A 111145-nucleotide genomic window follows, 5' to 3' on the forward strand; every position below is an offset into this window, starting at 1 on the left:
CACTTCCTTAATTCTCACTACATTTCTCCATTCTACAGAGGAAGTGACTGAGGCTCTTTAGCGACTTGCCTAAGGCCACACCCATAGTAAGTAAGAGAGCTGGAGTTTGAACCCCTGAGTCCAGAGTTCTCCTCAAAAGTAGGTATCTGCCTCTGTGCAGCCCGTATGAAGGTGAGCCTGAGGCCTGCCCGGCCTCCTGAGCTCCGGGCCTCGAGCTCCCTGTGGGAGCAGCAGGAGTCAGGCACCCACTGGCCACAGCTCCTGGGCCCTGCAACCAGCGATTGCGTACAGCACGCCTACAGCTCCCTCTCCTGCTGCCTGTCACGTGCCCATTTCCATTTATCCTGTTTCTTTAGGCCACATTTGCTGCTTCACCACTTCCCTCCCCGGGCTCCCCTAGAACTTTACTCCCTTCCCTAGAACTTTACCCCCTTCCCAACTGTTACCTACAGGTTTAACTGGTTTTCCACATCGCCTGTCAGAGCCAACATCTCAGCAGACAGGCCAGGTCTCTCTCATATTTGTTTTTGCATTCTGCTAGCTCTTGCAATAATATGACCTGCAACAACAATACAATATAATAGCTTCTGTTTATATGAATTCTGCTACTTGGTGCTCACAACAATCCCGTGGCGGCTCTTTGAGCATACACATACCCACTTTCCAGATGAAGAAATCAAGACCTGGGGGAGTTAAGCAGGCCTGCTCCTGAGTGTTGGGGCTCTTCCCACCTACAGGCTGGTTTTACGTAGTGAGTGAGCAGAGGGGTGATAAGCTGGCTGCCTGGCGACTGAAGGGAGGCACGTGTGGACGAGTGGCTCAAAGAAGCAATGGATGGACCTGTGGGCCAGTGCTGGCTGGCTGGGTAGATGGCAGAGGGTGGAAGGAGGTGTGGGTGGGCGTACAGATGAGCGAGTAGAGCTTGCAGCATGAGGTAGGTAGTGAGCGCAGGGGTGTGTGCGTCTTTCGGCTGAGGCCTCGGTACTGTGCCCCCACCTCGCCTGTGATGCCACCACCGCTGCACTCCCCCCCAAGCCCGCAGGTAGTGCCCTGGCCTGGCACAGCTCCGCCTCCATCCACTTCCTCCTGCCTGCCTTCTGTCCTCCACGGAAACGTCCTCGTCCTGAACTTGAGTCAACGCTCGGCACCGTGCACCGCCATGCTTTATCTGTTTTCATGTTGGAGGGTGTCCTGCGGAGCTGGCTGATTTTCAGCTCGTTTGTGCCTGTCTGGCCCTCAGCCTGAGTGGCCAGTGCCCGTGCCACACTGCCAGCTGATTCTGAAGATCCGGTGTCCAGTGTCTTGTCCTCCTCAGGGCAATGGGGATAAAAGGACCGGCAGGTGCTCTGTGCTCGAGCAGATCTGGACACATGTCAAGCGCACGGTGGCAGCAGTTGTCACCGTTAGTTCTCCTGAGTCCTCTGGCGTGGGGCTCATGGTGTCGAAGGTGGTATTCGAAGGGCTTTTGAGTCCCAGATGGGAGTGTGGTGGAGGCGCTGGGCTCACGTCCTAACGAGGCTCTCGGGTGCCAGGAGAGGACTGTGGAGAGGACCAGAGTGGGCGTACGGGTCTGTGGGTGGGCAAAGGAGGGGAGAAAGCAGCGGTTGGGGCCTAGGGGGCCCCAGAGGAGAAGAGGCAGTGACTGGAGAGGGTTGACGAGTTTGCCTGGGCCCCACCCCAGGCCAGCAGGACATGCCGGCTTTCCTTCTGGTCAGTGAGAAGTGGGCCCCGGCTGTTTCTGGGCCACGCATGAGTCATTCGGCCTGAGAGGGGGTGATAATCACCCAGTAAACACACATCACTGCGTGTGTCCCGATGAGGGCTGATAAGAGGCAACTGAATGAGCATGGAATCAGGCTGGGCTGGAGCAGCCTGCAGGATTTTGCCATCACGCTGTGTGTGGCACCTCTGGATGGCTCTTCCACCTACCTGCTACTCTGCCTGCTGCCTACCTGGTCCCCTCCATTCCAGACTGCTCACCAGGTCCCTATGCCGCTGGCTCTCAGACTTTTCCTCATCAGAGATAGGCTCCCCCCTCCCCCCCGAACACCCTGGACGCCCTGGTCATTTCCATTCCTCCAAGGCCCAGTTGGCTGGAGATACTGACCCCAAAGCTCTCTCTGACCAGCCCCTCCCGTGAGTGAAACCTGGCGACCAACTACCACGTTCAAGGCATGCGACCCCGAGCTCCCCCACGTACTGCCGGACTCGGCTCTGGTCCGGGGGTGCTGCCAGGGAGCACAGCACAAGGTACCACTTTAGAGTATACAGTTCTGGGCATTCAGTACGTTCAGTGTTGTGCAACACAGCCTCTCTCTAGTTTCAAGATTTTATCACCCCACAAGAGCACCCCACACCCCTTAGTAAACATACCCTGTTCCCCTCCCCCACCCCCTGGCGACCTGCTCTCGTCTCTGTGGATTTGTCTGTTCTGGACATTTCGTGTAAAAGGATCTTATTGTATGTGACCCTCTGCGACTGGCTTCTTTCACTTGGCATAATGTCGTCAAGGTTCATCCAAATCACAGTGCACATAAGCGTTTTTTTTTTTTTTTCCTCTTTAAGGCAGGATAACATTTCATCACGTATGCACACACTTGTTTGCCCGCCCGTCTGTCGGTGGACGTTCCGTGGTTTTCACCGCTTGGCTGTTGTGAACGGTGCTGCTGTGTCCAGTTCTGCGTGGACATGTTTTCCGTTCTCCTGGGTCCGTCTGTACCTCAGAGTGACACTGCTGGGCCATGTGGTGGTTCTATGTTTAACTTTTTGAGGAACTGCCAGACTGGTTTGCACAGCAGCTGCACCATTTTACAATCCCGCCAGTAGCGTCTTGAGGTTCCTATTTCTCTTAGGAAAGTTATTATTTTCCGTTTTTATTTTTTAAGTTTTTATCATCGGCAGCTTAGTGAATGTGAAATATCTCATTGTGGTTGTGATCTGCATTTTCTTAATAACCAATGATGTCCAGCATCTTTTCATGTCCTGATTGGCCCTTTGTGTGTCTTCTTTGGAGAAATGCTTGCTCAAGTCCTTTGCCCATTTTTAAATTAGTTTATTTAGTCCTGACAGTGTTTTTCAATATATTCTGCCTACTAAACTGTTTTCAGATACATGAGTTACAAAAATATTTTTTTCCCATTCTGTAGGTTGTCTTTTAACCTCATAGACCCAGAGGAATTGCTGGTGGTAGTGTTATTTTTAAATGAATTAATATGCTAAAAGTTTCCCAAAGTTTTAGTTTTGGATGTACTAATCAGTAATACAATGATACCCACCGATATAACACACTTATGTGGGTTTTTCTGGGGGGTTCTCAGCAATTTTTAAGAGTGCAGAAGGGCCCTGTGGGCCAGAAAGTGCTGGTCCAGGGTGGTGGTGGAGGCAGTGAGGAGTTGTCACCTGGCTGGAAACATAATTAGCAGGTTAACGTCCACTGGACCTGGTGAGCTCTGACAGTGGGAGTCATGGGTGACCTCTGGCTTTCTGGCTTGCATAAGTGGGTGGGGGTGCTGGGAGGTGCAGGTGTGTGGAGAAGTCGATGAGGCTAGTATGGCTCGCCCACATGGAGGTGGCTCTGGGTGGCTGGCATGGAGGGGCTGGGGCTGGGGGGCAGTGCGGGGGAGCCCCAGCGTCTGTGTCCTCTACCTCGTAGCTTTCCACTCTATGGCTGGGGCTTGGGCTCAGGCGACCAGGGACTCTGGGACAGGGCTGGGTGCCTGTCACTGAGGTGTGACACGCAGGGCTTGACAAATTCCTGGGTGGTATCTTCATACTCCCATGACAACAACAGCCGGGCATTCCTGCCCCTGTAGCCACCCACTGTCATTGGGAAAGAGACCACGGTCGTTAAACATAGGGCGAGCGTGAGCACCTGGGGACAGGTGGATGGAAAAGGCAGTGACACCCAGACTTTAAAAAAATTACAGCACTAGGATGTTATTGTTATTGCTGCTGTGGGCGTGATGTCCTCGGGATTTTGGTGCTGCGTCATGAGAAGCCTCGCAGCTCCCGCCTGAGCCTTTTGCAAGGCCACGCTTCAGACTGAGCCTTGAGGAGCCCAGGCAGTGTGCAGACGGATGCTGCGGTCCGTGGCCCTGGCTTGGCCCCTGCCGACATCAACTTCTAGCCACCCAAGAGCACTGTCTCTCTCGCACACCTGGTTCAGTCAAGCTTCAAGTGTCCCCAGCTCCAGCGGCTGTGTGGTCTAAGCTCACGAGAGACCCCAGACAAGAGCTGCCAGTCCACAGAACCGTGAAAGGTCACAGAAATTGTTTTAAGCCATTGCATCCTAGAGCGATGCCTTCCTGGTGCAGTAGATAACTGAAACTTTCTCCCTCGTGAGACTCAGAGTCCCCAAAAGCAGAGATTGCTTCCATGTCACCTGAGCTCTGTGCTCCCAGCCCAGGGCCTGATAAGGACCAACTGCTCGTCAAATATCCCGTGAGCGAATGAATGAAACCCATCAAAACTCACTGTTCACCCTGAGATAGAATAGATTTATTAGCAAGAGGTAATCAGGAAACATATATTTTTACAAAAAAATGGAAATTTCTTTTTTTCAAACAAGCTGTAAGTTGAAATATTTTAGGACTTGAAATAGAATTCTCATACCACTAGGTATTGCTTACAGCAAAAGTTGTCTGTGTGTCATAGTGGAGCATGCCTGCCACTTCCAAGTTAACCTGTGTCGTCTCTACTGTACAATGTAAAAAATAGGTGTGATATTCACAGAATAAGCACTACGGTACTATATTCCTGCTCGAAGGCGTTCAGACAGGACTACAGTATATGCAGTAAAAACACTTGGTTACCGGTTTCCTAATTCTACAGTGTGGGACTAGTTTCACGAGGCATACAGACTTACAGCATCTCAACGTAAGCTGGGGGCCGGGCGTAGGGGGGCTTAGGCGGCCGAAAGAGGAAAAGTGATTTATTTTTTTTGGTGCTCCCGACTCGCGGGGACTCCGGGCCACGGTTGGTGGGCAGACGTTGCCTCCATGTTGTGATGGTGGCCTCCACTGTCGGCTTCAGGGCCTCACTCGGTTGCCCGGGACTGCTGTTCATGCTGTCTGTCTGGGGGTGTTCCTAGCGCGAGTGTGGCCGGGAGCCCGCACGGGCGGCCGTGACGTGCGGGGTGCAGCTCTCTGAGGGGAGGACTCCCCTCCATCTGGGTTACTGGGACACGGGGAGCTTTGAGACCTGTGATTCTGGCTGACAAAGCTGCTTTGGAAGTTGGCATCACCATCAGCGGGAAGATCTGTCGATGGCTGGACTTCAGGGTGTGGTGCCCCTCCCGCCTCCCCCCACCCCCCACCCAGTTATAACAGCTACATGGAACATGCTGGGGAGGGTGCTGGCGGCCTCTCAGCTTGGGGCCAGGGCTGGGGGAGGGCAGAAGCGGGACTGGTCGGAGGACTCATATGTGTGCCGGACTCTGTCTGACCTTCTGAGAAGAGCGAGGGGCCCGCAGGACAGGCCCGCGGGGGACGCGGGGCGGGATGGGAGGGCACGGCTCAAACAGCACGGAGAGTCACAGTCCGGCTCTACGAGGATGGAGGGACGGGGGCCATTGGCGGTTCTGGAGGAGCACATACTCGGGAGAAAACCCAGAGAAACCAAGCAAGTGCGTACGACATCACACAGTGTGTGTCCACGGGTGCCAGGCCCCACGGTGCGCTTCAAGTGGGCAGTTTGGGCTCTATCCGGAGAGAAGATTCGTACAGGCTTTCCTCGTCCATCACTGAGGACTGGTCCAGCAGATACTGGGTCACCTGGGGTGGAGACAGGGAGGGTGGCAGGGATACGGGACCTCCACAGTACACTGCCTGAGGGCACCGGGGTCTCCTGGGGACCAGGCACCCTTCTGGGATTGGGGGTCAGGCTGGCCCATGAGGCAAAAAGGCCTTAAGCAGCGTCTTGTCTTAATGTTATTTGTCTTAGTGTTGTTTTGGCATGGTCTTCCTGTTCGCATCAGTAGCGAGGTAAAATCACGTGTGGTTGGAATGAGGCTTGAGCGCTCCTCTGCGGCTTAACACTCGACGAGCCATTTTGGGCTCACGTTAAAAAAAAAGCAACATATATAAAATGTTGGTTATAGAATCTGGGTGGTGGGTGTATGGGTGTTTATGGGTCTTTCAGTGTCTGTGTGTTGGAAATGTTTATATAAACACTGGGATGGCACAGCGCTGAGAGAGAGTCACCCAGGATGGGGGCAGTCCCCCTCTGCCCATCTCACGGTGCTCACTGGAGGGCACCATCCCAGAGCGGCCATTGAGAAAGTTCCCGTGGGGACGAAATCATTCTCCTCCTTCCCCCCTACCCGTCTCCTGCTGCTCCCAAGGGTTTTGTTGGGCTCAGGCCTCATGGGAGGCCCCAGCTTCGAATGGGGCGTCCCCAAGGCGCATTTATTGGCCCACTGTTTGGAACCAAAGGTTAGCTTTCCCCACCGAGTCCCAGAGCAGAGGGAAGACAGGCATTGTTTTTTCTTATGTGGTGTTTGGGGGTCCCGATGGCTGCCCGGGCAGAGGGAAGGGGCGTTGCAGCGTTGGGCTCACTGGCTCTGCGGTGTGAGCGTGGAGCCAGACGCCCTGTACACAGACCGTCAGTGCCACCTAAGAGGGTCCTGGTGAGGCACAGAAGGCTGTTCCACGTGGCTGCGAGGCACCTCGTGTGCGTCATCGGGATTGTGACGCCTGAACGCGTCTTCCCAGAGGGGAGGCTGGCAGCAGAGACCACCGCTGCGAGGCTGCTCATGACAGGATCTGAACAGCAGTGACACTTATGTGTGTTACACATCGGAGCTCGCGGGAGAGTTTAAGGAGAAGGGCCCAAGGCCCAGCGTGGTGCCTGGCACGTTGCACGTGCTCAGTAAACACCTGCCGACTGAGGGAGCACGGAAATGGCCCAGGTCAGAGCACTGACTTTTTTTCTCTAATTCGGCTGTCAGCTCTTAAACAGATTCCGAGCCCACAAATCATGGCAGAAGACAGATTGTTTCTTCCTGGGCAGAGCCATTACAGAGGAAAGTCGAAGGAAACCCTGTAAGAACTGAGTTTCTGCTGTGCCTAGGGTGTGTCTGCAGCTGGACGTTTTTATGAATGGCCAGCTAGAAAGTTAAGATGCTGGATATAAAGCCAGCAGGTCTCCAGGCAGAGAACAACTTCTCAGGGTCAGGAGCTGGAGTCCAGATTAGCGCATCTCAGCGGTGATATGTGTAAAACGGGGCTGATGGGGCGGGGTTTGGAGAGTGAAATGAGATCAGCAGGCCAGCCACTCGCCATGCCGCTTTCTGAAAATGCAGATGCGTCCGGTGCTGTGAGCTCCGCTCGGAGCTTCCTGTTGTCCTGAGGACAACGTCCCAGGTCCTAGAAGCCCACATCCCATCTGGTCCAGGCTGCTGCCTGCAAGCACTACTCAGGGCCTCTGCACCCCACCCCTCCCCACTGGCCATGGGGTCTGACACCAGAAATGGGAGGGGAGCGGGGCGGCTGGATCCGTGTGTGAGTGTTACACGCGCCTCTGTCACTAGTGAGTGTGCTACCTCTTAAGGGGATGCTGTAAAGGCTTTGCCGCAGGGGGCAGTTCACACACGATTGTCCACCCACCTGGGGCAGCTGCACCCTGGACAGGGCGGCCAGATAGCACGAGCCCAGTGTGAAGTGGGGACAAGGAGGTGGGGGCACCGGGGATTCAGGGAGGGACAGGAGTGGACGTGCGAAGGCGGGAGTGACCGGAGCGTGTCGCGGGCTTACCTTTGCTTGGTGTTCTATTTTGTAGGCCGTTTGTTGAAACTGGCGAATCTCTCGGATAATGTGGGATATCTGTGGCAAGCAAGGAAAGTTCTTGATAAAGACAGGTTGCCTTCTTAGTGGCACCCCCCACTCTGCAGGACAGAAAGGGCGGTGACATTCTGGGAGGCCCCACGGAGGCGCCTTAACACGTGTCATTCTGGGAGGCCCCACGGAGGCGCCTTAACCAGCAGTCTGCCCCCAGGGGGCTGCTTGTCTCGAATCTAGTCAATGATGCACGTCACTGAGAGAAAAGTATTGCTCAATCAGCCATGCAGGCCTGCTCAGCAGCCTCAGACAGCACCCGTGACTCCAGCAGAAGTCACGGGCACCGGCCACAGTCTAAGTGCTGGTGTGTGCAGCTCCCGCCCTGTTGCTGGGATGGGGCGGCCGTCACGTTACAGAGCACCTCAGGGGAGCCTACCCAGGGGACGCAAAGCAGAGGCTGCGTGGCTGTGGTGAGGGGCTAGAAGCCAGGCTCCGTGCTCGAAGGGTCCTCCCCCTCTGGGCCCCAGGCTTCTCTGGGGAAATTTGACACTTACCCCCTTGGGAGGTGCTGCCTACTGAGACTTTATGTAGATGAGGTGTGGATGACTAACAGGGCTTTGGACCTGCCTCTGCCCTTTACTTTGGGGTGACCGTGGGCTGCTCATGGACCCTGCAGCCCCAGGGTGCCCGTCTGGAAGGTGTAGAGTACCAGACACCCACCCTCAGACTGTGTGCCACATGAGGAAGTGCGGGCAGGCTCGTTGGGCAGATGCTAACTGCTCATCATTCAGGCCCGGACCCAGGCACTCCCAATGGGGGCGCTGGGGTATGGGTTTGTGGCCCACCCCCCACGCATGGGAAACGCACCATTCTCATCTTGGAGAAGTTGACCAGGCCATCCTCCGTGTAATTGGGTGTCCCCTCTTCGATGAAGGCCAGGTCGGTGAGGTACATCCCCAGGTAAGGGACACAGGGCGGGTCACAACTTGGAAGCAAATGGCATTAACACAAATTTTTGCTTAGAAACAGGAGCCTCTACTGAGCTCACAGCGCTCACGGGCACCTTCTGCTTTGCTGGAGGCACAGGGCTTCTGTCTGCCAGGCGTCCTCATGGCTCTGCACCTGGGACAGCCAGTCCCCTGGGGGTCTCGCCAGCCACCCCTCCTCCTTCCCGGCCGGAGGGCCTTCCCCCAGAGTCTGTGGGCTCTGTCTTCAGCTCCCCTGTCTCTCCTCAGACACTCCGTCCACACCCCACCCTGGCACCATGGCTTCGCGGTCTCCGCCCCGCCCCTCCCCGCCACTCTCTGCTCCCTGGGGCTTCTCCTCCACCTGTGCCTCGCCCTCCATGGGGGAGGGTGCTGGAGCAGGAAATCCCACCCTCTGAGGTCACCGCCCTGGGAGTGGCTTCTGGGTACTAGCTTCCATGATCAGGATGATTCTGGGAGGTGGAGGCCATGTGACTGGCCACACTTTTCTCTTTGGGCTCTGAAGCAGGGCTCCTGTGACTCTGTGTCACCGCTTGCTCTGGGGCCTCTGGGTGGGGCGCTGGGTGGGGTGCTGGTGCACGCTGGGCCCTGCAGCCTCCTCTCCGCGCGCGGCACGCAGTGCGGCGGACTTGCTGCACACGCTGTGGGCGACCCTCGTTTCTAGACTACGCCACTTTGGTCGCCTTGTGGCTACTCGGCAACCCTGCCATGCCAGAGGAAGGTGAGGCACGGAAGCCCGGCCCCTGTCACTCGCCTCCTGGCTGTGTGACCCTGAGCTCGATCTTTCCCCCTCCCGTCCTCAGGTCTCCCCAGATGACAGAGCTGACGCTAAAGCAGTTTTTGGTGACATGAGAGCCAGTTTTAGGTGCTGCCCGGACACTCTGATACGTAACTCTGATTCCTAGGAGGCACGGTAGTCTGGCTTCGGCACTTTCCAGCACTTGCCATTCTCCCTCCCATGCTCTTTACAGCATCAGGTCTCAGGGTCAGAATGTCGGCACATGTCAGGACCCGGCCAGCGTGGGGTGATGTAACGACAGTGTGTTTGCCTAGTCACCTCGTATTTACGGCAGATACGCTGGTTTCCTATTTGCTGTCACGATGTGGAGTTTTCCTTCTTATTTAAATGTGTTTAGGGGGAGCCGATTGACAGGAGACAGTTAAGTCAAAGCGGGCGCAGTAGGCACGTGGGACCGGCCAAGTGCAGGCGGGGAGCCTTGGCATTTGTTTGGGCAGCAGTGAGCAGAAGCGTTTTTCAAACTCCAGGTCTTGGCCCTTTTATGGGTGTTGAAACCAATTTAGTAGGTGTTGACCAGATTTTTTTTTTTTTTTTAAAGTAGAATAGAACAGAAACATATGAGCTCATTGCATGGACTAAAGGTATCTGTTGCTTTGTGAAATTTTTGTACCTATTACGTGTATGTGCATATTTATACAGGGTCACACTGTCAAATGTAATTTTTTTTTTTTTTTACTATGGGTTGTGACCTTCCCCCAAAATAAATAAATAAAGCTAGGGTCATCCTGGTCCGTGGCAGACCCCTCTGGTGGTGACATGCTCGGCTTTTCACTTCCTGTCCTAGTCGGTGTGTGATGCTCAGGCTTGTGGACGTGATGGAGAATTAGCTCAGAGATCTGATGAGAAACTCTGGTGGAAGGGGGTGGGGGTGGCAGGTTCTGCTGGTGCTTCCTCCCCAACCCCCGCCACCCCGGGCTCCAGGACCTGTCATCTGGGGTGGAGGGAGGAGGAGATGGTTGGAGGAGGAGGTGTTCCTGAAGGCCCTATGGGGTCTCACTGGACCCGCACCCTGTTGAAGACATCGGGGTCTTCTAATCACCATCTGGGTTTCCCCAAGGTATTTATTGAGGCTTGTGGTCCAACTGTGTGCAGCTTAGTCACCTACCGTGGCACCGCCAGCCCCAGCCCCAAACCCTGTCCCTGTTTGCCGCCTTCTCAGTGAGGGGCCTTGCAGCGGGGGCCTAAGGAACAGCACGGTTGATCTGATTTCTCTCTCTCTCTCTTACACACACATACACACACACCGCCAACCAAACTAGAGCCGTGCTGGTAAATGCGTGGGGTTGCTGTGTGGCCACGTGGAGCCGGTGTGGCGTGGAGGGGACCCCTGCAGGGGCCATGCTGAGTGTCTGGGTGAGGGGGGACACATCCAGGGGGCCCCCTGCAGGCAGAACTCCCATCTGGCTGGCTTGGAACTGCCCTGCAGGCCTCTGCCCCCTGGCGGGGGGTCCAGCCCTAGGCCAGGGCCCACCCAACAGAGGTGACCCCAGGGGGGCTTCCTCTGTGGGCAGACCCTTCACATGCCTTTACCTGACATTTTAGGGAGCAGGGAGATGTGGCCCCCCATCCTAGAAGCTGCCTCTGGTTTTCCAGGCACACCCATGCCCATGGCTGTTCGGAGACCCCCTAAACTCGATGCTCCTCTCTCCCGAGAAATTCCTGACGACGTCAGGTGTGGCCTGGAGGTCAGGCTGTAACAGGGACTGAGGGACAGGCACAGCCGCCTGACTACTCTGCAGAAACCCCCAGGCCGGGGTGAGCAGCTGCCACCTCTCCCTCCTCTGCCCTGTCTTGGCTGTGGCAGGGGCCTGTGTTCTCAGGAGTCCCTGCTGGCTCAGGGATGTCCTCTCCTCCTGGAGAGCAGGGGGCCGGAGCCCCGTGGTCAGGGCTCAAGGTTCTGGCACGGGGAATGGGAAAATTAGGTGCTCAGATTTGGGGGAAAGTGCATGAGGGGGGAGGGGGAGGGGCTCAGAGCCCTGGCTTCTTGCTCCCCGACACTAACTGCTCTGTCCTGTCACCAGCAGGGAACCAGCCGAGGGTGTGTGCAGATGGCCTGGTGGCCAGCTGGCTGCCTGGCTCGTCCATAGCTGTCCTCATGCTTAGTTCAAGGGAGCAAAGGGGAAGGCTTCCATGTGTAGCCTGCAGCCACAGCATGGCCCCTGGTTCCTCTAAATGAGGTTTCCTGGTCCACTGCAGACAGAGGTGCAGGCATGCTGACATGAGATGGGTGGGCGGACCCCAAATCGGCCCCAAAGAGCCAGCAACCAAACTTTGCTGCTAACTTTAGTTCTCAGCCAAATTTTGTTGCATGTACCTGTGGAAGGTTCTGACCACTGGGAAGCTGCAAAGAGGGGACGGTGTCACAGGATGTGATTTGGGGCGTGAGAAGGCCATACTGTCCCTCTCAGGGGATGGAAGGGGTGCATGCGGCAAGCACTGTTGGCGGACAGGCTGGGGGGAAGGGAGGTAGGATTCAGGGTGCGGCCTTGGCTGGTAAAGATAATAAGGGCGTTCATTAGCTTGGTGCTTTGGTGCTGGCACGAGACTGAATAATGATGGGCTGAAAGGGGCTGGGACAAAGCAGTGGGGCTGAGGACCCACGTGGGGAGGCCCGTCACGGGCGTCCTGTCTGCACGGGCCACCAGCGGTGCCCACAGACCACCACCTCACGTCCTGCACCTGCTGTCCCTGCCTGGTGAGGCAGACGCCAGTGGTGGCATAACAAGCTCTCTGGGAAAACTTTAGCATCTCAGGAGAGAGGGCACAGAGCTGTCTAGCCCAGGTGGCCCCGGCTTCTCCCCACCCCGCACGGCTGGGCCTCGCCTCCCTAAGGCGAGGGCACCCAGCTCTGCACTCCCAGAGTGTGCGGCCCCTCCACTCTGTGCGGGACGGGCACTTACATGGGCCCGCGGGCGCCCTGGGAGAGGAAGGACAGTCAGGGTGGGGGCTCAGACAGAATGGGGCCACGCAGGCTGTGGTGACGGTGGAGGCGGCAGTGGACGAGGGAGCCATGTGGAGGAGGCGGATGGAGGCGCCGGGGGCGGACGGACAGTTGGTGAATGCACGGAGGGGCAGCTCCCCACAAGCACAGTCCACAGGGGGAGAGACGGCCGGACAGCACAGATGGGTGCAACAGCTGTCTGAGGACACAAATAAAGTGGAGATGGTCAAGGCGATGGGACACGGAGCTGGCAAGGGATGGGCCAAGTACGGCAGGACGGAAACGAGGCTGGCGGATGAGGCCGGCGGGGTGCGCGGTGTGTCAGTGCCACTGTCAGGGCCTGGAGAGGGGACCGGGCCCATCCCCAGGCCCAGGCGTGTGGAGCCCCGGGGGACCCTGCTTCTGCAGGGTTCCAGTGACCCCTTGAGGGGAGGAGAGGTGTCTTGGGCTCTATGGGAGTCAGGACCCAGGGTCTCCCAGCAGCTCCAAGGTCCGGCAAGTGGCCAGTCAGGCAGGGACAAGGAAGAGCGAGGGCCGCCCGGCAGGGGCACAGTGGGGACAGTGCACATCCAGTGGGAGTGGGGGCACACCGCCATTTCGTGGGAGTGAGTGGCCACGGTGTGTGGCCACAGTGTGTGGACCCTCACGGGTGGCAGCCTCACGCGGACCAGAGCACTGGCCTCAGAGGTCGGCCTAGGCCAAGGCTGGCTCTGCCCCCACGGCCGCTTGTCCTCAGGCCAGCCACTAGCACCTCCATTTCCTCATCTGGTAAAACAGGACAGGGGAGTCTGTCTAACAGCAGGGTTCTCAGTGAGGCAACTTGGCCACCTGGGGGATAGTTGGCCATGTCTGCAGACATTCCTGGTGGTCGTAACTCGGGGCGCTGGCATCTGGCGGGTCGAGGCCAGGGAGGCTGCTAAAACCCTGCAGTGCACAAGGCAGAGCTTGCCACAAAGAATCACTGGTCCAAATGGCAGGGGACCCAGAGTGAGCTGCCCACCTCACAGACACCGGCGAGGGGAGACCAAAAGCTGAGATTATTGCTGTAAGCGCATTTCTTTGATTCTAAGATGACGTTGTCTGTAAATGCACTTTTGATAACTAATTCCCAAGTGAAAAAGGGAATCATATTAAATAAACACATTGACTTTAAGACATATCCCAATGTCGTAAATATTAAAATGTTAAAAAAAAAAAGAAGTCCATTTTAGGATCAAGGAGTCAGGCACTACTCTCGTCACTGCTACCACGCTCTGGGGACACCAGCGTTCTCCCTGCGCCTCTCTCCGGAAATGCCACCAGGACTCTGAATTCCTTTGGCAGACAGTGGAGGAAAAAGCTGACCCGTCCCGGGGGTCTGGGACGTGCAGGGGTCTTGTGGGTAGACAGATGGACACACAGACAGACAGACCCCCTGCTGCAGCCAGATGGGGCGTGTGAATGAATACCTCTGCAGTGAGGTTACACAACTTAGAAGGTAATGGTGACAAAATGACACACACTTACTTTTTCAGAGCTTCTCTCAGATTCTTAAATCTGCCCTCTGATGACACAAGCTTTTGGAGCTTGTCAATCAAAGCTTTTGTCTAGAAGGAAGTAGAAGCGTTTACTAGCACACTCCACACGCTCTCGTCCACGGCTCCAGAAACACACTCGCTTTGCCTGCCACAGCCAGGGGGCTCGGGGACGGCCCCGGTCTGGGAACCTTGACCCTAAACTCCCCAGGACTCAGACATAGGCCCTTGTTCGATGTGTCCAGGCTCGTCTACACGTCCTCCAGAAACACGGGAGTGGTGCCCGGGGGACCAAATGTTGGGATCCCGAGGCCCTGGTGTTTGAGAAGGGCCCGGTGGGTCCCCCCGGGCCGGCACCCAGAGCAGGGGTGGTGGCGCACGTCTCACTGCTATGCTTCCTCTATGGACTGTCCCCAGGGGACGTGAGTACCTTCACCTTTCTATATCAGGATACCACCCAAATTTAGAAATCAAGAAGAAGGACAGCAAACAAAAGGCCTCGGTGCCTTTGGAGTCTGTCCTTTGCTGGTGTCTGTCCAGCCCCTGAGCACACGCAGGCTGAGGCCAGGGCATCAGCAAGGGCACCAAGGACAAGGCCCAATCTTTCAGGGGGGCGGGCTCCTTGGGACCCCGGCGCAAGGAGCTTTATGCCGAGGCAGAATCCATCATCGTGTTCTCAGAGGCGTGTTTTGGATGAATAAAGCTCAAGCCATATTTATGGTCACCAAGCACCCAGTGGGAGGCAGGGACCCCCTATGCTCTGCTGGCCGGAAGGGCTGGTGACATTAGGGTCCCGTGGGATCATCTGACCACCGTCTCAGCCACCCGCACGCCGGACTGGGATCCCTGTGAAGCCACCAACCACCCTTGTCCCAACTCAAGCAGAAGACTGTTAGGAGAACCATCACCAGCTCACCATCCCCGCTTCAGGGTGTTAATTATTTGGGTGGGAAATAAAAGACCCCGGAGTCCCAGCGCCACGTCTGCAGGCCTGGTCTCTGGTCCCAGGTGACAGGAGAGGAGGTTCCCTGTCGTGCCTGGGCATGCTTGCCCTCATCCTGCCCTGCGCCCACCTGCGGATGCCCTGCCCCGGCCTCAGCCCGCAGCGGAGTCAGCCTCCTGCCCACACCTGCTTGGAGACTTTGAGCCACGTCTTCTTCAGCCGGAAGATGGCGCTGCGGTTCATGGACGAGGTAATCTCCAGCACGGCGTTGTAGTTGTGCAGGCAGCGGCATATGTCGGCCACGGCCACCCACTTCTCGATGGCGCTTGCCCGGGCAGTGACGTCCTCATTGCGGACGATTTCGGAAGCAATCAGGTTACTGATCTTCACGCCCATGCAAGGAGACAAGCGAAAGGTAAGAGGCATGAGGATCGTCAAGGTGACGGATCACCATTATTTGCAGATGATGTGATCGCTTGTCCGTTTGAAAATCCCAGTTTAGGGGAACGATGGGAACAGCCAGCGGAGCGCGTGATAGTGGCTGGTCAAAGATGTGACGTGCGCAAAGGAAAGGTCTTCCTCTGCACTGGGGACGCCAGTGACAAAGAGTACCTTCAAAATGTCAGTGGGAATCTATAGATTACCTGGAAGTTATGTAAGTCAGTGTATGAACCAAAAAAAGGGCACCAAAGGTGATAAAAGGTTTGAATAATAAAGAGAAAGATTGACTTCCCCAGTGGAGATGTAAACTTGCCATTTCTCACAAGTGGCACGTGATCAGCGATACCCTAAATAGAGAAATACTACAAGTGGTCTCTTCCAAACCAGCAAGATCCACTGCACCATTTCCACTCAGTGCTGTCCTAGGGGCTGGGGCTGGGAACATAGAGGGGTAGAGGGGAGTGTAGTTGTCGGAGGGTGAGTGGCCCCTTAAACGCTGCCCTCCTGGGCACCCCGCTCACCCCACCCAAGTCCTAGGAAGTTAAAGGCAAAAGAGCTGGGAGTGAGCCACACGGTCTGTGTCTGAAAGACGCTGTGTGTTCCAGCAGTGAGGGCCGATGGCCCCCCAGTGCCGAGGGCAGCCGTCCCTCCGGAGGCAGACCTTGTGTGTTCCTGTAGGCGCGCCTGCTGGGTGGGGTCGGAGTGAGGTGAACCTTGGGCCCCGCCTCTTCACCCATAAAGTGAGGGAGACAGCATCACATGAGGCCGTAGTGAATGAAGCCCCAAGCACAGTGCCTGGCTCGTGGCGAGCATCCAGCAAATGCTCCTTCCACACTCATCCTTCGCTGACAAAGGACAGGGGATGGGGGATGGGGGCGGGCGGGAGCTTCCTGCTGCCTGGTGCAGCTGTGGGTTGCGTGGGGTGTGTCCTGGGCTCCGATGGCTTGCGTGGGGGGCTCGCCCCTGCTGGATGTGTGGCTCTCCGTCCTGCTGCCATGCTTACTACAGGGCTGCTCCTTGGGCCTCTGTGTTCCCCCTGGACCCTCCGAGGATGAGGTGTGTGCCTGGGGCACATCCCTTGCTGGGGCTGATGTGAGGTGGCCTGGCTGGGTGCTTAGGACAAGGGGGTCATGTGCTCCTGCTTCCAGCCGTCAAAGGCTCTTCACTGTGTTGACAGTGCACTAGGGGGCGGAGATGCAAGTGCCCTCCGGGCTATCACGAGTCTGGAGTGAGCGGCTGGGCGCGGGGAGCTTGGGCAGGCGTGGGGACGGTTCGGGAGAGCGTTCTCACGGCGGGGGCCGTGTGGCAGGCGTGTGCTAGGGCAGCTCAGGCACCCGCCGCTCAGAGCCCCAATTTCCTTGTATGTGACACTGGTGACAGCCCTGTCTTTGGGGCTGGTGTAAGGTTTGAGCGAGGGGATCATGCATGAAAAGCTCGGTGTTCGGCACAGGTAGGGCCTCGGCAAAGGGCAGTTGTCACTTGTACTGAAGAACAAAGCGAGTGTGGGTCCCCTGGGACGTGCATCGCACCATGGGATGTGGCACCATCCGGCCCGTTCTCTGCTGCTGCCGTGTTTCCCGGGCAGGGGTTCTGGGAGCTGGGGTGTGTGACATGCTTGTCCTGTGCCCCCCGACGGTGAGTCCAGGCCCTTCTCAGCACAGGCAGGGCCACTCTGCTGGTCTGGGAAAGCTGGCTGGGGCCGGGGGTGCTGGTGTCTAGATGCTGAGCCACCCTGATATCCTCTGGGGACACGCATGAGCCCCTGGCCCAGACATCGCCTCGGTCCCCAGGCCGGCGGCCCTGCTCCCTTTAACGTCCTCCAGTGCGCCACAAGCACCCTGCCCCTGAGCAAAGGCCAGAGGAGCCTGGGTGTGTCTTCCAGAAACTGGGCGTCCTTGCCACGTCTCCCGGGTCCAGAGGCCTCGGGGGAGGCACGTGTCAGAGGGATGACACTTTCGTCGTATGACACTTTCAGCCAAACGTCACGAGATGAGTGAGAATGGGGCCCATAGCAAGGGGTCCTCAGTGCAGCCAGGCGCTCAGCAGAGCGCCCTGAACCCCTAAACCCGGCCTGCGGTATGGCTCCACAGGCGCGGTCCTAGCACCCCCAGGCTCAGCCACTCCACAGGGGGAGAAGCCGAGACCGGGCGGCTGGCCCTGGCACCCCCGATGGGGCGGGGGCTGGAGAGGCTGGTGCCTGGATGGACCTGGCATGTAGCCCGTCATGCTCGCAGCCCCCCACCCCACATCCACCCCTGCCCGGGACCCCCAGAGAGGCACTGCCTGCCTCACTCACGTCGTTGAAGTGCTTGGTGGTCTTCATGATGTGAGGCGTCCTCTCATTCTTCTCCAGCTTCATCCAGCCTTGTCCAAAGAACTCCCTGCAGCAAGAGAGGGCAGCGGGGCGGCCGCCTGACCGCGCTGATCTGAGGCCATCCCCCCCACGGGGGCCTGCCATCACCCCTGAGAGCCCCGCTGTCGTCCCGGGGAAACTCGCTGTCCCCCTCGGAGCCCCGCCATCACCCCCGGAGCCCCACTGTCCCCGCTGAGAACCCTGTTGTCATCCTGGGGAGCCCTGTTGTACCCCCAGAGCTCCGCCATCACTCACTCGTAGGGGATCCGCCTGAAGACCAGGTGGTCCAGCAGGGTCAGCTGCTCAGCGATCTCCAGGGCCGAGTGGCTTTCGAAGGGCTCGGCCTTCACGCCTGCGGCCTGAGGGGAGCAAGGCCCGAGTTAGGCCCATGGGTCGGCCCAGCTCTCCGGCCGCTGGTCTGAGGGCCGCCTCTCTGGGGTGGGTGGATGGCGGTCCCTGGGGGTGGCCCCTCCTGGTGGTCTGGATGAGGGGACGTGAGGGGACCAGGGATCCAGAGCCACCGTGTGTCACAGCCTGTGCTGCAGGCCTGGACACCGTTTAGTTATCACTCACCCTGCAAAGGAGCAGCCGTCACCCCCACTGTCTGAATGACCATGGGGCTCCAGGGTTAATGGCTGGGGCCGGAGCCCAGCCCTCTGTCTGGTCTGCATGGGGTCTATAAAGTCCCCTTCAAGTCAGGAGCGGTTGTGGACTCACAAGAGTGGCCACCTCCTGGGACACGGTTCCTGCCCCGTGCCCAGAGGACAGTGCTGGTCTGAGTCCATGGCCACTGCGTTCCTGGCCCAGGGTTGCCTGTGATGGCCAGCTTCGTTAAAGGCGTCCGCCACCTGCATCCCTGGGCTGGGGTAAGGCCTCAGGACACAGCAGCTGGGGACCGAGGTCCCCATGGCAGGGATTCCATAGGAGGTGGCCACGGGGAGGCCTTGTCTTCCGCACGAGGCCTCACTGGGGGCCTGTTGGATCCAGGGGAGGCTGGAGGGAGCTGGAGGACAGGGGGACGAGGACGACCATGCTGGTCTAGGGGGAGCCTGTGCCCACCGAGGATGCTTCAGAAACAGCGACCCCCGCCCCAGGCAGCCCATGCACGTCGGGGGACAGGCAGCTCCTGCCCAGAGGTCCCGGCCGAGCTGAGCACAGACAGCAGCCCATCTGCAGCGGTCACAGGGAAATGGGGTCCTTCGTACTAGGGGAGCAAGCCATCCCTCTTGGATGGTGTCCCTTCCACCTCCTAGCAAATAGTCCTGAGGTCTGCACTGCCAGGTCCTCGCTAGACCCCGGAGCTAGGAGGCGTGTTTCATGGGAGAGGAGCCCCCGCCTTGGAAGCAGGTGTGGGCAGGCGAGCAGCTCAGCCCCATTTGCTGTCAGGGCCCAGGGTCCAGGAGAGGCCTGGGGGCCAGTGGGACACGGGCGGGGGTGACCATGCTCGGTGAGGGGGTCCTCCGGTCCCGGGAAGGATGGGCCTGGCTCACCATCTGCATGATCTCCTCCAGCGTGGTCTGATTGTCACCTGGGTCCTCCTGTGTCAGCGTCCTGGGGACATGGAGGCATGGTGAGCCATGCGGCCTATACCCCACCGCACCTCTGGGGCAGCCCCCCACGCCCCCCCGCAGCAGAGCACCCTGCAGCCCCCACGCCCCCTGCTCTCCTGCCTCTGTCTGTGCTCTGCCCTCCCCTTTGTGGGAGCCCCTCCTCATTCTTCCCCGCTGACTTCCTGATGGTCTGTCCTCAGCACCTGGCTCCCTGGCCTCCCGCCGGGTGAGGTTCCTTCTATGGTCTCACCCCGGCCTCCCCATGTCTATACTTGGCCCTTGCCAGAAACAGGCCAGCGGCCCTTGAGGGCAGGTGACATGAACGGAGCCAGGCCAGGGTGAGGACAGGGGGGTGCAGCATGCTCTGCACTGCACCCCAGGGAGCTCCCTAACTGGATGGCTTTGACCGTAAGCTCCAGGGAGGATGAGAGAGACGATGGGTCCCCGAGGGGCTGACTGTGTGTGCACACACGTGCAGTGTGGTGGAGGAGGCCTGAAGGAGACTGTAGGACAGAGCCTGGGGACCGAGGGGCTGTGGCACAGGCCTGGGGCGGGAGGGGCAACGGGAGGGTCTGGCTGCAGGTCTGGGTCAGAGGCGGGATGCAGGGCGGGCTGGAAGCGAGGATGGGAGGCCGGCACCCTTGCCAGTGGCAGCCGGTGGGAGCAGTGGGTGCACGTGCACCTGCGCCCAACCTGTGCTGAGTGACCTGCAGAGGCGGCGGCCCAATCGCACCCCACCTCACACAGCCCTTGGAGCGAGTGTCGTTCACCATCTTACAGAGGAGAGAAACGGGGCTCCGGGCAGGGACCTGGCCTGGCTACCCAGCACATCCCTGGCTGCGTTGGCTCAGACCCTGCTCTCCGACCCCTGACCCCCGCCAGGGGAGGCAGTCGGGTCTGGAGACAGACGGTGCCACGCCGTTTGGTTCGGCAGACACCCACCAGCACCCACCGAGCACCCACCAGCAAGGGCAGCCAGCGCGGCCCACAGAACCCTCTAGAATGATGCAACACTGTCTGTCTATGCTGCCCAGCACGAAGCCATTAGCTCGTGTGGCTTGTGTGACTGAGAAATTGAATTTTAAATTTTACTAAAATTTAGTCGGGGGTTGACAGCCCTATGTCGCTGGTGCCGCCACATGGGATGGCACAGGCATTGGCAGGTGTGGACGTGGATGGAGCAGCAGGCAGTGTTCTTGCCTCCACAGGGTCAGGGCCTGAGGGGCAGGGAGGGGACACACGGACCGGCAGCTCCAGGGCCCGGCTGCCCGGGGCCCGCCGCCTGCACAGCGTAGAGGCCGCTCCGGTCCCAGCGGCGGGGCTGCTGTACCTGATGATGTTGGCTGCAGCCTTCCGCTCCTGGGTCAGGAGCTCAGGGTCGTGCATGACCTCCTCCAGGAAGCCGATCACCTTGCACTTGAGCTCGTCGTTGGTCTCAAAGTCCTGCAGGGTGCGATGGTGGCTCTGGCTACTGTGCTGAGGCTGCCCCGCGGGTCCCAGCCTAGGCCAGAGGAGGCTGCCCCCTCATGACAAGGCCCTAGTGGGCCTGGGCACCCTCAGGTAAAAGGCCTTGGGTGAGACCAGGGACCGGCACTGTGTGGGCTGTACCCTAGGCCCGAGCTCTGGGAGGCTGGGCTGTGCTTTGCACCCCTGTTGCAGAGAGGTGGCAACATGAGGGCCCTGTCCCGGTGAGTGTCCTTGGTCCCCTGGGGTCTGTGACGTTGGGCACCACGTCCGGGCTCCTCCCTCCCGCCCGCTCAGCCGCCATCTGGTTCCTGCAACAGTGCCTGCCGGCCCCCAGCTGCCACCGGGTCTCCCACCCACCTGGGAGTGCTTGGAGACCCAGTGACGCAGCACGTTTAGGACGCGGTTGGTGGCTGCCCGGCGGATCACGAACTCCTTGTCCCCGTTCCTCTGGTCGGGGGGGAAGCCTAGGGCAGTGTGGCACACAGGATGGAGGGCCATGAGAATCAGGGACAGCTTGCCCTCTCTTCAGCTCAACACCGGGGCTGGCTGAGCCGGGCTGTCCCTCAGGGCTGCGGGGGGTGGTAATGGGCTAGACTTGCAGCCTGGGCGCTGGCCAGGGGTACTGGATGCCTGACGGCTCAGTGGGCACAGTCCACACCCCCACCTTGACCAGCCTGCACCTTCCAGGGGCTGCCGGAGGGTCTGGCAGCCCCTCCAGGCTGGAGCCCGCGGGGCCCCTGCTCCAGCCTCCGAGCAGGACCAGTGTGTGGACAGGGGGGAGGGCGATTGGGCCCTGCGGGCAGGACTTGAGGATGGGTACGAGTGTGCCCGCAGCACAGGGGCTGGTAGGAGGAGGGGTCTCCAGGTGGAGGGTGAGCACCAGCCAGGCCTGGAGCAGCCAGAGTGGGCGGGGTCCTGGGGTCATGGCATCTTCACGGCCTCGCACCTGGGCTGACCTCAGGGCTGTCATGAGTAGAGATGCCACGCACCTGCGCTGGCCAGGGACATCCTCCGGTATTTCTCCTTGTTCGGGGTGCCCTCGTTGGCGCCTGCGGTCGCTATGGCAAAGGCGGAAGCTGCCGACAGGGCGCTTCGGTTGTTGTCCAGCTCGCGGCAGGAGGTCATAACGACCCCATTATTGTAGGAGAAGAGCGGGAACTCTGGAGAGGAAGGAGCCATGCTCAGCCTTTGCTGTCCCGGCCCCTGGGCTGTGCAGAAACCAGGGGTCCAGAAGGGGGACCGGAGGTGCTGCTGGCGGGGTCTGTCACCTGCCCCTGCTCGCCACCCACAGGGTGGCCTCTGGAGGGGAAGCTCCTGCCCCCTCCTGCTTCTGAGGAAAAGCTCCGGCCACCCCTTCCATCTGCTGTTCCAGCGGCTGGTCACCTCTTAGGCCAGCTGGGCACAGGCCGGCTGGAGGACAGTCATCTTCTCCCCCTTGCCGTCCGCGCGGAAGGAACTCGTCACCTGTGACTGACAGGCGGGCTCCCGGGCCTGGCCAGGTGCGGAGCCCTGCATGCCGAGCCCTCCCCTGCTAGCTGTGGGGCCCTGGGTCGGCTCCGTAACCCGAGTCTCAGTAACCTGGGGATAATTCAAGCACCAACACGTGCTTCAAAGCGGGGAAGCGAAGACGGGAGGAGGATGGAGGAACTCAGCGCCGTGTGCAGAGCCCCACGGCCGCCGTGGGGTAGCAAGGCCGTGAGCGACAACTTTGGGCAGCCATAGGGTAGGGTCGGACAGAAACCTTCAGCCTCAGAGTTCTGGAGAGCGGTCCACACCCGGACAAAGCGACAGCACCTCAGCTCCAAGGAGCGAATGATGCACTCTAACCACCCAGCCTACTTCTGGGTGACCTTCGGCCCTGGGTGAGGTCGGCTCCGTGCGGGTGAGAAGCCGCTTGTGCCCACCATGCGTGCGTCCAAAATACGTCTCTGAGCTAGGTGACCTGTTGCTTACGGGGTGTCTTCAGAAGGCCTGGGAGTTGGGGAGCTGGGGATTCAGCTGCATCTCATGCTGTGTGGGGGCAGGGGCTCGAGATGGTGGGGGTGGCAGGGAGCCCCCCCCCCCCTCAGCTCCCACCTTGCCCTCGAGCCTCTTGGAGCCCTGTGTGCAGGGAGGTGCTTTAGGGGAGCTGGAACCCAGAAGGCTCCCCGAGGACCCTTAGGAGGGTGGACATCGCCACAACCATCAGTCTTTTCCTTTGGTTTAAAATGGGGACAAGGCCGCCAGGTGGCTGAAGGGCCCGCCAGGAGCCTGACGTGGAGCAGGAGCTCAGGAAGCACCTCTGAACCTGGGGGTCGCGAGCGAGCCTTCCCGCCAGCAGCATCGGGTGGGTTGCGAGTCCCGTCCGGGGCCTGGAGGGACTTTGCTGAGTGGAAGGGTGGGACCCACCCGGTGGGACCCACCCATCCAGTGCTGCAGCCTCACGGCCACCCAGGTTTCTGGGGTGTGATGCAGCGCCTGCACTGAGGGGTCGGAGGAGAGGTGACGCCCCCTCCCCCCACCTCGGCGACAGGCCGCCCTCGCCCCGCCTGGGCCTCACGCCGCCTCTGCCTCTGCGCGTCTGTCGGCCGTTTCAGGTCGGTGCTGGGTACCTGAGGAATTCTTGCTCTTGACGGACTTTGGTGTCGTTGGTGACTTGGAGGGTGACGTTTCAGTGTCGCCATCATCACTCTGGTTTTCATCGGTATCTGACTCCTCCCTCACGGAGACATCAGAGCCTGGGGGCGGGGAGGAGGGGACGAGAGATAATTGTATGTCGCTCAAATGGTCACTGATTTCTAAATTCAGGTCTGTAAGTTACTGATGCAAAACAGCCCGTTTGGGACATGCCTGTGGAGGAAACAAAGCTCGACAGCTTTATGCGGCCCTGCCAGCCCTTTCACGTGCCAGTGGGTGCTGTGAGTCCCCAGCGAGGCTTCCCCAGCCCTGACGGGCACAGCTGAGGTCCGGAGGTCCAGGGTGTGCCTGCGTCTGCCCTGCTAACCAGCTCCCGGGCGATGCCCCACTGCCTGCTCGGGGACCCCACCTTGAGTAGTGAGGCCCCCGGCTTTCTGTGCATGAAGCATCTTAGGGCGACCACCTCCCCGTAAAGTCCCGCTTCACACCTGCCGTCCCATGCCCCCGGCCACCAGACCCTCTCCCTCTCCCCTGGGAGGCTCAGATTCACACACTCTGATGAGAGCCACTGAATTATGATCGTGGTTCGGCTCCAGCCCCGTGAGGTCGTCAGAAATGCGACTTGTCTGGGCCTCAGTGGCCCCAGCTTGCACGTGACCTTTCTGAGAACCCAAAGGGAGCGACAGAACTTCTCTGGGGGAGAGCGTGTCCACGTGTGTGTGTGTGCACACACAGGCTGGTGCACAGCTGGTGCGGGGCCCTAGGGTTCAGGCGCCCGGCCTGCGATGGCATCTCAGGTTGTTGTGACACGTGGTAACGTGACCTGGATTCACTGCATGTGGAATCCAGAGCCCCTCGCTGGCGCTGCAGGGACCCTGTCCTTTGCTGCCGAAGGGCGGCATTTGGGGCTCTCTGTAGGCCGTTACCTTGGTTACTGACAGTCACCTGTTTTCTGCATAGGCTGCAGTCAGTGTCACCTGTTGGTGGAGCCTCTGGGACTTTACCCCTCCCTCCCAGCTGTGGTCCCTGCTGGGGCCACCCTGCCTTCTCTACCCTCAACCGAGAGGACAAGCCCGACCCTCTTCCCGGTCTTCTCAGAGGCCTCCTGCTCCAGGCTCGTGCTCATGGTCTGCAAGGTGCTGGTGGCCCCTGTGATCTCAGACAGAGCCCGCCTGACCATCCCCACAGATATCCTTCCAGGATGGTTGGGCGGGGGAGTGGCTGGAGAGAGGGCGGGTCCCAGTACCAGGTCCAGCCTGCCCCTGGGCTCTCTGGGCCGTGCCTAGACCCCCGTCTTGCCCGTTCCGTCCCCCTGTCTGGCGTCCTCCCGTCCTCATGCTGAGAAGCCCGACCTCTCCAGGGGGCCCTCCCTGCCTTTCCCGATGGCGCCCCGGCCACCCTCCAACACGCCCCCTAGCAGGCGTCCACGCGTCCATTTCTGGTCCTGCTCCCCGGCCATACCGCCAATCTGGGGCGGGAGCGAGGACCTGGTGACGGGGGCCTGGCCAGTGTCCACGTAGAAATGGACGAGCCCGGGGATGCGGGAGGGCCCAGGTGTCACACGGCAGCCTCTCCGCCCTGCCCAGGCCCTGCATGGCCACCACGGTCTGCCTGGGGCCCCCAGGCTTCCCTCCTGCCCCGTGGGAGCCATGGCGTCCACTCACTCTGCTTGCCGGGGGCTGAGGGGTCCTCCGGCTTCTCGCTGGTCGTGTCCCCCTCGTCTGTGATCTTGTTGGTGAAGCCGCTGGACACATAGAGCTTGCTGGTGTCCAGGGTGGCCTTGCTGAAGGGTGACATGGCGGAATACACGCCGGTGTAGCCGTTGGAGCTGCAGCCCAGGGCGGCCAGGTCCAGGGCCTTGCCGCCCGTGATGATGGGGATGTTGAGCGAGAGCTTCCGCCGGCGGCCGGGTGAGGACGTCTTGGTGATGGACAGCGGAGGCGGCGAGGAGAACTTGCGGGTGGCACGTGGGGACTTGGGCGGGTCACCGTACAGGAGCTTGTTGTTCTGGCCACTGGCGAACAAGAGCTCCAGTGACCTGCGTGGGGCGCAGGGGCCGAGAGGGACGGGTCAGCACGGCCTGACCACTGGCCCAGGCCTGGGGTCCCCTGTCTGCCAGGAAGGGGAAGGAGGGCAGCCAGCTGGGCCCTGAGATGGGTCTGGGCTGGTTTTCAGGATCGCTCCTGTCTGCTCAGGGCCTTGGGAAGTTGACCGCAGCGAGGCCGAGCAGCTGGACAGCGAGGGCCGGAGTGGCAGGGGTGCGGGGTCGCGCGGTCATGCTCTGGGGGCGGGGGGGGGGTTGAACCCCCAGGCCCCCTGGATCCTCTCTTCCTCGGGACCAGCCTGGCCTCCCTGTGGCCCTGGGAGGCGGTGCTGCTGGGCTCTGGTGCTGCGTCCACCACTGTCGCCCACACTTGGGCTCACTGAGGCCCTAGGGCCACCTCTCGTCCCTTCTGGGCCCTGGACAGCCCCTCCCCCCCACGGCCCCAGTGGCCTGCACATGCCATAGCACCCTGGGCATGCCCAAAGAGGTCCTTCTGTTTCAGAGCAGGGTGCGGCCCCGCAGAGAAGAGGAGACTCTCTCTGTGCCCCCCTCCCTCCTTCCCTTTTGTCCTTTCTTAGAGGGGAAGGTGGGGGACAGGGGTGGGCCCCAAAGGCCAGAGGCCTGAGAGCTGGCGGCAGGGGGGACGTCGGGGTGTGGCCCCTCCCCTGCCGCGGGGTCAGGAGGCGCAGCGCGCACCCCACCTGGCGGGGATGGCGCTGATGGGCTTCCGGTAGATGGTGATGAGCTTGTCCAGCACCACGACGGCCGTGGTGAACACGCGGTAGGAGTGCAGGAAGGTGTTGAGGAAGTCGATGCTCAGGAAGCGCAGGTCGGTCAGCCGCTCGAGCAGGCGGCCCACGCTGGCGTAGCGGATCTGCAGCACCTTGCAGGAGTTCATGGTCTTGCTGAAGCGGATGTCCACATCGTCGCAGTACAGGGAGGCGTCAGACCTGCGGGGAGGCCGGGCTGGTGGGGCCTGCGGGCTCCGGGCCCTGCAGGCTCCAGGCCTGTGGCCTGCCGGAGGCCCGAGGGGCTCGCTACGGGGGCGAGGACCACTTTGTGGGGGTGGGGGTGGGGGTCCTGGGCGAGAACAGCAGCATTGTCCTCCCCAACATCCTGAACACCTGGTGTCATGAAACTCCAAGAGACACCAAAAAATAACGTGCTGCTGAGTTCGCAAGGCGTAAGGGACGCCGGTTCACACGAACGCGGGGATGTGTTCATAGTGGCGTCGGTCAAGTTGCTGAGAACTGGTACGTTGAGTGAGTAGCCGGGGGACGAGGTGTGGTCTGCCCTGCGTGGGCGCTGCCGCCCACGAGGCTCTGACACACGCCAGGGACACAGTGGGCTGCGTGCAGGGCCTGGCACCAAGCCCACACGTCGCACGCTCCGTTGGCGTGAAGCGTCCGGGTCAGGCCAGGCCACACGCCCCGTTGCCAGGGGCAGGGACTGGAACAGACCGCCAGTATGTGGGCCTCCTCCCAGGTGGCGGGAGCGCACCCTGGAACTAGGCAGGGGTGGCGGTGGCACTGTGAATGCCCTAAGATGCAGCCCTGCGTGAGCAGCCCCTGCGTGCGGTGGGCGGGGTCCAACCGGGGGAGAAACCTGTGCTGGCCAGGGGCCCAGAGCTGGGCCAGCGGACGCTGTTCCTCCCCTGGGGTGGCTCACACGCAGCGGCCCAGGAAGCCTGTGTTTCCCACATGTCCTCATTTTGTGATGAGGAAAGGAAAACTCGTTTTCATAAAAATAGAAAGGGCTGAAGGGTCATTCCTGTTACATCCTAAGCCGCCTCATGCAGAAAGCCACAAAGCCGAAGCCAGCGACCCAGCAGACACTGACTCAAAACGAACACTCAGAAGAGGGAAGCCGGGTCCTGGAGCGCAGCACTGGCCGGCCACCGTCCCTGCCATCACCGCGGGGCGCAGCGGCCTAGGGGCGACGAGGTCAGGGGCACTTACTTGATCATCTGCGGCACGGTGACCTTGGAGTTTTCCTCGAAGGCGTTCATCATGAGCCCATTGCACCGGATGTTGTCCACACACTGCAGCCAGAGAGGGGCCCAGGGTCAGCAGGGGTTCTGCCCAGCGAGCGGGAGCCCGGCAGGGCAGGGTCAGGGTGCAGCACCACATGGGTACGGCTGGCAGTCAAGCTCCCACTCAGTGACTGGGGGGAGGGTGGTTCTGCCTGGCCTCCCTGAGCCTTCGTTGCTCTGCCTGCAATATGGGGACAGTGACCCCTACTTTGCTAGGCTGTGTGCAAAGTGGGCAGGTCTGACCCTGGCCATTCTGTCGCTGACCTCTGAGGTCCAGCGGCGAGGACAGGATCGGAGCCCAGTGGTCTGCGTCTCCCTCCTGGGAGGCTGGGCGAGCGGGCCGTGTGCCCTGTGCAGTGCTGTCCCTCACGCCACGCCCTGCCCACGGGAGTGCCAGCACCCTGACCTGCGGAGGGTTGCACCACGACCCTTCCCGGGGCAGGCCTGCCGCATGGGCATCGGACTCTGAAGAGTCAAACCCCAGGTTTTACTTTGAATAAGTGGGAAGCACCCACCTAAACAAATAGAAAAGACGTGTCTCGGAGTGATGGTGGTGGTGGGGTGTGTGTGTCCGTGTGTGTGTGTGTGTGTGCGGGGGGGAGGTGTGTGAGTGTGACTTTTTCCCTTCATGGCCTCTGGCCCCAAGCCTGCACGTTTCTGCCAGGAGAGGGTCTCCCCTTGGAATGGGGGGGTGGGGGTGGGGCCTCTGCAGGGGCACGTCACAGAGCCTCCCTGTTACAAGAACGTGCGTCGGGGGTCAGAGTCCCCGGGGGCAGTGCTCCCCCAGGGCTGGGCCCCGGTTCTAGGGTGTCTTCCAGAGGTAGGTGGCCGCCAGTGGGCCTTCCAGCCCCCTTCTCCCGCCCAGCACTCTGCAACTCCCTCTGGTCCACGGCTCAGAGCTTCTGAGGCCCAAAGGGCCCGGGGGAGGGGCCAGGCCTCCCCCACGAGCTGGCCCCAGGGGGACAGGGGCTCCGAGTCTCCCACAGCCATGCCCTCGGGGGCATGGGACGGTTTCCAACGTTCTCCCGGGCATTCTGCATGGTTTGAGGACATGTGCTGAGACCCAGAACAGACTCCTGCTACACCCACTTCCTGCCCGCCTTGCTCCGGGGCTCGCAGCTGGCAGGGGCAGCCTGGAAGTGGGGTGTAAAAGTGAGGAAATGGGGGGAGGAGGACACCCTGCGAGAAAACTAAGACTCTGCCTCTCAGTTCTCCATAGACACAGCTCCCCACCCTCCCTGCACCACGTTGGGGCGTCTCCAGCCAGCTGCCCCCGACTCCCACATCAGCTGCCCTGTCGGCTGCCGGCCCCGGGCTGCTGGCCTGTGGCCGGCAGCTGCTCCAGGCTCAGGTCCCTGCCTTGGTCCTGCCATCCCTGGGGCCTGCTGGCTGGTCCCGGGGGATCTGCTTTCAGCAGTGCTCCTGGTCCTGGTAGGGGCTGGACCCGAAGGTAGGCAGGCAAAGATGGAGACGAGACACCCCGCACCCCACACAGCTGGTGGGGGGCTCCATGGGCCTCTGTCCCCACTCTGCAAGCTCTGCTGCTCCCACACCCGTGGGGCGTGGCACGCAGACTGCTCTGTGCCCCCAGTGGCCTGCACAGTGGCTGAGATGCAGGCCCCCAGGGCCCTGCCACAGGGTGGGGGCAGTAGGAGCTCAGGACTCTGGACTTTTAAGAGTCACCACAGAGGATGATCCCGGTGCAAGGGGTGCCCACACCCTTTGTAGGTAGCCGAGGACCCCTGCCTGCTGGCCAGATGGGGTGACCACGCTCAGCCCTGGTGGGCGCTGTGCCTGGTGACATGGCTCCTTTTCTATTCGAACCCTGCAGCTGCCCCAGGCCCTCAGCCGGCTCAGGCATGAGGGGACCACAGGCTTGCGGGAACCCGGACACTGCTCACCTGGCTGATGTCACTGGTCCACGCTGCCTTCTCCTGTCTGGATGAGGCCACAAGGGTGACCGTGAAGGGCGGGGAGTCCTTAGGCTCCACCCCGATCTTAAAATCCAGGCGGTCCATGTCTTGGCCGGACCCTTTGGCTTCCAGTTGCAGAACATGGAGGTAGCAGAGTGGGCGAGGGCGGCTTCCGAGCGAGAAACCACTGCAGCGCCCCCGCCTGCCCGTCCCCGCCCCCCGCCCCAGGGGAGGCAGTGCTGGCCACTGGCTATTTCCAGAACGTTTTTTTTCCCCTAGGTGAGGAACCCCCACCTCGCGATGGGAGGATGAGGCCTGTAGCCAGGAGCAGCTTGCAGCCATGCAGGGACTGTGGGGGGACTCTGCAGACCACGGTGCAGGAGAGGGGCCGCCACACAGCAGCCAGCGTCTTCCCTGCGCCTCAGCCAAGACTGGGCCTGGGGACACAGCCCAGGGGTGAGTGAGCGCGTGTACCTGTCTGAGTAGCTCTCACACCCACCTTCTTCCTCCGTGCTCTCTGTGTCCTCCAGCAAGGTGCAGTCGATAAGGGACACGACTCCATTCTGAGAAAGAGCAGGCTGCCTGAGTCGGGGAGCCCTGCCGGCCCTGGAGTCCCAGAGCATGGGGGGGGGGCGGCTTTGACAGTGTGCATGCGTATGTGTTACGTTCCAGATGGGTGTTTGTAAGAAGCCCAATGGGTCACGCAAGACTGTGTTGGAGGGGCCTTCCCGAGTAGGGGTGGGGGTCGGCTAGGGGCGTGGCCTCTTCCTGCCTCTGCAGCGGCATCACCTAAATCACAGAAGTCTGAAGTCCCCCATTACCAATAGGCCAGCAGGCCAATGTCATGGACCTGTGGCAGGTGGTGTTCTGACTTTACAGTGAAGACAGGAAATTGGGGAGTGAGTGGTGTCTTCCCCTAAGGTCACTGGCAGGTCTGGGCGGAGCCTCAGAGGCCTGATCCCAGCCCAGGTCAGCCACTGGTTTTCAGTTTATAGGACTATCTGGAAAATGCCTCCCATTCCTGGGTGTGTGAGCCTTTCTTGGTCCCTTGGTACTACAGTGAGAAGTGAGAATAACCAATGGCTGGATACCCCTTTCTTCAAAAGGGGAGGCCCACATCCCTTCCCCTTTTGAGCGTGCGCTGGACTTGGTGACCTGCTTTTCGTGACAGGACTGAGGGTGTATGGCTCTGAGGACTGCGGCATCCTGCTGGCCGTCTTGTCTCTCGGTCCTGGGGGAGCCAGCTCCCAGGCCACGAGGACAGGTCAATGAATGAGGCACTGAGTGGATCATCACAGTGGACATGAATCCTCGGCCCCAGTCATACTCATAGGTGACACAGCCTGGCACTGTCGTGTCTGCAGCCTCCTACGGGGCCCTGAGCCATGTCACTGCTGATACCCTGACCCATAGAAACCAAGACAACAAACGTTTGTCTTAAGCCACCACATCTGGGGATAACTTACCATGCAGGGACAGACAAGGCATATGATAACTAGTGACCGTAGGGACCTGGCCATGGGCAGATCTGTATTGAAAAATGTTTGCAGGGTAGGCTGCCCCATGGGGGGCAGATGGGCCTGGATTCTGCTTTTGTATCTTGTTCTGCTCATTGGTTTTGCCCCCCAGGCCTTGCTGGGCCTTAGGTGCCCAGGGGTCAGTGGGCTCGAGACCTTAGAAACCCCATCTAGCTCTGCCGTTCTCTTCTGGCCAAGTCCAAAGGAATCTCAGGTCCTTTTAAACCTCGGGGGTTGGTGGTGTGCCCATTGGAAGGGACGGAATGGTGTTCGACGTCTGGGGACGATATTTAAAGAGCAGTGCTTTGAATTCTCGCTCACGGCTGGAGAGCACAGACTCTGGCTGCAGTCCCAGGTTTGCCTCCTAGATGTCTGCTTCTCGCCGGCTCCCCGATGTCTCAGTTCCCTCACCCACAGAATGCGGAAAGGAACGGTGTGTGCCTCAGCCGGTTGTTGAAGGAATTAAATATACATGCCATTTGGGATAGCGCTCGGCCTATGATAATCACCATGCAAAGACCTGCTGTTACTGCTGCAAGTTTGCTATTATGTGACTAAGACTGACAATGATGCTGCCCATCAAGCAGCTGCCCCGTACCAGGCACCAGCCCTGTGCTTTGCAGGCACCCCCTCGCTGAATCGTCTCAGCCCTCCTCCGAAGGGGTTCTCACCCCATTCTGCGGATGAGTGAACTGAGGCTTGGCAAGGTCGTGGGACCGTGTGACATCGCCCATGGTGTGTGGCAGTGCTGTCTTCCAGTTTGCCCTGAGAGTTTAAAACTCAGCCCCCACCCCAAACCGGGTTAGGGAAAGTGCACACATGTAAGAACATGTGCTTCTGGGCTTTCAGGCAGGAGGCTGTCCACAGACTCCCACCCCAGGGCAAAGGCCCTCAGAGACTACAGAGCTAATCAACAAGGAAGCTTCCTTGATATGGAACGTGGCTGAAACTGGAGTGTTCGATGTTTGTAAATTAATGTCTCATGTGCAGCCAACCCATGAATTTGTTGACAAGTTGACATGAGCAGCACATTCCCTGAAGCCCAACCTCCGAGCTCTACAGGTAACGGCCAGGCACCCCGGGACTGGGAGAAGGGTTCCTTGATGCGCTGGCCTAAGTCAGGGAGCTTCTGGCTCTGCCCGCCACCCTCACTTGGCTTTGAAATCGCGGAGGCAAGTTTCTGTGGGGACGAACACAGGAACACAGCGCTGGGGAGCCTGCAGCTTTTCAAGTGCTCCCTGCCGCCAAGGAGGTCTGTACCTGTGAGGACAGTCACCCCTGTTACAGGAGAGGGTCCGAGCTGTACACAGCAGGGACCTTCCTGGGGTCACACATGTGTGAGATGGATGAGATCCTGAGCTCAGAGCAGTGGACTCCGACAGGTACCGCGTGGCAGGTCCAGGGGATGTAGGGGTTCTGGGGGCGATTGCGTGAGCCGGTGCCCTGGGGCTCGCGGTGCCTGTGGCCCCGCCTCTTGGGTGGGCCAGAGAGCTGGACCCCTGCAGGGGTGCGGGGTCCCGAGGGCTGCTCGCGTGCAAGCGCCCGGAGGTCCTGTGCTGCGCGGTGAGCGCGGGTCAGTGCGCGCCGTCCTCCGCCCCTCCCCCGCGCGCACGCCACACGCACGCGCGGCACGCGCACGCGCACCACAGACGGCACGCGTCACAGCGCGCGCGCGCACGCGCACAGCTCTCAGGCGCCCGGCTCCCCGGCCCAGCCCGGCACCCAGCGGTGGGCACCCTGCGGATTTTGACAGTCGCCCTCCCACCGCCCGTCACCCTCCCGCAGAACACCGCCATCCCGGCCACAGGTTGGGCGCGCGCGCGTGCGTTCCCAACACCCCACCCACCCCGCGGCCGGGGCGGGGCCTGCTGTGAGCCCCGTCCCGGCCCCGCCCCCGCCTACCTTGGTCAGGTGCAGCTTCCCGCCGGAGCCCCGGGTGCAAATGATGAGGTGCTTGGAGAACAGGAAGCACTGCCGCTCGCCCTCTTTCTTCAGGGACAGCGACCCCAGCCGCCCCCGGGTGATCTTGCCCTTCTCGGACATGGGCACCTGGATGAGGGAGCCTGTGGGCGGACAGGGAGAGACCCCGAGTGGCCCGTCTCCAGGGCGAACCTCCACCTCTGACGTTGGCTGTGGGGTTGATGTAGGGACAAGGCGATCCTAGTTCCCGGTGGCAAATGCGCACTGGGACGTGTACCCCCAGTCCCTCCTCAGGGTGTGGGGGTGACCAGAGGGGCTCCATGCAGGACCCTCGGGCAAGCGGGGAGCCCCAAGCACATGGCTGCGTGGTGAGAATGCAGGCTGCAATGTCTGCGGTGTCAGGAGGCTGGACAGCGGGGGAGGGGGGGGGCTGGCCGAAATACGAGGTACAAGGGCACCTGTGCCCGTGGCGCAGCCACAGGTCAGTCAGGCACATTTTCCCGCAGAACCTCCATCCTCAACTCTTCCCTAAGAAGTCACCGCCCACAGAGCAGGTGCCTGTGAGGGACCCACTTGCCCGTGTGAAGGGGGACATGTCCTCACCCTTTGCACGTGTGCCTGTGGACTGCTCACCCTTCCAGACCCGCGCTAGCACCGCCTCCTCGGCAAGCCCTCCGGCCCTCCCTGGTCCCACCCTGGCCACCACTGTGCCTCCTGTCTTTGCTGCCTGGAGCCCTTTCCTTCCTTTGTCTCCTCGTGACTCTCCCTGAAGAGTCCGCTCCTGGGGCAGGGGTCTGTCTTCCGGGTGTCCCTGGAGCCCCTCGTCGGCCCGGCCCAGATGGGGCAGGCGTCGGCACTGGCTGCGTGACTGGACACTGCCAGGCCCCGGTGTGACCTCCAGGTCCAGCCTCGCTCCTCAGCAGGGGACGAACAGTTTTGGCCTGGGGCCACGGAGCTGATTCCTGTCACTGCCCGCCCCAGGACAGCTCATTCCTCCAGCCGCTTCCAGCAGGGGCCCGGTGCAGCTCAGGGGAGGTGGGGGACAGGTGAGGCTGGCTCTGGGAGCAGGTCACAGGGTGGGCCTGTGGTCACAGGGCCACCCAAAGGGCTTCTCCCTTGCTATGGGTGGCAGAGGCTGCAGGCAGCTGCAGGGCCAGCAGGAGGGTTCCTCTAGTCACAGGGTCCCAGGGCCAGACAGAAGGTACCCAGGGTCCACTCTGAAGTGGGGTCACCTCTGGGGCATGCATGCAGAAGCTGAGAATGTGGGGTGTGAACAAGGTGACCTTCAAACATATTGCAGCTATCATGTCCCCGAGTTGGTAGTTTGCCCCTCAGCCACAGAGATACTCTGGCTACCCCTGTCCATACTGCTTCCTAGAGACCAGAACCCGAGGGCAGTGGAAAACTTCCTCCCAGAAGAAACTCTGTGGTCACACCTCCCAAGGGGCCGATGGTGATGCACAAAGGATAAGGGATGGACCCACGCTGACTTCCTCTCGGACTCCGGAAACGCTCGTAATTGCCAAGGCCGTCAGTACATGTTCTCACCTTCTGCCCCATGCTCTCCCAAAAAGGACGTGTCCCTGTTCACCGGGACATACAGTAGACAACAAAGGACATCTGGAAGGAACCCATTTGCAAGTGGAGGGAAGGGGAATGAATATCTGCATCTATACACATAGCCGTTGACATCTGGTCGTAGCCATCACGGTCCCCAGCAGACCCTGGTCCTCCAGCATCACACTGGTAGGTGTGGCAGCCAAATCAAGTGGTGATGCCCCAGGTGACCCCTGCCCCCAGTGCTGGGGCCCGCCGAGCGCAGAGGCCATACCTTGCCTGACGAAGGTCTGACTCGTGTCCAGCAGGATCTCACAGCCCTCGATGATCATGCGCTCGATGGCCAGGTTTTTCCGGATGTTCTCTGTCTCACTCACCTCATCGTGCATGATCCTGTGGGGACCAGAAACAACATTGTCAGGCCACCATGCCCAGCGAGGAGGGAATGCGTGGGCCCGGCTGGAGCCTGGTGCCAAGGGCACTCTGTGGGGCCCGTGACAAATGTGTCGAGAGCAGGCATGTGCTGATTGCTGGCCGTATGCACTGCAGGGCATGACCTCATCTCGCCGACAGCCCAAGTGGGCAGGTGATTTTTTTTTCAGAGGGAAAAATGATGGGGATTGACAGCTAGGAAGCAGGGCTCTAGGATTTAAAAGTCTGAACCACATTGAGCAGATAGCAAAGGGAGGAAGACATAATGCAGGAAACATCCTTCGTTCATTGCTGTGCCTCTCCGCTGGCCAGGGGCTGTATCCCATCCATGGAAAATACCAAGTTCATTCCAGCCTCAGGCCTTGGCTGTTTCCTCACCCTGAAAAGCATTATACAGCTATTTTTAAATGCCGGCTGTGGAATGGCTTATGGTTGGTGGACGGGGCCCTGCATGAGAGAAAGGAAACATAGCCCCAAATACAAAATGTAGACACTATCGTTGTCCATCAGCCGCCTGCAACACCATGCATGTCCACCAGATGGCACCATTTACCTACGTTTTTTGTTTCGACATGGCTGGGCATCTGGACATGTGCATTATCGACTTTGCTGAGATTTAATGGGCTCCAGGAGTGTTAGGAAAGAAGTGGGTCGTTTTGGGGTGAGGAAGCTAAAAGGATATTCTGCCTAATTCTGCTCAGGGTCTATGTACTTGCTGTTTCCTCTCCCTGAACGGCATTATACAGCTGTTTTCTTTCTTTCTTTTTTTCATATGAGGCAACCCTTGATTGACCTCACAGATTGCAAGGACCTTGTCAGTTTAAAATGCCTTATTTTATTTTTTTTACTTTTTCATTTTTTACGCCTGCAGCACCTGGTCTTCTTAGGTGTTCTCCATCCAAGTACTAACCAGGCCTGACCCTGCTTAGTTTCTGAGATCAGACAAGATTGGACTTGTACAGCTATTAATACTGGCTGAGCAATGGCTTATTGGTGGAGGACGAGGCCATGCAGCTGGCTCAAGGAGACTGACTTCGAAACCTTGATAGGTTCTGACACGTCCAGGAGAGAAACAAGAAACATAGCTAGCCCTAAACTAAAATACACACTGTCGTCTTGTCTGCAATCGGCTGCCTGCAACACCACACATGTCCACGAGATGGCACCATTTACCTACGTTTTTTGATTTGACTTGGGTGGGCCACTGGACCTGTGCGTTATCAACTTTGCTGAGAGATTTAACAGGCTCCAGGAGTGCTGGGAAAGAAGTGGGTCGTTTTGGGGTGGGGAAGCTAGAAGAATATTCCACCTAATTCTGCTCATTGGTTTCCTTCTGCGATGTTTTCTACAATGAGGCCACCGGGACAGCTGGCTTATGTGACTGGTTTGCAAAGGTCTCTTACAGACACGCTCCATATAGCCCACTGCAGCTTTAGTTGGCACTGGTGCTGCTGCTTTTGTGACTGACGTAGCCAGCCTGATGCCGAGCAAATCAATCGACCCCTTTTGTCATCAGTTTCCCTCTCTGGATTGTTGGTCCGCGGATTACAAATGTGTCTGTGGTCTGCCTGCCTGCGCCTCACGCATGAAGCTGCTTGCAGAAACTGCTGCTGCTGCTGTGAAGGTGCCGAGCGATGCTGCAGTCTCTTTGTGTCAGTCATGGTTTTCGGTCATCGGGCTGGGGCCACGGATGTGGTCTCGTCCTCAGCAGCCCCGATTTCCCCTCCCCCTTGCAATGCTCTTGGAGAAGCCCAGGCCTTGGCCCTCTCCTGGGAAGATGTCGGGGTGTATTTGAGTTCCCTGGGTGGGGTTCTCCATCTCCGGTAGTGGCCCAAGGCATCTCTGCACTCACTTGGATCGGGAGGGGCCTGGGTGAGTGGAGCTGCAGGGCAGCCTGAGGTTTGCTGTTGGACGTGTGTCACTGGGGCTGTGGGAGGCAGCACGGTGGCCAGGGCCTGAGCCTCCTGGGGACATGGCTCAGTTACCAGTGAGCCCGGGAGATGGAGGTCAGGAGAGGTGGGGGGCAAAGGGCAAGGTGGAGGCGGGAGAGGCCAAGCATGGGGCCTTGTTACTGAGGCTTCCTGTGGGCACCGAGAGGAAGGTAAAAGGGCGTTATCATGGAGACAGGTACCCCTCCTTTGATGGGCACGGGGCTGGGGCAGGTGATGGGGTGGGGAACAGCAGAAGAGTCGGCTGTACACAGGACCCCGGGCGGAAGGCGGTCAGGGACTTTGGCTAAACAGCTTGGCATCCATGCGCCACCTGCAGCTGGCACTGATGAGGAGCCTGGCTGCCTCCCAGTCCCAAGTCTCCTTTGGGAAGAGTGTGTAGGATTTGGCTCCCTGGGTCCTGTGAGGCCTGGGGTCCTCACCCTGCAGCGTTTCGTCCGTGTGTGATTGTGGTCTGACTATGGCCTCGGCCTGAGTGGACCCCCCTCCCAGTCCAGCTGGGAGCCGGGGCCTCACTGGCTGCCCTCGCCAGACTGAGCCGTTTAGGGCCCCGGCTGGTGGGCAGGGCTGGGCTGGGCTGACCCTGTCTGTGGCTGGTGGCGGTCCCGTTCTGAGCAGCACACCCAGCTCCTCCCGTGGTGACCCCACACACGAAGCTCCAGGGCTCAGCCGTGGCTTCCCATCTGGTTTCTGCCTGAAGTCACTCCCTTGGTGACCTCAGCATTCTGGGTCTTCAGATACCGTCTGAGCCGACGACCCCGGAAGTCTCCTCCCCTGAACCGCAGATGCAGACGCCCCATCCCTGGCCTCACGCCTCTGCTTCGCTGTTGTCCATCTCGAGGCCAACAGCCCCCTCCTTTCCCACACACAGCCCCTCGGGCTGGGTTCATCTCCCCACCTTTTAACGTGCTCTGCTAAAAGCTCGGGGCTCACCCCTGACTCCCCACAGACGACCAGTCAGAAACACCACCTTAACGACACATCTGGAATCCGAGCCGCCCCTCACCCCACCGCCACCACCCGGAGCAGGCCGCATCGCTGCTACCCGGGGGGCCCCTTGGTCCCCACTTCTGCCTGTGCAAAGGAAGGGCCCCTGGGCTTCGAGGACGCAGAGAGACGGGCGAGGGGCCTGGAGTGGGGGCTCCTCCCTCCACCGACACAGCCTGCATGGCGGCCCGTCCACCAGGACCCCTCGGAGTTCCTGAGTTCCTGTGGCCACAGGCTCCGACGCGGACCCTGGAACTGTCCCCTGCGCCAGGAGGGTGGCCGCGCATCCCTGGGCCCTTCTCCGACCCATCTGCCCAGGGTGGCGCGCCACCCCGTCGTCGCGCGGGGGCCCGGTGGGCTAGAGTGGTAACTCGGGGGTTCCTGGCACCCCCGCCCCCCACAATGCTCTCCTACCCACAGGCTCGGCGGTCCCGGGCTCCGCATGCACGGTGGCGCGTCCCCGCCCAGCCCGACGCTGGCGGCGCCCGCGGCTCACCTGGACAGCTCCTCCAGCTTGGACTTGGCGTAGTCCAGGCTGTTGCGCTCCACGTGCTCGTGAGGGGTGTGTGCCAGGAGCTCGTGCAGCGTCAGGATGTACCTGGGGATCTGCAGGGCACAGAACGACAGAGCCACGCTGGGGGACGGTCCCCCTGGCCCGAGGCGCCCGGCGGGAGGCGCGGCCGGGCGGGCCTCACCTGGAACATGGGGTAGGTGAGGAAGGTCTCCAGCGTGCGCTCCTCACAGTCGGGCTTGGCCTCGTAGTGCTTGAGCAGCTTGTCGAAGTCGCGGTTCTGCTTGCAGTGCGCCAGGATCTGCAGGCTGTACTGGTGGTTGCGCACGAACTCCTGGTAGATGTTGAGCATGGGCAGCAGGATGTCGAACAGGTCGGCTGCAAGGCGGGCGGGCTCAGTGGCGGCCGGGCCCCCGCCCCGGCCCTGGACCCGGCGGCAGCGCAGGGCGCCCGGACCACGGCGGAACCTCGCACGGGGAGGGGGCCCTGCAAGGCGTGACGCGGGCATCGGGGGCCAGGAGAGGGTGACAGGGTGCTGTGCCATGCCTCCACCCTTTGGGTCCCAGCCACACATTCCCCAGCTGCTGGGGGCTCTCAGCTGCGCCCGCCCCCCTCACCAGGATCTGCTCTCAGGAGGACCCTGCCTTCTACAAGTTGCACCCAGGCAATGGCAGGTCCAGGTGGAGGTGGAAAGGCCAGCCCCTGTCCCACTCAGGGGCATCCCCGAAGGGCCACCCCGGCTCCCCAGCTTCCCTGGGGTCAGCTGACGCCCTGGATGTAACTGCATCACCGCTGCCCCACCCCCTCTGCCCAGGCCCCCTTCGGCATAGTGCTGAGGGCTCCCCACGAGACCCCCTTCCAGGGTCCCACCTGTGACAGCCCACGTGAGGTCACAGATCAGTCGGCAGGGCGAGGAGCCGGGTCTCCTGACACTCCCATCCCAGATCTCCCCACCCTGCAACACCCCCTCCTGGGTCTGTGCCCTCCCCCCCACTCCCCAGCCCTGCACCCCCAGTTTGGTGGGCTGGGTCCCCGCTGCCAGCTCCATCCTCCCAGCCCTGGATGCTCACACCTGCTTCCTGGACCCCCCCACTCTAGGCAGTGTGGGACGACCCCCAACCTCCGCCGACAAGCCCACGCTTGTGGGCCCTGGAGCACTACACGGCTGTCGCAAGCACGCCTCCAGTGTGACAAACACACACTAGAATGTGAGGTGAAAAAAGCCCACAGCGAGATTCAGATTCTATATTCAGTTACATAAGATCGGAGGAAAACACCCGGGTGTTTACAGTGGTGTCTTGGGAGGCAGAACAACCGTTGATATTTTTAAACGTTTTCTACTTTTCTGGGTTCTTAAACTTTCTCAAATGGGTACATATGCATTATTTTTAAAAGGGAAAAGCAGATAAGGAACTAAAAGTATATCGCTTCCTCCTAGAAACAGCTTCTGCCAACTTGTCTTCCGTCTCCGACTCCCTCCGAGGGATCCTGTGGGCTTTGAAGGGGCCACCCTGTGCCACTCTGGGAGGACAGAAGGGCCTCTGGGTTGGAGGGTGGCCCAAAAGAGAGGCTTGGAGGGCGGGGGCGGGGAGGGGGACTCACCCAGGACCAGCGTGGGCCAGCTGGAGATGCGGGCCTTCAGACCTTGGTAGAAAATCTGGTGCAGAAACATGATGGTCTCACTGGAAAAGAGAGCAGGGAGGCTCGGGGGTGCTGAGGCCCAGAGGAGGGAGAGACCGCCCCGTGGGACCCCAGCAGCAAGCCCCGGGCTGTCCGCCACTGAGACCCTGCACGAGAGCTCCGTCCGGCGGAGGGGCCCTAGCAGCTGGAACGGTGTGGGGGAAACAGCGTAAGCTGCAACTGGCAAACGTGGAGCTGAGGAAGCTTCCGTTTTTAGGCTGAAGCCGTGAGGGTCTCACCTGTCACCCCACCGCTCAGAAAGCAACCACGTAGTGAGCCATCTACCAAGACCAAAAATGATCTTGTCTCGATGGGATTTGCTTGGAGAACAAATCCTTGTGGGTGAGTCGGGTGAACCTTTCCCCTGTGTGTCGGCCGTTTGAATTTCACGTCTGTTTGCTGTTTTGTTCTCTTCCTACTTGTATATCAGCTCTCTGTATCAGGCGCGTGATCCAGCATGCACACGGTTGCAGACATTCTCACCCCGCGGCTTGCCCACCGACTGTGCGTTTGGTGGTTTCGGACATCGTTCCGAGCGACTGTTTTCTTTCGGCTTCGAGCAGCACACCCGTCCCCACCCCCGGATTGCATGTACACACCTGTGTTTTACTGTTTCGACTTTACGTGGAAATACTTAACTAGGGTTCTCTTTGGAGCAAGATGTGAGTGAGGGGTGGAAACGCGATCCTTCCTTGGTTCAGTGGGCCGACTTCCCCATTCGGAGCTGCTGCTCTGCTAGGTGGCCATGTTGCAGTTACTGAATTCTCATATCCTTCAGTCTGTTTCCGGGCTATTTTTGGTGACCTGTTGATCTGTTTCAATATATTCATAAACCTTTCCACTTTAATTACAGGTAGGGAGCGTTTCATTGTTCTTTTCAGAATATTATTATCTACTTTTATGTATTAATTCCTTCAGTCGAATGTTAGAATCATTGTGTGAGGTTTGCACTTTGCTTGAAATCATACTAAATATGTAGCATATTTTGGATGAGAATGACATCTTTATGACATAGAATCTTCCCATAGGGATGCTGACCTACTCCCTGTTTTCGTATAGCCTGCGAGCTTAGAAGGATTGTTACATTTTTAAATGGTTGAAAGAAAATCAAAGGATTATTTCGCGATGTGTGAGAATCACGTGACGTTCGCATTTTGGTGTCTGTAAGCAGAGCTGTATTGGAACACAGCCAACCCATTCGTTTATGCGTTGTCCGGCTGCTCGGTCTTGACATGACTTGTTCGGCCTGCAGGGTCCAAACTATTTACCACCTGGCCTTTTGCAGTTTGTCGACCCCCTTGGCTGTGTGAATGGGGGGCAGGGGGTGCAGGGGGTGCAGCCATGCCCTACAGCCCCGTGCCGTCCTCAGCACGCTGTAGTCCAGCAGGGGACAAGGACGCTCACGATCGTCATTTTAGCGGGATGAGTGCTACAAAAATGTAACCACCAGGGGACGTAGGCCAACGGCGGCAGGTGACATGGGAAGTAGTCAGGGACATGACATCCAAGGGAAGATGTGGACAGCGAGTAGATGGATGTCACAATGAGAGCAAGGCGGGCCAGTGTCACGGGAGAGGCAGTGCCCTCTGCAGGGCCCATGGGAAGTGCTCGTCCTCCCAGTCCCCTGCTTGAGCCCAGGAGGAGGCCTGACCTGCCCAGGGCCAGTCCCAGGTGTTCCGGGTGGAGACAGGTGTGCACGGCCCTGCCCACCCTCCGCTACCTGTCTCCTGTCAGCAGTTTCACCTCATGGGTTCGAGTCCCTGACTGCCGGTCCTTAGTTCCAGCCCATGCAGACAGGATGAGTTGATGGCGGTGGCATCACCTCCCTCACTGAGCCCGTCCTTCCAGACTCAGGGCTCCTGGTAGCCACTGCCAGTCAGTAAGAGTGGGCATCAAGATACAATCCATCTGTCACCCAGGAGGGACCCCTGGGGCGCCTGTGGTTCCCAGCATGCATTGCTGGGCCTGGCTTCTCTGAGGGAGATGGTCCACGTGTGCAAGCTCATGGTCGCAGCTGCCGCCTTGCTCCGGAAGTGCATGGTTACCCTGCCCCGTACGAGACAGCCTGGAACCGGGGGCGGGCGGGGGAGGCCTCTCTTTCCAAGCACCCCTATTAATGAGCTACAGCAAAGGAATCACCAAAGTAGCACCAGGTTAGGGGCAAGCTGAGCGCAGAAACGCCTTTAATCCCTTGGGCCCTTGGCTCGTGGTCCATGGCTATGCGGCGGCCTCATTTCTCTCCCTGGGTCCTGCCTCCGCGGAACTTCCGTGCTCAGCAGGAGGAGCCACAGCTGCTGGGGGCAGGGGAGGAGGGACATCCTGGGCAGTGCGGGGTTTAACCGGCCCTCAATGCAGCCCACCCACTGTGTGGCCTCCAGCACACCTGGTACCTCTCTGAGCCCTCACACCGGCCTTGGGATGCGTTCCCGAGGGTCGGAAACCACGTGGGCGGCGCGCCCACAGAGCCTGGCACAAGGCAGGGGCCACCGAGCGGCGCCTAAACGAGAGTGTCGCCCCAGCTTTCAGTCCTGCCCAGTGCTGGGGGTGGGGTCGTTACCAGGTTAACGAAAAAATAGTTCCAGCTGCTCCTTATGCTCCTAAAGAGCCTCGAGGGTAAGATAGTGACGCATACGCCTTCCCCTGGGACCACAGCGCGGCTGGGCGTGACCCCCAGGCAGGCACCCTGTCTTCCCTCCCCACCCCCACCCCAGTCCGGAGCAGAGAAGCGGGAGCCTCTGCTTTGCATCCACTGAGCCTTTTCTTACTCGATACAGTAAGAAAATACAGAAAACACATGGACTGGCTTTTAATGCTGAAGCAGCACCTTGGATTCCTGGGGCCACCCTGCCTGGCCGTGACGTCTTAACATTTTTACGTTTATGGGCTCGGTTTGACGATGTTTTGCATCTATGATCACGAGCCATCTTGGTCTGTTGTTTTCTCGCAGTGTCTTGTCTGGTTTTGGTGACAGGGTGATGCCGGCCACAGGGTGAGCTGGGGAGTTCCCCCTCCATGCTAGATATGAAGCCCCGTCCTTGGAGTCAGTCCTGTCCTGTCCCATGACTGTCAGCGCTGAGCTCCGTCTCTCCATCAGACCCATGTCTGATCCACGTCCCTCCTGGGTGTTCCACAGGCCCCTCAAACTTGCCACCACACTGGCAGAGAAGGGGGGGCATGGGGAAGGGGACCCTGGCCCCCGGACAGCCCTGCTCACAGGCTCCATGAGGGCCGGTTGGAATGCGTGAAGTGACTGAATGGTGACCGTTTCAAAAGAAAAGCAGTTGAATGAACATGTAGGGGACAAGGATCGCCCTTCCTTGCTAGGTGAGACTCAGAGGCAAATAGCACCCGGGTTACAGGCTTTCGTGGCTGTTTGCCCTGATCTAGCTCGGCCAGCTTTATCGCCCAGCAGAGAGGGACTCTTCAAAAGAGGTTGGAGCAGGAGGGCGGCCCGCGTCCGCTCCGCCTACCCAGGTATCGCCAGCCCCGCAGTGATGCCTGTGTCACTCGCTGGGCGAAGCCGCCGCCTATATGAGGTGTGTGGCTCCAGCGGCCAGGCGGGACCAGAGTGGCCTAAGAATCTAAAAGTGAACTTGGCTTTCTGGTCAGCATGAGGTGTCAGGGTGGAGGAATGGGACGTATTTAGCCTTTTGTCTCTTGGTTTATAACTCAGCCACTGACGTTTTGGGTGGAATACTTCTCTGTGCTGGGGGTGCTGTCCTAGGTGCTGAGCCGCGTCCTGGGCCTCCGCCCAACGGCACTGTCTCCCCACCCCCACCCCAGTCACCTTTTCACCATCAGGAATGCCCCCAAACTTTGCCAGCTGTCCCCTGGTCGGCAAAACTGCCCCGTCGAGAACCAGCACTTGGATCAACGCCATGCGGCGGGGGTCTCGGCTTCCAGCCACCGACCTTGGGCACCTCCCTCCACCCGGCCTCGCGTCAGCGTCCAGACCCGCACCGTGCGCCTCACCTGTTGAGGAAGATGCTGCTGACGTCGTCGTGCGTGATGGGAGGCTTCTTGGAGCTGGCAGCCATGCGCAGCGGGCGCAGGAAGTTGTTGACCAGGATGTGCAGCTGCTGCACGTACTCGGCCTCGGCCTCCAGCATGCTGAACACCACCTGGTTGCGCTTGCGCATGCTGTCGGCGTGCGGCGAGCGAATGTAGTCCTGGATGATGGTCTTCCACTTGCGCCGGCACAGCCAGCCGCGCAGGAAGCTCTGCACCTGGGTGCGTGGCAGGGACAGGCGGGGACGCGGTCAGTCCTGGCTTCTCGCGCCCCTGGGGCGGAGGCGCCGCGTTGTCATGTCTGTGCTGGGTGCAAGGATGAGAGCGCACACGAGGACCAGGCCCAGTCCCTCGGGGTCCAGCCTCCCACCTGCATAGTGGGGCTGAGATGATGCTGGACCATGGTGTGGTCCATGGGCCCAAGGCGCCATCTGGTGGGACGTGCAACCCCGGAGCCCCGGGGAGCCCCGAGTGCTAACGAGGACCCCGCCCTCAGCCTGCTCTGTAGGAGAAGAGTGGGCTGCAGCCTCGTGCTGGGAGGCGGGCGAAGAAAGAGGGTGCTGGGCTGTGCCGGGCACGGGTCACGCCTTTTCTTGTCCCCTCACTGGCCTGAGAGCCCAGGAGTCTCTTTTACAGCTCGTCCAGGGAGAGAGCGATTATCACACTGAACAGAGGATGGCCAGGCAGTTCCTCCAGGCCCAGGCCTTGGCGTTGGCTCTGAGAACCTTGCTCACCTTCCTGCCTGGGGCAGGGTGTGCAGGGGTGGGGTGTGACACTGAGGCTCCACTGGCTTTTCTGGGAGTCGTGTGCCTGGTCCCGCCTCCTTTCAGCAGGAACTTGGGAGGGAAGAATTGACCCAAGAGGCACATGCTCCCATCCCAGGCACCGCCCTGGTCCCTGCCATCCCTGCGCTGAGCCCGCCTGAACTCAGGTCTGCATGGGGTGGGGGTGGGGTACCCAGAGCAAGGGTGCTGCTGGAGCCCGGACGTGAGCCTGGGGGCTGGGTCACATGTGCGGGTGGGACTTGTTGGCTGGGGGTGTTCGCGGGAGAGGAGAGGCCAGACCTGAGCTCCTCAGGACAGCGCCTTGTTCTGAGGCCGCAGTGGGGTGACTAGAGGGGAGGAGGGGGGTTTCGGCTGGTACGTCATGGGTTCCCACCAGGATGGCTTCTCAAAATGGGGCCCAGTGGGGCCACAGCGAAGAAGGATGGCCAGGGCGTCCATGCCTGGCGGGGCTTGTCTCAGGCCTGGGGGAAACCCAGACGCTCGCAGGTGCCAGGGCGCCAGGCGGTGCGGTAGGAGCCTAGGAGCGTGCAGCCCGAGGGGCGGGGCCCCCTGAGCCATGCCTCCTGCCGGCCCCCCCCCCCCGCCCCCCGCCCGTGCGGGCGGAGCCTGGAGCTGCGGGACCTTCTGCTCTTCCGGGTACTGGGGACTGAGGACTTGGGCTCTGGAGCCTGGTATCCAAAGTTTGCCTGTCACTCTGCAAACACTTAGCTGTGTGGCCAGGGCAAGTCACTTTGCCTGTCTGTGCGCTTAACGAGCGCCAGCTAATCCTGTGCTTGAGACACCAGAAGTCCAGATTTTTACATGAAATGTTTGACTGTCAAAGCACTGGCAACCAACGAGAAACGACGCGTGGGCTCTGAACCCCAAACACGCTGGGAGGCTGTGCTTGGCCTGTGTCTGGTCTGGGTGGCATTCGGGGTCCCTTTGCCTCTCGGCAGGGGGTTGTCTGGTTTCACTTGTTTCCTTCGGGTGAGTCAGGCTCCCCTGCTTCATGCCTGGCGAGCGGCAGACACCCAGCATATGCGTCCCCCGGCACCCTCCACCCCCCGGGTCCGTGCCCTGCACTGGGTGGACCCGGCACCGTCTGAGATGGCCAACCTTGGACTCTAACAGGGCAAAACCAGTGTGAGCTACTGTGAGGTCCTCTGCTGAGGTCCGCTAGTGGCCAGTGGTGGTGGTGGGGGGCAGTTGCAAGGAAGTGTTTGTGTGACAGGGAGGGGACGTGCAAGGGAGTGACCACGAGGACGCGGCCTGGGGGTCTGGTGAAGGCCGCCTGGTGTCCTGAGGGATGCTCTGGGCTGAGTCCCATGCCTGACTTCCTACCTTCCTCTCTGGGAGCCTCAGCTTTCTTACCTAGAACCCGGGCTCTGTGCCACCCCCCCGCCCAGGGACAACTGGAAGTGGCGGCTTGACGGCACTGCTCAGCGGTCGGGGCCGCCGGCTCTGTCCAGGGCTGAGTGAGGGTGACCCAGAGTCAGCGGGAGAGGGGTGGACGCTGCCGTGCCGGGGCTGGGTCAGGAGGCTATGAGCAGGGCTGGGGCCATCGTGCAGCCTGGAGGGACTATACAGACCTTCTTAATTTTCTTGATGTCGCTGTCCTCGTCGTTGGGGGCGGTGGTCTGGGTGGACTGGACGCGCTCGTGGTCCTTGAGCAGGGATGCGATCTGCAGCAGAAACACAGGTCAGCTGTCCTGCACAGCCGCGGCAGCAGGCACCGCATGGTGGCAGGGACCTGCCACTCCTCCCAGGGCCGGTAGCACCGCGGCACAGGTGGCCCCCACCATGGGAGCTCGCCCAGCCGGACGTCTGTGAGGGACCGTGGGCCAGGCCCTCCCTGTGTCTGGCCTGGGAGCTCGACCTGGATCTGGGATCCTCCCCTCTGTTCCCCAAACATCGCCACCTTTAGTTTCCCGTTTTTACTGTGGTAAAGTATGCGTAGCATGAAGTTGGCCATTCGAAGCTGGTTTCACCTGCATGGTTTGTGGCAGCCATTGCCAGCATCCATCTCCAGAGGTTTCTCATCGTCCCACGTGAAACTGTTCTGGGCAAACCCTAACTGTCCCTGCCCCCGGCTCCCACTGCCCGCCGTCTGTCTCTGTGAACCAGACTCCTCCAGGGACCGCATCTAAGGGGATCCTACAGTACGTGTCTTTTTCTGACTGGCTCGTCTCACTGAGCACAGTGTCCTCCAGGTCCAGCCACGTTGCAGCCAGGGTCAGGATGCCCTCCCTCTTCAAGGCTGAGTGGGACACCACTGTCGGGATAGATCGTGTTTTGCTCTCTGTTCACCTCTGGATGGGCACTTGGGAGGCCCTTCGTTTTCCTAACCAGCCACCGTAGAAGCCCACCCAGTCTGCTGTGGGAGGGCGCAGGCATCTGGGGCGCGGTCCCGCCAGCCACAGCCGTGAGTGTCCCCCGACCTGGAGCCCTCTTTGGGGCGCAAAGTAGAAACCGCTGGCCTAGAAAATGGGATGGCCCTAGGGACGAACATTTGAGCTGCCCTAAAAATCTCCGTCTGCTTGATCTGGGGCTCAGGAGAGGTCGGCATGGGATGGGGGAGAGCCTGGGACTCCTCAGGGGGACAGGCCAGGGCCACGTCCTCTGGGCGAGGCCCCTCCCCGCCAGCATGGGTCTGCCAGTCTTTGCCGTCACCTTCACTGGTGCCGCGGACTCTGCCCTTCAATGTTTGGAGGCCGCATCGCCTGTTCACTCTCCATCTTTGCCGAGAGCTCTGTGGGGGGTGGGGACCGGGCCCATCCTGTTCGTTAACCTGCTCCCGGCCTGGCATGCAGCTCATACGTGTGGCCACGTGAATACGTGAATTAAAAAAAATAATAACCAGAGCAACAAAACCGTCAACCACAGGAAGACACCGCCGTCACTTAGCCCCACACATCTAAAGATAGCAGCGCGGGGTACCCACAGACACTGCCGCGGAGCCGCCGCTCCCTCTCCAGAGCACGTGGCTCTGTCCCCTCAAGGCCACTCGCTGCACCGCAGGATGAATGGGCTCTCACATTTGAGCGAAAACAGCACTTTGAAAGCGAAATGGAACAGTTACCCGCTCTCTACTTCCAGTTGCTAAAATTACCCAGTGAGGCTTGAAGAGCAGCTGAAAATATCTAATCGAGAAATTCTGGGTGTGGCTGGGGCGCTCCCTCCATCCGCCGCCCCCCCCCCCCCCGGCCCGATTCTCTGAGAACCTTTGCACAGCGATGTAAGGGCTGGCTGTTTGGTCTGACCCCAGAAGGGCTGGGGCACACATGCACCACACACTGCTGGAGCCTCAGTGGCCCGCATACCCAGTCCACCCCCCTACGCCGGCTGGAGAGCACTGCCTCCCTGTGGCCTGCTTTCTCTGCCAGCTTCAGAATCTGCACAGGGCGCCCTTTGCCCCCAGATGGGTGGGCTTGTGTGTAAGTCGTCCGTCCGTATTTAAATCCGCTGCCGCTCTTCTGGAGGAGGCATTCCAGGACTCCTGGCTCAGCAGGGACCGGGGTGAAAAATAGATGTGAAGAGGCCAGACGCCCTGCTGTGCGCACAGGCAGCCTCGGGGCATTGGTCTAAGGAGCAGGCCAGGTGGGCGCAGCTCTGCAGAGTCGGGGGGACCTGCGGGGCTCGGGCCACAGGCCACCACGCGAGGACCCATCTGTGGATGGCGGTGGGAGCCCGGACAGCTCACGGAGGCGGGGCCTTGCGGGTGGATTTGCTCTGGCCCCTGGTTTCCTGGGTTGACGCCCAGCACCGGCTCAATTGGCCCTTGTCAATGGTGGCTGTGGGGACGTGGACTCACAGGCCCCGGTCGCTGGGTCTGTGTCGGCGCTGGCCCACCTGCTACCCGCAGCCCCTCGGACCCTGTGCAAGGGCTCCTGGCCCAGCCTGTCGCCCTCCCCGCAGAGGCCCCTCAGCCAGTGCAGCAGCCGATGGGGGAACTAAGCCTCGTTTTCTTTCTGTCAGCATCCGAAGTTTTGCCAAAGGTCTCTGCACATCTTGCCGTGTAACTGCGTAACTTGGTCCTCTCTTCTTCCTCTCGGTTCCTTGCAGCCTCCTCCAGGCCTGGCAGGTGCCCATCTTGGCCTCCCTTTGCGCCAGCCCTGGCATCGTGTCCTGGCATGCTGGGCGCTGTCCTCAGCGCTGGTCACCCAGAGCTGTAGCGGAGGAGTCAGTTCCCTCCCGTGGGGGAGCCTCCAGCCTACGAAGGGGGCCGGACACCCACGGAGGCGGTGGCTCAGGGACGGGCCATTTGCGCCGGGTCATGGGGCCCCATAGGGTGCTGTGTGTGGGGGTGGCAGCAGGGATAGGGAGTGGCAGACAAGGTGGGAAGTGGTCCTCAGCCTGGTGAGGGCTGCTGGGGACGCTCTGCCCGGGGAAGGGTCCCAGCGCCTTGTTCCGTGTCCCCAAGATCAGACCTCTCAGCGACCTGGGATCTGCCCTGGGGTCCATGTCGAAGTCTGTGTGCAAAACCATGACCGGAGTTGGACCCCGATAGTAAACATGTCCTGCAGGGTCAGCCTTGGGGATTCTGAGTGGGTCCCGGGCAGTGACATGCGACGGCCCCTTTCGTCTCCCTCCTCCTGGGGCCTGCCTGCCACTCTCCAGGTTGACCCTCGCTGGGGCCTTCTCCTCGGTTTCCACTTTGTTAACTTATTGATTTGTTGCTTCAGCCATTAATTGGTTAATTGATGAATTGCCTACTTGATTAGTTCGGTCATTGGTTAACTTATTCGTTAACTGATTGGTTCATTGTTAGACAGTCCTTGGAGTTTTTCGTTAGGGAAGGCGAGGCCTGTGGGATCCGTCAGAGGTGGGAGAAGAGAATAGAGTTTCGAGTGGGCTTTTGTTTGGCTCGACCTACTCCCTCTAGGGCGAGGGGGTCGGGGCAGGGGCCCCAGGGCGGGCAGAGCCCAGGTGTAGGGGGGCCCGGCCCGGCGCTTGTCGACATCCTGCCGTCGCTGCCTCGACTTTCTCGGGGCCCCGCGTTTTCATCCCGCACCAGGCCCTGCCAGGTGTCCGGCCTGAGGTCAATGCTGAAATGGAGTGAGTGGCTCCTGCCAGCCGGTCTGGGCGGTGCCTGCAATGTCACTGGGGGTGGGACGAGGGGCTTGTAGTGACATCACAACTGCCACTGCCGACCTCGTGGCACGGGGAGCCTGGCAGCAGAGGCCGGGGTCTTCCCATCGCCTGTAAGCTGGTTTCTGTCTCTGTGGTGGGAGCCTGTCCTCTGTTCTGTCCACACCATTGAGGAAGGCTGTTACACATGGTGGTCTGTGTCAGGGGCTCGGGGATAGGAGGAGAAGCCACAGCGGGAAGTCACTGGGCCTTCTCAGACACTCTGGGGGCAGGACTGCATTCCATAGGGCCCAGAGCTGGGGCGTGGTCATAGGACTTGCTTGTTTCATGGGAAGTGAGCAGAGATGTCACATGTCAGCAGCCATGTTCCTCTCCCCTGATGTGACTGGCGAGTTTCTTCCTGGTGGACGCCAGCAGCCCATTTCCCCAACGCTGAGTGAGAACTCCGTGGGGCAGAATCCACTGTGGACGCACTGTGAGGCTGGCTGAGGGAGCAGCCATTGCTGTTCGAAGCCGCTAGGATGTCAGGCTTGTTTGTCACGGCTGCATGCTGTAGCTCTTCCTGACGCGTGCATGTGGTGACTGCCCAGGGGTAAAGGGCAGTGAGGACGGAGTGGACACAGCTGCGCTGGGTAGTGGTGCGACCAGTCGGGGGAGCAGCATCTGAGATCCAGAGGTACCAGGAGAAGGGAACCCTGGGGTATCCTCAGGAGTAAGGGGGTGGGGCCTGAGCTGTGCTGCGTGGCTCTCAGACGACTGTCAGCGGGGGTACAGGCCACAGTCCGAGCCCAGACTCCAGCGCTGGAGGTGACCTTGGATAAGTCCGTCCCTCTGGGGACCTCAGCATCTTCGGATCCCTCCCAGTTCTGACTTCTAAGACCTCTGTGTTTGTCACGGGGCCACTCATCCCTTCCTGGGCCTCTTGGTGCCTCCTGCCTGCTTCCTGGGAAATGGGGTCTGTCCCCACATTTTTGGAGCCGTCACAGCAAATGGGCACCCTGCGCCCTGCAGAATGGGAGAGCCTATAACCTGGAAGTGCAAGGCATTTGCCCCACATTCCCATGGACGGGCTCCTGCTGCTGCTCTGATGCACATGTGTGTGTGCGCACACACACATACGCGCGCACACATGCTCACACACACAACACACACAAGCACACAGTGCACACGCAACACAGACACGCACACACACCACACACACACACAACATACATAAGCACACACAATACACACGATCACATACTTGTGCACACATACTCACACACACTTGCACATGTACATACAACACACCCACACACATGCACATACACGCACAACACACACACACACCCGCAGTACATACACACAATGCACACACAACACACAACACATACATGCACACATAATACATGCACAATCACACACTTGTGTGCACATACAACACATGCACACATGCACATGCACACACAACACACACAATCACGCACACTTGCACACACGCACATTCACACACACACACGCTCTCATCACCCACTCTCACTACCCCTTTCTACTCCACAAACCCCTGAAACCTTTTAAGGTCATGTGCAACACAAACCCGCACTGGCTTTGACCATGAAGTGGCCGACCCAGTTCCTGGCCTGGGTTCGGTCCAGGGCCTATCACAGTGCTCACTCAGGCCTCACACCACGAGCAGACCTTAAGGGTCAAGGTGTCCATTCATTCATTCCCTAAGCCCTGACTGAGCACCTACTATGTGATGGGCATTAGAGAGAGAGCGGTGAGGCCAGCCCTGCCCTGGGGGAGTTCCTGCCAGGCCAGTTGGGCTGCGCTGATGTGGCCGCTGAGTGGGGGGCAACGGGGAGGGAGAGAGTCCCTGGGAGTCCCCAGGAGGAGACTGTTGAGCCCAGGAAGGTCGCCCCAGGCAGGGACATGTGGGGGTGACGAGGGCATTCTAAACAGGAGTGCCGGCACGTCCAAAGGCCAGAGGTGCCTGCTCACAGCCCTGGGGCGCTGGCAGGGGCCCGGCTGGTGGGACAGGAGCCTGGGCATGAATGCGAGGCAGCGCTAGGGAGCAGCAAAGTCTTGAAGGCTTGGCCCGGTGACCTCTGCCTGGTGAGGCCCTAGGGAGCTCCCGTCCTGCCTGGTGGAGGGAAGGGACTGCTTGGTGCTGAGCCAGGAGCCCACATCCCACACAACACACACACAAGCACACGCAGTGCACACACAACACATACATGCACCCAGGACCCTGTGCCCCCCGAGTCTCAGGCTGAAAATGTGGACTGCTTGGTCAGTGTGCTGGGAACGTGCCCATAAGCACCTCGCTCAATCCTCACGGCCTTGGGGGTTAAGAATAAAAAGCCCAGGAGAAGCGGAAGCACGGAGAGGTTGGGGGGGTTGTTCTGGTTGCATTTCCGGGGTGCAGAGGTGGGGTCTGCACCCAGAGCTGGCCACCGGCCTCCCACATCCGTCAGCATGGCTGACTTTAATTAAATCTGGAGGCCGGCATAGCTGCGGCTGGGAGGAGGCCCCCTGGCCCATCATGTGCCCCCGCTCCTGTGGGGAGCCGGGGTCGGCAGTGCTGGGTGTGGGGCCTGGGTCACCTCTGCCTTCAGTCGCTCGATCTCGACCTCCCCGTCCTCGATCTGCTGCCGCAGCTGCTTGGCCACAGTCTTCTCCGTCTCCACGATCTGCAGCAGGTGCAGGTGCTTCTGCATCAGCGATTCGTGCTCCGTGGCCAGCGTCCGGTAGCTGTGGGCGGACGGATGGGCACAGTAGGTGAGACACCGCGGCCTATACCCAGAGATCATCCCAGAAAGGGGGCTCACCCTCACCGCACTCTGGAGGCGCTGCCCAAGCCACCTCACCGGGTGTTTGTCTCCACCTTTATCAGGCCCTAGGCATCACATCGGGGGGTGCCTGCCCCCCGGAGCTCAGATGCTGCAGGGAGGTGGACAAAGAAACACACTGTTGTCTGCTGAGCCAGAAAGATCTGCCCGGAGGGGTGAGTCTGGGTGTCCCTGCCCTGGACAGTAGTCAGCTCTGCCAGGGGATTGTCAGCTCTGGGGCCACACGCTGGCCCACAAGCCCATTACATACTTAGTCTGTCCCGGAGCCTGCATTCTCTGCAGCGTGTGCTCTGCTTCTGCCTTCCCATCCCCCCCACTCCAGTCCTCCTCACGAGTGGGGCACACGCTGCTGGGAGCAGCGCCACTGTCCAGTGTCAGAGCCCACAGAGGTGTGGAGGACGCCAGTCCACAGGCGAGAGAGCCACCCAGGGGGAGGTCAGGCCTGGCTCCTGGTGCCCACGCGTCTGGGTGGCACCCCAGCGGCCTTCAGCCGAACCCCCAGTCCTGCCGAACATGCTCAGACCCCCCACTGGAAAAAAAGGAGCCAGCCTGGGTGGCGGAGCTGAGGGGCTGCGACACTGCTCCCCGCGGCCTCTCACAACCCTGAGCTCCGGGCCTCTCTGGGGGACCCTGCCGATCTTCCATGGCTCCCTCCCCTCCTTCTCCGCCGCGCCCACTCTCCCTGCGGTTCGGGTTTGCTCAGAATGGCCCCCTGGGCCCAGCCCCTCTGCCTGGACTATGGGGAGACGTACCTGGCATGAGCGATGGCGGCCACCCACTCGTCACAGTCCTTCGCATCCTCGGTCCTCAGCTCCAAGGCTTTCTGGTTCTCATGGCTGAAGTTAACCGTGAAATAATGCTGCACCAAGAAGACACCTCGATCAGCAGGGTGTGCGCGGGCCCGGCGGCCTCTCCTGCTGCCTCGCCGTCCGCGACGCATTCGTCGCCACACCAGCTGCGCACGGGCGCGTCACTCCTGACCACCAGAAGGCCATTCTGGCCGGCGCTTCCAGACTCTTAACGGAGGCTTAGGGTATCGTATGAACCTGCAAGGCCCTACGTGCCAACGAATTGCAAAAAGCTAGTTTTCCACCATCGGGTGAGCCAGAAGGCAGGCGGGGAGAACACGCCAGGAGAGCACACGCGTCGGGACCTGGTATTGGTCCCGCGAAGCCCGCGTTTAATTTACTCTGCACAAATTTACTGTGTATTCTTCTAGGTCCCGGGGTCAGAGTGTGGAGCAGACAGACACAGTCCCTAGGAGAGCCCACTGGAGGCCACCTCTGTGTGGGGTGCAAGTGAGTGACTTAGAGCTGGTCACCCACAGGGCCTGCCCCCTGACCTCCCAGGGTGCAGAGGAGCCACCAGTGGATGTGTAACTGTAATATCGTGATGTGCGTTAACACAGGTAAAGCCGGGAGCGCACGTGTTGCTGTAGCAGTGGGTGCAGTGACCCTCACTGCGGTGGAGGTGCACAAGGGGCTGTGGGCGCAGAGAGGACACGCGGCTCCAGCCCCGGGGGGGGGGCAGAGGGTTCCCCGAGGACAGGGCATTGGTCCTGGTTTTATTTCGCTTGGATGGAAGAACATGGGGGCAGCATGGCTGTCTAGAGCACACAGCGTGTTCGAGGGTGGGAGGGGCCATACAGTGGGAATAGGGGTGCCAGGACCAAGCTGGGTCGGGGGACAGGGCAGGGCGGTGGGCTGAGTGGAGGGACAGGTGGAGGAGAGAGCCAGAATGACAATTCCCAGATTCTGGTTTAAGCAAAAAAAAAAAAATGGTGGGTGGGGGCGCCATAGACTGGGGGACATCGGCTGGGTGAAGGGAAGGCCTTGCAGACTGTGCATCTCGGTGCACGCATGTCACTGCAGGCTGCAGAATGGGGTGGAGGGGCCCAGCCTCAAGCGGCGGGGGAGCGGGGAAACGTGTTGGTGACACGGGGTGGACAGGCCATATGCTGGGGGCGGAGTCTGTGGAGGCCTCCTGGGTCTGGTCCTGGTGGAACTAGAGGAGAGGCAGGTGGCGGGGTGCAGGGTGGGGCCCTTGAGTCTGCCCGTTTGGAAGGTGTCACAGTGTGACGCTGTGTCAGGGAGGGCACCAGCCTCATCCCTGTGTTCCCAGGTGTCGGGTGGCAGGGAGCAGCCGTCCAGGTGCGGTGCATAAACTATATTTAGCTCTGCTGACATTTACGGCATTTCTGTTAATTGTCAGTCTGGGTGGCAGCCAGGGTGTGTGTGCGCGTGTGTATGTGGGTTGTTGCAGTCACTGTCTCTCACTCGTTTCCTAGGAAACAGATAACTGGGGTGTAGAATGAAATGTCAGCCACAGCCTCAAGCAACTGTCTTTGGGAGGCTCCGTGGGCACTGCTCCCCTGTGGGAAGGAAGTGGGTGGGACACGGAGCTGCAGGTGGGTTCCTGACACCCCTCCACCCCACAATCCCAAGAGGTGATGGGCACAAAAATGCTCGTCTGCCCTGAGCTCATGTGTTCCTACGTTTGCCAGCTGGGAAAGGTGTCGTTACCTGTTTTCCAGTGCAAGAACCTGAGGCTCAGAGAGGCTAAGCCCCCTGCTGAAGGCCACACAGCTGGAAGGCAGAGTGGCCGGCTGGGAGGACAAACCCCCTCACTGGTCCTCAGATGGAAAAGGCAGGCCCTGCCCCGAAGGAGCCTGTTGGCAGGTGAGGCTCAGGGTGCAAACCCAGAAGTGAGGCTCTGTCGGCAACACCAGGTGGAGCCAGGCAGCCAGGTGGGGCAGAAAGCAGGTCGCTGGCCCAGGAGAAAGACACTTGTCTTCTCCCCGGGACTCTGTCACCATGCGACTCCTCCCAGAGTGTCCTCCCTTATGCTGAAGCTGCTCTGAAGGGCTCCTGTGGCTCCTCCTCCTTCGGATAACTGATTCCTGGCCAGGAAGTGCCCCGAGCCTGGCCTGGGCACGCGGAGCCTTCATTTGTGAACGGGTGACTGAAGGCATTAGCAGGACATGAGAGCCTGGCCTATCGATTAATTGATAGCAAAAGCCACAAGCAGGTGACACTGAGTTGGCCTCTCAAGCATGGGTGGTGACAGTGGCCAGGGGCATAGGCTCTTCCTGAAGCACATCTGTGCCTGCTCAGGGAGGCCCACCCTCATCGTAAAGGCACTGAGCAGTCCTGCAGTGGAGGAGCCTTTCCTGGAACTTCCTCCACCATGGAACCCCATTGTTTTGTTTTTTGGAAGCTCTATCAACATCCCATCAAACCAGGGTTCCGGGGAGCGCTCTTTGGGACCTGGGTTCAAATTCATTATCTGTTATTTAGACTTGAGGTCTCCAACATGTCTCTTTGCTTCTGTATTCTCTTTTTCACAGGATGGGGACAGTACAGCCTCCTTCACGGGCTTGTTTAAAACGGTGGACGCCGTGAATGCTCCTGATTCAGAAAAGGTGCTCAGCAGTGGTCAGTAAACCAGCTGAGTCATTTGCAAAGTCCATGTGATGGCCTGGTCAGCCTAAGCGGCAGCGTACCAAGAAATACAGTGCAGTGCGTTCACCTGAGGGCACGCAGAGCGGCCCCGCAAACCTGCATCTGATCGCACCTGCGAGGATTTGTTTGCAGATGGAATCAAGGCGCAATGAGGTCAGACTGGATTAATTAGAAGCGGGAACAGTGGACACAGACACGCAGGGGAGGCAGCGAGGGCAGAGAGGTGTGTAGGGCAGGCGACGCCCAGGGATGCCAGCCATTGTCGGGATGGAAGAGGCAGGAAGCTGCCCCCTGAAACCTCCAGCGCGAGCGTGGGCCTGCGGACCCCTGGCCTACAGGACGGTGAGTGAAGTTCCGTTGTTTTAAAAAGAACCGCAAACGAAAAACCGCACCTGTGCACGTGCGCGTACACACATGCACACACACACATGCTCGTACACAATCTCGCCACCGCTGTGAAGGAGACGCGTGGAAGAGGCTTATGAACCCAGTAGTGACAGCCGTGCTAAGATCAAGGATTATCAGGAATCGGCAATTTCTGACATTCTTTGCATTGTCTTTGAGTCTGATTTCTCTCATTCCTGATAGTGAGTGGTCACCAAGTTCCATGTTGCTCAGAATCTCTAGACCCTGTGTGTTCGTTCCCATCTTCACTGCCACTCCCTGCCTCAAAGTGTCAGCACGTCCCACCTGGACTGTGAGCCGGACCGTCTCCGGCCTCCCTGTCCCGGTCTTACCCCCCTCATTCATCCTGTTTGTCCAGAATCCAGACCCACTGGGCCCTGCTCATGGCCCCCTCAAGGGGCAGGGTGACTGGGGTTGCCGAGGGCCAGCTCCTCCCTCACTGGGTCCTGGCTCCTCCCTCCCGGCCTGCCTCTGGGACTGTGGTCCCAGCTGGCACTGTGCCTTGGCCACCCTCTCTACCCGATGCTGCCTGATGTCCTGGTCCACAGGGGCCATGCTGGGGATATACACTTGCTGAGCACACACACCCTGGCCTGGAGCCCATCTCTCCTCTCCTCCCCCAAGGAGGGCTATCCGTCCAGGCTCCTCCTTACATCCTCCCGGACACCCCAGTCCCCTTTCCACCTCTTAGCCACGGAGTCCCATGACAGGCACCCTGTCCTCCAGCCCTGGCAGGGAGAGGTCCTGTTCTGGCTGCACTGCCCTCCTGCCTGGCACACGGCCCTCGCGAGGAACCGGGTTTCCCACTTGGGCCTGCTCGATGGACCTGTGGGTCTCCACTGGCCTCGCAGGTGCTGCCACAGCAGCCCTCACCTGATGGGGCCCCAAACGGGGGCTGGACTGTACTCCATGACTTTCTCCCCTGGTGTGAGTGGCCCCATTCCGTCCAACCTCTGCCTCTGGGTTCTCGAGTGTGAGACTTCCCAGGGCCTGCTTACTGTTCCAGGACTCTGCTCTGTCCTCAGGCTGAGGGCCTGTCTCAGGCTCCTGTCCAGCTCCCAGCTCCCATGGGGCCTGAGTCACGCGCACCAGTCTGGCCCACCACCCAGCTCAGGACTGAGGCCCGCTGCCGGGACCGACCTCCTGGACACCTTACACTGACTCACCCATACTCCCTGCCTGTCCCACCAGGATTGGGCGAAGGCTGTGAGGGGAGTGGCCACAGTCTCAGAACTTAAAAGGCCGGTAAAAGCTCTGGGCCTGAGAATCAGCCTTGAACTAGGTGGTGCTCAGCCCATGGCCTGTGTCATGCAGCCCTCCGAGCCTCTGCTGCTGACTGGTCTGAGTTTTAGAGTATACTGCTTCAGACCACAGATGTCACACTGGTCCTGCGTGCACGTCTTCCAACCCGTCGCCACAAGTCACAGGCCTGCCCCTCACCCTCCCACTAACCATGGCGCTGGTAGCTGCCGAATAAACTCCAGTCTGGACATGGCTGCCCTTTGTCTTCTCTTTGTAATAACCAATGACAGTTATTCATTCGCTCCTCCAAAATTAATTTTGAAAGGCTTTTATATTATGCTCCGAGTTGGAGTTTCCAATTTGAAAACAGAATAACTCAGGTAGGACTGACTCTTTCAAAAAGAATTATCGCATTTTGCATGGGAAAGAGGATGCATTAGGCCTGCTGGATTAGAAAGACGCGGTCTCTAACGTGTACCTTGCCAAAGGGAACAATGGGCCTGATGCCCACTGCCCTTGACCTGCAACGGCGAGGCCCGATTCAGGTTCTGACCAACATTTCCTAGCAGTGAGAACAGGGCCTGGAAGAAACAAACACGAGGTTGGGAGATGAGCGGCACGTGTCTGAGTGTCGTCATATGCCCCACGAGGAGTCTATGTCCCCTATGTCCCACAGCAGGGGCAGGGGCAATGTTGTGCTTACAGGAGAGGCTAGGTGTGAACAGGACTTGGCAGGCTGCCGTCTGAAAAGGCGCTTCACTTGAATGGCAGCTGGATGGGAAGGCGTGGGCATAGCACTCAGAGCTGTTACAGGGTGTGAACTTGACACTCCTGGCCCAGGGCGTGGCATGGCTGTCACTGCAACATAACCCAGCCCATCCTGACCAGTGCGCCGGTTAAGAGGCCACTGCCTAGGCCCAGATGAGAGACCCCTGCAGCCTGGACTAGAGTAGGGGAGGAAGAGGGGGACATAGGTGGGTGGTTTGAGAGAGACTGAGGCAAGATTGACAGGGCTGGTGACGCTGTCGCCACCGGGGATGGCACAGGCTCCTGCAGCAGTCATCCCCCTCCTTGATGGTACTTTGCTCGGGCTATGTCAGAGACCAGCAGGTTCTCCGACTTGCGATTCACCACCCTCTCTTTACATCCAGGATCAGGGCTCCCTGGTGATTTGCTTCAGACCTGCCAGAGACCCAGGCGACCTGCCGGTTCTCTGAGGAAGAGTTGGCCATACAGCTGAAAGCTGAGTCGGCAACAGCTACAGTGTATTGATAAGACCCCCTTGTTGTGCTGGGAATTTAGGAACTGCGCCCAGCGTACTACTCAGAGCAAGGCTGTGGGCCAGGTTCTGTTGTGGTCTCCATCCCACGCATGGGGAAATGGATACTCAGAGGGCAGACCTTCCCAAGGGAGGAGGTGGCAGAGCCAGCATCCATAGCCTGTCTGTGTGGCTAGAGGAGAGACCCACTGCTTTTCTGTAGCGCTGTCTCATCAGGGGTGGAGTAAGAAATGCTTCGGTGAATGAGCTGGGAACAGAGGCTGCACGTCTGAGGACTGCGTGGTTCTGAGTCAGGGGTGGGCAGTGGGGGTGTCCACGGCTCCCAGATGCTCCCTGCACGACAGTTGCCCTCACGGAGGCGTCTGGGCATTGGCAGTGTTCTGCACGTGTGTCCCCAGCAGCCCTGCGTAAACATCGCGGTAGAGCTCCGTTCTTGGTTGAGTGCACTTGGGCACGGATCCAGGCTCCCACAGAGTCCAGGGGTACAGGCCCTGGGGGTGGGGTGGGGATCGCAAATACCTGCCTCTGGTGAGCTGCCCCCATGCTCAAGGGATCTGAGTTGCAGGGTTCCCACCCGAGCAGAAGTCACTGGAGTGACGGTGACATATTTTCACTGTTGTTGCTGCTTTTTCTCCACATCTCTCGGCAGAGGACGATCAGCTCAAACATCCCCAAGCCGCAGCCTTTATGCCTTTTGCTATTAGAAAGCTCAGGTTTTGGAGTCAGGCCGACCTGGGGTCCCGGGCTAGCCGTGCCTGGCACTCGCTCTGTAACCCCGAACACATGAGGGAACAGTTCGGAGTCTCAGTTTTGTCATTGTCAAAAGTGGTTCGACAGCAGCGACCTCACGGGGCTGTTGGGATGATTCCGGGGAGCGCCCTCTGGGGCCCCACACGCCGCAGGCATGGAGTGAAGTCTGCTGATTGTGCGTGAGCACTTTTGGCCTTGGGTTCTGCAGCGCTCCGCCCTCATCCGCTCTGTACCAGCGCCAAAGAGCACTTAGCAATGACGATCGGTGAGGGTCAAACTGTTTAAAGCGTCAATAACGGCGACATCTAACAGGGTAACCGACTCCGCGGTTAGGGGCAGATGCGCGGAGGGCGGGGCGGGGCGGGGCTGACCGCTCGCCCCACGTCCCACGTCTGCTCACGTGGACGCGGCGCTCACGGAGCGCGTGGGACGCAGTCTCGGATCTCGCGAGACGGCGCGAGACGGCGCGAGACGGCCTCGTGGAGCGTCAGTGCCCGCACCTGTGCTGCCCGCGTGCCTCGCCCCTGGCGGGACTGGCTGCTCCGGCTGTCCCCCGGGCGTGTGCCCAGCGTCCCCTCACAGCCCCCATCATCCGTCCTCTCAGGGCCGCACAGCTCAGCGCACCGATGCCGCCGCGAGGACCCGGCCCGGTGAGTGACGCGACAGCGCTGTTTCCCGAGGGCCGTGGTGCCACTGACGCTCCCAGTGGCCTCGCGCCCTGATGCAACACGTCCGGAGGTCGCCCAGGTGGCGGGCTGCGCGGAGCGGGACCGGGGTGGGGGGAGTTGGGGGGTAAGGGGTAGGGGGGGGCGGAAGGCTGGAACCCCGGGCTCCTGGGCTCCCGGCACAAGGCGGGGACCGTCAGGCCGCCCTCCACTGTGCGCCTCCCACCACAGGGCCTCTGCTCCCTGCCCGCGCGGGACCAGCGCAGGCGGCCACAGTGTTTGCTGCACGACTGCACCGCAGTGAGACGTGAGTGCGGGCGCGTGTCCTCAGCGTGTTCCCCGCCGCCACCACGCAGAGGGCGGTGGCTGGCAGGTGTGAGTCCTGAGCTCTGCAGCCGTGGTCCAGCTGTATCAACGGGCCGGGCCTGGGGGGAGCCCGGGGCAGCGGCTGGCCTTTTCCAGGCAGCAGTGTCTGCAGCCTGATTTGCTGGAGCCCCAGGGTTCCGTGTCTCAGGGGTGTTGCTTTTGGCGCGACCCGACCCCTCCAAGCGTGTTTTCTCATTGACCGAGAGGGTGACCCTACGGTGGCAGGAGGGCGAGCCCCTGAGTCTAGGAGCTCCAGGGTGAGAAAAAGCATCTTATTTCAGCCACCGACTTGCTGGGTGGTGGCGGTCCTCACCGTGAACCGGGCTCACTCACAACTTCAGGGCACTTGCTGGTCTGAACCTGCCAGGGGCCCCGTCATGCGTCCTGTGGTGAGGACCAGGAGTGGGTTTCCTCTTGCCTCCAAGCACATTGGGCCCCCCAGTCTCCACTGACACCAGTCCTCAGACTGCCTCAGGGACCTGTCCCCATTTTTAGAGGCTGACACTGTGACAGTCCAGCTTCTTAGGCCTGTAGAACAGCTCAGGGTCTGGACTGGTGCCTAGTCAGCCCTCGGGACATAAAATGTGGAATTACCTTGTGAAAAACCAGCAAGTTCAGCTCAGTATTTCCTGCACAAAATGATAAACCAAGTACATACTCCGTCCCTGCCTTTGGGGGGCTCCCAGCCAAGAGTTGGTTTCTCTTTTTTCAGAAACTGGCCCTGGTCCTCCTAGAAGCTGTCTGCTTAGACCTGGATAAAAATGGCATTCTGCTAAAATAATGTCTTCACCAAATACTAGCCAGTGCAGTCAAATAGCCTCTTGGAGGTCTTCTAGTGTGGGCGCTGTGCTACGTGCCAGCAGGTTTTGAATCAGGGCTTTCCGGGGGGCCCAGATGTAAGCCGAACCCCGTCATAGAGTGGCTTGGAGCTAGGGCTCTGTGGGGCCCATGGGGCACCTAGCTCAAGGACAAACATGGAACAGCTGGGCCACCTGTTTTACTCAAAGATTTAGAAAAGAAAAACATAAATTTTTCTAGACACACACAGGCCAAAGGAAATCAATCTACTTTTCTACGCTAGCCGGCTCTCACTCTGGCATTGAATGGAACATCTGTACACATATAGAACGTGAAGCATCTTTGCACCTGAGCTGGGCGGTGCGAGACGTCACACACTGCTCTCCACCCTATTCTGTTTCGTCATACTGGGACGGCTGTCCCTGTGAACACACTGAGCCTCTTGACTGGTAAAACTGCCGTTCCTCCCCTACCCCACTGTGAGCACAGTTCAATGTCTGAACCATGAGCCGAATGATCTCGAATCAATGTAGGATCTCATTTTCAGGAATTTTTAGACATGGCACGAATTCTGCCACTGACGTACTCACTGATACTGGGTCACTCCCTTTCCCTCTCTGGTCTTCAGTTCCTTTGTGTGCGAAATGGGAGGGGGACCTGTACAGCTCCCTGGGGTTCCTTTCGGCTTTATCATTTTGTGGTAGGCCTTTATACCTTGTCCAGGTGGGTATGATTCAGATTCACCTGAGATGTATCTAGAGCCCACTAAAATGTGCTGTGAGCATGCTTCACATACAGTATTTAATTGCAGTCACCCAGAATGGTAGGTGTTTGAACACCATTTTGTGGATTACAACAGAGGTTCTGAGAAGGTGTGTTAGCTGAGGTCACACAGACAGGATGTCACAGAGCTGAGACAGACTCTCAGGCTTCCAAGGGGCCAAGAACACTCTGAGCTCAGCAGTGACAGCCACCTCCTTGGGTCTCTCCGGGCCAGCCCAGGAATGCAGGTGGGCTTCCTCTGGGGCTGTGGGCTACTGGCAGGGCATACGTGGACTCTGGCTGGCAGGGGCTGACAGTATTCTGAAAGACTGGGAGGGCTGGGTTGTCAAAGGCGGAGAGCGAGTGTCTGGCCCTGCCAGAGTCCTGCTCTCCTGGAGGGTCCCGCGGCCCCCATCTATGCCTCCAGTCTGCTCTCTGCTTTGCTGTCTGGGGGCCCTTACGTGCCAAGAGGCCTGTCATCCCCAGAAACCCACCCTCAAATTTTCCTGTCCACACTTCCCAGCCTCTGTAGACTGAGGGCAGGGAAGGAAGAGGTGAGCTGCGGAGACAGAGCTCAGATCTGTCTTCACAGTTGAGGGCCAACTTCAAGTTATGCTTATCTCAGCCAGTTCAGTCCCCTGTCCCCCAGTCTGCATGTAGCAATGGCTTCCTAGATCACAGATTTTTCTCGGAACCCTGAGGTAGCCTCAACTCCTGACATGACACTGGGCAAGTAAGTTCCACTCTCTGGGCCCCAGTGTCCTCATCTAGGCAATAACCAGCTGGGGCCCCAGATCTTAGGTTCCTCCCCATGGTGATGTTTTAGGATCCAGTGTCTTTCACTTTACCTTCCCAGAAGCAGGGGGATGGACTAGATACCTTTGGAGAGGGCATCAAGTTTAAAAATTGCTCTTGCTGTCTGGTTGTTCCCATGGGGAGGGGGCTGCAGGTGCTTTGCCCTCCCTGCAGCCCAAGGTACATCCCCATCTGGCCCAGGGGGGCCCAAGGGGGCCCAGGCCTGGCCCTTTAACCTGGAAGCTCAGGAAATGCCAGCAAGTGAGTGAGGCGGAGGTGGCGGAGGCCCGGGGCGGGGAGAGGGGGAGTAGGGGAGGAGAGAGGCGCTCATTTGTCCCATGGCTTCCATAGCTGCTCTGGCAGGTCTGGCTTGTCTGGCTTGTTAGTGGGGTGGGAACCCATTGGTTTGTTTCTCAGGCCTGGGGCTGGCTGGGAGCCCAACAGCCCCGTGGCACTGAACCGACCCCTGCAGGCCGCACCCCCCTCCCCCACCGTGGAGGAGCTAGCGCAGGCTCCTCTCTGCTCTGGGCTGTGGCCAGGCGGTGGCCCTGGTGTGGATGCCTCCCTCACCCTTGCCCTCCCTCAGTGCAGGGAATGACATCTTTCAGGTCTGGACACATGTCGGGTCTCTCTGGGGCTGAGAAGCGGGAGAGGAGGTGGGGAGCACCGCTTGGGTCTGGATGTGGGTCCACATTCACCATTCCCGTCTGCCACCCGGCTCCCATCTCCCTTCGTATGTCCTCGCCACCCATGGAGCTCACCAGCGACAGGCAGCCGCAGCCTGCACTGATTCTCTGCCCGCAGTCCCTGCCCCCTCTGCCGTGCGGTCACCCCGCCCGCTCGGGCCAGCCCTAGAACCGAGGGCGCAGACAGTAGGGGGACTAAAGTTCGGGTCCCATCGCAAGGAGGGCCGCGATCCCCCCTCCCCCAGGGCCGCGGCCGGGGCCTCACCTGTTTCTCCAGCGGCTCCTTGGCGGAGAGTGCAGGCTTGGGGGAGGGCGCGCGGTCGCAGACGCAGCCCTCCAGCAGGTAGAGCCCAGAGGGCCGCGAGCTCGAGTCGCTCTCGAAGTAGAAGAGCAGGTTCTGCAGCAGTGCGAACCACTTGGTTTGCCATTTTGTGTTGTCCGAACTCCGTTTGCTCAGGTAGCCTTTGCGCGTGCCGTCCTTGCGCGCCAGCAGCCCCAGGGATGCGACGTGGCCATCGTTCAGCCGGATCCCCTTCTGCATGGTGCTCGGAGGCCAGCGAGACCCCGCGCGCTTACATCTTCTCCGCGCGGCCCCGGCGGCCCCCTGTCCGTGCGCGCCGCCTCTCTCTGGCGCTCGCTCGCCCCTCGCCCCTCCCCCCAGATGACTGCACTCCGGGGTCTGGCTCCTGGCCGCGGCTCCTGAAGCCCAGATGGACCGCTCTCCGCCGCCGCAGAGCCCGGGGCCCAGGAGATGCCGTGCTACCCTCTCCTGGTGCCCGGGAAACCGAGGGAGCGGTGAGCTGCTCGCTGGCTAGGGGCAGGCGGAGTCATGTGACGCGGATCCCTCGAAGAGCCCGTTCCAGCAGCGCGGACAGGGACACACGCACGCAGCCTGCGAGGCGCGGGGCTGCGCAGGCTGCACCTTGGCGCCGCCTCCCCCTCCTGGACCCACACGCACGGGCACAGACAAACTCCGCGCGCCCGCGCGCCCTGGTCTCCTCTCCCCTTGAGGTGTTAAGCAAATCAGATCAGTTTTCGTTTAATCCAGTGGCACCCCAGAGGTTCGCCGTGGGAGAGGGGCGGGGGGTTCCGTCTTTGCGCCCCATCGCAGCGCACTGCAGACCGGGGGTGAAGTCCCAGTTGTCGTTTTCTCCTTCAAAGGCTCCCTCCTGGGACTTTATATTTCTAACCCGAGGTGGATGGAGGAGCGTGAGTGGCGGAGTAGGTATAAATGAGTGCTCGGTCCTAAGCTTTGCATAATTGGCTATGTCACATTTATTTCAGCATCCAGCCCCGCTCGCGTTGGCTTCCCCAGCGGCGTAAGGACAATACAGGAGATGTGATGGGGTAGTGGGGAGGAGTGGTATTTTATTTTGAGTGTTGCCATAATTACCGGCGCCACCCCCAGCGCCCCGAGGTCTGGCTGGAGAGCCGCTGCTGGGAGTTTTCTGCAAATACCCCCCAGAGCCTGAAGGCGGGCTTCAAACGCAGGCGCCGGGGACCATGGGAGCCTTCAAATAGCTGCGCTGGCGCAATGATACCTTAATGATAGATTTTCCGTTCTTATTTTTAGCTCCCGTTCGCCTACACAGTTACACGGCATTTATCTGAGAACGTCACAGCGCCCGCATGCTGCACCGCCGGCGGCCGGGCGCTGGAGCGCGGAGCGCGCGCCGTCTGCCGCAGAGGCCGGGGCAGTGGCCGCGGCCGCGCCGCCGGGACAGGAGGGCTCCCGGCCCGCTGGCCTGTCCACTGCGGGGACGGGCAGCGCGCAGCCCGCGGGAGAATAATCGGGGGAGGGACACCACCTTTCAGCAGCAAACCTGTGGGCTCCTCTCCCCTGAAACTAACTAACACACTCTCTCTCTCTCTCTCTCACACACACACACACACTCATTCTCACACTTTCTCACACTCTCACACTTTCTCTCACACACTCTCACACACACACACACACACTCTCTCTCTCTCTCTCTCTTGTGCACCGTCGGCGGGCCCATGGGAATCCATGCACAGACACCCCCTGTCCTGGGCATGGTGGACGGTGGTGCTGGTTTGCAGATTGGGAGGGCGACATTCAGAGACAGGGGCTGAGGGTGTGAACCTCAGTCTTTCTTCTTGGTGCTCACACACTGGGCTGGGGACTCTGAGGACCCAGTGAGGCAAACCTTCAGAGTAATGGGAACAGAGGGCAGGTGGCTAAGCCTCTTCACTTAGCCCCGATTTTCCCAAGAGGGACGCCACACAGTGACCGCTTCCCTCCTCTTGCCCTCTTTGGAACAGGAGTGCAGCTCTTAATCCAGGTTCTGGTCAGCTGAACTCGTTTATCAGGAAGCCTGACACAGGGGCGGGGAGTGCAGTGCTTTAGATGCATTACCCTAATCCGCAAAGGGCTACAAGTAGTCCCCCATCACGCCTTTGTACTAATGGGGAACACTGACGAATGCGGAGGTCAAGTGACTTGCTCACAGCCACTCAGCTAGGAAGTGATAAGTGGGATTTGAACTAGGTCTGTCCTAGGGTCCGTGCAGAGTGGCGTGGGGGGGGGCGGGGTCCATGGGTTATGGGGGTTGGCTTTTGTCCTAGATGGGGGCAGGATCCCTGAGGCTGGCCAGAGTGTGCTGGGCCCACGCAGACGCCTCTGAGCTCGGGATCACCCGGAGCGTTTCTGAGCATCCACCAAAGCCCATGGTGGGTTGTGCACTTTTATGGGTTGTGGACCCATTAATGTAGCAGTCGGGTCACGGACACCAGCTACCTGGGGTCCTGTCAGAATGCAGGTTCTTGCTCTGAGGTGGGGCTGAGAGTCTGCATTTTTAACCAGCGTCCAGGTCATGCGACACTGCTGGTCTGCAGCACACACTTTGGAGGGTTTAAGGCAATCAGGAGGTGGGAAAGATGGGGTTCACTCCTTTCTTCCCAAACCCCTCACCCCACCAGTGTTCACAGAGTTCCCTGTGTGTGCCAGGCCTTAGGCTGGGCCACTTGGGACACAGTGACAAAGTATAGTCCCTGCTTCATGGAGTTTAGGCCAGCACAGGGCTCCTTCCCTGTGAGGCTCCCTCTCCGTGGGTCCCTTCATGAAGCAGGAACAGACGCTTGCTCCCCTGGGCCTGGGGAGGGGGTCCAGCGGGAGGTGTAAACCAGAGAAGAAGCACATGCAGTCCGGTGGGCCTCAGCCCTGGGCACTTTGGACCGCTCGGAGAGACTTGTAACATCTCCTTGCATGGGCTTGTTCAGCCAGCACCTCTGAGGTCGCACCTGGGCACCAGGGTCCTCGAGAGCTCCCCAGGTGGTCCCCGCGCACAGCTAGGTCCAAAACTTGGTCTGAGAAAATCCCCTCGTGACCCCCCCATTACCGGCCTGGGAGACTGACTGGCTCCCTCTTGCTGGTCTTGGAATTCCTGGTGGGAGATCCAGGAATGCCTGGTGGACCAGGGTAGGCTGTGCTCAAGTACTTCACAGAGAGGAGGTGGCAGTAGAGGAGGTGACCCCCCCCATCCGAGCTGTGCGCGCACTGCTTACTCTCCCATCTCTGTGGGCAGAAACCTGAGCAGAGCCTGCAGTGGGCCCTCTGGTCATTCCCTGGGTCTGCAGCCCGAGTTCAGGGCCCTCGGAAGACACTCAGGGAGTTAGGTAAGGATGCTTGGGCTGGGGAGGGGGCACCAAGGAGTAGCTAGCTGACAGTAGTGGGCACACCTGGCCGTCGGTGTACCAGGCCGGAGGCCAACGTGCCCCCAGGTGAAAAGGGTGTCTGCAGGAGCATCACCACTGTGCCTGGGCTCTGCCTTGTTTTATTCAAGCCTCCCAGTGAGGCTTTTGGACAGGGTGAACCCCACTTGGAAGGTGGAGAAACTGAGGCCCAGAGAGTGGAAGCAGTGTGCCCAGAGTCTTAGAGGGATGTGGGCTGTCCACACCCAGTGCTTTGCCCAGAGGACCTTGCTGTCTGGGTTTCCCACTGTTCAGGTCCCTGGGCTGAGGTCCCTGTTGAGAAGGGAATAGGAGAACTAAGGAGTGTTTTGGTGGGTTTGATATCTGCATTTAGAAGTGGCTAGCAAATGACAAGGACATCACCTGCGCCAAAACCCTGCTGCTGAAGTCTCTATGGGGGCTTTCCACTGGGGTTTGGGCCAGGTCTCAACATGGGTGTCTGTTAGGACGGGTGTCCTGGTCTTTAGGCCCTGGTAGGTGAGGACCTCTGGGTGTGTGTGTGTGTGACATTTCTAGATCCTTTATTTGGCAACATTCCAAGAGAAAAAAATAGCTTCCATGTCACTTACAAAAAAAAAAAATTAAGTTTCTGGGGTCAAGCATTTTTGGAAATGGAGACTTTGCCTGTGAGGGTTTCTTGCTCTATCTCTGGGCTCAGTTGGTCCGCTTTGCCCAGGTGCTCGCACAGACATGAGGGGTTCACACCCTCACTTTCTAGCCAAGGTCAAGGTCTGCTTCGGTTCATCTGACTGTAAGTGTGATGCAGGCTCTTTATAGAAGATTAAGGCCATTTAGAATATAAAAAGAGAACTCTTCCTACGTATAGTTTTTGTCGTCTATTCGTTTTTCTGTTGTATTTACCAAAATTGTCTTTTATGATGCAGGCTATTTTATAATCTCTGTCTCTCTCTTAACAGTATGTGGGGACATTTTTCCATATTATGAAAACTTAATTATCAGAATCTTTACGATTCGATATTTAGGTTGTTTTCAATTCATAGTTTTTGAAAATAATGCTGCAACTAATATTTTTGTATATGTATTTCCTTCTCTTTAGGCTGAATTTCTGAAAGTGGTATTTCTAGGTTAAAGGATTGTACATTTAAAACATTGGTACATAGTAATAGATTCCCAGAGAGTACTTTTGCTATTTACCTGGTATTCCAGTGGGTGAAACAGGCTATTTCTCCATCCACTTGCCAATCCTGGGTATTGATGTTATTGATCTCTGAAATATCTGCCCATTTTGAAAAGACAAAAATGATATCCCTTCCTTGTAGTAATTTTAATTTCTTTCATTGCTTGTGAAGTGAGACATTTTTAAATGTTTGTAATGATTCTTATTCCTTTTGTGATTTTTTTTTTTTTTTTTTTTTGGAAATGGAGGCTTTGCCTTGAGGGTTTGTTAATATGTCTTTTCAGATGTGTTTATATTTTTCTTGCTTGTTTGTTACAGTCCGTATATGAGGAATATTAATCAACCGTTATATGTGTTACAAGTAATCTCCACAGTTTCTTGCATAATATGAAATTTTCCCAAGTGGCTGGCAAGTTTGTCCCAATATCACTTCAGTAACCCAAACTCTATCACTGATGCGAAGGAGCGCTTTTAGCACATAGACTCTTGTTGTTCTTGGGGGTATTTCCAGATGCTCCTTTTGTCCTATGTTCTGTCTTCTAACATCAGTGACATGGTTTCATTTCTGCCACTATAGCTTCCACTTGGAACACCCGCATCGCTTTTCTTCATTACAGTGTTCCTAAATATTGGGTTTATTCTTCAATGTTAATTAATTACTCATTTTCTCAAGTTCCAGAAAAGTCTTAATAAGATTTTGATTGGAATTACACTGAAAATATTAATTGAGAAAGAAATAATTGTTGAACGTTTTGTCTTCTTACTCAAAAAAGTACATCGCTCCAATTATTTGTCTGTTACAATCTTGTAGTAGAATTATATATATATTTTATATATGTCTTGCACAGTTTTTATTTTGGGATATTTTACATTTTGTGGTCACTATTGGAAATAAATACATTTTTTCCCCCATTTTTAACAAACAGGACATTAGTGTATGAAAGAAAGCCATGCTATTTGCATATTTATTTTGTAAACCACTACTATCCTGAATTCTTTTTGTTTCTAAAAATTTAATGTATCCTTTTGGATTTGCCAGTTTGACAGTTGGAGTACATTTCCCCAGTGTTGAGCATTCTTGTCTTTCTTGGTGGGTTTTTACATGGTGGGTTTTTTCATTCGTTTATTTAGTTTATCTCTTCTTGAGTCAACCTTTGCAATTTAAATTTCCAAGATAATTTGCTTGCATTTTCCAATGTAATGCGTGGACCTGAACCAAATATTCTCTTACAAATTTTTAATTTTTCTCCATGTTACTTCTTTTTAGGTGCTGATTTTGTGTTTTTATATTATCTGTCTTTTCCTGAAAGGGTTTTCATTATGTAGTTAAGACTCTAAATTTATTTGTTAATTCTACTTTCTCTAGCTCTTTAACATCCACACACATCCTTATCTGACTTTCTCCCGCTTTCTCAGATGTGTTCTCTTCTACCCTGACTTTGTGAGTGCTTAATGTATTTTCACTTTTCTTTAGTAGGTGTTTGACACTGCCTTTTCTTCTAAGGGGAGATTCCCCCATCCAATATGATTGCTATGTAAGTTTATGATGATCACTGTTTTAAAATATTCTTAAGTTAATTTTTATTCTTTTAATGAATAGGTATCAAAGTTTAATTGAGTACTTTCCGAATTTTCAAGTAGATTTTTTCCCCTTGCTTTGGCTTATTTGTAGTACTAGTACTTTGGGCTTAGAGAATTTGATCTGTACTGTTTCTACAATTTGAAATTTATTGTTGTTTTTGTTGTATCCTGTATATGATCAATTCTGTGATTTTACATGGGCCCTGAGAGAGGGCCACATCCTCTCTTCATAGGATGTGGAGTCTGACAGGTGTCCAGCAGCTCAAATGAGTAAGCGATATTTTCCAGGAACAGTTCTCTGACATAGTCTCCATTCAGGGGGGCTGCAGCTGTTTGTAGGGTCGTGAGCACCAGGGCTGGGAAGAGCCGGTGTTCCCTCCTGACACAGTGCATTGACCTGTGCTGCAGGGAATTGGTGACTTTGAGAGCTCAGTTGGGGACCAGGGAGCCAACAAAGGGCTCTGAGTAGCCACAAGGAAAACCATGTGTCCTTGTGTTCCAAAGCTCTGATCTGACCAGGGTCAAGCCCCCAGGGATCTCGTCCATCACTTGTGCATTGACATTGTCCCCTGCCTTCCACTGCGCTTGGTTTCAGGCCTTCTTGCCTGTGGAGAGTTGGGAGCAGACACTTCACACATGAGTGAGCCAAGCATCTGGTGACAGTGAGTTAAGAGCGGAGACCAGTCCTCCGGGAGCATAGAGCACAGGACAATGCAGCGGTCCAACCACAAGTGTGATGTATTTGCTCCCTCTGTTCCCCAGCCTGCCCTGTGCCCCAGGAGGCTGCTGCGGTCCTGGCTCTCAGCCCCATCAAGGGCTTCTGGTTGCGTTTGGCCCAAGAGAAATGCCTTTCTGGGGACAGAGTGAGGTTGACACTATGTGCCTCCTGTCGGAGGTGCCTTCTCCCCAGCCCTGTCTCCGGGTCCCAGGGACTGCTGCCTCCCGGGCTCCTCAGGAAGGGTCGGCCTTCAGCCTGCAGAGTGTCTTCTCTGGTGGTTTTCCCACGCCCAGGCCCGATCTTCAGAGATGCTCCCCTCATCACACTCTTCTCCCAGACCACCCAGTTTGGGTGTTCTCTCTCTCCTGCTGGACCCAGCCTGATTCAGAACCAGTGAGACACTAAGCCGTGCCAGTCTAGCCTCCCCGTCTGTCGGCTGGGAAAGGGATATATATGCTCAAGGGAAAGGGATATATATGCTCAAGGTCACACAGAGTGTTCGTGTCTGTCTAGAACCAGAACCCAGGTCTCTGGGACTTTCACTTGACATTCTTGCCTCTAATATTCCCTCTCTGGATGCTAGGATTGACTTATAAACATGGAAGAATTTGGAAAATAAGCCAAAGATTTACCAACCCTTCCATTGGAATCCGGCCCAGCTAATCTGATCTTTTGAATCATTTTCGAGGAGTGGGTGGGGGGGGGGGGGTAGGCATATGTGCTGTGTTTCCTATTTCGATTCTATATTTTTTTCTTATCTGTATTTTCTATTTTTTGTAACAAAAAGTTGTGATAATAAAGAAATAAGACAGGGAATTATAAAGACCTTTGAGAAATGCTTTCAGTCAACTTCTGGTGCTCAAAAGAGTTGGCAAATCTTCAGCTGCTCAGAATTATCTGTCATAATGATACAGCTCGAGAGTTCTAGAGTGTTCTGGAGGAGTGGTTTTACTGAGATTCTGTATGAGAAATAGTTGTTCCCAGGCCTCATATTGATTCTCTGGGGTAGGTTTGTTGCAGAGTTCAAAATGAGAGGCTTTTAAGAAATGGAACTCAGAGGGATTTAAACACCAATGTGTTCCCGTTAGGCTGATTTCAGTATTTTAAGTCAAAAAAGAAAAATCAGGGGATTTCTCATTGAAAGTGAGGCAACCAAAGTGGGTAGTCCCTTGATGGAGCCGTCCCTGGCGCCTGCCTGCACCTCATGCTGAGTGGCTCCTCGAACACAGGCCCAGGCACGCCTTGGGGGTCCCCTGCACTGCTTTAGGTTGTAGGCGGGGCCACACTGGACTTCCAACAAACAAGTGAATCCAAAGGGCCCACCCTTCACCCAGCCAAGCTGGGTCCTCTCCCCGGCCAGTCAGAGCTGTCTCGGTCCATTCGGGCGGCTTGTGAACAGCAGACATTTGTTCCTCGTTGCTGCGGAGCTGGGAGCCTACGTGCTGGCATGGGGTCTGATGCAACCCCTTTTCTGGGTGTGGGCTCCCACTTCTCTCTGTCCACTCACGGTGGTGGGCACCGGAGCTCTCACCATCGTGGGGGCTCCAGCCTCATGCCCAGATCCCTACCCAAAGGCCCCCCCCCCCAAGCATCACACTAGGTGTTTCACGTGTGAATTCTGGGGATCTGGCTGCTTGCACCTGCCTTCCCAGCTTCCTTCCAGGGGCATGAGGTTGGTAGCTACACTGGCTGTGGTGAAAATGTTTATACCCCAAAAACCAGGAAACACAGTAGGTCAGGAGGCATCCTAACAGCAGGTGGTGAGCTGTTACGGGCACGCTCATGCCATTTCCCAGCACCCCGTGCCCCTGTCGTCGCGGGGTAAGCCTTTTCTTGCCCAAGCAGGATGAGCCGGCTCCTGTGCTGGAGCTCAGACGGAGCGCATCGGCTCTGTGGTGTACCCCTGGAGCAGACCTGGGCATGCGGAGTGGTGGCTCTGCTCAGATCAGAATGGGGGTCCCACTCACTGTGTGCTGCGCCTTCCTGCTTCCGACCAGGGTGCAGTGTCATAAACACCGCCTGGTGCTCACTGGGGCCCTGCCACGCTGGCTGGCGTTGCTCCTGCAGGGCCCGGCCTGCCCCTGGCCTCAGTAGGGTGAATGAGTGGGGCTGGGTGAATGAGGGGGGCGGGAACCCCCACTGCGTGGTCAGCTGGCCAGTTCTTCTTCTCCGCCTGCCCCCCTGGAGCTGAGGCCCCTCGCAGTGCTGCCTGTACCTGGGATTGTGCAGCTCTTCAGGTACCCAGACTGGCTCCAAGGAGTTCCTTATTTTCATGTCTGTGTGCCTTAAATCGAAGACCAGGTAGCCCTGGCTCCTTCTGCTGTCTCCTCGCAGCATTGTTAGCAGTGTTCGGTAGCTGCATTCTGCCATCTTGTTGTTGGTTACCAGTGACACTTGAAGAAATGCCCAGAATAACTTCAGCCAGCCAGCAGTGCATAACCAAGGAGACAGAAGCTGAGACGCGTGAATTAGGGAGCACGGTGAGATCGCATCTGTAAAACCCAGGAATAGCTTGTCCCTTCCTCCATGGAGACAAGAAAGTCGTCGTGGCTTCGAGCCACTTCCTCGGCCCTCCTGCGAAGAGGGCACCGGACGCGCATACTCTCCTGTGCACTGAGACGCAGGACAGTTACTGGAACTTAGAGACTGTGAGGTGGTATGTGGTTGAGAGTTGCTGAATGAACACATGCGAAGGGAAATGCTGAAGTCGGGGGGGAGCGGTTCGTTCGCTCGTTCTCCCGTACGTTTACTCAGCAGGCCCCAGTGAGCCATGTCTGGGCCAGGCCGTGGACAGACACGAGATCAGTGAATCGGGACTGTCCTTCAGGAGATGCTTGAGCAGGTGATCCCGGTGTTGCATGTACAGTTCTCGGGGTGCTCTGAGCATAGAGCCCTTGGCTGAGGGGCACACAGAACACGAACTCTAGCTCTCAGTCTACTTGCTGAGCCCTTGCCCTGGTGAGGAGCGAGGTTTGCCTGGCAGAGGAGTGCCGGAAGCCTGCCCAGGTGAGCCGGTCTGGCCAGCCCCATGTTTGTATCTTCCGTAACCCAGTCCAGATTCACAGAGGGCTGTCCCCTCCTGGCCTGGGTCCTAGGCTTCGTCAGGGAGACCAGGCGTTTGGGCGGCGAGGTGTATGTGAAGCCGGATCCCTCACCGTCTCGTGGTGCGACATCCTACAGAGCCCCTGCGGAGCCTTGGTTCCTGCCTCTCTGCCCAGGGCCGATGGAGGCAGAGAAAACTGTTAGCACAGTGTTCTGGAAGGACCTCAGGCCACGCGGGCCTGGGCTGTATTCGGGGCAGGGGGCCGTCTGGGCGCGGGACACAGGGTGCCGCAGTGCTGGGGCCTGTTCTGTCTACGGGGCGATCAGCAGCTCCGGCCGCTGGCAGGCCCGAGGCCCGAGGGCGTTGACTGGCGTGCGGAGACCGGCCAGCGGCCTGGGGACTCCAGGCTGTGGCTCGCAGACACTTCAGAGTTTTCAGCAGGGTAGAGGTTAGTCTAAGAAGCAGGGCTTGGGGTCAGCATGGTCACAGGGGGTGGGACATAGCGCTGTGGGGACGTTTGGCACAGCTTTTTCTGGTCTTGTTAACAGTAGCTCTCACAGGAATCGGGCCCCAGTTGTGCTGCCAGGCCCGGAGGAGGCCCGGAGAAGAGGTGGACACAGTCCTCTGCTTTGCACAGGGCCGTGAGCACCAGTGGTGCCAGATGCATGTCGTAGCCTAGGGCCTGGCTCATAGCAGTTTTCTCTGTGATGGCCTCTGTTAATCTGAGCAAAATCTGCCGAGTGCAGTGCAGGCCGGATGGCCTGGGGAGAGGGGCTGGCCCAGCTGTCTGCAGTCTGTTATGTGCCACCTTCTGTGTCACAGCTGGATGTGGGGCTTGGCGACCAGCTTCTGTGACCCCTTTACTGGAAAGGGTTCTCAACGAGCCCATCACCAAGGCCGCCTTCGAAGGACAGTCCCAGGCTGTCACCAGGGATTTCTGTTTTGGTTGTTGACAGTGTCAAGCTGAAACTTGTAACATGCCATCAGGCCAGAGCTGGACGCAGAGGGGACAGGAGATCCAGCTTAAGTAGGAGGCTCGTACCTTTGTGAAGCCGCGTCGAACACAGTGCATGCACATCAACTGTCCACAGGTGATCAGGGCGCTGAACTCGGGGGTCTCAGAAAGCTGCCATCAGTGACCGGAGAGGCGTGTGCAGCTGTCACAGTGACGAGAACTGGTGGGAGGGGTTGGCCTCAGTCCCAGGTACTGTGTGTCATTGTCCCTCATTCAATTCTGACAGCCCTGTGAGGAAGGCGTTGCCTATTCCACAGACAGAGAAACAGGCTCAGCAGGACAGCAGACCAGTCTGGGCGAGTCAGTGAGGGGTGACCCCAGAACCCTGCTGCTCACAGCCAGGCTGTTTCCCATAGGCATGCTGAGCTCGGGATCCACGCATACGCCATGGGGGAGCGCAGCTAACCCGCAGTCTGGTGTTGCCCTCTCCTCTGTGTTTCTTTGTCGTGTTTTTCTGTGGTGACTGGTGGGAGCATTAGGCCAGGACTAAGCCCGGCCTTTGCTGCCAGTGTGGAGGGTGGAGCATCCGCGCTCAGAGGCCCTGCACTGCCCTGTGGTAGCCGCAGGGCACCTGGTTCCTCCGTTCTCGGGCCAATATGTTTGATGGCTTCCTGATGAGACACAGAGCCCCCGAGGGCAGGCCTCGTCTCATGGATCCTGTGCCCTGCAGCTGCTGGGCAGATGCTGACTGCTGCCTCTGCAGGGGGCGGGGGAACCGGGTCCAGGCAGCCCGGACGGAGCCTCCGCCCTTTCTGCACCCCCTCAGTGTGGACGCACGGGGCTTGACGCACAGTAGGTGCCTTATAACCGTTGATTGTGTGAGGGAAGGATGGAAAATCACAGCAGATCCTGTGGGTTTCTTTGCATGGCTGGTCTGGGTGTTACTAGCTCGAGCATTCATGGTTTGACAGAGGAACGCAGAGACTGGCAGGGGGCCCCCAGGCACCACGTGTTATCTACAGATGTTCCACGACCCTGTGGAGGGGAACCTCAGGGCTCTGGGCCTGTCATAGTGGGCCACTTGGGATCCAGAGGGGCAAAGAGTGGCCGCTGGCTTAGACTGATGGGAGCAGTGGCTGCATATCTAACCCCAGCCCATGGGGGTCTGGGCTTCAAATCTCAGTTGGTCCAGCACCTGGGGCATGGCTCGGCTGAGTCTGCTGTGGGACTCTGTGGTTCGCAGACTGCCATGAGGCTTGCACACTCCTGTGGACAGCACGCCTCAGTATGCGTGGCAGCGGAAGTGACTCGTTCTGACCCCAGCCTGGACAGCAAGGAGGTGGGTGGTGCCGTGGAGCGTGTGGCTCGGAGCCAGTGGCCAGCCTCGTTCCTGACACAGGGCCTTCGCACACACTGTCTCCGTCCTCTGGCCTCTTCCCTCTCCTTTTGTCTTACTGGCCTCAGCTTATTGGTTGTCCCTCAGAAGGGCTTCACTGACCACCCATTACAGCTATGTATAAGTAGGTCTCGTATTCCTCATTCTCTTTCTTAGCCCTTTATTTGTTACTTTTACTCCATGTGTTAGAATTTGTCCTTGTTTTACTTATTTGTCTGTTTACGTGTATTTTTAAAAATCTGTTTTCCCCACTAAAATGTAACCTTCATGAGGACAAGAGCCATGTTTGTCTTGTCACCATTGCCTCCTGCCCATGACAGCACAGTGCCTGGCAGGGAGTAGGAAGCTGTCCACACTGGTAGGATGTCTGGTGGATTGACTGAAGAATAGTGTAACTGACCGAGTAACTGTGTAATTGCCCTTGACTGCTGGCTACCTGAAGTCCAGAGCAACACTGGTGATGTGTAACTGTGTAGGTCCTTGAGGTGGACTTTCTGTGTTCTGGCCTTTTTTCTGACTTTGCCATGCTCAGTGGACCCTTTTTGTACTGAATCACATAAGCGGTGCTTATAATTTGTGGTAAGAGTCACTTTCCCTCGTGACATAAAGCTGATGCGACGCACACTGCAGGCCAGATCCCGTCTGTGTGGTTTCCAGGAGGCAGAGCAGGCACACAGTGCAGTGGGGCTATGGCACGGGTGTGTTCTCCTCCTTGGGACTGTCCTTCAGCAAGAGCTCTGTGGTGGGGCCCTGGTGCCCCGGGAGCCCTGTGACAGGCGAGGGCCCCCTGCGGGCAGGTAGGCTGGGGTGTGGCTGCAGGCGGCTCCTGCGCAGATGGAGAAGGCGCCCTGTGCTGGGTGCAGCCCTGTGCACAGGCGGGGCGTTTGGCACGTGGCGCCCTGGCGGCGTTCGGTCTCCACCTGCCCCTGTGGTTGTGTGTCTTCGCACAGTAAACGGCCTACACTGCCATATGTGGAGGCCCTGATGGAAAGCTCTCTAAGGGAGGGGATGGTCCCACTTGCCTTGGTTGTCGGACCCCTTCCTGTGGAGCCTGCCCAGCAGACAGGACTTTTGTAGTTAGACATAGCTTCTGTCAGCCATATCAGAGCCTGCTGAACCCCTTGGAAAACATGGCTGGGAGGGGACAGGGGCTTGGGCGAAAAGCCACGTTTATCAGGTGTGCACTGTGCGCCAGTGGCAGGGCCAGGTGCTGGGCACAGGAAGGTGAGTGAGACGTGGAGGGAGCAGACAGCAGGTCAGGAAGGAGCAGGGTCTTAGCAGGAAGTGACTGCAGAGGTGTGGGAGCAGAGTGGGGGAGTCATGAATGGCTTTTTGGACATACTTTGTGACTTGAGGTTTTCATGGAGTTCTCAGGCTGACAGGATAAGGGAAAGTCACTCGAGGCCAGGAGAACAGCCAGTGCTGAGGCACGGGGCTCTGAGACCACATGGTCGGCCAAGGGGGCGCTGATGTCCTCACTCAACTCACCCAGTCCGAGAGTGCCAATGTCGCCTCTTCTGTGACGCCTTCCTCTGCTCCCCCAGGGCCTCTCCTTGGGTCTGCGCTGCGTGCGTAGCTGTCTGTTGTAGTGCCGGGTGATGTGCGCCGCCGCCCTGGCCCTTCACCGCGGCCCGGGCTCGGTGCCCGCCTCGCCTTCCTACCAGGCACACGGCTGGTGCACAGGGAGCTCGATGACGCGGGAGGATGAGCAGTATGCTAAGCCAGAGGACGTGGAGTGGGCTTGGAAACGAGGCGGGGGGATGTCCTGGGCTGTTACACTGCAAGGATGTCTGGAGCACAGGCTCTGCAGCTGTCACCACTTTTAGGCGGAGGCTGATGTCAGGTTCTGCAGTAGGACATCTAGGGGGCCTCTGGCCCTCTGCTTCCACGCAGGAGGAGCCTGAGTACAGGGAGGGGGCTCTAGAGGTGGGGGGCCCAGGGCTGCCTCAGCCAGTGTCTCTGACTGAGGGTGACACACAGTAATGCCTCCTGTAATGTCGCTGGATAGGCGTCCAGAGGTAGGAGAGCTTTGGGGTTGACAGGGCTCAGTGATGTGGTAGTGTCATTGAGGTTCCTGTCATCTCTCTACCTCAGCCTCCTCTGGGCACTGCTGGCCTCTGTGATGGCAGGAAGGTGGCGGTAGTTTCAGGCACCACACTCATGCCCACTAGTGCTTGGTGGCAGGGAGAAGCTGTTCCTTTTGGTCTCTTCTTCTGGGGAGCAAGGAGCCCTTTCTTAGAGGTCCCTGAGCATATCGCCTCTCACACCTTGTTGGCCAGAGTTGGGCTATGTGCTAATTCCTGCACTAGTCACTGGCCAGAGATGGGGCGCATGGTGGGGACTTAGACCACTGAAGGCCAAGGTCTGGGGCAGGGTTGGGGTGACCATGCCTTGCAGCTGGTGGTGTGGGAGGGGCCACGGGTCAGGTGTGTGCAGGGCCTAGCAGTGCCCTGTGCAGGTCGCTGGGGTAGGGCATCCTTGGGAGGAGGAGCAGGGTGGAGTCTCAGGGCACAGTGGGAAGGCTGGGGAGGGAGAGGGGAAGAGGGTAGATACCGGGAGGCTAGCAGGCCAGCGTGGAGAGGTGGCTGGCACACCAGGTTGGTTCCAAGGGGTGCGTGAGCTGAGGCTCTCTGGCTGGCCTCCAGTGTCATGCTGGGCACTGGCAGAGTGAGGTGCCAGCGCCAGGCTCCATGGCTTGGCAGTCCGGGCCTCTGGGGGGCAGGCGTGGTGAGGACTGGTCAGTAGGAGGGAGACCGTGGGAGAGCGGGCTCAGTGCGGCCCATTTCAGACACTTGCCCACACACCGCCAGCACCGCTCACTGTGAGTCTGAGAGCTTAGATTCTGTCTCTGATGTTGTCACCAACCCAGTGACATTGGACATGTCACGTTTACTTTTGTAAGCGTCCACATCGTGTGAAGTGGCAGGAGAGGACGCTGGGTGTGCAGCCCTCACCCCTTGGTCGTCAATGATTCACAGTGGCTCAGACCTCACAACGTGTGTGCCACCTTTACACCCTGGATGCCACACATTCCCATCAGGCTATTCCTGCCCAGAATAGCGGAAACAAAGCACTCCACGCAGGAACGTGGCTTCCTGCCCGGCAGCCGCTCCAGACAGTTCATCGCCACGCAGATGGGAGCTGACTTCTGCCATAGTGACTGCAGCTGGCTGTGCCATTGCTGGCTTTGGAAGCTTCTTAAAAATGGGCAGACCATGGTCAGTAGCCACGCCACCCTGAACATGCCCGATCTCGTCTGAGCTCGGAAGCCAGGCAGGGTCGGGCCTGGTTAGTCCTTGGATGGGAGACCACCTGGGAATGTGGGTGCTGTAGGTGTAAAAAATAGACAATAAGGGCAGACCACATTGCATGGAGTGACTTTCCGTCACCGAGAGCTGCAGCTTCATTCCTCTCAGGGTTCTTAAGAAATTGTACCTTTTTCCCCCTTAGAAGATTTTCATGGTTAAAGTTTTTACAAGAACCATTTAAAAACGGTTGCTAATAGTTTCTTCATGCTCGTTCGTGTAAGGGCAAATAGAAATTGAAGGTAAGAGGCCGAGTTCTGTGGACAATAAGAGTGGACCCCATTTCCCTTCCTTAGAGCATTTGCTTAGAATTTGTGGCTTGTGAGTTGTCCCCTGTCTCTTTGTGATGTATGCAGATCTTTTTCACAGCTCGGCAGGCCTCTGCAGGTTTTCAGACCTGGACACCTTCTCTTCCATGGCAGTCCCTGAGGGAGCTGCTGCCCCGGCCTCAGTTTCTGCGGGAGAGCTGAGCTTCCTCCTTGTGAAATGACTTTCTGTCGTTAAGACTCGAGAAGTTTATTTTTTCTTTGAATAAAGTCAGCTAGCTGACAGGAGTGGTCACCCAGCTACCGCATGAACTTGGGAAGACCTGTGTGGGGCAGGTCTGCTGCCTGAGGATTTGCTCTGCTGTGTCTGAGGCTGTGTCTGTATGATGGGCTGTGTCTGCTGGGCTGTGGACATGCGCGAGGCCCCACCCCGCCACTGCGGCCTCGTGCAGTCATGACGTTGTATCCTTTCTCTTCTCCCATTGTGGGAAGGTTTTCTGGTTTGGGAGACTTGCTTTTAACTAGGTTTCCCCAACGGTCACCAGAACGAAACATTTGAAACACCAATTGCAGAGGACGTCAGCAGGAGGCTCTGACGGGAACTGGGAGGAGGGGCGGATTCTGCTCTGCCTTTGTTCATGCACCGTTCATGCACTAGGCAGGCTGGCGAGCCTTGTGCTCAGCCAGCCGGGGCGTGGTCCCCTGACCGTGGCCATGGGAGGTGCCGGGGTTCCCGTCTGCCCAATGGTGGAGGCCCTTTCCATTAGCCTTTCAGAAAATCGAAGTCTTAGCTGGTAATTCAGACTCTACCTCAGCCTGTGATGCTGATGCTGCAGGTCATCACACAGGGCTGTCAGCGCAGGGCCAGCAGTCGCTGCTGTGGTGTGGATGGCTGTCCTGGGGTCACGCAGTGCCTGCATGTGTCTCTGCATGTTGTGGCCATAGCTCTGTGCCCCTTGAAGAGTTTCTCTCAGGAAATTCGTGGTCGGTTTAGCCATTCTCACCACGGCTGACGCCTGAGCATCTTCAGGGCGCGTCCAGATGGTGGTTTGTGCTGCTGCTCGTCTGTCGCACACGGAGCTGGCTGTGCAGGTCAGGGCACGGGGTCACTTTTGTTCTATACAAGCTGGTGACCGTAATTATTCGGGACTTTCATGCCCTCATCTCTTCCTTTGGAAAATGGTGACAACACACAGGGTTGCCTGCCATTGCCTGCGTGTGGCCAGAAGATGTGAACTCGGCGTGACTGTCTCCTTGTCACTCAGACCTGACCTTGTGGAGAGGCGTCCCTGCCTGTGCTGGATGGAGCCCCAGCCACTGCTGTTTAGTCACCTTATTTTAGCTTTATTACCGGCTGGCGTCATCCCCTCCCCGCCTTCCTCCCTGTCCCGTGACAGAATTCAGGGTCCATGAGAGCAGCCGGCTCACCTGCCTGTGACTACAGAGCCCTGCATGAAGCAGCGCCTGGCTCACAGTCGGCCCTCACCAATAGGGGCTGGCACGCTCGCTTGCTGGCATTTAGTGCCATCTTCCCACAGCTTTGAAAGAGACCTTTGGAATTCCAAGCCTGGCTTCCTGCCTGGCCTCCCAGCCCCTCACTTTTCACATCGAACTGCTGGTCCACTCTGACTGATCAGCACTGAACATGGTCTGGTAGCCGCATGCTTCAGGTTTCCCAGACTCCCACTTCCCAGATGTCTCCTGGCAGGAGCATCTTTTTTCAGTCTTTGGGTAACATGATAATCTGTGATGTTAGAGGGATTTCCCATGAGGGCCGAGACCCCCAGATGGAACCAGAAACTGCAGTCACCAAGGCCTTCACCCGAAGGGGCTGTGGACCCAAGCCGTCCGGGAGAGCAACATTCGGCAGAAGGCAGAGCAGAGGCTGCCAGGTTCCAGAGGCAGAGTTCCTCATCCATTCTGCTGTGATTTAAATTTGCCTCACTGTGAGCATGAGGGTCGAATTGGATGTAAGAAGCAACTTCAGCTCTGGGCACAGGCCCCAAGCTGCACAGGCCTGTCTGCAGCCTGGAGGGGTGGGGCTGGCACGTTCCGAACACAGGAGACCACATTCTAAACTCTTCCCCATGCAGGAGAAGTCAGCTGTCACACACTTGTGTGAGGAAGCTGAAAACCTCAAAAAGCTAGAGTACTCTGCGGGAGTTTCGAACACTCACACTTCCTAAGCGCTTTCTTCTGAGAAACAACTTGTATCCTCTTTCAGAACAGTACAGCAGGAGCACACTCGATACATACTAACACCCTTGGTTGTGGTGATTATGATGAAGCTGTTCTCATGCTACATGATGCCCCCTGCTGGGTCATGGAGCCACAGGAGCCACTGTCGGCTGTAGCTGGGAGTTCATTATTTTTAACAATCTCAGAAGGCCCGAGGAGGAATGAAACAAATGCCAGTGGGTGGTCCTGGCCTGCTTATGTCTTGCAGAAGAGTGGACATGGAAAGAGGAGGAGGAAGAAAAGGATAAAGAGAAGAAAGTAAAGAGAAGAAAGTAATGCAGAGAGGGAGAATAGTTTACTTTGTCTTTTCATATAACTCATTATAATGTCAAAGCTACTCTAAGTAGAGGCTTTGGTTTTTGATGGAGCCAGAGGACCTATGTGAAGAGATGGTCATGTTAGAGTGCCGGCTCCTGGTAGAAGCTGTCTTGGAACTTGGGGTGCAAAGAGGTTCGTGGGGAACAGAGTGGGGAGGGGGCCGTGGCAGGGGCTCAGCTTCAGCGGGCGAGCATCTTAAAAGGAATTGGTCCTCCACTTCCAGCTCCCAGACCACATAAACACTCTGGGAGTCTGCCTTTCAGGGGGGAAAAGTGTGCAAGAGAGCTCTCCTTAAAGAAATTGAGTGGCCCTGAGCCAGGAACATCTCATCTGGCATGTAGAAGTCCCCCTTGTAGATCACCAGCTGGTCCCCTGGTTGTCACCCTCAGCTAACAAGGCCACTGGAATGCAGAGTTCTCAGCTTTCTTACTGCTTCAGTTTTGCATATGAAGGGAGATCAAGGGTCATTGAATGTTTGAAGAAATTCTCCATCAAGAAAGAGACAAAATAAACAGAAAAAATAATCCTGAAAAAACAGATTAATTTTGGGGGAGCAAAGGGAAACTTTCAAAAAGCCACACCTCAAATTAACATCCACGGAGACTGTAGAGGATATATTCATTAATCAAGAACAGGGTGTCATGAAAAAGTAACGATGAGGGGAAAAATAAAGCATTAAAAAGGAAGTGCTCAAAAGGCCGCAAGATAAATTTTAGTAAGTTCTTTGGGAAGTCGAAAAAGAAGACAAATGGAAAAGATGAGAGAGTCAATTGCAGAAGGTCAATATCGGAATAACTGGAATTTCAGAAACAAGGGAAACAGGGAAGGAAATGATTTAACTTCCCCCCACCCCCAGGATTATTTCAATAAACTCATTACATGTTAACATAAATGACATAGTAGTGTAAAATCACATTTTTGGAAATCTTTTTAATGTCTGGCTTAGGAGAAAGCTGGAGGCTCATATCTGCATCTATGTTCAGTCTGTTGTGATTTCTTGTTTGGGCGGAGGGAAGAAGTTGTAACCTAGAATTCTATACCCAGCCACACTGGAACAGGAGGGTGGGAATGAGGCATTTTCAGATGTGCAGGGACGCTGCAGTGTCTGTCGCCCTATGCAGAGGGCATGCTGAGAATGTGCTACAGCAAAGCATGGGAGTGAATCAAGGGAGATGAAGGCCGGGGTGTCAGGGGACTGAGGAAATTGTCTAGAAAATCGGCTAAGGGAGAGGCAGGCGGGCGTCATGTGGAGTGTGCTGCGAAAGCGGTCCTTGGGGAAAAAGGGCCTTGACGGAATAGATGGCATTATGCGGTACGTGATCAAAGGAGATATCTATACTAGAAAACAGACCATGATTCTAAGCTTCAGGAGAAGCAGGTAGCTGTGAAAGAGCACGTATTCCTCTTCTGCTCCTTGGCTCCGCAGTGAAGGGTTATTCCGGAATCACAAGCACGCGAGCAGTGCTTACTGAACTTCAGCATTTAGCTGCATCCTGCAGACCAAGCAAAGACAGCGCAGTGTTTGTTACCAAGCATGATGCTCTCCGTGTTCAAACACCAGGACAGGAGTACAGCTGGCAGAAGTAGAAATAAGGGCGGAGCAGAGCTGAGGGGGGCAGCATCCCCGGGCGGCGCACTCTGAGGGGGGCATGTAGTCAGTGGAGCAGGAAACAGTATCAGGGTGTTGCTCACGTTTGCGGAATAACCTAGAAGAGCTCTAACCAGTGCTGTGGCCAGATCAGGACGTGGAGAAGAGCAGAGGGAAGGGAGGGGTTTAGGTAGCCACTTCTTCACCGGGCGTAGTAAAGACAGCCACGCAGGAAACGGATGAAACAAACAGTGCTGGAAGCCTCGTATTTTGTGATTATGGAGGACAAGGCCAGATCAGCTAAAAATGTGGAGGTGGAAAGCGGAGACTGCTGCTTTCACTGACTGTTTTAAAATTACAGACATACAAGAGAAATAGAGTTGCGTGGTCCAGGCACATGAGATTGTCTGAGTTCCTCATCTTGCGTTTGGGATACTGGGGCAGGGGAGGTAGGCATCAGAATCTGGTCTGTTCTCTCTCAGCCTGCCCATCAGTTTGGATTAGAAAGCTCCAGGACAGCCTCAGGGATGCAGATGAAGACCCACTCTTTCAGAGAACACTGTTTTTTCTTACTGAGCTCATTTCTGTGGTAGGTGAGGACTGGCCTCCGTTACCGACTGGAATCTAATATCTCTTCAGTGGGTGGTGCTGGTAGTCAGGTGGAGGAGGATGGACGGTGGCGTTCCCTCCTCCAGCCTCCGTGGTGACCCGGCTCCTAGGAAACCATCTGTCGTCTGCCACCATCTCGGTGAATGCATTAGAAGATCAGTCTAGATGCTAAAGCCAGATCAGTTCACCAAATACTGGAGTCAAAACCGAGGTTTAACTGTATCTCCTGACACTCGAGAGGGGAAAAGGCACAAGGAAAGGGGCCTTGACTCAGCATCGAGGCAGACGAGGCAGGCGATGGCCCCGCTGAGCATAGCAGCCTGTCATGCCAGCAGGTGGCCACAGGCCCGGACGCCGAGAGGAGCCTTGCTCTCTTTCTGGAGAAGCCTCACAACCATCTTGTAGTGCTCAGAGAACCCTTCCGAAGCAAGATTGTTAGCTGTGGGGTTCCTTCCACAGCAGTTTGTGTAAAGCTCACTTAATAAGATTCGGGGGAAGAAGCTAAAGAGAGATTTCTCGATCCCAGTTGCACTTATCTGTAAGATAATTCCTGGGCTTCTGGGAGGTGACCCTATAGCTTCTGGAGATGTGGGGTTTTGGCAGTTACCCATTTCACATTTCCAGACATGAATTTCCTGGGTGAAAAGCATGGCAGGACCTTCGTAGCCACACTGCTGCTTTTAGAGAGTGTCCAGTATCACAAGTGCCATCTTCTCACTGGAGGAGAACCTTCACATCTTCTCCAGCTTGCTTGGGGTCCAGGACACGTGACCTCGTCTCTGCTGATCAGATTCGTCCACCTGAGGCTTCAGTGTGGAAGACCAGGGTGAAGAAGAGGCTCTGGGTGGCATCCGGGGAGGAGCAGCCACACCTCAGGGCAGTGAGCAGGGTTCAGCAAAGAGACAGTTCAGTGGTGTGGCTCGGCTGTTGACCCAGGAAGCTCACAGTCAGGGCTCGGCCTTCCCAGTAGCCCAGGGGATGGTGCACTGGCCTTTCATGGGCCCCTTTGTGCTTAATCCACTGGGAGCCCTGATCAATACACTTCCCTGGGCTAATCAGAGGACCAGATGAGTCCCATGTGCTCTGTCAAACGAGAGGACATCCGTCTAGCAGCAGTGAGAGGAATCTGCACGTAGGAGCTTGTGCATGCTGTGCAGTCCTCACCTGTGACCAAGGGTGGTGGGGAGACTGGTTTCTTTGGGACGTGGATGAAGTTTCAACTCCAATTTTAGAGACTGCACCTCAGACTTGATACGTTGACGCTTTATTTGGTTTTCATACAGAGTGCTAACTAACTATGACTGACGAGGATAGAAGTGGCTGACAGTGTAATTATGACTGTGCCTCTCATTTGTCTTACATTGTACAGAAAGTGGATCTTTGCCTCACTGAACTTCTGGAGAGTGGGTGGGTTCTGCTTGTGTGTGATGGCGAAGGAAGTAGGGTTGGGCGTCTCAAAATGTTTTTATTGTTTGGTTTCCAGGTGTACTTAAATCAAGTCGTTCTTTGAAAATTTCAGAAGAAATTCAGAATCAATACGGAAATGCACCAAGTCTATTTACCAGAGGTTAGTTCAGTCCAGATTTTCTGGATTATTTTTAAGTGACAGAAATGACAACAGAGGTGTTTAGATTCAGAAACCGTGACTTGGCATGATTTACGTTGTGGGAATTCCAGCTCAAAGGAGACACTAGAAAACAATTTCTCTAGCAGAAGAACATTATTTTGAAGGAGTCGGTGTGATCTAATACCCCAGACTGGCAAAGCTGGGTCTGAGATTGCTCAAACCAAGGGGAGCCCCCAGGACTCCTTCCTTACATGGACAGGAAACCGGATTCTGGGGCAGTATGTGCTCTGGAAGAGAGTCTTCCCCCAAGCCCCACTGATGCCCAGTCGTGGAGGACAGTGGACAAGGGAGCTCTTCTCATTGGCAAAATTTAGGGCTTCCATAGTGGCAGCCAAGAAATTCACCCCATGGCCGAGTCATGGAGCCCTCGGGGTTAACTGTTGATGGGAGGCTATGCTTGCTGTTTTCCCTTTTCCATTTTCTCAGTGAGCGAGTGTGCGTATGTGTGTACGTGTACCATTATCCCTCTACCATTGTATATTGGGTATGCTTCGTGGCTAGATAAATGTATCATTCAGGCTAAGGCTGCGTGACCCTTAGCCACATCCGGATTGCGTTGGGAGAAATGCACCAGTGTTTATGCGTATTCTATGGTGAGGGGGGCTATTGTCTTGTGTTCACTGGGCATTTGAAACGTGATATGTATGGGAAGAAATCTGTGTGTGTGTGCGTGTGTGCACGTGTGTGTACACATGTTGGGGACTTGAGGAGTGAATGTAGTGGGCTCAGTCTGCATCAGTTTCTGAATGTCCAGCCCAGTTCTCCGTGTCCTTCCTCTGATAAAAACCGCCCCCTGTTTCTGTGGCAGAATACCTCGAACTCTGTTGTTTTGATGGTGGTGTTAATCATGGTGACTGATATTTTGGCCTTAGTTGTGGGACACATGACCCAGGCCTGGGCAGTCAAGAGGAACCGTGGTTTGGAGTTCAGTGATCATTTTAAAGATGAGCAGTGGACCCAAACGGGCTAATTCAAGTCCTAAGTGGAGTTTTTTCAGCTGATAGGGAAGAGGTGGTTAGAAACACAGTGTCTGCCTTACCCCAGACCCGCCTTTGAGTAAGACTGAATTTCAACAGATTCAGGGGATGCTCAGCAAGGTTTGAGGAGCAGTTCACATGTGGTTTCTAGACTAGCAGAGCCAGGCGTCGTCACCCCTGGCTGGGGACTGCGATACACCTGTGGGACTGGGTGGGGAAGAGGTTTGGTGCCCGCAGTCCGAGTGGTGCTGTAACTTTCACTGATTCCTGGCCTGCGTTTTCTCTCAGGAGTTCACGGCAATATCGCTTTGCTGTGCTGTTGCTATGGCAGCGAGGTCTAGTGGCGGTTTACTTTTCACTGTGGCAGTTGCCTCCTGACTGATCTCCCTGCCCGTTTTCCATTAATCAGAGTTGACAGCAAATGTGGCAATGGGGATGGTCGTGGTCCCTGCACGAGACAGCAGGTGCACTGATGGCCTGACTTGGCACTAATTTAGGACGATTTAGGATTATGCTCAACCCATTCCTGAATTTAGAACATAGTTGTTCCTTCCCTCAGAGAAAAAAATCATTTCTTTGACAATCACTTTGCATTTTTAAATTTCTGTTTGTTTTTTTGTTGTTGTTGTATGTAGCAAAAATTTAGAAAGTGCAAATGAAAAAAACACACAGCCTCTCCAAGCATGTGTCTCACACTTAGGGGCGCGCAGCCTCCGTGGTTGGGCACAGTGAGGTGGTGCACGGGGAGCCCTGGGTGCTCACCCTGGGGCACCGTCCGCAGGTCGTGGGCCCTCGTCCTTCCTTGTCCCAGGTGGAGAGGCAGGTCGTGGCACACACAGCTCCCCTCGCAGCTCCGATGGCGCCCGTCCGTGTCCAGCCGCACTGCTCTCTAAACTGCTTTCCTAGGTGTTTCTGGTGGAGATGAAGCTGCAGGTGTCCTTGTCCAAAGGGAGAGCAAGCCCCAGGCACTGTGAAGGGAGCCGGGACCCTGCAGGCACGTCACTCCTCACGTCTGACAGGCCTCCTCTGTAGCTGCCTCTTTGTCTTGTTTGTTTGAAACAGATCTAGAGAATTTGGGAGTGAGAGGGTCATGTGGACCAGTGGTTCCCTGACCTCTGGCAAGGTTTTCCCATCTTCATGGATGTGGTAACTGGACCGAAGCAGTTCCACAAGGTGACACACTGGGGGCAGAGGAGCATGAGATGGCTTTTATGGCTCTCCCGTCATGTTAAAATGTTCGTTTCATCAGATTATAACGTATTGCGGTCAAGGGTGCTCATGTTATGAGTACAGTTTGGCGAGGCTTCACACACACATGCCTGTGTGACCACTACCTACGGCAGCACAGAATGGGGCCAGCACCGCGGCCGACTTCCCAGACTCCCGCCAGAGAGAACTGCCATCTCCCTAGAGTGATTCTGACCACGGTCTGTGGTTCTGAGGGTCAGAGGAGTGAGTACATGTTGTCATTGCCATTTTACATATGAGCACTTGGAGACTCGTGTTAAGTACCAACTCCCACAGGTGACGTGCACTAAGTCCTCCCTCTGTGCCAGGCACTGTATGTGTGCATGTCTCACTTAATGCTCACAGCTCTGTGAGGCAAACTGTGTCTCCTGACATATGTCTCTCTGGCCATCTACCTGTCCTCCTACTCCCTACCATCTACCCATTATCCACTCCGTCTTCTGTCCACCATCCATCTACCTGCTTATCCATCCATCTATCCATCCACCATTAATTTGTCTGTCCACCCATCTCCCTACTTAGCCATTCAGTCTTCCATCCAGCATCATCTCTCTACCCATTCATCTGCCTGTCTGCCCCCCTCTCTGTCTCTGTCCATCATCTGTCCATCCATCCATCATCTATTTGTCTCTGCACTCATCATCTATCTATCATCTATCCATCTGCCTGCCTTACCGGGTCCGACCTTGACAGCATGGAGCTGATGAGGCTGTCTCTGTCAGGCTGTTTCTTTGTGTCTGTCTTGGGCCTTGAATTCCATAGAGCAGGCAGTTGGGAAGGGAGCCGGATGAACAGTGGGGGAGAGTGAGGACCAGCTGGAGCACGTGAGGATGAACTGGAGCAGGACGACCAACTGTGTCCTGTTTTCCTGGGGCTGAGGGGTTCCCAAGATGACACACTTTCACTTTTAAAAGTGGGAAGGTCCAGGCAAGCCAGAAGGAGGTGGTCATCCTAGCTGGAAACCACAAGCACTGGGAGGGGTGTTGGGCTTGCTGCCTCCAGCTCAGATGGTACGAATGTCCCTGGAGAGAAGCTGGCACCCCGTCCTGCAGCAGGACACACAGACCTGGCCTGGAAGCAGAAGAAGCCACAGGGGCTGCAGGCGAGCTGGGGCAGTCACAGGCCCCACAGCAAGCCCTGAGCCCACAGATAAGTGACAACCTGTGTGAGCCACACTGTCGCATAGCACTGCCAAGCTTCACATCCACCCCCAGAGCCCTCACTCGGTTTCCCATGGCCCACCCTCTGGAAAGTGCACAGAAGAGGGAATTCTGGGACATGGAGTTCAAGGTGACACATTACAAAGCCTCCGTCTATAAAAGCCGGTGAAGCCGAGTCCCAGAGAGGCTCATTAACATGCTTAGGCACTGCGCGCAGAGGTCATGCAGGTAGCCCGGCTCTTCCTGACCCCGGCTGTCCTGCGCAGGCTGTGAGAGGTCAGGGACAGCAGCAGCCTGGTCGGGTTGAGGCTCCAGGGGCTTTCGCTGGGGGTTTGGGGTTTCCTAAGCACAGGGGCGTAGGCGAGGAGTGGAGGGAGCCCTTAAGAGCAGCAGGGGTCTGGTACTGTGCGGTCCCAGCTGTGTGTCGTGAGGCAGACGTGTACACCTCTGGAAGCTTTGGTTTTCCAGCGCGCAGAACGAGTGCCTCCCAGTGCCCACGTCGCAGTGTTTTGTGAGGGTTCAGGGAGCTGACCCGAGGACTCAGGGAGGCCACTTGCACTCTGCGATTCAGGAGCTGTGCCTTGATACAGTGCTCACCTCAGAGGAAGGAGCGGTCAGTGCCCAGCTCAGGACCTGCGTAGCTCAGAGTGCTGACCTGGGCCGGGTGGAGTGGGGGTTGCAGAGTGTGGGCGTGGGCCTGGCTGGGGTGCCCTTCAGGCCTCAGACATGGGGCGCTCCATTGGGGGTCTGACTTGCCCTGTCTTCCTCGCCATGGAATAGCAGCCTATTTGAGGAGGGTCTTTGAGGCTCAGTTCCTTGCAGCCTGGGGACCCTGGGTGAGGGGCTGGGCGTCAAGACAGCCACAATACAGTGGGCAGATGGGCTGGCCCTTCACAGCCCACTGTGCCACAGGCAGCGGGGCCAGTGCACCAGTTTCCCACAGTTTGGTGCTAAATTTAGAGCCCAAGCGTCTTAGTGAGCTCAGCCTTTGTTTAGTCAGAGACAAAATCCAGGGCTGATGAAATCCACCTGCCTGTCGTTGCTCACGTGGGTGGCACAGGATGCAGACAGTGTCCATGTCTCCGCCCCTCATCCGTGGCCACTCCCTGTCTGCCTTGAGCACTGCCGTGCGACCACCAGGCCTGGTCCCTCCCCATGCTGCGGGGCCCGGAGCTGTGCACAGCGCTGCCTTGAGCTGGCTCACCGTGTTCTTGGGGCAGGGGCAGTTTCCAGAGTCTCATCTGGGAGCTTGAGCTGCTGTCCGAACTTAACACCAGGAGGACAGAGTCACCCTCGAGGCTGCTGGGCCCCTGGGGATCAGTCATCTCGGAAGCCAGGGCAGAGCGCCGAGTGCCTGCTGTGTGCCAGGCTCTGTTCGAGGCCTGTGCATACAGGAGGTGCCAAATCAGGGCAGTGTTTAAAAACCAGGAGTTGCCACCCATTAGCGGAGCATGAGCAGCATTTGAGAAAATGGAATAAAATAAAATCAGAGGGCGCTGAGAGGGGAGAGGGCCAAGCTGCTCCCTGGAACGCAGGTGTGTGGGAGCACGGGGCTGACGCAGAGTGTGCCCCACGAAGGGTCCACGTCTGGAAGGGTCTAAGAGATGGCGGCCTGCAGGAGATGGTGCCAGGGCACCGTCATCGTCACTGCAGCCGAAGTGGGGAGCCACCGCTGTCACTGTGGCCATGGACAGGGACTAGCAGAGTGGGTCCTGGGGGTGTCCCATGGGCCAGCAGGCAGAGCCCTGACTCCGGCCCTCTGTGTGCAGGTGGATGTGGCCTCAGGCGTAAGGCGGGTCATGAGCTCTGGTGGAGCGAGGTAGGGAGAGTCTGCAGCACGTTGAGGCCACCAGTGAGTGCCAGCCAGGAGGGTGTCACGGGGCAGCTTCAGCCAGAGCTGTCCTTGCTGCCAGAGGCAGTGCTGGGGCTCTGTGCACAGCAGGGAGGGAAGGTCAGGAGATGCAGCCTGACTTCCTGAGCCGCGGGGAACATGTGGGGTGGCGTGCAGCCTTCCCACGCTTGCTCCCTCCCTTCACTGTCTGACTCGCTTGGGGCGGCGGGGTCAGGTCCTGGTGATTCCGGGATGAGGGGCATGTGCAGCTGCACCAGGCGGGATGGGCTGCCCCCGGCTCAGGGTGACGAGGGCTCAAGGCCAGCTCACTCTTGACTGTAGTCGTGCCTCCCAGGCGGTGGTGTGTGACAGTCCAGGGTGACACAGGAGTTTCCTTAGAGGAAACTTAAGTGGGTGGGATACTAGGGTTTTCCCTAAGAATACTGTCCCCCACTCTCTCTGTCACATGTACCTGCCATCACCAGCCACAACAACTTCCTGTCTGCTTGTCAGCTAACAGCAGCCACCAGAAAGGCAGCCCCACTTCCTGTTGGCATACGAGTTATGGAGAATAAAATATTCCGGGCACTGTTCCGAGTGTTCTGAAAAGTTTGCTGATGTTTCATGGTGTGACCCAACATTGGACTTGGGACGTCTTAGCTCCAGTGCCGTAATGGAATACTGCAGACTGGCGGTTTAGTCAGTAAATGTTTACTTCTCACAGTGGAGGCTGGGGGTCCAGGATCAGGGTGCTGACGGATGTGGTTTCTAGTGAGGACACATCTTAGGATGCAGATGTGCCTTCCTGCTTTGCACTCACCTGGAGGGAGAGAGGATGAGCAAGCGCTCAGGTGTCTCTTCCCACTAGGGCGGTGTCGTCCTCATGGGGGCTCCACCCTTTGGACCTTGTCTAACCCTAGCTACTTCCTGATGGCCACGCCTCCAAACACTTTCACATTCGGGTCTGGAGCTACAATGTAGGAATTTGGGGGCACAAACCTTTAATCCATAACATGGGAATTACCCAAATGGAAAGTGGCCTATCAGTACCTGTCAGGAAATTTCCTTCCTTCCTTCCTTCCTTCCTTCCTTCCTTCCTTCCTTCCTTCCTTCCTTCCTTCCTTCCTTCCCACCCATTCATTTATTCTTTCAACAGTTTTTTGAGCAGCAGACACTATTCAATGTCTTGGGGATAGAATAGACAAAAATGCCCATGCCATGAAGCTTACCTTTTAGTGGCAAGAGATGGGAAAATTCATAAGTAAGCAAGAAATTTTGTGATCTGTAGGTGACAAGTGCAGTCAGAAAAGTGTGAATCAGGGGAGCATGACAGGTGCTGGAGGCGGACCCGCTCCTGCATGGCATTTGAACACAGGCCCATGGCGGCTGTGACATGTGTCTTGCAGATTTCCTGCTACAGAGAGGACAGCTGACCGAGGGCCTCCATTTCTGCGCTTTGAAACCCAGTGGTGCTTTTGTGTGAAGGTTACATCTCCCACTGATCTCTCCTGGAAGACCAGGACCCCCGGTCAGCGAACTGTGGCTCCCAGACTTCCCCCGACTCCTGGGCCTGCACAGAGCTCCCTGGAGCTCCCTTTCTGCCTTCTCTCTGCTCCTCCCAGGGGGGTCGGGCCTTTGTCACTGCCAGACCGCGCTTCACCTGCTCTGTCCTTGTGCCTTTCATAGAGACATTTCCCCTAATGGAAGCCTCGCACATTAATCCTGTCTTGGCGTCTGCTTCTCAGAGGGCCAAGAGTGACACGGATTGGGAGTAGAGAGTGAGCCATGTGGACTGCTGAGGGAGCCAGCCGAGTGGGCCGAGGCCAGAGCCTGGCTCATGTCGGGCCTGCAGTGATTTTGCCCATGGATATGCCGATAGGTCAGCCTGTCGTTGTCCATAGGTGCTGGCAGCAGGCAGACTGCTGGGCAGAGACAGAAGTCTTTAGTGGTCATGTCCCAGCCACAGGTTGTGCTGGCCAACCCCAGTCCATGGGACCCCCCAGATTCCAGGGGAGGAGAGATAATGCCTCCTCTAGTTGGGAGGGGCTGCAGGGCCCTTTGTGAGGCCTGGGTACAGGGAGGAGCACCACTGCGGCCAGCCGTGCAGATAGCTGCCATGGTGAGGACAGGAGCCAGCTGGCTCAGGCCCTGAAGACACAGGAAGTCCCCTGAGTGATCAGCCAAGGCCTCACGGGAGGCGCAAGTGCGTGCTTAGGTCTGACCCATCCTGCCAAGGGCCAGCTGCTGCCACTCTGTGGTCTCGGAGAGAACACGGCTGTCTCCTTCCCTGCAGCCTGGGAACAGGGCTGGAATAGACCATGGGAGCCGGCCATTGTCACATTCTGTTTGGGTGATGGGGGCAGGGGCAGGGATGGGACAGCCTGTGAATAACGCCTGTGCCTGCTCTCGGCTCCACCGCAGTTTCTCACCCGGTCACCACCAGCATCTGCCCTGCCACTGGGGCCGGTGTGCCACCGGCTTGGAGCGGGCTGTCCGTGCGGAGCGTGCCCCTGGGGAAGTGTCTCTCTCGTCCTTAACTGACGTGCTGGGCTTTGCCGTGGCCCTTGTTCCCTATAACCATGGCAACAATTCAGAGAGCTGAGCATGGTCTTATTTTGGACTCCAGAAGCCCTAGCATGGGCTGTGTCTGTCTTTTGGCTTCAGAGAGGCTGGGTGGGTCCGGAGGCCTGGGGCTGGAGTTGGGGGGCCCATCCTGCGCCCGTTATGTAATTGCGAGCAGAAAACTTCTCTGGGGCGCCAGTTTTTTTGTGAAGTGTGAGAGTTGGGGTCAGTGGTCTCAAGGGACACTTGCAGCTATGTCTTTCTGTGAGTCCAGGAGTCATGTGTATTTAGGATCTGGAGGGCGAGCCCCCATCTCCCCTGGAGGCCGTGAGCCTGCGGTGCTCGGGGAGGCAGGCAGCGGTGTGTGTGGCCGCAGCCGCTGGGCTGCTTTCTGTAATTTGGTGTCCTCGCCACGTAGTTATTCTGTGAAATTCCCTGACTGAAGACTTTTTAACACATTTCCTTCCCTGCCCCGCCCCCCATTGCCCAGACTAGTGAATGGAAAGTGGGCGTCCCAGCTCTGCGTCAGGACGGATGGTGTGATGCAGTCTGCCTTTCTCCGAGTTTCTCAGCAGCCCCCACACTGGCCTCAGGAGGCAGCACAAGGGCTTTTCAGGATGGGAGGCCCTCCATGGGCCTTAGTTTCCTCATCTGTCAAGTGCGGTGATGAAAAGAGACAGCACACGGGCCCTCTGTCCCTGGGCAGTGTGGGCAGGCCCCTGCTCGGGCGGTCTCAAGCCGGTGTGCTGACTTCTGAGCCTCAGTTTCCCTGTCTCTAAACGAGGTCAGTGTGGGTGTCTCACAGGATGTCATGGGGTAGATGGGCGACTGCCCAAAACGCCCAGCCCTTAGTCCGCAGCAGTGGCATTTCGCATGCCTGTTGGCACAGGTTGGGTGTCCTGCTCCATCCTGTAGGGCCCTGTGCAATCTGGGTGGGTCGTCAGTAAGATGTGGCCCCGTCAGCTCGATCCTGAGCACTGCTGGGAGCTCTGAGCAGAGGCAGGTGCTGAGGTCACGTGGGGGAGCCAGTGCCCAGCGTGCTCCTGGAACTTCCTGCCTGTCCTCCGGGGTGGGGTCAGTGGTCAGAGTCAGTTCTCTGGACCGGGTGCTCTTTGTCTGTATTCATATTTAAAACCTGATGATTTGTTTCTTATTTAACATGCTTGTCGTCGTTATTCTGACGCAGAGATGGTGCCGGTGTGCTGCGTGGTGCTGACCTGCACAGGTCCAGCCGTGCTTATCTGAGTGCAGCCAGGGCCCAGCAGGGGGTGAGGGTCTGATTGCTGTTCCCTGGGGGCAGGGGGAGGGCAGCGGACGCCTCACTGCTTTTTAGGCCAAGGGCAGGGCTGGGCTCCGCAAGGGCGTTTGGTTTTGGTTTGAGTGAGTGCTCCTCTACACATCCTACGTTTAAGAAGCAACAGTGAGATGCGTTGCTTTGGAACTGGAAATAGACATTCAAAGATTTAGAAGATGGATGTCGAGAACACATTTCAGGAGGGACACGTCCATCGTGCCCCTTCACCTCTGTGTTGGCTGATGTGCAGCCCCCTAGGGGTGACCTCTGGCGTGTCAGCTTTCCATCTCACTGTGGGGGTTGTGGGCAGCGGGCAGCCCCTTCACGGCCCCTTCCTGGCCTCTTGCGCAACACCTGCTTCCTGCCTGGTCTCCCTGTGCAGGGTGAGCCCTTCCTGGGCTATCTCCCCATTGCAGAGGAAAACTCGCCCGGGGCTCCCTGCGGATGCACCTCCATGGAAGGCCAGGCTCTGTGAATCTTCCAAGTACCCAGCCCTATCCACGGTCCCTCTGGGGTTAGCTGCCCCACCCCACAGACAATGCGAGGAAGGGTCTGTGGGAGTGACGCCTCCTGTTTTAGGGGACTGACTCAGCTTGGACCTGGTGGAGGTCTGACCAGTGTTGATTTATTTCAGGGGGACCCCCAGAGCAGTTGGAACTGTGCCCACTCCCCACCCCAACCCTGATGTTGAGTTCCCTGGGGTCAGCATGAGGGCGTTTACCTATAACTGTGACTTAGCAGTTCTTAAGCAGAGGTGGAAAGCCTGCATCCTGGTCATGTGCACAGTGGGATAGGACAGGGGGACAAACAGCTATGGCTCCTTTGGCATGGAGGGGGGGCATGTGCTGCTCTGGGTAACCCCCACCACAGGTCTGAGTCCTGGCTCTGCCGCAGGTGAACTGTGTGGCCTTGCCTATCTGAGCCTCAGTTTCTTCATCTGTCAGAGGGATTCAGAGTAGCTCACGGAATTGGGGGAGGATGCCATCCAGAGGTCCAGGGTGTGCTGGGGTGGCTCGGACAGGCAGGTACCGTGGTGTGGGGCAGGACACCTGCCTGCCTGTGTGTGAGGAGGAGCTGCGTTTGTGTCCCGCTGTCTCCTGTCACACGGTGGGACCTGGTGGCGGGGATCTGACTCAAGCCTGGCACTCGCCTGCTGGGTGACCTTGGGTGGGTCCCTTCCCTCCCTGGGCCACAGAGCTGAGCTAGGCAGCTTCCTGCAGGGAGCCCACATCCACGAGGCGCTTCTCTCTGGGCTCTTCCTGCCAACTCTCCCCTCCTTGGGCAGGAGGGCCATGTGTCCAGGGGCAGTTGGGGGCAGCTCCTGCCCCTGTCCCTGGCTCCTGGGGGAGGGGCTGCCTGTGTGCCCCAGCTTGCTGCATTCCGAGCCAAGCCCACCCTGGCTGCCTTTGACACGAGCTGTTCCTGGGTGCACGGCGACCTCAGAGTCCGGCGTGGAGCCCCTCTCAGGCCTGAGGGTCTGCCGCGGCCCCCACCGCAGTTTAGGTACATCACTCGGCCTCACTCTTCTGGGATGACACCCAGCTCTAGACCCCCAGAATTCCCCCACTGCCTCTGCCAGCCGCTGCCCATGGGCTCCCCAGGATGTCCCAGGATCCTCTCCCACAGTGAGGCAGAGATGGCCGTGCTGGGCTGGCAGCTGAGTCTGGTGGGCCACGTGTTTGCAGTGGGTCAGGGGGCCAGCAGAGGGCATGAAAGGAGAAGTCCGGTGGGCCAGCTGTAGTGGGAGGTGACTGCTCAGTGCATGCGGTGATGGGGTGCAGGACACAGGCATAGCCTGCCCTCCTCTGTCAGGCTGTGCTCCAGAGGGCTGCTTGCACTAGCCTTCCGCAGATGCCAGGGGCCGTGGGCCTGAGGTCCTACTGCGAGTGAAAAGTCCCACCTTTGGAGTCAGCCTAGAGTCCGGGCCACCCCCGTCTCCTGCCTCACGGTGTCATCTTGGGGATTCATCGCATTTCTCTGGGCCCATTTCTCCACCTGTAGCTCAGAGAGGACAGATCTCAGTTTACAGAGCTGCTGCAGAGTTGTCAAGGTGACTTGTGTGAGAGGGATGTGGGTTTAGGGGCCGCCTGCCTGAGTTTAGTTCTAGTACCAGCACCTATGAGACGTGTGACCTTGGGGCAAGTTATCAATGTCTCCAAGCCTTGACACCCTCACCTGCAAAATATACTCATCCGAATCATGCCCAGAGCAAAGCCTGTTGGTGATCGTTAAATAGTAACTGTAAAGTGTGAAGAACACGCGAGATGCCGGCGCACAGGCGACCTAAGTTGTCCCTTGCAACAACAGTGTGTACAGGGTCCGCGCTCTGTGGCAAAACCAGCGTCACGGTCAGCAGTGGTGGAGGCTCGTGTGGCGTGCTGGCCAGGTGCCGGGTCCCGAGGCTGGTCGGAGGCCTCCATAGGCGCCGCCTCCCTCAGCAGCCCGTGGACGTTGGCGCATTATGGATGAGGAGCTGCGGGTCAGGCCGTGGCGACCGAGTGAAGCGAAACTGAAAAGTGACCTGGGCCACCAAACATGCAGGTTGGTGGCCGCTTAGGCCCAGGCAGCCCAGCATGGCCTGCTCCTCTGCGTGGTCCGATGGGAACTCTGGCCGCCCAAGGTGTCCCGTCCCGTGTGAGTGCTCCAGGCTGTCTGGGACTCCACTGCCCTGTGATTTGGCCCCAGCCCCCAAGCTGGAGCCACTCCCCCAGGAAATGAGCCTGCAGTTACCAGGAACTCAGGCATCAACTCCCCCTTCCCTGTTCCTTCTCATGGGGGGAAGGACACTTCTGGGACGAGGTCCCTGGACAGCTGGGTGCGTCAGACTCAGGTCCTGCAGAGGGCGGTGTGTGCACCTCCAGAAGGAGACCCCAGTCCAGAACTGCGGACAGTCACTGTGCTCCAGCTGCGAGGCCACAGACAGACCTCACTAGAGCAAGTTCTGTGGCTCTGTTCCCGGGCCTTGGGAAATTTTAATACATGGCCTAATGGTCTCAGTGTAAATGACTGGAAGTGTCTTGTCACCACCTGTGTTTTCTAAAGCAAGCAAGCACTTATTGTGTGACTGCAGCATTTTCCAGCAGGTGAGGTCCTCAGGTTTAGCAGAGACTTAGAGATCGGGGCATTTTTGTGGATTGCTGTGACACAGCATTCTGAGACGCCTGCGGCTTCTGGGGTGGGAGCGGGGCGGGGTGGCGGTGGCAGCAGGTGGATGTTGGCTCAGACAGACGCCCAGGCAGGTGTCCTGTGACAGTGACAGGACCATCTAGACCCTGCTGGTGCTGGCCCAGAGGACCTTCAGTGGCAGTCCTCTTAGCCTGTTCACAGTTAAGTCCTCTGAGCCACGGGCCTCAGTTCCCGCCGCTGTAAAACAGGGATAATAGTAGTGACCACCGGCTGCCTTGCGGGGCATGACGTCCGAACCCACATGAGCAGCAGTGCTGGACGCACCGCCACCCAGGTCTCCTGGAGCCGTTCTGTGCAGCAGCAGCACGTCCTCTGCTCTCTGCCACCAGCGCTCCCAGGGGACACTCGCAGCACCCGAGTGGAGGGAGAGCTGACATCACTCGGGATAGTGCTGGGCTCCGCAGCTCTGCTCTCAGTGGTTCCTGTCCAGGCCTGCACCCTGGACGTTTGACCAGAACTTAAGAAACTGTCCTTAGTTACAAAGGAAAGAAAAGACAGGAATGGCAGGAAGTGTCCACGGCGGCGTGGGCCGCCGTGTCACTGTTTCACCTCTGCCCCGCCTCACTGCACTCCGCCGGCTAGTGAGTGATTGGCTGTCTTTAGTATGCAGTTAGTGAGTGATTGGCTGTCTTTAGTATGCAGGTAGTAGGTGATTGGCTGTCTTTAGTATGCAGGTAGTGAGTGATTGGCTGTCTTTAGTATGCAGGTAGTAGGTGATTGGCTGTCTTTAGTATGCCGCTGCCTCCACAGGTCATATCCGTAGCAAAGTGCTTGATGGGTGCCATTGATTTAAGGAGAATTTAAGAGCAATCCTTGCAATAGGAAACCTAAAATGCCTTGAAATCTTAAAAGTTCAGATATGAAAGATTCTTAGTAGAGATGTTCCCAAATTGGTAACAATCCTAGAAATTTACTAGACTTTATAAATAATAAGTTGTGACATTATCAAAACGACACAGCGTTTTTTTGATCAACTGTTGTGGAGGAAAGGCTGATTTATCCCTATATTCTCTCTACCAAAAAAAATTGAGATCACCACTTATTCTCATGTGCTGAGGCTATTGAAAATTATACAGACAAAACTATAAGAGAAAAGTATTTTGGAAACAAATCATTCTATTAATAAAAATATTGTTATTTTTCTGAGTTTTGTAAAGTTGGTAAAATTTTCCACCGTTAAACCATGTAATTTGTTATGATTTCTTGTTTTAAATCAGTGTTAGATTTTATACTCAATTTTGGTTTTGTATTTTTCTACTTAATTGAGGCTTCCCATCTCCCCCTCCCTCTGCTGGGAGAGCTTCAGGTCTGTGAACCTGGCTGCCCGAGCCCCCCACCCCCGCTGAAGTGGGCTGGTCCCCCTCCACACAGCACCCCCCAGCGGAGGAGCCCTTGCAGGGTCATGGGGGCGCCTCTTGTCGCCCCTCACAAGGTGCTTTATTTACGTGCTTCTGCATCTTTCACACTCTCTAGCTGCACCCAGCACAGGACCTGGCTCTGAACAGCGCTTAGAACGTGGCGGCTTAGGGGTGAGGGCGCCCTGTGAACCATCAGTAACCGTCCTTGGTGCGCAGCTCGTCTGCTCCCTCAGCACCCCGCAGGGCCAGGGTCTTTCAAGCTGTTGCAGTCGCGTCTCTGTCCACTTGAAGCTTGGAGGTGGAAGCACAGCGTGCGACACAGGCGGGGGTGGGGGTGCTGGTCTGGAGTGAGTGAGTGGGGAGGGCTAAGCATCCCTGCTCCTCAGCCGGGCACCTGGACACAGCCCTGTCCCCGCTTCCTGCCCCCGGGCTTCCAGGAAGCCCGGCTCTCAGTTGTGAAAACCGATTCTGGTCTGAATGGCTTTTGGGTCGGAGGGGGAAACTCTGAGGTTGTAGGAGAAAGGTGATCTCTCAGGACAACCTTAGGAGGCCTTGGCTTTCTCTTGGCCTCAGCTGCCCGCCCCATCTGTCATCAGCAGGGGTAGGTTTTCCCGGGTGTGTGTCTGTAACTTGTCTAATGCATGGCAGAAGTGCCACCTAGTGGTGAGGAAGGGCTGTGGCAGCTGGGAAGAGGCAAAGGTGAGGCTGTGGCAGGTGACCCGCCTCCGGCAGCGGGGCGGGTTGGGGGGGGGGCTCCCTGGATACAGATGGAGAGCATGGTGAGAACTAGCCCCCGGTTCTGCCAGTAGTCCCTGTGTGAGCGTGGCCAAGTCGCTTACCTATGGGTCCCAGCTCCCCCATGTGGAACCCGAGGGGTCAGACGCCATCACCATTCTTAGCGTGGGGTGTGTGGACTATGGCGGGGATTTTGTGCCTGTGATTTTAGGAAGATCTTGTGTAAGCAGTTTTGTGGGATGAGGGCCTAAGGCTCTCATTGCTTTTGTGGGGTGCTCTTCCAGAGTCCTGGATTAGTTGGACTCCGGGCACCTGGGCTCAGGGCTTCTAGGAGCTTCCGCTTGGAACGTATGCACATTCAGAAAGCTCACTGGCTGCTGGGCTCCAGGACTCTGCAAACTTCTGCCAGCTGAGGGCGCCATCCAGCCCTGTGGAACCTCCTGGCCCTGGGCAACTTCAGAGCTAGGGGTCAACAAGTGGCAGAGCTGGAGGACTCGGGTCACTGTGGTCCAGCCCCTTCTAGGCCACAGTAACGGGCTCTGGTCCCCAGCTTCGCGCTTCTTCCCTTGCCCCGAAAGCCCAGTTGCTTTCAGAGCTCCCCACCAAAGTGCCCCTCTCTGGCTCCTCAGCACACGGAGCAGGGGGTGCAGGAGGAGGAAGAAGATGTTCACTGTCAGTCTACTGTGTGGCCGGCCTTGCTCTAAGCCCCTGACTGTGACCAAGTCATCCCTTCCCCACCCCACCCCCGAGAAGCCAGGCGTCCTGCGGTGGAGCGGCACACTGGGAGCTTCAGGTCATGAAATTAGGAGATGGCTGGGCTGGGGTCTTCATCGCATCTTGAAGCCAGCGTGTACTGGGCTTTAGGACTAATAGGGAGGGGTCTCTGAGAGTAGCTTATGCCTGGTTTAGACTTGGGCTGGTGGCATGTCAGCTCTTGTGCCAGCTGCCTAAAATTGCCCACTGACACTTCTGTCTGGATTTCTCATTTCCTGGGGTGGTGATGGTGCCTGAGGGTTTGACCCAGAAACTCCCCAGACCACATCCTGCTCTGCTTTTTGCTGGGCTGGGAGGCTACCCATGCAGAAGTTCCCACCTCTTCTCTGCTCCCCTCCCTGCATGATTCCACAGGCGCACCTGCCTGCAAGCAGGTACCGGTTGGAACCTGCCCCAGCCGTGTGCCTAGCCATGGGCAGGGAGAGCTGCCGCCACCCCACTGGCCAGCCTTCTGCACGGGGGCTTCCTGGACATCTGGGAAACCATCAGACTTTGGGATGTTACACTTCTCTTTGTACACAAGGCCCAAGAGACCCAGAGTCATGTGGACACCATGCTTTCCTGTCAAAAGAGGGCCTCCTTGTTGATCGCCCACCGTTTCAACAGACACCGAGCAGACGGGGACCACCCGGCCCTGGCCCCTGCTTTCCCTTTCCCGTGGGTTCAGTGAGGGAGACACTCATCTGAGTGATGGCTGGAGCTCAGGCCATCTGCCAGAGATAGCTGGGCAGTAAGTGGTGGGGCTGGGATTCGATCCCATGTAGACTCAGTTCCCGGCCTGTCACTCACCAGGCTGTGCTGCTATGCAGGGTTCTCGGGCAGCTTGACTGTTGTCCAGCTTGTCCCATGCCGTGTCTGACTGCGGCCTTTGCAGACTGGATGACCTTGCTTTCCACATCTTCATCTAAGTTACAGCTGACGTCTAGTTAGTGGCGCTGACCTTGCAGGTGACGATGGGCTGTGGGTAGAGTTGTTACTTCGGTTTCCTGTTCACCTGGAAGTATAATTTCTCAACACTCAACGTGTTTATGAGGTTGTCATACTATGTGCCTCCCTAAAATCTCGATGAAAACTGTCTCTAACAAATCCCAGGCTCACCTGTGACACCTGGTGCATAAGGAAAGAAGCTGAGCCTATAACGATCTCTTTTCAGGAAGATCCTTTGCTTTCTTCCTTTTCTTGGGATTTTCTCTGGGTTTCCAGTCCACTTTGTTCAGTCATATCCCTTGATTAATGACTGTTTAGCTGTCAGTTTTGAATCTTGGTCTCCATTTGGTCTGACCACGTGACTTGGGGATGGTATTGGGAGGCCAGATGCAGGTCAGAGGGACTGGAATGAGGTTTACAGTTTTAGGATGCTCACAGCTCCCTGGGGAGAGCACTCAGGGGGAGTCACGGGCAGAGGAGGCAGGAGCCTTGGGAGATCATCTTTGTCATAGTTTCCTCGGGAAGGGCCAGGCGGGGTGAGTGTGCTTAGGGCTGGCTAGCTGGATTTGAAAGCGATGTCCCCAAAATTCACATTTACTGTGACTGTTAGAGCACATGGTTTGGGGCTATCTCAACTCTACAGATGTTTTGGGTGAGCCCAGGTTGACTTGGGAACAGCTTGCGGCCGGTTTGTAGATGTTAAAGATCAATTTAAAGAAATTAAAATATGGTTAACACACCTCTTCTGCCCTAGGAATTGGCTGAGACAGAGCCCAGGTGTTACGGCCTTGCCTTCAAGTCTGGGGTCTGGCCTACCTGTCCTCACATGACGGCCATCAAGGGGATGAACAGCCGTCAGCCGGGCTGAGAACATCATTGCATTCTGAGGAAATCAGCAGACTTCGTGGGCTTTCCTCTCCAGGCTCGCATAGGGCTGAAGTGGCCATCTTCTCCTTCAAGTGGCGTGCCCAGCTCCCGTGAGCTTCGAGCTACGTCTCTGGTGAGATGCCGTGAGCTGGCTCCATCCACTTGCCGTCGCTGACCTCGCGCGCGTAGGAACCAGGAGGGAAGACGGAAGCCCGATCCCCACCCGGCCTCCGAATGCACAGGTAAGGACTGATGATTATGAATGGCCCAGAGTCCTCCTTAGAGGCAGGGCATCTGCTCTTCAGGGGTGTCTGGAGCTTGCGGTTTGAAAATGTGTGGTGGGGCTGGCGCGTGCCTCACGTGGGTCATGGGCTCTGCAGGTGGAGGCGGCCCTGAAGCTGCTGCTGAGCATGTGGCTGCGGCAATGGCAGTGGCTCAGTCCATGCTTTTGGTTGGCACAGGGTGACTTGTGGGGGCCAGGAGCAGAGGGGATGGGTTGTCCTAGGGGACAGGGGGTCCTGGGTTCTCAGGCAGATGGGACAGGTGGCACTAGGGGACCGTCCTCCATCGTTCCCACCCGAACAGGGGAGGAGACCTGAGTGTGCCCAGGCCGGAAGGGCTCTTGGCGACATCCTGTCCTGTGCCTTCATCTCTGTGGCAGCTGTGACTGTGCCTTTGTGGTGTGCAGGTGGCAGCCTGACGAGGCTGGCAGATCGTGCCTCCTGCTGCCTGGACTGAAAGCTCATGGCTGCGGCCATGCCTGCGCCCCCTCCTTCCTGGCCGGTGGTGGCTGGGGGCCTTCCGGGGGGTGTGTGTCAGTAGACGGTGGACGTTATGAAATGCCTTTCTGTCATCTATTGATATGATCGTGTGCTTTTCTCTCTTTATGCCCCATGTGGGTACTTTGGGGTTCGTGTACATTTCACCTTTCACGGTCCATAATGAAATGCCTTGAGTGAAGTGCACAGTGGGTCACAGCTCTAAAGCCAGCTCGTGTCCCGCAGGAGAAGGTCCCCACTTGGGAACTTACCCTGTGACCTTAGGAGGCACTTGCCACTTGGTTAATAAACCATTCCGTAGCAGCACTGCACAGAGGGTCTGGCCCTAAACGTCAGCGTCAAGTGTGCGTGTTCCAGCTCCGTGGTGACCTGCTGGGTGATGCTGCGCATTCCTTTGATGCCCTGGCCGCCCACTTGGGAAGTGGGGAGCTGAACTTGGGCAGCCCCTGCAGACATCACAGCTCTAAGATTTGATGACACGTGACAGGGGCTTCCCTCAAGAGCCCTTTGTTTTGGAATTCCATTTTTCCCTGCTGGTTGCAGGCAGACATGCGGCCTCGGGCATGTAGATGCACGTCATCCAGTTTTGGTGAAACATGTTAAAATGGCAGGGAGGTCGTCTCAGGCCGGGATTGTCTGAAAGCACGCTCTTCGGCGAGGACTGGGTCAGTCGACATGTCTGGGAGGCTGGGTGGGGACTGAGACAGGGAAGAGGTGACGAGCAGAGTGTGTGAGCAGCTGCGGGCACCTAGGGCCCAGGCCTGCGGGGGACCTGGGAGCACCTGTGTGTTGGCACTGTCCACCGAGGCTGGCTGGCTGGGGCGTGTTCCTGCAGGGGGTGAGCTTCCCAGGCCTGCCGGCAGCCCCTCGGAACAGCATCGCAGACCCAGGAAGCAGCACCGGGCAGCGGCGGGCAGCACGGGAGCGGGAGGCCAGGGGGCCGGCGGGGCCCAGCCCATGTGGCACATGCCGAGGCAGCATGGAGCGTCTCTGCGTGTCCTGCTTGTTCGCTGTGTCAGAGCACGTGCGAAGCGTGTGTGGTGGGAGAGTCTGTATGGAATTGTGCAAGTTTTGGAATATTTTGATGGTCTGTTTTGTTTGCTAGACGCAGAGGGTATCACATTAGAAGGAAACGTCTCAGTTGGCTTGAGGCTGGAGCCGTGGGAACGGTACCTGTGGGTCTGTGTTGCAATCATGTGACGCTGAGGAACTTTGACACATCGCCGGAGTTTGTTTAGCGATCAGTGACAGAGCCCTGTGGGGAAGAGGCCCCGTGTGGAATTTGATGGAATTCGACCCATAGCATCTTGTCGATGAGGGTGACCTGATTGATGCCTCCCCCACAGCTGTCCTCCAGCCATGCAGACGACCTGGAGGCTCATGGAGTCGCCTTGGCTGTGGAGAGGGAGCTATTAGAGGCTGCGAGGCAGAGGGCTCCGTGCCAGCCACGTGGCGCACCCTCGTGTGCACGCAGCAGGGCAGGCACATGGAGGGACCAATGGCTTCAGTGGCCGACGGGGAAGTGGGGCCGGGGTGAGGGGCTCGTGCGGAGCAGAGCAGGGCGCCTTCCCCTGGTGGCTGGGCAGGGTGCAGGCTGGGAGTCCGGCTCTGGGGCGGCACATGGAAGCTGTGGGGAATGAGGTTTCCTGTCCTCTCAGTTTCCGTTCGTTCGGGGGAGACAGAGACCAGGTGCAGGACAGACAGGAGTGTGAAGTGCTGTCTCACGTCCTCGCTGCTCCTCACGGCTTCCCGCCAGGGACCGTGCTCCTGCGTGTGGCCTTGGAGACCGCTCCAGTCTGGGCCCATCCTCCGCCTCTCCTTTTTGTCTTGTTTCCTTTACAGGCCATCCCTGAGTTAGGACAGCATCGTAAGCAGGTTTCAGTTTGGTCTGGGAATTACGGCCCCGTTTCCATGCTCCTGTTTCCCTCCCCTGCCTCGTTCAGGGGTGACTGCTCAGTGTGCCCACATTCCCCGTAGCCTGTAGCTCTGTGTCAGCTCTGCCCTAGGGCCCCAGCCCAGAGCCCGGCGCACACCTGGTGCTTCCCAGTGCCTTCCGACGGGCGTGCGGTTTCGGGGGAGCAGCTGCTGTGCGTGGCCTTTCAGGACCTGCCACAGCCAGGCAGGCTGACAGCCCAGGCGCACAAGCTTCCGAGAGGGGCACCTCCCGGCTCTCCGCAGTGTGGGCCCGGAATGTGTTTACTGTCCTCTTACTGTCCTCCAAAAGGCGGCAGACGCTGGCCCTGAGCCCTGCTGGGCGTAGCTCGCCTGCTGCCCCTGGACGGACATTCTGAGCCGTCCTGCAGGCCAGTGACAGGAGCTGCAGCTCAGAGGGGCCAAAGCAAACACAGGGCTGCTCAGGCCGCATTCCTGAGCTCATTAAACTGGGCGTGGTGAGCCCTGCAGTGGAGAGGTGGAGACCGGGAGGGGTCAGAGTTCGTGGCCAGAGCAGAGGGCTCTGGAAGGGCTCTGCAGCAGGCCCCTGTCTTTCCCTCTGCCTATCCTGGTCCAGTCCCTTCCAAAGCCTGCATCGCCTGTCAGCCACAGGGCGAGGACATTTGTGCCAGCGGTGGGGGCAGGGCGACTGGTCGAGGGTGGCCGACGGCACTGCCCTTGGGGAAGGCACTGACTGGCTGGCGGACGGGCCGTGGCGAGCCAGCCAGTCGGCAGGAGGGGATTATGTGAGATGCACAGTGGATGTGACGGACCAGCCGGCCGGGAACTGGAAGGGCGAGGGTTGCATAAGCCAGGAGCCCAGCGAGGCAGAGGGATGACGCACCACATGGGCCGCACCCCGCCATCCCTCTGCTCTCCTTCCGGGGGGCCCCCGGGGTCTCTGGCTGATGCACAGTGAATTGTTCTAAAGGCCAGGGGTGCCTGGGAGTCCGTGCAAGGTATCGCAGGGTGTGCTCACTCCCTCATTCATGTAGTAGAGATGGGGGGGGGGACGACACAGGAGAAACTGGATGGAGACAAACATCTGGGTTCAGTTCAGCCAGCTGTGAAGCCTTGGGCAAGGTGCTTAACCTCTCTGCATCTGTTCTTTATTCTATGAAAAGAAGACAGTGATACTTTGAGTAGAATGGTCCCTCTAAGCAAATGTATTGGAAGTGGGAAAACTCAAGTCAAATAACACATAGGTAAAAGTTAATTGTAGATGGTGTGTACTTAGAGCTTCAGGGACATGTACATCGGCGGTTTCTGAACATGTTCTGGAAGGTGATGAAGATGCAGAAAGGGATGAGGGAGGCTCGCAGTGTTTCTGTTCTTGGCCACAGGGGGGTTGGGGGAGGGAGGGCTTGCATGTAGCCTGGCGGGGCCGAGGGCCTAGCGTGGATGGAAGCATGCACCGGCCCCTCCAGATGCCCTGCTGCGGCCCCTCTTGGCCCTGATGGCCCAGCGGTGACCGGAGCCATGTGCCGACGCAGCGTGCTATTGTAGTGTCCGGGGCATGCGCGTCTCACGACTCAGCCGGGGTAGGCAGTCTGGGGGACTTGTGGCATGTAGGGGACAGACTGTTGCATTTCCCTCTGTCACCATTCGGGTCCTTGAGCGGTGGCAACTGAACCGTGCAGGCCCCACGGTTGGTCAGGTAGCAGTTTCCTGTCCCCCAGTGCAGTACCACTGCTTCTTGCTCTGACCCAGGAAGCAGCTTCCTCACAGTCTGGGCCCAGGCCCAGCCTGGCTTTGTCTGCCACGTGGGAGAAGGGGGTGGACCAGATAGGAACAAGCACGTTGTCACCATTACAGCCCCTCTTCCCGAAGAGGCCAAGCTTAGGGACCCGGAGTGAGCCTGGACCCACTGAGGCCAGGGCCTTCCATGCTTCCTTGTGCCCAGGACCGAGACTGCAGAGTGCCCGCTCCCCCCGCCCCCTGCTCCCGAGCTCTGGCCGGACTGCTGTGCTGGCGCAGCCCCTGACACCGTCCGCTTTTCGGATCCCTGGACTCTCGTGCCTTCACCCTCTGAGTCAGGGGGCCGGGGTGGTACAATCTCCCGGTCCCTAATGAGAACAGGTTTCCAAGCCCTCTGGGTCGTTGGTACTTCCTGACCGGGCACGGGGGGCGGACGCTCGTTCAGAGGACTTGACCCGCTGGGTCCAGGGAGACTGTCTGGGTGGCCTGCAGCACAGCTCTGGAGCAGGTGCAGAAACGGTGGCCACCTGCCAGGCATGTCCTGGGTCCTTGTCCTGACTGTCTTCCCTTGTTAATATCAGCTCCGACCTGTCAAATTCTCTGCTTAGAGCTTTTCACAGCTCACCTCCCTTGACCTTTGCCACAATCCTATGAGACAGGACTGCCATGGTGGGCACAGCCGCTCTGCAGGTGTGGACACTGAGTGCTAACACAGGGCTCAAATCCAGGCTGGGTAGCTGCAGAGGCTGTGCTCTCAACCATGCAGAGATCTGTTTGACTCCGCAGAACAACACCGTGAGGCAGCTCTTAGTGTTCCCACGGTGCAGAAGCAGCAGCGGAGATTTGAGGAGTCTGAGACCCTCCTGAAGGCTGCGGAACAGAAAGCAGCAGACGTGGGACTCGAACCCTGGTCTGAGCATGAGCGCCGTCCATCTCTCCTCTCACTGAGTTCTCATAGCAGTGCTGGGGGTCGGGTGCTGCGACCCTTTCTATAGACTAGGGGCCAGGGCTCGAGGTTCGGTGATGTCCTCGGGGTCGCAGAGCCAGGAGATGGTGGTGGGCAGACGGGACCCAGAGCCGCCTCCGCTCTATGGAAGTCCGCCCTGAATTTCCTCTGGTTTCGTCCTGGCGTGGAGAACGTGTGAAGGTCTCGCCACTGGAGCCGTGGCAGTAGTAGACTTTGGTTTGCAGACTGTGTGGGTCAGTGTGGAAGGTCAGCAGCCAGGAGCGGAGGGTGCGGCCTGACTAGTTAGGGCGAGGGCTCAGGTGCACGAGAGGTCACTCACCTCAGCCCCTGCCCTGCCCCAGCCTAATCCCGTCAAGGCCACACGGCCCAGTGGACACGTCCAGCTAGAGCAGACTTGCAGCTGATGGGTCCTGGCCCAAGGCCAGCAGCTGTGAAGGACCAATCCCAGCCCAGGGCGGAGACTCAGAGCGGGGACTTTATGAATGGCGTGTGGGTGTGGGGTCGGCAGCAGAGCACGCAGAGCAGAGTGCGCCTCAGACCTGCAGGAGCTGCTAGGTAAAGACCTTGCTAAGTTTGGTTTATTTATTAATTTTAGAGTTCAAGTTAATTTAACATTTTAGTTGACTTTTTAAGAAATGCAAAGATCCCACTACTTTCCGTAGATATCCAGGGCCGCATGTCTCAATTTCTACGTGCAGAAACATAAATGTCAAAAGGAGAGGCTCAGGGAGAGGCTGGGACAAAGCGGAAGGGCAGAGAGGGGCTCTGGGGGGAGGGGAGGAGCTGCGGGAAGTCCAAGGTCTGTGTCCCTCACATCCTGCAGAGGGTCGTCAAAGCCGCTTCAGCAGCCAGTCACATCCCCTTATCACTTTTCCAGCCAGCTTTGAGATGCTAAGTGTTGGACGGAGAACTGATAAGGGTAGGTGACTGACACAGCCTCTGGAAACCCCCTGCGTGCTCCTGCTCCGGATGGCCAAGGACAGCAGGGACTCGAGGAGGGACCCTCTGTGCTCCCTGCCAGGGGACCAGGGAGGATCCTGGGCCGTCTTCGGGTTTTGTGCTCAGTGAGGCCTTCATTTTGCTCATTGAAAATTTTCTCCATGACCGGGTTGGGGGCCTCCCCCGGGAGGACAGCTGTTGGGTGGTCAGAGGGCCTTATTTCTGAGGCTTCCTCATAAGAGTTGGGAGGTAAACAGAGAGGCTAAAGAGCTTTGGAAGTTTAGGCAAAATTACTTAAAAAAAAGCGAGAGCAGGACTTTCCCTCTGACTCGAGTGAAAGTCTCATCCCAGAAATTTTCCTCAGCAAATGACAGATACTCACTAAGCTCAGTTTTGGGGGACTGTATGTTAAGGCAGTATTTCATGGCAGCAACTGAGCGTAACATTCTGTTGTATTAAAGATGGTTATTTACTATGTTGTTGATTCAGAATAATCCTTTAAACTCATAATTGACTAAAGCAAACTCAGTGCATTCCTGTTGAAATGGCAGTTGTCAGTAATTGAGTGATACCTAAGTGAGCGTAACTATACCTGTGCATGAGGACAAACTTGCAGGATAGTATTCCCATACCAACAAATACTTACATTTCCAAAAATGTGGACATAGATTCACATACGATGGGCCGCCTCAGCCATGCGGGTCTTTTTTTTGTGTGCTATGGGCAGGGGTCGTGATTTTCTCCACCGTGGCTGCGTGTTGGAATCGCCTGGGAGCTTCAAATGACCCAGCCGCGCATCCCGTGACATCAGGGTCTCCAGGAGAAGGGCAAAGAGGATGTGAGCCTCGCGACCGGTGTGCTCACGCGGATCCTCGTGCTAGCTCAGTGGTCTGCAGCTTTGGCTACCCCAGGCGGATGCCTGGGTCCTGCCTCCAGACACCCAGACTTCATTGGTCTGGGTGTGCCAGTCATTGCCCAGGTGAGCCCGGTGTGCAGTTGCGGTGCCCCTGACACACCAGGGCGTCTGAGCGCTTGGTTTCCAGCCCGGACTCCAGGTCACCCTTGAACCATTATCGTGCCTCGGCTTCCTTTTATGTTAAGTGGAACTTGGGGTCAATGGGTGAGCAATGTCTCATCAGAGCCCTTCCTGCTCCAAGGGGAGTGAGGTCCCTGATTCTTTCATGAGCTTGCATTTACTGAAGCTGACTCACACCTGGAGGTCCCCACTCCGGAGTGTGGAGGGGGCACAGGAGGCCCTGGGGGACAGGCAGTAGCCACTTGGAGGAGCAGTCATGTCCCAGAGACTCTTTCTGTCCATGGGACAGAAAGAAGAAGCCAGGCAGAGGCTGGGTGGACAGCGGAGGGGCCATGTAGAATGGGGCGGAGAGCCCCCGTCCTCCTGTCCGGCATGGGGTGCTGGACGCTCCTGGGGTCGCCTCGTGAAACTCAGCTGGGTTCAGAACAGCAACCAAAACAGCGTCCGTCTGTGTAGTCCAGTCTCCAAGGGCGTAGTTTGCTCTCAGTCTCACCTCCCTGTCCTCGTGCACTGTTTCCAGTTTGTTTGATGGGGCCAGAGACGTCCATGTGG

The 111145-nt window shown here is 57.9% G+C and overlaps 1 protein-coding gene, 1 long non-coding RNA gene and 1 pseudogene across 2 annotated transcripts; 2 read left to right on the forward strand and 1 right to left on the reverse strand.

The window, feature by feature from the left end:
- Positions 1-5302: 5302 nt before the first annotated feature.
- Positions 5303-64616, reverse strand: RASGRF1 (Ras protein specific guanine nucleotide releasing factor 1). Its single transcript, XM_016125509.2, has 27 exons — positions 64096-64616; positions 53374-53480; positions 52376-52523; positions 46292-46384; positions 43900-44153; positions 39850-39929; positions 38432-38625; positions 38233-38342; positions 34643-34761; positions 32794-32954; positions 29874-29937; positions 29363-29499; positions 27388-27470; positions 26131-26379; positions 25050-25423; positions 23361-23486; positions 21759-21929; positions 21127-21233; positions 20633-20745; positions 19243-19303; positions 18008-18111; positions 17696-17780; positions 15145-15342; positions 14008-14087; positions 8643-8760; positions 7752-7820; positions 5303-5771 (listed from the first exon to the last, which is right to left on the reverse strand). The coding sequence occupies exons 1-27, from the start codon at positions 64369-64371 to the stop codon at positions 5679-5681; spliced, it is 3774 nt and encodes a 1257-aa protein (XP_015980995.2). The 5' UTR covers positions 64372-64616; the 3' UTR covers positions 5303-5678.
- LOC118611392 lies at positions 13529-32435 on the forward strand. Its single transcript, XR_004954313.1, has 3 exons — positions 13529-15373; positions 29654-29830; positions 31741-32435. It is a non-coding gene; the product is annotated as an uncharacterized LOC118611392 (long non-coding RNA).
- Positions 64617-79590: 14974 nt separating the features above from the next.
- LOC118611885 lies at positions 79591-79708 on the forward strand (annotated as a pseudogene).
- Positions 79709-111145: the final 31437 nt, after the last annotated feature.

The sequence above is a fragment of the Rousettus aegyptiacus genome, unplaced genomic scaffold, assembly GCF_014176215.1.
Source record: "Rousettus aegyptiacus isolate mRouAeg1 unplaced genomic scaffold, mRouAeg1.p scaffold_m13_p_14, whole genome shotgun sequence".
NCBI classification, from domain to species: domain Eukaryota; kingdom Metazoa; phylum Chordata; class Mammalia; order Chiroptera; family Pteropodidae; genus Rousettus; species Rousettus aegyptiacus.

Excerpts from the sequence above, each read along its gene's own strand:
- RASGRF1 (XM_016125509.2), bottom strand. The coding sequence starts at position 64,371 with ATGCAGAAGGGGATCCGGCTGAACGATGGCCACGTCGCATCCCTGGGG. Across the intron at positions 29,500-29,873 it reads AGAGAGCACGGAGGAAGAAG|CCAAAGGGTCCGGCCAAGAC; the intron begins GTGGGTGTGAGA and ends TGCAACTGGAAG. Across the intron at positions 7,821-8,642 it reads ACTTCTCCAAGATGAGAATG|ATATCCCACATTATCCGAGA; the intron begins GTGCGTTTCCCA and ends TGCTTGCCACAG.